This window comes from Ictalurus furcatus, chromosome 5, assembly GCF_023375685.1.
Source record: "Ictalurus furcatus strain D&B chromosome 5, Billie_1.0, whole genome shotgun sequence".
NCBI classification, from domain to species: domain Eukaryota; kingdom Metazoa; phylum Chordata; class Actinopteri; order Siluriformes; family Ictaluridae; genus Ictalurus; species Ictalurus furcatus.
This window is the reverse complement of record NC_071259.1, coordinates 17,290,165-17,434,343: the sequence shown is the minus strand read 5'-3', so window position 1 is coordinate 17,434,343 and position 144,179 is coordinate 17,290,165. Positions and strand designations below refer to the sequence as shown.

Below are 144,179 nucleotides of genomic sequence, written 5' to 3'. Positions count from 1 at the left end.
TATATAGGCTGAGAGAGAGAGTACAGAGTATAGTTACATTTAGCAGCATGTCATAATAACAAGCTTCATGCTTTATTACTGCTTTTAATCTGTCTATGAATGACAACAAACTCATTTCTGAACACAGCTCTTCTCTGTTTTAACTCCTAAAATGAAAAAAAAAAAAATCCCTATCAGCAGTGTTTATGATATTTACTACATTAAGAAGTGCATTTCACATTTTAGGGGTGGGCAAGCTTATTTCACGATAATGAGACGTAGATCAAGCAGTAGTAGGAATGTCACAAGATCCGATACTTCGGTACCAAGTCGGTACCAACATTCTAAAAACGTGACGATACTTGTTTTTCCTCGGTAGCGTTTGTATCGTTCCTAATTAAAGTACTGAGGTTGCAATTCTTCCGGACCTGATGGGATCAGCAAATTTTAAGTATCTTAGTCGGTCCACAAGTGGTGAAGAAGAACAACAACAACTATAAGCACACGGGAAAAACTACAGAAGTTTAGTTCCGCCGCGATTCGTTGAGCGGAAAGGTGGTATAGAATATGGAAATACTTCGCATTCGAGGCGGATGACAACAAACATATAATTCATGCTCTGAAGCCAGTGTGCAACTGATGCTATTGTTCATTTCAAACAAAGTGAGGAAACACCTGGAATTTGGCGAAGCACCTGAAAGACGGGTCCTATATTATGTTTGTTTGAGGCAGCTGCATTGTGGCCGTGAAACCAGCTAACGTTATGCTCCATGTAATGTTTGCGATAGACAGTTATTTGTTAATGACGCTAACGCATTGCAATGTTATAAACTACCTTCTAATGGGCCACCGTGCATCGCCATTCAGCCCGTGTCCTGTCAGCTAAATGTAGCCTAATGTCACTAATAATTATTCAAATGTTCATGCTTTTAATAAATCTTTCTGGCCTGCCACCATATCAGTGAATTTAAACTAATGCTTCCATTCAGAGTATATTGTGTGTGTATGTGTGTGTATGTGTGCACCTCCACTGTAGCCTCCACTCATTGTCAGACAGTGTTTGATAACTAAAATATCTCTCTCTCTCTCTCTCTCTCTCTCTCTTTGTCAGTATCAGCTAAAGGAGGATGTCCTCCAGGAGAGTTTTTAATTAAATTTTTTAAATTTTATTTTTATACCACACCATGGTATCGACTTTGGTATCGAGTATCATGTACTTTTGGTGGTATTGGTACTGACTACTAGATTTTTGGCATCGTGACATCCCTAATCAGTAGTATTCAAGTAAGAAATACTATGGAAACTGAATAAAGCAATTAAATGTAAAATAAAATAGACTTCACTGTATGAGATATACAGTGATTCTTATTAAATTTACTGAAGTTATTCAGTCAAATGAGTGAGTGATTTTCTTTTGTCTTTTGTTGTTTGATTAACATTAATGACACAGACAGCAGCAGGTTTATTAGACTACTGTCATTTTAAGACCTAATGCACAGATCCAATATACTGTACTGACACACCTCTGATTTTTCCCCAGCTGTTTACATTCACTTAAGACATAACTGACTGTGTTTGCATGAATACCATCCAAGCGTAATAAGCCACTAAATAGAACTCAATATACATACATATATACATATACACACACATCTAAAAAAAAAAAATGAATATTGTGGAAAAATAAATTATTTTCTGTAATTTAATTTAAAAAGTGTTATATATATATTCTAGATTCATTACACATAAAGTTAAATATTTCAAGCCTTTTTTTTTTTTTTTAATCTTGATGATCACGGCTTATGGCACATGGAAATAAAAAATACAGTATCTCAAATTATTAGAATAAAGAATTTATAATGCAGAATTGTCAACCATCTGAAAAGTATCATAATTTATGCACTTGGTCGGGGCTCCTTTTGCACGAATTACTGCATCAATGTGGCGTGGCATGGAGGCACTCAGCCTGTGGCACTGCTGAGGTGTTATGTAAGCCCAGGTTGCTTTAATAGCAACCTTCAGCTCATCTGTATTGTTTGGTCTGGTGTCTCCCATTTTCCTCTTGACAATACCCCATAGATTCTCTACAGGGTTCAGGTCAGGTGAGTTGGCTGGCCAATCAAGCACAGTAATACCATGATTAGCAAACCAGTTACTAGTAGTTTTGGCACTGTGGGCAGGTGCCAAGTCCTGCTGGAAAAGGAAATCAGCATCTCCATAAAGCTTGTCAGCAGATGGAAGCATGAAGTGCTCTTAAATCTCCTGTTAGACGCTGCATTGACTCTCGACTTGAGAAAACACAGTGGATCAACACCAGCAGATGACATGGTACCCCAGCTCATCACTGACTGTGGAAACTTCACACTAGACTTCAAGCAACTTGGATTCTGTGCCTCTCCACTCTTCCTCCAGACTCTGGGACCTTGATTTCCAAATGAAATGCAAAATTTACTTTGTAAAATTTACTTTTTCATCTTCCTCATGATTGTGGTTGTGTGTACTGAACTAGACTGAGAGATTAAAGGCTCAGGAAACCTTTGCAGGTGTTTTGAGTTAATTAGCTGATCACTTCTTAGGTTGACAAATTTATTATTCTAATATTTTGAGATACTGGATTTTTTATTTCCATGAGCTGTAAGTCGTAATTGTAAGTTGAATCTAGACTATATGAAAGTTCCACTTTTTGAATTATATTCTAAATATATTCTAAATTCCACTTTTTGATATTCAAATTTTTTGAAATGCACCTGTATATCATTATAGTAATGGCTTCCAGAAAGTATCAATGCCGGGAAGACAGTAGTTCAGCTGAACATTGTTCTGTACTGTTATATGAGAACTCCTCAAAGTTAAACTTTTAGAGTCTTCCATGTTTAAATGCATCGTTGTGGGTTTTTTTTTTACTCTGCAACAGTGATTAAAATTAAATGTAATGAAGGTTAATGTTTTATTAAAAAAAGAAAAAAAAACACACCTCAAGTATGATTATGAATTAACTGTACTCAAAAAGTTACCATTAGAGTGAACCATGTACTCAAGTTGTCATGGACTGGAGGAGGAGGTGGATGCAAATGCAGATCATTTAATGTAAAGTACATTTTAATTTGATGAATACATACAAATTATTCATAGAGAGGTATGAACTGTCAGAAACTGAGACTTAGCTAGATTCGCTAGTCAGATATAGCATGAGAATACTCACCCGCAAAGTTGTTGACGTAACTCAAAATATATAAATTGAAGCCCTTCTCCTTCTTACTGTTGAGTGTAACAGCTGACTGCCTTAAAATACGATTAGCGTCATTCACGGTAATCTGGGGAAGTTCTTGTAAACAGCGTGTGTAATATGTCTCATTCTCCTGAGCCATCTTCATGAAAACGGCTTCCAGCGCGGCACCGGATGTAACTGAGCTGGCTGAGACAAAATGCAGAAGTGATTATGCATAGGGTCCATTCGACACTCGTCCGATGAGGTGGCTTTGAAATGTATACACAGAAAGCACCCTGATCAGGCAGGGAGACATTCATTTTATTTATTTATTGTTATCTTAATTTTATGTTGTTATTTATTTTTTAGCTTTCTTTTCATGTTACACATGACGCGGACTCAACTGTACTCGGAAAAATTTCTGAGTCCAAAATGTCCAAGTCCATGTCTTGTTCGAGTACAAATTACCACAGTGCGTGACAAGTCCGAGTTCGTTCATAATTGGACTCGAGTACCCCACCTCTACCACTGTTACCACACCTCAAGGTATTGTTTAGATGTTTTACTTCAGGTCATTTGTCAGGTTTTTGGCCTTAAACAGCTCTTGTGTGTAAAACTAATTTCTTGCACATCCCATGTCAAGCATCTGTTGCTAATTTTAAAACGTCATTTTAGAACTAGTAAAGGAATCTTGAGCTATTTATATGCACTTATCGGAGAGAAAGAGAGAGAGAGAGAGAGAGAGAGAGAGAGAGAGAGCAAGAGAGCATGTGTGATGAGACAAAAATACAAGTGTGAACAAGTATCAATATTTATTTATTTATTTGTTGCATTTTCTGCAGTAATAAAAACAAAAGACTCTGTGAACAAGTATCTCTATAAATTATCTTTCTAATAATTCAATGAGCCCTTGTCAGTTGTCAGAATTGTCTGCCATTAGCTCTGTGTGCTGTGGCGGACAGTAGGCTAACTTTTCCATTAGTTGTGTTAACTCAGGGAAGTGATATGGAACTGTAATGTGGTCAAGACCTTCCTGGAACCACTTTAGCTGTGTATTATCTGAAAAATAATTGCACACATCAGAATGTCTGACTGCCAATCAGAATCAAGTATTAAACAGTGCTGTGGTATAATAAACAATAACTAATAGCATTTATTTGCTTCTTGAATCCAAATATTGATAAACCCCTGTGAAATATCCAGACACCAGTAGAATTTTCAGGCATAAAAATGTGGTTGCTACAGTAAGGCAATACCAAAAGGCAATTAGTGGTATTTATGTAAATTCTTGATGAAGATTAAACTCAAGTCTTCAGGTGACAATCTTGTCCAGCCAAAAATGATGATAAGACCTTGTTGTGACAGCATAATTTGCCTCTCCCACAGTATTGAATATTGACACAGCTTTTTAGACAGCTCATTGGTCATTTCTTGGATCATTTGTTTCATTTGATGTCCCTTTAAATCTGAGTTTTCATCTGGCTTTCTTTCTTTCTAACCCTTGCTGTCATGATGAAGTACTTCCTCGTTTTTTCTGGCCCAAGGTTTTTTTTTTTATGCCCCTCATTGCACAAGTTGAAGAGCCTACATGCCCTGTTGCTGCTAACTAAAGAGAGTGAAGAATGATCTGATAGATTCATCTACTGCTTGGCAGGAAATTTGAGTAACATGCTACAATTATTCTATTAGATTTACTTAGAATAGGGGGGTGTTTCATTTTACTCTTACATGATTAAATTGCTAAAAATAAAAAATAAAAATCTACAATGTTCATCAATCCCATCAGAAATGTAAAATCTACCTAAATATCCAGTGCAATAATGATGAATAAATCAACACATAAATATCAGGGACAAAAAAACAAACATTACTATATGCAAATAAAGAAATAAAAAGATTTAAGCGTTAAAGTTGAAAATTCATACAAAAATATATTAAAGTTGAAATAAAAATTCATACTGCCTCCTTGTGATTTCCATGTGACAGTTTTTACACTGTAAAAAGAAAACTGACTTAAAATTTAAAGGCAACTTGCTGCACAGCTTTTTTGAGTTTACTCAACTTTTAACCAAAGTAGTTCACTTAACCTTGAGTAACTAATTAATAAATTAATTAATAAATAATATTTAATAAAAAGTAATTTTTAAAGTTGTGTAAACTAAAAAAAAAAATTAAAAAAAGCCGTGCAGCAAGTTTTTAGTATTTTAAGTCAACTTTTTCTTTTTTTTTTTACCTTTGAGGGTTTAGGCAGTACAAACAGCTAATGTTTGCTCTGTTTATGGAAGTGTAAATGGATGGGCTAATTCATATTTTAACATATATTCATATGGAATTTGACAGCAAGCAAATAATCCTATGCATATGGGCATGTAAGATTTTTTCTTCTATTCACCATTACTGCCAGTGACGTGCGGTGAGGTTCGTGGCTGGGGAGGCACTGACTCTTTCAAAGTTAGATTTACAAATATATGAATTCAACAGAGTAGCATAAATTCACCATTCAACTGGCTGCTTGCACATTGACTACTGGTTAGGTTTCATATACCATATCAGCATTCTTTACACACACATAGGTAAGGTACATATTTGGCCAAAGAAGAACGTTAAATTTATAGCGGCTCAGAGAGAGCGCATTTGCTCTGCGCCCTCCATGTGTTCTTAATTTGCCATCACAATTCCACAATTCATACTCATTCAATACAAATGAAAGAATATACAGTCCACAACAAAAAGATAAATGTAGTTTTATTCTTTAAAATAACTTAATTTTTTTCTTATCTTTTTTTATATAATTTTTTTAGTTATTATTAAAAAAAAAGGGCTGGTCTTTTATTTTTGTCATGGACTGTACAGCAGTGTATGCATGGTCTTACCTTTACTCGTCTGTCATTACTCACATCATCTAGCCTGGACTCACTAGTCCAGGCTCTTGTTATCTCAAAACTGGACTACTGCAACTGACTACTTTCGGGCCTCCCTACCAGCTCCATCAAACCTGATTCAGAATGCTGCAGCACGCCTCATCTTCAACCAGCCCAAGAGAACCCATGTCACACCCCTCTTCATCTCCCTCCACTGGCTTCCTGTAGTTGCCCGCATCAAATTCAAGGCCTTGATGCTCACCTACAAGACCTTGTCTGGAACAGCACCCTCCTACCTCAACTCTCTCCTGAAGGCTTACGTTCCCTCACGCAATCTGCGATCGATTAGCGACTGACGTTTAGTAGTTCCCACTCAGCATGGCGCAAGGTCCCTTTCCAGAACCTTCACACTAACTGTTCCTCAGTGGTGGAATGAACTTCCAACCTCAATCTGGACCGCAGAATCTCTCACCATCTTCAAAAAACAGCTAAAGACCCACCTCTTCCGTGAACACCTAACCAAATCATTAAAAAATAAATAAATAAATAAATAAATAAATAAATTAAATAAATTTGCACTTACACCTCTACTCTGTGCACTTTGCTTCTTCTGGAACTCAATTAATGGATCTTGTATGGTAGCACTACTTGTATTTTTCTCTGCTTGATATATCGCTTTGCTTGTATTTTTCTCATTTGTAAGTCACTTTGGATAAAAGCGTCTGCTAAATGAATAAATGTAATATAATGTAATGTAATCATCAAATCCCAAAAATGCCTCCCTCACTTCACAGGCCACCTCACTTTTAGCCACATAACGCAAAATGAAAGAGATCTGGGCATTGTTTGTGACATCCGTTGTCTCATCTACTTCTACAGTAACAAATAGGGCTGCTTTAATCTCCTTTTTTATATAATTTCTAATCACATCACTTATTGCTTCAATTAAATCATTCTGAATTCTGTTTGATAAGCCAGAAAACACAGTGGATGTCTCCAAATGTCTAGCTAACCTATCATCTTTCTCAGCTGAAGCATGTAAAAGTTCTACATAGTTGCCACGATTAGAAGAGGTCGTACTCTCATCGTTACCACGAAATGCTAATTGCTGTTTGGCTAGGAAGCAAGCTGCATTGATGAGGTCTTTTAAAATCTCTCAGTTTTCCTTTACCTTAGCATTGTGGATGCTAATATTTAGCCTCCACTGTTTGTTCAAAGCCAAATCTATCCTTGCACTTCCAAAAGTTTTTCAATCAATTTGGCTTTGAATGTGAGTAGTTGAACTTTCATGTCTGCTGAGGCTTCTTGGTATATTTTTCAAGTCACAAAATCCAGCTGTAGTCCAGACATTGTCACTCATTGTCACTTATATATATAATCTTCCATTTTTGCTGTCAGGGCAAAAAATAAAAATAAACGGACTTATGCGGTGCACTTGACTTTTTTAGTTAGCATATTACCCACAATGCCATTTGTCTGTAATACACGAAGAAGAACAATAGCAGAACAAGCCCGTATGCTCACACACGCCCCCTTCAGTGAGGCAGAGGTACTGGCTGCCTCCCCTCCTGCTTTTTCACTGCGGCGTTATGTCAGATCTGCAAGACTAATAAGTTATACACATACGTGAAATACATGACCTAGACTATGGAATGTGAGAACATATAATAAAAGTGTGTACAAATATTACAGTGGTGACATACAGAGAGATCAATTGCACGTGCTCAAGTTGAGCAAAAAAAAAAATTAGCAGCTCAATCCAGTTTGTGAGGGATTGCGCAATCCGAGAGGAGGCTCAGCTCGTCACTGCCTCCCTTTGCGTCTTTCCCCCGTACAGTATTTGAACAGGAAAATACACAAATTCAGTGATATTGACTATAAAAAATCATTGGAGTGATTGGAATCATACAATAATTACATTTCTATCACAGATAAGTGGACAAATATTTATTTATTTTTTTAATCATTATTTGTTTTTTACATTTCATGATGACACAGGGGAGACACTGCCTCCCCTGACTGCACGTCACTGATTACTGCTTGCCCTGAAATGTAAATCTGATCTGATGTGTAACTAGTAATGCGTTATGTCTGTGTTACTCAAGTAGTTATTTGAATGACTGCTTAAATTTGAGTTATTGCATTTTTTAGGTAACAGTACTTTTACTGTATTTTTTTTTAAAATTTAAATCAGATTTTTGTATTTTGTAGCATTTCTGCACTAAAGTATCAAATAATCGCTGCCTTGCAAATGCTCAATCTGTGGTCACCTAAACCACATTTAGAAAGCTAAATGTGTTCAATGCAGGTACATCCCATGAGGTACTCCAGAACTCATTAATGAAGCATTCAAAAACTCAGCAGAGACATGGTGCTTGAGTGCATCTTAAGTGCTTCACATGATGGCACAATAAAAACAAGTGAAAGGCAAGATTTGAAAACAAGAAGAATAAGAGTGTGTCTTTTTGACCATCGTTTGAATTCGACATAGAAAGAAGAACATTCCATCCCATTAAGACTTGGTTTCCTATCGAAACATGGTCTGCTATAATCAAGCACACACATTACTGCCGTGACAACAGAAGAAAAAAATAACTGGGAAAGGAAAATCCTTTCAATGGCACTCAAGCGAGCAAAACAGCAGGATGGTCTGTCATAGCCTTTTCATTATCTAATGGAGGCCTTGGTTGAAATGGGAAAGTGGGAGAATGTTTCTAATTTATTTTTCCCCTGCTACCCAGCCCCCCCATATCTGGTAAACTGGGCTACCCTTTTAGGCCAGTCAGAATTACACTGCACTCTTTCCTCTTGTTTTTGAATTGTGCAGTAAGAGTCATGACAAGTGCCTCACAGCAAATCAAACCAAGATAATCAGTAACAAACAGGTTGGTAAAACTATAGGTTTAGACATATGTCAAAAATACAGTTCAGTTATCCACTACTTTAGTTTTTATTAGAGAAAAGACGATTATTCACACACAAAAAATATATATATATATAAAAAAAGTGATCTTCACTGCTATTTTACCTCTTTTAATATTGCATCTGATATTTGTACACAAAGATGGGTCTGAGATGAAGCCTGGATTCTGACACAAACATGGGAAATAGAAAAACTAAGGCAGCATAAAATGAACCTACCTATACTTCTGGAAAACTGAGTGTAACAAAGTATCCACGGAGTGATTTTTCATGTGCGGCTTTATTCAACAACATATCCAAATTGTACAGACAGAGGTCAGTAGCCGGCAAAAAGAGTATAAAAGGTTATTCCAAATCGTGGTAAACAAACAGGCAAAAGGTCATGGCAGGCAGCAAAGGATCAACAAACCGAATAAACGGTCCAAGGTACAAACACAGTAGGAGAAAACAAATGGTAAATGCTCAGTAATGTTCGCTAGGGCAAAACAAGACTTTGCAGTGAGCCTGTATGTGAACGAGTCCTAAATAGAGAGTCTGATGAGAAACAGGTGTGGTGGTAATCAGTTCCGGGTACATGGTTATGGGAAATGGAGTCTGTAGGAAAATTCAATACTCGGGTGATGGTGCTCTCTGGTGGTGAGCGGGAGGGACCACTGAGGCCTGATTCGTGAAAAAGCCCCCCCATTGCCCCCCCCCCCATTGCCCCCAAACTTCTCTTGCTTCTCTGGAGCCAGTCACTAACGGCCAAGAGTTCCATGGGCTCCCCTGACCAGGGGAATAGGGGAGGTTGGAAGCCAAGCACATGGTCAGGCCTGTTGCGGGTTTGTGGAGGGAATTCTGGGTGTATTCTGCCCAGAACAGGTAGCGGCTCCAGTCTGCCTGGTTCTGGTTATGGTAGGCCCTGAGAAAGCGGGTGACTTCTTGATTGAGACATTCCATTTGAATGTTGGCTTGTTGGTGATATCCTGAGGTTAGGCTGACATTTATGTTGAGTTGCTTGTAAAAGGCTGCCCAAACATGAGAGGTGAACTGCAGCCCTCAGGCAGAGATAGGCCGTAGAGTCTGAATATGTAGTTACACAAGTGTTCGAAAGCAATTTCAAAAGCAGTGGATAGTTTTGGCAGTGAAATTAGACGGCAGGCTTTGGAAAAGGGGTCGATAACGGTGAATATGGCGGTGTGACCCGGAGAAACTGGAAGGTCTGTCACGAAATTTATGGTGATGTGGGACCATGGGCATTGGGGTGTGGGTAGTGGTTGTAGTAACCTTGCAGGGGGTTGTCTGGGTGACTTATTGATGTTGCAAGTGGCACAATTCTGAATGTAGATAATGGTATCAATCAGAACATAGGTCTTGTTTGGGGGGCAATCAGGGGGTGGTGGGTCATGAGTCCAGGCATTGGCTATTTCAGTCATTCAATCATTATATCCCATTCTACTGGGGTGTCAATCATAGTGGGTGGTATAATGGACTCTTCGGTCTAACATTGTTGTGGGAATTCATATTGGTGAGGCAGAACATTGGCCTTGATGTTCTTTGAACCAGGGCGGTAGGTGACTGAAGTCGAAGCGCGTGAAGAAGAGTGCCCATCTAGCCTGTCTTGGGTTGAGTCTCTTGGTGGTGCATAGATGCTCTAGGTTCTGGTGATCCGTTAGCACAAGAAAGGGATGTTTGGTTCCCTCCAGCCAATGACGCCATTCTTTGAATGCTGCCTTCATGGCCAATAGTCCCGGCGGCTCTAAGCTTATGGAAGAAGTACATACATGGGAAAAGCTTAGGGGGAGCCCCACTGTGTTGGGAGAGGACGGATTCGATGCCAGTATTGTAAGTGTCCACCTCAACAATGAATGGGTGATCCAGTCGGGATGCTGAAAAATGGGAGCAGAGGTGAAATGGGCCTTGAGGTTGTGAAAGGACTTGATGGCTGCTGGGGTCCAGGAGAGTTGAGAGCCTTCTTTCTTTATCATTGAGGTAAGCAGTGTGGTGACAGTACTGAAGCCTCTGATAAAATGTCTATAAAAGTTGGCAAAACCCAGAATGCGTTGAAGTTCTTTAATTGTGGTTGGTTGCGGCCACTTTAACACTGCCCTTATCTTCTTGTCTTCCATTGCAACAACCTTGGGACTGATCACAAAGCCCAAAAAGGATATCGACATCTGATGGAATCCGCACTTCTCAAGCTTGCGTACAGATGACGAGCAATGAGGCATTGTAGGACGGCTCGAATGTGCTTGACATGTTACTCATAGGTGTCTGAGCAGATGAGGATGTCGTCGATGTATACGATGACCCAATGGTTAAGGATGTCCCGGAAGACGTCATTGATGAAGGCCTGGAACACCGATGGACTATTGACCAGCCCGATTGGCATGATGAGGTATTCGTAGTGCCCTGTGATGGTAGAGAACGGCATCTTCCACTCATCCCTTCACGAATGCGTGTTAGGTTATACGCATTGCACAGGCCAAATTTTGTGTAATACCTGGCTCTGCGGAGCTGTTCGAGGGCTGAGGCAGAGGGTACCGGAACTTGACTGTGATTTTATTCAGACCATGGTAATCGATCCATGGGCGGAGTCCTCCATCTTTCTTGTTCACAAAGAAGAACCCGGCTGATACTGGTGAAGTAGAGGGTCTGATAAAACCCTTGGAGAGTTCCTTCTTGATGTAAGCTTTCATAGCTTCGGACTCGGGCTGAGATAGTGGGAAATTTCTGTCTTGTGGCGGTGTGGTATTCAGAAGTAGCTCTATGGCACAGTCGCTTGGGCAAAGAGTACGAAGTTGTGCAACTTTGGACTTGCTGAAGGCATCAGCTAAGTCAGAATATTCAGACAGCAGTCTGGGGAGTGCAGGTGGCTCTACTCGGACAGTGGATGCTCTGATTCTCCTTGGGGCTATGGGTCTTAAGTAGGAGGTGATGCAGGCCTTGTTCCATTGGATGATTTGTTTTTCCTTCCAAGAGACCTGGGGGGTCATGTTTCTGTAGCCAGGGCAGTCCTAGGATGAGTGGGTGGTGAGGTGATTGGATTACATACAGGCTGAATAACTCAGTGTTTAGTGTTCCAACTTGCAAGGAGATGTTCTGGGTGGCGTAATGGATGTGCCCAGCTCCTGGGGGCGTCGACTAGCACTGCCACTGACAAGAGAGAATTACAGGGTTTTAGTGGTATGGCTTGAGCATTGGCTAAATCTTCATCAGTGAAATTACTGACTGCCCCTGAATGACGCATGGCGCTAGTTATCACGGATTTCCCCGAGAACTCTAGAATGACTGGCAGTTCAAGACAAGAGGTAGAGCGCTATATATACTCACCATATTGGAGCGGCGCTTGGGTCAAACCGGGCAAGAGGTCCTCTGATGATCAGCTTGACCACAGTACAGACACAGATGTTGTCTTAAGTGACTGTCTCTTTCTTTGGGGGTAAGATTAGCATGTCTGATCTGCATGGGCTCGGGGTTATTAGTATGGACAGCAACAGCCAGGCTGGGAATTTCCGTGCCAGTGGGCCTTGTGCTCTGATTAGGTTATCAATGTGGATGGCCAGTTTGATAAAATGATCCAAAGTTTTACTTTGTTACAGCACACCAGTTCTGTCTGAAGCGCCAGACATAATCCCTTGAGGGTATCCTCAACCCACCTGGTCTGAGTTGCGAGTGTATGGAAAGTTAGGGCATACTCCGCGGCGGTCTCTCTCCCCTGTTGAAGGGAAAGCAGTTGGTCACCAGCGTCTTTGCCCCCTATTGGGTGCTCAAACACTTCCCGAAATCGTTGAAGAAAGTCACCGAATGACAGGAAGGTTTGGCAATCATTGTTCCATACCACTGTCGCCCAATCCAAGGCTTTCCCGGTTAGCAGCGAGCATACAAAGGCGATACAGCTTTCACCCGAGGGACAGAGCATGGGTTGTTGGTTCACAAACAGCGAACACTAGAGTAAAAATCCTTACAGTTGCCGGGAGATCTGTTGAACCTTTGTTCCTTGTTTCTGTGCCATAGTTTTGATCCTGTTCTCCTCCTTGTTTTTCGATTCTGTTTTGCCTCGTTTATGCCTGACCATTTGCCTGTTTGACCATGCCTATGTCTCACATTTTGGATTAGCCCAGTTCCTGCTAGAGGACAATGAGGTGACCTCCTACGCCCAGTTCCAGTCTGTGGTTGAAGAGACGGCCACCCAAACCTTGTTCCTGTTTGAGGTCGATGAGATGGCCTCTCAAGTCAAGTTCCTGCTAGAATACAACGAGGTGACCTCCTATGCCCAGTTCCAGTCTGAGGTCAAAGAGATGGCCACCCAGACCCTATTCCTGTCTAAGGTCAACGAGACGGCCTCTCAAGCGAAGTTCCTGTCCGAGGTCGATGAGACGGCCTCTAAAGTCAAATTCCTGCTATAGGACAACGAGGTGACCTCATATGCCCAGTTCCAGTTTGAGGTCGAAGAGACGGACTCCCAAACCCTGTTCCTGTCTGAGGTCGACGTCATGGCCAACCAGGTTCTGCCAGCCGGTTACGCTGAGGACGTAGCGCTCAAAGCGTTAGCGTGCACTTCTGGGTTTTAGTGACATTGAATTTGTTTACTTTTGACACGTGCATTTGTTATGATTTCTGTCCTGTCTCCACCCCTGTATTGCCATTGGTTGTCCCTTATGTGTCCTCATTAGTACCAGCTGTTTTGTGTTCTCCCTTGATTAGGTTCGTCATTTAAACCCCTGTCTCATTGTTCGAGGCGAAGTATTTCAATTCTGTTTTGCCTTGTTATGCCCATTTGCGTGACCATTTGCCTGTTTGACCACACCTATGTCTCACGTTTTGGGTATGTCTGCCTCTTGTAGCGATTTTAGCCAGCGGTGGGCAGAGCACAGACACACAGGAGGCTGTTTCGGTGTTATGGGAGATTTATTCAAGTCAATCGGTGAGCGGGGGTGCGTGTGTGGGCGCGTGCGTGGGTTGAAGGGCGATCGGGCAGTGAGGGTCTCAGCCGTCGGCGGTTACAGCCGAGGGGGCGGGGCGGAGCTGACACTCGCGTCGGAGTCACCTGAAACCCGGAAAAAACACACAACAGCGATTAGCAAACATGCACGCGTCGGCAAAACTGCATAAACCGCTAGAGATTTGCGCACATGTTCAGAGATACTTCTCTCCTTCTGCGAGTGGAATATCGCCCTTTTATACTTTCCCCTCGCTTGCTGGATGGTGGAATTCTTCCGCACGGTGCACCATTCACGAGCCGTGGGTGTGTCGGCAGCTCCGCTCCGCCGCCACGTGCTCTCTGGCTGTCCAAAACATTTGGTGACGCTGAAGCATAACTGTCTCTTCTGCGCCACTGCGGCAGTCGCGGGAGGAGAGATCTTTCTTTCCTGTGCGCCGGCTACCGGCCTGTCGCCACACTCTCTTCAATAAAGCTGTTGATAACTTCAACAAAATAGACTTCATTATGAAAACTATAATGAATTTGTGGTTACACAATTGCACTTTTTGACGATGTAGTACACAGTTATAGAAGGGAATTGTTCATAATTGCATTATCCATTGTAACCCAGATGAGCATGGATTCCATTTTCAGTCTGGTTTGTTCCTCATATCATCTCAAGGATTATTTCCTTGCCACTGTTGCCTCTGGCTTACTCACTAGTGATATATTTATAGATTAACAATTTATATCCTGAATTTATATATTTCTGTAAAGCTGCTTTGAGACAATGTCCATTCTTAAAAGTGCTATAGAAATAAAAAATGTAATTTAATTTAATCCAGTAACATGTAGAAACACCTCTACCAACAATAACTTCAAGTAAAAATTTTCTGTAGGAGTTTCTCAGTTTCTCACATTTTGACCCAGTCTTCTTTACAATATTGCTTCAGTTCGTTGATGCTTGAGGGTATTTGTTTATGCACAGCTCTCTTAAGATTCAGTCACATCATCTCAATGGGGTTGAGGTCTGGACTTCCTTTCCAGTCCAACACCTTGATTTTTTTCTTCTTTAAACATACAGATGTTGATTTGCTGGTGTGCTTGGGATCATTGTCCTGTTGCATGACCAAATTCCGGCCCTGCTTAAGATGCTGGACAGATGGCCTCACATTTGTCTCAAGAATATTCTGGTATAAAGAGAAGTTCATCATTGTCTTAATGACTGCAAGTTTCCCAGGTCCTATTTCTGTGAAACAAGCCCAAATCATCACCCCTACACCACCATGCTTGACAGCTGGTATGAGGTGTTTGAGATGGTACATTGTGCTTGGTTTTCAAAACATGGCATTGTGCATGATGACCAAAACATTTCTGCCTTTGTCTCATTAGTGCAAAGGATATTGTTCCAGAAATTTTGGGGTTTATTCAGATGCAGTTTTGCAAACCTAAGCCATGCTGCCATAATCTGTTTGGTAAACTAGCTCCTTTTGTAAGTTAGCTAGTTATATTGGATAGATAGTTAAGATTTGTTTTTGTCACTAATGTGGCTTAGCATTCATTCCAAAAGGGTTATTAACCATTAGCTAACCCGCAAGCCAAAGTCTAGGTATATTTGAATTAGCTGAATATTTTCTATATGACTGATTGCTTAGCAAACTAGCTAGTCATGCAGGGTCATGTACGATAAACTTGTGGTCAGTTCTTTTCATCAGTCAATAATATATAGCTATTAAAATCTGTGTGTGTGTGTGTGTGTGTGTGTGTGTGTGTGTATATATATATATATATATATATATATATATACTAAATAACTGAGTATGCTTAAAGTATGCTGAGTAAGAGTCTGAAAGTATCTTGTATCACATATGTGTACAGTTTCTATGTACTTTTTACACCCCAGCTTTGTGCTCATGTCCAATAGCTCAGAGAGATATCATGTTACTGTAGGTGGATAAGGAGCCAGTTTTACAAACATAGCTACAAAAATGGCCAGTCTGCCTATAGATGTTTTACTTGATAGTCTGCTCACTAGGTGTGATTTCACTAAGTGTGAATCTCAGGCTTTGGTGAAGAAATAAGCCCAGATTTGGTTTGTAAACTGCATAAATACCAGCTGAGATAATATAGTGATGACAACAAGTACTTGAGATCTCCAAATGTAGCTTATAATGTAAACATAATAAATTCCAATACTCTATAAAGGTTATTTGCCCTTTTAAAAAATGAAAAGTAATATTTACATGATGTTTTGGGTAAATGCATGTTGTTATTATTATTAGCAATTCTATTTTATCTTAAAATATTGAGTGTCAGATTATCTCAAATGGATATCAAATCTTAATTATTCAACAGATCGGGATTAACTACCAGAAGCCAAGAAAGTGCTTACAGCCACTTTTAACAAAATCCTTTTTAATGTTTCTTTTTGGGTGTAGGCATTTTGTAATGGCACTCATAAACTGTATGTAATCCTTTGTGGATTTGAACACTGTGCTGTTTCTTATTAGACCCCACACAGCTCATTCATCCACTTCCACTTAGAAACAGATGCTGAAACACTCAACTCACTCAGCTGAAATTTCCTATCATTAACCAAATGTTCATTGTATGGTACCTTTTTAGTCTTAATGAACCACAGTATAAAAGCACAGCGTCATTTTTTTGCTTGACTTGAAGTTTTAAGTGAGGAATTTATTCAGCACATTCTGGGGTTTAAATGGCCAGAGTAACAAATGGATGATTAAATAACTATTCATTTAAAGTGCATGCATGCTTCAACAATTAATGGTGATATAAATCATAAAGAATGAGAGACATTTAAAAGTAATTAATAGTTAACTCATTTGTATACTAATACTTTCTCCAATCCTTGTTTTTTAGTTGTGCCTCTCTAATCTTCCTACAACTGTTTCTGGTAAATCACGCGCACACACACACACACACACACACACACACACAAAGCAGTGAATTTGTATGATTAACATTATCATATTAAATTTACCAGTTATAGTAGCCAGTTCTTAGTGGAGGCATCTCTGAGACATGTTTACTTTGATGCTTCATTAGATTTCTTGCCCTTTCTGAATGATCTCTTTGTCAATATTTTCCTTTCTTCCTTCATTCCCCCTTTATTGAAAAGAATTTCCCATTATGAAACACAAAATTTACACTATGTGTAATCACTGATAAACTAATTATGAGAATATTAGATAGCAAACATGATGAATCAGTCCACAAGCATGCTTTGTTTCCTTTTACCTGTGTGATACATTTGTATGTAACATGCTTTATTTTAATATTTTCATTGTACTCAAATTTACCAAATTTATCCACATTTTATTATGCATGCATCACATCACGGATAAGCAGACATAACAAAAAGCAGTCATCAATTAACAAAGCCCAGCAAAAAACACATGGTCTAAAGATTGCACAGTAGCACATTCTCGTGTCAAGTTTACTTTTTACACTTGCCAACATATGCATGAAATTTGGTGTACATGACATTTTATGTGTGGACAGAAAGATTACACACGAAGGCCCTGAATGTCTTACAAAATCAACTATGAAATGTTCTCTCTCATATACATTTGCATGTTGTAGTGCTGATAGACCTCTGGCCACAGGAAAGGTATAATTGTAGTCACACTTTCCAGTGTCACTCAGATGAGGAGGTTCCTGGGTCCTCTAAAAGTTCTTCCTCTTGTCGCCTCAGGGAGTTTTTCCTTACCACAGTTGCCTCTAGCTTTCTCATTAGAGCTAAATTTAAATGATCACTTCTGTAAACCTATAACTGTTTATTAAACATTACAACAACAAACAAATCATCTCACAGTGATTGGACTTATAAGCTGATGAGGGATATACACAGCCTGTTTGCATGGTGTCCATACAGCAGTTTGTCCTGAATGTCAGAATAAAGCTTAATGTGGACCTCAGTGAAAATTGAGGTGCTCATATCATATTCTTTTAACATCAAAGGATCACCTGTTCTCATTTGGTTTCCAAAGACTAGTAGTACCCTCAGAAATTGGCATCAGCACCTGTTCAGAGCAGAATAAAGTATTCTAAATGAATCAGATTATTTCAGTCACATGATTTTTCTGCTGCATTTACCATATTTGGGACGGAATTTCTGGCTTTGTTGCACAACGCAAATGTAACTAAATGTAAATCAAAACTTAGCTAGCTATAGCTAACATAGCTACAAGGCACCATGATAGGGAAAGTCTGCTTCGCTGCTTTTTGTTGAAGATGTACCATATGTAGTGAAGTGTATTAGGGCAGTCGATTAACAAAGATTTTCAAGCTTGGCTACTTGGTTTTTATCCCAAAATGCAAGGACAAAAACAATTCTTGTCAACTTTACCACAAAATAAACATTTTGGTTTATTATTCTGTTACACTATGATGTTCTTACCAATACAATTTATATTATTTATCCCTGTCATTAGCACATCAGCCAGGGGAATAACCTGAAGCCCCGAAGATTTTTAATTTAGCTCCGAATAATTATCCACTTGGAGCGGTTTGTCACTACGTAACTGAACATCAGTAAAGGTGCGGAGAATGGAGGCGAGACCAATCAGACAGGGTTTACAAGAAAATATGTGGAAACACTTGTGTTTTATTGGCTGACAGCTATCAATTCTGCCAAATGCCAGCTTACACAATCAGTGTGAGGGAAAAATGGATATATGCTGAAACTGAAACAATAACATCCTCTCATGCTGAGCAGGAAAACAAGTTTTATGATAAACGCAACTTTTCTGATCATGCCATTAGGGATGTCACGAGAACCGATACTTCGGTACCAGCATTGTTAAAACGTGACGGTACTTGTTTTTCTGCAGTATCATTGGTACCGATTTTAATGACTGTATCGAGGTTGCAATTCTTCTGGAACTGAAGGGGGCAGCAAAAAAAGCATAAGTGTTTTAGTCGGTCCACGAGTGTTAAAGAAGAAGAAGAACGCCTACAAGCACACGGGAAAAACTACAGAAGATTAGCTTAGCTTAACAAGTTTAACGGTTGCCGCTGTGCAACCGATGTTATCGTTCATTTCAAACAAAGCGAGGAAACACCTGGAATTTGGCGAAGCACCTGAAAGACGGGTCCTATATTATGTTTGTTTGAGGCAGCTGGCATTGTAGCCATGAAACCAGCTAACGTTATGCTCCATGTAATGTTTGCGATAGCCAGTTATTTGTTTTATCGATGCTAACGCATTGCAATGTTATAAACTACCTCCTAATGGGCCACCATGCATCGCCATTCAGCCCGTGTCCTGTCAGCTAAATGTAGCCTAATGCCACTAATAATTATTGAAATGTTCATTCTTTTATTAAAACCCTGTCCAGGGTGTACCTTGGTACCAACGGGTACCTTGGTACACAACGGGTACCTTGTGCCCGATGCTCCCTGTGATAGGCTCCAGGTTTCCCCGTGACCCTGAAGGAAGGATAAGCGGTATAGAAGATGGATGGATGGATTGATGCTTTTAATAAATCTTTTTGGTCTGCCACCATATCAGTGAATTTAAACTAATGCTTGCATTCAGAGTATAAGGGGTGTGTGTGTGTGTGTGTGGGTGTGTGTGGGTGTGTGTGTGTGTGTGCACGCGCGTGTTTAGGAGTGCACCTTAGCACTTGTTATTAGTCATTGTCAGACAGTGTTTGATAACTAAAATATCTCTCTCTCTCTGTCTCTCTCTCTCTCTCTCTCTCTCTTTCTCTCTCTCTCTCTCTTTGCCAGTATCAGCCAGAGGAGGATGTCTTCCAGGAGTTTTAAATTTTATTTAAAAAAATAATAATTTTCTTTTTTTTTTTTTAAACCACACCATGGTAACGACTTTGGTATCACGTATTGTGTACTTTTGGTTGTATCCGTACCGACTACTAGATTTTTGGTATCGCTTCATGCCATACATTGACAGCTAAGTTACCTCAGCTACCATAAAAGAAAACTTGGGCTACTAGCTGAGCTGGAAAAAATGCATGGAGAAGAACCTGGGGTCAGCCCCAATGATTAACAGTCCAGTTAACGCCCCTGACATCAGCCCAATGTTTTTTTTTTTATTAATTTGTTGCACTTGTGAGCCCACCTTTGTTTTTGCCCTGTCCCACAAACCCTTGTTATACCCTTAGGATAAAATAGAGTAGTAGGGCTAAGCCCTTCTGGTAATTCAAAGACAAAAAGGTTTCGTTTTTGACACCCATATCAGCTGTTAACAAATATCTTAAGGTGGATTTTTTTGTTGGACTTTTGTGGAACCAAATGCAACAGCACATGCTGTTTGTCATGCTGGTCATACATGATATATATATGACACCTGTGAACCACACCGTCAGCCTCTATTATCTGAAGCGAAGACGCAATTCACAGGCCTGCCCTGGTATGACAAAGCTAAGCAACATCTCGTTCACTTCTCAGGGAAGAGGGTTACATGCTTAACCCAGACGTTCCCTTTCAAAGGGAACTTCACTTTGCGTTTAGCATAACACTATGGGAACGAGAATACCGCCTGTTCAAAAAGACCCAAGCCCGAGGTTCACTGCAAGACACTCGAGCCCCAGGTGGAATGAATATCCAGGCTGTAATATCGAATGAATGTATGTGGTGTAGACCACCCTGCAGCAGCACACACATCCTGTTAGGATACCCCGTTGGACAAAGCCTTCGAGGAGTCAACCCTCCTAGTGGAATGAGCCCTTATGCCCAGAGGCGTAGCGAGACGGTGTGCCTCATAAGCGGTAGAGATTGCTTCCACTATCTTATTAGAGATGTGCTGCATTTACACAGCATCACCTCTACTGTCGCCACCAAAGCAGACCAGCAGCTGCTCCGACTTACGTCACTGGCCAGAGCGGTGCACGTAAGTACAGAGAGCCCTTACTGGACACAGCAGGTGCATTCTCTCTTGTTCCGGTGTGAAGAACGGAGTAGGGCAGAAAGCCTGCAACACGGCAGGCTGGGCAGCAGATGTAGGCACTTTAGGAATATAATCCGGCCTAGGATACAGGAAGGCCTTGGCTAATCCAGAGGTAAAGTCAAGGCAGGAAGGGGCAACAGAGAGAGCTTGTAGATCTTCTACTTGCTTGAGAGATGTCAGGGCCAGCAGAAGAGCTACCTTTAGAGTCAGAAGCTTCTCAGAGGCTGACTCTAAGGCTCAAATGGGGTATAACAGATATTCCAGGACCACAGAAAGGTCCCAGGAAGGTATGCGTGGCCTGCAGATGGACCTCAGCCGCCTGACTCCATGCATAAACCTCAAAGTTAGAGGATGTTGCCCCACAGAGGTTCCATCAACAGGTGCGTGGCTGTAGAAGGAGCCCACACCGCTGAGAAAAGTCCTTGTAAGAACTCCAGGACTGAAGCTATTGCACAGTTCACTGGGTCTAGCTGGCTTTCCTCACACCACAAAACAAAAAGCCACCACTTGTGCGCATACAATTTCCTCATGGATGGTGCTCTAGTGTTCAACATTGTCTCTACAACCTCAGTTGTGAGACCAGAATCTATGAGCCTATGCTCCTCAGGGGCCAGACCCACAGTTTCCATAGTTCCGGCCGAGGGTGATAAATCAGCCCTCTGGCGTGAGACAGTAGATCACTGCGGATGGGAATCTCCCAAAGATTGCCATCTAACAGGGATGTTATCTCTGAGAGCCCTATTTGAGCTGGCCATTAAGGTGCTACTAGCAGCAGACGTAGACTGTCTTGGCGAACTCTCACTAGAACCTGTGGGAGCAGAGTGATCAGGGGAAAAGCATACAGATGTGACCTTGGCCACATGTTCAACATGGCGTCCAGCCGTAATCATGCAGGAGGAGTGAGGGCGAACCACAGCGGGCAATGTGTTGTCTCCTCGGAGGCAAACACATCCACTTCCGCTTGGCCAAACCTCCGCCATATGGACTCCACCACTTGTGGATGGAGCCACCAATCCCTGGGCTTCAGCCCTTGCCTCAAGAAGATGTCTGCCCCTGCATTCCAGTTGCCCGGAATGTACATTGCATTCACTGACAAAACTTTCCCTCTGCCCAGAGAAGAATTAGTTGCACCTGCCTGAACAGGGGGCGTGGACATAATCCTCCCTGGTGGTCAATATATGAGACCACCGCTGTGTTGTCTGTAAACACATGGTGACCTCAACTGAGGAAGAAGGAATTTCAGTGCTAGAAATATGCCCCACAGATGAGGGCCACTCCAGAGACCATGAGCTGGACAGCTAACTAAGGCCGTGATCCAGCCCGTGAGGGAGGTGTCTGTCAGTACCGTCTTGCACTAAGGAGACACCCCTAGAGTGTGACCCAAGGCTAGAAACCGGGGACACTTCAAATTCTCAGAGCACATAGGCATCGCCGCGTGACACTGATTACTCTCAGAGGTTTCGTCCTCGGACGAAACCCCCAACTTCTCCGCCACCACTGAAACAGTCGCCTGTGCAATAGGCCCAATGGTATGATATTGGCTGCTGCTGCCATAAGCTCCAATAGTCTCCCATAGAGACTGGAGAGGCTTTATCTTGCTCAATGACCCTATGCATGTTGGGGATAGAAACGCCCTCATTGTAGTAGAATCCTTATAACCACTAGGAAAGTTGTCCACAGCACTGGAGAAAGCATACTTTTGTTCAACCTGAGCCCCAAGCTCTTCATGTGGGCGAGAACATCTCAATGTTAAATAGCCAGTTCCCTGGATCATGCTAGAATAAACCAGTCATCCAGGTAGTTTAGTACATGGATGCTCTGGAGTCACAATGGAGCCAGAATGACATCCATGCACTTTGTGAAGGTGCGAGGGGATAAAGCTAGCCTGAAGGGAAGAACCTGATCTTGGTATGCGTCGCCTCCAACGCAAAACCCAGGAACTTCCTATGACTGGGTGATATTTCTATGTGGAAATATGCATCTTTTAGATCTATTGTCACAAACCAGTCCTCAAACTGAATGTGTGGACGATAAGTTTGGATGTCAGCATATTGAACCTGGATATCCGAAGAGTACAGTTCGGATGAAGCAGATCTAAAATTGGCCGCATACTCCTCTATTTTTTGCGGACCAGGAAATAACGGCTGTAAAAACCTCCCTCCCTCAGGGAACGGGGTACATGTTCTATGGCCCCTTTGTCCAAGAGGGATCTTACTTCCTACGCTAACTTTGGGCTCTGGTCTGTGCTGACTACTGTGGTGAGCACACCTGTGAACCGGGGGGTCGAGTTCTGAACTGGACCCGGTAACCCTTTTCTATGGTACACAGAATCCATGGAGACACATTTGGCAGTAGTTTCCACGCTGCCAGATGGTCTTTTAGTGACATTAACTCTTCCATATTCTATTGGAGGGAAAGCATCAGATTTTCGTTGCCTTGTGACAGCTCGCTGACCAGAGAACACTGAAAACTTGGGACAGCCTTGGCTAGGGGAGGTCCTACAGTAGCACTGGGGGCTAACTGCCCTAACAACCTCATGTCCCTTGATACGTCCCTCCACAGCCCCTCAGGACCGCTCCTCTTTGTCTGCTTGGCCTTTATGACCATTCTCAGATCAGGCCTACTACCAGGCCGCGACTGTGGTCACCCGGTTCCCCTGGCTGTCTGCGGGGGTTGGCGGGCTGCCGTACTCGCCTCCTGTGTCTCCCTCGCACTAGCGCTGGCCCGGGTGAACTCGACACAACAGGGAAGGAACTAGCTGAATGCCACCATATGTCGAGCTCACTCAGCAGGTCTGCTTGGTAGGCCTACAACACTGTTATTGTCTGAAGTGACCCACTAGAAGACCCACTACTGCATAGGCCTTGCCCACCAAAGCCACGGTGGACTTACATAGCTTGGATGGCAAAGCCTCCCTAAATAACCTAAATTCCCCACAATGGCTGAATAATCCAACATCATGGGGTTATAAATACGGCTTATGCATGGTTTTCCCACAGAAGTCTGATATTTTGTCATGCACTTCTGGAAAAAAGGGGTTTTCTGCAGTGTGAGGGATTCACTTTCACTGGGGAGAAAAAAGCTCATCCAGCCTTAGTAGTCACTTCAAGCAGCTCTTTAAATGCTGCTCTCAGATTTTAACACATCCTTATGGCTCCTCGGAGTCAGAGAGGAATTGTTATTTATTTATTTTGTGTGTGTGTTTTTTTTTGGGGGGGGGTTTGGCTTTCCATAGTGGAAGGAGGATTCACAACGAGTGCTCCAAAATCCAGCAGAGAGCCAGACCCGGAAGATAGAGCAAGAGATAGAGCAGCGCTCGTCTTCAGCTCCTCTTCCAGATCCATATGAGATCCCTGGACCTGAGACAGCCAGCTGCCTCAACAGCGGCCGGCCCAGATCCGCAAGGCTCTGAAACACAACTCGCTTCGGCTTCCGAGAAGAGAGCGAGTCACGAGCAGACATGTAGGCATTACAATGCGCACAGTCAGACTTCCCGAGGGCTGCCGTGGCATGCTCCATCCCTAGACACTTAACACAAAAAGTGTGCACTCCTCCTCCGTGATGAAACGGGAGCAAGGTGTAACACACTTCCTGAATTCTCTCACTCATACTTTTCTATCTCGTTCATTCTTTTTTTCTCTCTTTTTTTAAAGGGATAGAAAAGTCCAGAGCTTTTGAGAACACGCGACGTGCTTAATTGCCGCGTCACCTGCTCTTGGCAGGCCTATAAATAGGCATGATTTTACACAAGCTTCAGATGCCGGTCGCATGCGAGGGCGCTCCCATAGTGTTATGCTAAACGCAACATGGAGTTCCCTTTGAAGGGGAACATTGCTGCCCTTCTGCTGTTTGCTAAATATCACGTGGACAAGCCAGAAGGCTATTGGAAAAATGTTTTGTGGATGAGAACCTTTTGCTTTTAATGAAAAGCAAATGTTATGTTTGGACAAAAGAAAACACTGCATTCCAGCATAAGAATCTTATCCCATTTGTGAAATATGGTGCTGGTAGTATCATGTTTGGGCCTGTTTTGCTGCATCTGGGCCTTCGCGACTTGCCATTGATGGAACAATGAATTCTGAATTATACCAGCAAATCCTACAGGAAAATGTCTAGACATCTGTCCGTGAACTGAATCTCTAGAGAAAGTGGGTCATGCAGAGACAATGACCCTAAGTACACAAGTTATTCTAACAAAGAATGGTTAAAGAAGAATAAAGTTAATGTTTTGGAATGGCCAATTCAAAGTCCTGACCTTAATCCAATAGAAATGTTGTGGAAGGACCTGAAGCAAGCAGTTCATGTGAGGAAACTTACCGACATCCCAGAGCTGAAGCTGTTCTGTACTGAGGAATGGGCTAAAATTCCTCCAAACCGATGTGCAGGACTGATCAACAGTTACCGCAACTGTTTAGGTGCAATTATTGCTGCACAAGGGGGTCACACCCAATATTGAAAGCAAAGGTTCACATACTTTTGCCACTCACAGATGTGTAATATTGGATTATCTTCCTCAATAAATAAATGACAGTATGCAATATTTATACAAGTACAGTATTTTTGTCCCATTTGTTTAATTGGGTTTTCTTCATCTACTTTTAAGATTTGTGTGAAAATCTGATGATGTTTTAGGTCATATTTATGCAGAAGTATAGAAAGGGTTCACACAGGCCAGTTAAGCAGTAGAGACTCTTTTTTTAAAAAAAAAAAAAAAAAAAAGAATGCAGCTACCTATCTGCCTTTAAGAAAGAGAGAGTGAGAGAGAGAGTGTGAGTGAGTGTATGTGTTTGTGTGTGTGCAAAATTCTTGAGCTTTTGATAGAAATTAAATTGTATCCTTCCTGTCAAATATGATGACTGTCACTACCCTTTTGCTATAAATTGTTTGTATGAGTGTGCTGCTGTACTTGGAAAATTTATTTGAAGATTTATTTGCTTACTTGGTGTATATGATAACTTGACTTTATATAATATATGGATGGGCTTGATTTATGTCAACAAAAGCAAATAGTGTTCAACATATACCACACCTTTGCAAATGGCATTGTATATGGAGGAGGACCACAAGCATTTAGATAGTATTTAATTAGACATGTTATCATGTAATGCTTATTTAGTATTTAATTAGTCAAAACACATTTTCTAGATATACTGGCCCAAAAGTGTCCGTATTGCTAAGAAACACACATGAAAGGCTCTGAAAAGCCAAATTTAATTTCACAGACATTTTAAATTTCACTGTGAACAAAGTTCATTTAACACCCTTGACATTTCTGCATATTTAATACATTGTCCATGTTTTTTATCCATATGAAATGAGTGGATTTATTTTTCCATTACAAAATAGCCTGCTGTCGAATTTTCCAGCAGTGAACTAAATTTGACTACTCATATATGTATACAGCAGGGGAAATAAGTATTGAACGCGTGCATTTTTTTAAGTAAATATATTTCCAATGAGGCTATTCATGAAATTTTCACCAGACTCAAGAAACCACTCAAGAAATCCAAACATTAAAGTCCATAAATGAAGATATGTGTAAGAAAGTGAAATGACACAGGACAAAGTATTGAACACGCTATCGGAAATTTATTTAATACTTACTGGAGAAGCCTTTGTTTGCAATGACAGCTTCAAGACACTTCCTGTATGAAGAAATTAATCAGCCACTGTATTCAGGTGTGGTTTTGGCCCATTCTTCTAAACATATTGTCTTTAAATCTTGTTCAAGTGGATTCAAGTCAGGTGATTGACTGGGCCATTCTAACACCTTGATTTTTTTTTTTTCTGACACCAATTGAGTTTCCTTTGCTGTATGCTTTGGATCGTTGTCCTGCTGGAAGGTCCACCCATGTCTCATCTTCATCATCCTGGTGGATGGCATCAGATTCTTCTCAAGAATCTTCTGGTAAAGGGCTCCATTCATCGTTCCTTCAATTATATGAAGTCTGCCAGTACCATGCGATGAAAAACAGCCCCACACCATGATGCCTCCACCTCCAAACTTCACTACTGGTATAGTGTTTTTAGGGTGATGTGCAGTGCCATTTCTTCTCCAAACATGGTGTGTAGTATGACAGCCAAAATGTTACATTTTGCGCTCATCTGACCAGATAGGCTTGTCCAAAAGAGTTGTAGCAAATTTTAAACGACATGCCTTTTCTTTAGTAATGGAGTCTTGCGGGGTGAGTGTGAGCAGTGGTGTGCATTGCCTATTGTTTTCTCTGTGACTATGGCACCTGCTGCCTCCAAGTGTTTCTGGAGCTCTTTCCGAGTCGTCCTGGGTCTTGGGCTACTCTTCTGACTATTCTTCTGACTCCCTTGTCAGAAATCTTGCAAGGAGTTCCTGTGTGTGGCCAGCTGATGAAGGAGTGATGCTGCTTCCACTTGCGGATAATGGACCCAATGGTGCTTACTGGCAGATTCAGAAGTTTTGAAATATGCCTGTATCCGATTCCATCAATATGTTTTGTAACAATAAGGGTGCGCAGGTCTTGGGAGAGCTCTTTGCTTTTACCCATCATGAGATGTTTCTTGTGTGACACCTTGGTAAGGAAAAGCCTTTTTTAGACCATCAATTTACTAACCAAGCTGATATTAATTTGCATAGATTGTAGGTATAATTACGGATGGATTTCAGTTGGTTCCTTGCTTTACCTTGCTTTGGAGAACTACTTTTTCTCAGTGTGTTCAATACTTTTTTCCTGTGTCATTCCACTTTATTACACAACTTTATTTATGGACTTTAATGTTATGAATTCTTTATATTTCTTGATTTCTTGAGTTAATACTGATGTCTGGTGAAAATTTCATGTGACTAGCCTCATTGGATATATATTTACTGGAAAAAAAATTTCACACGTTCAATACTTATTTCTCCCACTGTGTATACATGTATATATAATATATACTATTTACACATAATACAACAAATAAGTAGACTTTACCTGTATGCCAACAGCACAAGATTGCTTGATTTAATAGGTTTTGTCCTGCAGTTTTTTTTTTGTAACGTGTTCAGTAACACTAATAAAGTGACAAGCTTTCTAAAATTAACATATGTTTTTAACCAATAATCTGGTCTAAATTATTTGTCATTAAAAGCGCTAACAAGCATGCAACATAACAACAAAGCAGTGTGTTTTTCCTTTAATCATTATTCATAGTTGCTCAGACACATGTATATACAAATACAGACCTTTTTTTTTATTTTTATTATTTGTTTCAAAATTCTGTTCCTGTTTGTACAGTTGTGAAAGCTGATCATACACAGCACCAAGAGATGCAAAGGACAAATGAGAATCACAAAAACAAAACAAACAAAAAAAAACAACAGGAGCACATGGGCCTTCTGATATACAGTATATGTACAAATGAGTTATCCCCAGAATACGAGAAAAAGCGTAAGGGTTGAATGAGCAACAAATCAAATCAGAACAAAGATGCCAATGACTGGATGGTACAAACACTGGTCTTGGCATTTTAAAGGATTTAAGGACTACGGCAGGAAAGGCCACCTCATTGACAACCAAAAGTGGCTGCATCTCACAAAGAGGGAAAGAAGCATTGTGAGTGTTGTTATTGTGTAATAACATGATTTCCATGGTTTAAATAAATTATTTTATGAAGAAGAGATTTTCCTTATAAGATGAAAACAGAAAGCAGACATAACCTTGCTGTATCTCTGTATCCTTGCTGCCAGTCCATAACAGTGCGATATATGGTCATCCTCCATTCTGCTAGGTAGTGTGGGTAAAACTACTCATCTTGTCATCTGTGCAATGCTCCCATTTCCATGGACAAAGCTTTGAGAGAAGCACATAATTTATGTCATCGTCATACAGAAAAACCAGAGGGGAAAACAAGCAAAAACAACACTTGATCTAACATGTTTTTCATTGTCAAGTTCATGCGCATGCCACATAAGGAAATTGACAAGTCCTTCATGGGAAAAAAAAGCTGTAAAAGAAATGCTTTCAGACAACAAAACCCTCAAAAAAACCCCACCGAATCCAGTTACATACAATCCGCCACTGCTCTCTGACTGAATCTTGCAGTTGATGGTTATGGGAGGAGATACAGGCACGTGAAAGATGAAATGCTCCGGATGCCGGTTGGTTTCCCTCCACAGATCTAAGTTTATGTACTGACTCCATTGGCTTCTGAAGATCACGGTCGTGTCACTTCACTCACTTCAGTTCTTCAGAAATCTTTTTTCACTTTATTAGATATTTTCTTAGAAAAGATTTAATCAAATGAATACCTCCATATCAAACACTATATACAACAGCTTTCGCCTATCAATAATAATAATAATAATAATAATAATAATAATAATAATAATTGTGGTTGGTGATGTATTTCGTGGTTGTTTAATGACATCTTGACTACTTTAGGATACACGGTATCCATGTAATTGCGCATTGATTCCTGGTTTAAAGTGTGTATAAAGTATGGTAACCATTATAATCAAGTGTATAAATGGTAGGTATACAAATACTATTGAATTAAAGTTCTAAAGGCTTCCATAGTTTTGGATTTGGACCATGAAATTAAGCACATGTGGTGGCATTTTCCTCCTCTGAATTAGTTTAACACCCCAAGTGGTCTTTCTGCATAAACAGTTACAATTTTAACAGGAATGCACCTCCTCTCCAGCACCCCAGAAAGAAAAATTAGAGGGGAAAATACAGGCCTACTGAGAATTGAAAAAGCAGACACAATTACAAAATATCAGACCTTTTTAAAAGTTCCCACCATTGTTTATTGTGCCAAGTACTTAATTGCTCATGCCTTCACCACCACAACCTCTCAGTCTGACCTGTTGCTCGTGTTCTCACCCCACACAGAACACTCTGACTGCAAGGTTAAAAAAATTCCCAGTGAAATGTGTCACCTCAGTACTATCCATGCAATTAACCTTCTAGTTTCAATACCACAAATACAGACAGCATAGGCTCTGCATGCCAGCCAAATTGAAACCTCATTAAAGAGTCACTTAAATTGAAATAGTTAGAGGTGTAACTGGGCACGCGCTGGTCTTATTCAAGCCTGAGCCTACTTGTTACAGGCCGGACAAAAGCACATTTTATATTTAAGGCTGCCATGCAAAGGCAAAGAGCAGGCTCACAAAGAAATTTGGTGTCATAGTTAATGTTAATGTTGTATAAGAATATGTGGGCACTTTACATGGGTTAATGAACATTTCAATGCAGTTGAAAATAAAATGCTTCTGCAGTCTTAGTCTTACATACATTTTTCCCCTAGCTCTCAATCTTATTTGCAAAGCTGAGTGCAAGAGGTGCTAATGTTTCCATCCAGAAAATTAGGGGGAAATAACGTCAACCATGTGCAGTCTCTTGTGGTGCTGTATATACAGAGCTGCATACTCAGTCATTATGACCAGGAGTTTCTATGATTTGTTAATGTTGCTATTTTATATCAATAGATAAAAGCCAACAGGAAAAATAGAGTTATTTATGCTGCAGTAGGTTTATCCTACAAAATACAAAAGCACTGTTTTAATGCTGTGGTCTACTAAGATAAGTCCCTTGATTGCAGATAATAAATGTTTTACCTCTCTCTCATTTCCATTTCAACATTATGTCAATTAACATACATACACAGCCATTTTCCGCTTGGAGCCCAATCTCCAGACTTCCAGCCATCAGGACATACACAGTTTTACTCAAATTTAGATTTTGACAATCTGTTGATCCTTGCAAATTTTTATGGGGTAGGGAAAAAAAAGCCAACAGGAACAGACAGACAATTAGACTTTCAATGTCTCATAAATCTGTGCCAGGGAACACCCTTTATGTAGACATTTATACATATTTATTTTAATTAAAAACCACTTAAAACCACAGTTTTTCAAACTGGGCTACTTGGCATGGATCCCAAGTGATGTTACAACTTGATTGAGTTCTCCGCTGATTTTCTAAAGGCCAAATTAGCTTTCTCCCTCACTACTAATCAATATTTTCTTCTTGATAAAGGACCACTTAAATATTTGGAAAAAGGGCCAAATGTAGTGCTCCTGCAGAGTCTCAGAGGAATCCTGTGGCCTGGAGACCTTGCCTATACAAGCCTTGGGGCTGCTTGGGCAAGGAGCAGTGGGGGCTGCTGGGACTTGTCTGCAGGTAGGACATACAGGGCTATAAGGTGAGAAGTGCAGAGATGCAGAACAACAAGAAAGCCATCAGTGCACGTGCCATCAGGGGCTGATGCCCTGAATTAGCTGTATCACTCCGAGATGGTTCAGCTGATTCGTGACTGGTGTCATCTGGAAAGGAGATGGAGAAAAGTACTTAGCTCCATGGCAGAATAAACCAATAAAATAGTAAAACATGGTTTAGAATTTGCTGCACTTAAGACATTTGGATCTTTCCTATTCATTGTTGCATTTTATACACTAGTGACTTAGGAGTGAATGTCCCACTGACTTTTTTCTTTTTACAGCTGCATAATTGCAAAATGTATTTGAAATACCTAATCTAGCTAATATTCATCTCAGTTATTTACAGTGCAAGGGAAAAAATACAACACCAATTCCAAAAAAGTTGGGACACTGTAAAATGTAAATAAATGTAAATAACTGAGGAAATGTACCATTTTAAGAAAAAAATAGGGTAATTTTGAATTTGATCGCCACAACATGTCTCAAAAAGGTTCGGATGGGGGCAACAAAAGGCTGGAAAAGTAAGTGTTACTATAAAGAAACAGCTGGAGGTTAACTGGCAACAGGTCAGTAACTTTTTTGGAATTGGGGTTTGTACACGTCATTTTAAATGCTTCCAGGGAATATATCCACTTGAAATTCATACATATAATGTATTTTGACTTTTTATAAATATGAACAAAAAGTACAGCACGTATTCATAAGATCATAAGCTCAATTCATAAACTCGAAGCCATTGACCTCAATGGGGGATGCCTTTGCTGCCAATAAGTCAATTCCTTCTTGGTACTAATTTTTATGCCTCAAATAATAATAATAAGAAGAAGAACTCCTCCAATTTATATAGCACTTTTCTAGGCACTCAAAGCACTTTACATTGTATAGGGGGAAATCTCCTCAACCACCACCAGTGTGTAGCATCCACCTGGAGGATGCGATGGCAGCCATAGTGCATCAGAACGCCCACCACACTCTAGCTATTGGAGATGTAGAGATCTAGAGAGATGTAGCCAATTCAGGAATGGAGATTATTAGGGGTCATGATAGAGAAGGGCCAATGGGGGAATTTCACCAGGACACCGGGGTTATACCCCTACTCTTTACAAGAAGGATTTTTAACGACCACAGAGATTCAGGACATGAGTTTAAGGTCTCTTCCAAAAGGCAGTGCTGTATAGTGTCCCCATCTCTATATTGGGCCATTAGGACCAACACAGACCACAATATAGTGTCCCCGTCTCTATACTGGGGCATTAGGACCCATACAGACCACATGGTGAGCACCCACAGCTGGCCTCCCTAATACCACTTCCAATAGCAACCTTAGTTTTCCCCAGAAGATCTCCCATCCAGGTACTGGCCAGGCTCAACCTTGTTTAGCTTCAGTGGGAAACCAGGCAAGAGCTGCAGGGTGATATGGCTCTGGCAAATACCCTTAAAATATACTTTGACCATGTGTGGATCAATGCCAAAGTGTAATCCCTTCATCTGGTGGGAGCAAGGATAAATCTACGGAAGCACAGACACATGGAAACATCACACCACCTGGAAACATAATGCCTCCACCACCTAGTGGCAGAGGCATAAAATATAAATGTGTCCGAATACCTTTTTCCCCTATAAATAATGTTAATTAACAAATAATTGTTTATGTTTGTGAATACATAATTTTTGTTCATATTTATAAGTACAGATTCAAAATACATTATTTGTGTAAACTTGAACTGGATATGCACTGGAAGTATTTTAAATAACAACAACAAAAAAAGAATCTGAATATTTTCCCCCCATCACTATAAATACAAACAATATTAAGACTTAATTAAAAATTAAGATTTAATTAAAAAACCCAATAGTGCTTATGTATTCTCCAGATAGCAGGTGTATACACAAGTATGAATGCAAATAATACTAAATTCACCTTTTTAGATTTAAGTGGTGGTCTGAGAATACCTGTCTGAGCCACAGAATTCTGAATTTTAACCAACAGTCAAAAAATAGCACAAAAAGAGGGGTTTGGGGGTTTCTCTTTGATCCCTTTCTTAAAGTACATTTGATATATACATCCATGTATATCACTTATTTCATTTTTGTGTTTTTATTTACTTTCTCATCTTGCCTGGGTTATCTTAGGTAAGGAACCAGTTTAACCAGCCTGTTTAAACATGCCGAATACCATTCTATCTAAGAACTTTCCTCAAGTAGTGAATTTTATGCTCTGATAAAGTTTTGTGGTTAATAGCTTGCCAAAATCAATTCTTTGATTTTATATCAATAGCCTGTAATGCACCTGCACTGTCACATAAGTGGCGGCTGTGGCTCAGGTGGTAGAGCGGGTTGTCCACTAATCGTGGGGTTGGGGGTGCGATTCCCATCCCACATGATCCCACATGATCCCACATGATCCCACATGACTCCACATGCCGAAGTGTCCCAAGACACTGAACCCCAAGTTGCTCCTGATGGCAAGTTAGTGCCTTGTATGGCAGCTCTGCTACTATTGGTGTGTGAGTGTGTGTGAATGTGTGAATGAGACACAGTGTAAAGCGCTATATAAGTGCGCCATTTACCATTTACATAAACTTCTAGCCAGAGCAGAGCACTCATGTCATCCAGATGACAACGGACCAAGGTTTTAATGCTTTGAATCATCTAATAAAAACATGGAAATTATTTAACAGAACATAACCGAGCGATTACTTCTCCACTGAAAGAGTGATGATGAAGCTCATGTTTAAATAACTGAAGTGAATTTTACCTCAGGAAATAGAGACTGAAATGGATAATAAACAAAGTGATAACTACTTTCCCATTGTAAATGTAAAAATTTTTGATACTGTCATTATTGAATAAGTAGATTAGGTTACAATTGTAGAGGTTGACAGGGCATTTTCCATAACCTCAGGATAAAATTAAATCAGGCTAAGATAACTGATGTTTTGTCATTTAAACATAATGCTTAATGTTAAGGTTAAGGTTGTTTGACCTGTATATATAAAATAAGGGATATTATTAATAAAACTACACGATTTGGGATTCTTGCCCTCTCTGGTAGAAAAATGGTGTCGGGGTATACTATTTAGTATGTTAAGTTTCTGACTCATATCTTGACTCGTGATTGCTCAGTATTACCATTGTTATTAGATTAAAATAACTAGCTCTTAATGTGACTGTCTGATTAAGCAGCAGTGTCTGTGCACTGCTGAAACTGCAATGTACCACAGTGTATTTATTCTTATTACCTACGTACATGCTTAGGTTTTTAGTTTTGAAATCATGATTTTAGCACTGTTCATCCTTTAGTAAAAAAAAAATAACATAAGCAGAACATAAGGGTTATAATTTGGTTATTACGTGTTCTGTATTATGTTCTTCAGCTCATTAGGAATTGGTAAAGAACATTATTATCAAGGCCTGTGATGTTTCAAAAAAGCAGGAGGTACAGACTTGAGGAGCAGTGCTCCATAAGGGAATGTGAGAAGGCAACAGGTGTAGAACACAGAGACAAATATGTTATTGCAGATGGAGAAGTTTGCTGGCTGGTTCACTTGGGAGACCATCAGACAGGCAGAGAGTGCATGCAACCAGCTCCTCCACACACTCCCTAGGTATCTAGACTAATAAATCAATGGCTCCATGCTGACACACAAAAATGGGATGTGCGCATGGTTTGGGCAAATGTGCACTCCCTGTTCAGCTTGCAAGTTACACCACTGTCATCAATCAAAGTGGTGGTAATATCCAGACTTCAGTATATAACTGTTTATATTTACACACACTGAGTGCTTAAACTGAGTCACTAACTGCAAAGGAAAAAGATGAGAAAATGACAACATTATATATATATATATATATATACAGTATCTCACAAACGTGAGTACACCCCTCACATCTTTGTAAATATTTGATTATATCTTTTAATGTGACAACAGGGAAGAAATGACACTTTGCTACAATGTAAAGTAGTGAGTGTACAGCTTGTGTAACAGTGTAAATTTGCTGTCCCCTCAAAATAACTCAACACACAGCCATTAATGTCTAAACGGCTGGTAACAAAAGTGAGCACACCCCTAAGTGAAAATGTCCAAATTGGGCCCAAAGTGTCAATATTTTGTGTGGCCACCATTATTTTCCAGCACTGCCTTAACCCTCTTGGGCATGGAGTTCACCAGAGCTTCACAGGTTGCCACTGGAGACCTCTTCCACTCCTCCATGATGACATCACGGAGCTGGTAGATGTTAGAGACCTTGTGCTCCTCCACCTTCCATTTGAGGATGCCCCACAGATGCTCAATAGGGTTTAGGTCTGGAGACATGCTTGGCCAGTCCATCACCTTCACCCTCAGCTTCTTTAGCAAGGCAGTGGTCGTCTTGGAGGCGTGTTTGTGGTCGTTATCATGCTGGAAAACTGCCCTGCGGCCCAGTTTCTGAGGGGAGGGGATCATGCTCTGCTTCAGTATGTCACAGTACATGTTGGCATTCATGGTTCCCTCAATGAACTGTAGCTCCCCAGTGCCTGCAACACTCATGCAGCCCCAGACCACGACACTCCCACCACCATGCGTGACTGTAGGCAAGACACACTTGTCTTTGTACTCCTCACCTGGTTGCCGCCACACACGCTTGACACCATCTGAACCAAATAAGTTTATCTTGGTCTCATCAGACCACAGGACATGGTTCCAGTAATCCATGTCCTTAGTCTGCTTGTCTTCAGCAAACTGTTTGCGGGCTTTCTTGTGCATCATCTTTAGAAGAGGCTTCCTTCTGGGATGACAGCCATGCAGACCAATTTGATTCAGTGTGCGGTGTATAGTCTGAGCCCTGACAGGCTGACCCCCCACCCCTTCAACCTCTGCAGCAATGCTGGCAGCACTCATATGTCTATTTCCCAAAGACAACCTCTGGATATGACGCTGAGCATGTGCACTCAACTTCTTTGGACGACCATGGCGAGGCCTGTTCTGAGTGGAACCTCTCCTGTTAAACCGCTGCATGGTCTTGGCCAGCTCAGTGTCAGGGTACTGTCAATCTTCTTATAGCCTAGGCCAGGGGTTCCCAAACACTTCCAGGGCAAGGCCCCCCAAATGGCATAAACATTTGACTGAGGCCCCCTTTTGCAAGATGTCTTTAAAACATATTTAAAATACAGACTTCTGAATATATCTCCCTTTTTTATTAAAAATTACATCTTACATCTTTACATTACATTACATCAGGAATTGATTGTGTGTGTGTGGTTGTCTGAGAGTGAAAAAGAGGAAACATACTAGTGGGAGAGATGGGCTTGGTGACTCCGACCAAATTGTTGAGGCCCCCCGGGCGCCCCCTGGCGGCCCCCACTTTGAAACCCACTGGCCTAGGCCATCTTTATGTAGAGCAACAATTCCTTTTTTCAGATCCTCAGAGAGTTCTTTGACATGAGGTGCCATGTTGTACTTCCAGTGACCAGTATGAGGGAGTGTGAGAGCGATGACACCAAATTTAACACACCTGCTCCCCATTCACACCTGAGACCTTGTAGCACTAACATGTCACATGACACTGGGGAGGGAAAATGGCTAATTGGGCCCAATTTTGACATTTCCACTTAGAGGTGTACTCACTTTTGTTGCCAGCGGTTTAGACATTAATGGCTGTGTGTTGAGTTATATTGAGTTCAGTGTTGTCACGTGAAAAGATATAATCAAATATTTACAAAAATGTGAGGGGTGTACTCACTTTTGTGTGATACTGGGTATATATATATATATATATATATGTTTATAGTTACATGTAATCTGCATGATCAGCTGCTCAGTGTTTTCAGTTTATTTGCAGGTAAACACAAAACACCTGTTGTGTTATTTGCATTTTACTCAGTCATCTGCACAGAGCACCTGTACTATATTGTATACTGTAACAAGATCTTGCAGGCAGTTGTAGATACTGACTCACTGTATGTGTATATGGATGGGCTTGCAATAAAATTGACTTATTTTGATGTTATTGACAAACATTATTGACATAAAATCAGTTACATGCATTTTAGCTTATCAAGTAATATACCATCAAATCAGCAACGGGGCCCCACATGCAGTGCACTGAAATGTGAAAACATGCTCTTTTTTTTTTAAAGGGACAGAGCACAGATACAAGGACAAGGACATAGAACAGAAAGAAAATCCAAGAAAGAGAAACAGAAAGAGAATCCAAGCCATACTAACCTCTTGGTTCTAATGAATTGTCTACTTTGTCATTAACATCAAACACTCGATCATGAACACCTATGGTTTTCACACAGCTGTCTAGAAAACAGAAGAGGTAAGAAAAATATTATAAGCCAAACATGTTAGTGACCCCAAGATGTCTCTCCCAGTCCACCAAAGAAAAACACAGAGATGCAAGCCACTGCCATTATGTAAACTTAAAAAAAAAAGTAATACTCTAACCTTAAATGACCAGTACGCTACGAAAAATCGGGGAAAGCAGCTGTCATACATTTAGTTAATAATACATTGTGTAACTTACTTGCTGGTCTGACAAAAACTTTCAGCTTAAGACAACCTTTTCTTCCACTCTCTGTAACCATGGATGCTGCAATACAGAAAACAAATTCAATTTCCATTCAATTCAGTTGAATTCTGGTCAATTCAGTTCTCTAGTCTGAAACAAATGTAGTTCCGTTCTGTTTGGTTGAATTCAGAGCAATGATTGTGACACAAAGTTTAAATGTAGAACACAATTTACCCAGCATCATAAACATCTTGTGATGTGCTAGAGGCTTATTAACTTCTTAGTTAGGCTTAGCAGCTCAGCAAGATCAGACTAATCTTGTTGTATTTTTTAGTTTGTAGCTATGAAATTTTATCATACAAATATGAAAATTCATGAACTATAGTCTTGGCTTTTCGCTGTGCCCATGTGTAAGTGATGAGCATTATAAAAATGTGTTAATTATATGAAAGAACCTGAATTGCCTAAATTATTTCAGTACTAGGTATAGATCATAATTTTCTCAATTTTAGTGAACTCTCATAAGTCTAATTCATTTCACAGTTTTTTTTCTTAATGTAAAGTAATGCAAAACTATTCACTAATACCACATGTAAACTACTACATTAAACTAGTGTATATAAAATGGCCACTTTAATTTCTGGGAAATTCTCACAGGAGCTATGCCTAGTGGTAAGAAGCTACTTATGAAAATGACAGAGGCTTTAAACAGCAATAACATCTCAATTCAAGAAATAAGCAATATCACATTTAAACAATGACAACTTAAAATAGAATAAGATAGAAGGCAGAGTTCTTATGGTGCAAACACTGGCTCAATCCTCATTGACTGGTCTCTGACAGCACCTGAAAAAGTAAGTGTGAATGGGATATCCGTTTCCCCTCTCTTAATCTTTAGCAACAACCAGACCATCCCACAGGCCATCCCTCGCTCCTTTGAGCATAGTCTGTGGTCTCATTCAGGAAATTGCCCCTTTCCTCTGGAATCTGAAGGGCGTGTAGTTTGGGCGCCTGCTGGTGAAAAAATAGGATATAATCCTGTCATTTGTGATCTGCCACTAGTATTGGTGTTTCACCTTATCTCACGGAAGGGGGGTCCTAAGCGAAGTAAAATACTACTACTACTACTACTACTAATAATAATATAGTCATATGTAATAAACTATATTATATATAATATATTAAATATAAATATATTTAATATATTATATTATATATGTATTAATAGAATATGCAGAGTGTCCCAAAAGTCTCCATACATACATGTTTAGCAAAATGTCTTTCAAATATATATTCTTTTCACATAGCCTTTAAGAATGCATTTGATGAAAGAAGAACGTATAGAAAAGATTCTCATGGTTGTTGCAAGCTTGCTATGGACTTTAACAGGAAACATGGCAAGCACATCACAGACAACACTAAAGCCAAACTTAATAACTAATTCAAAAAGACTGGAAGTGTTTTGGACCTAGAAGTGTTTTGGACCAACCGAGAAGTGGATGCCCATGAACATCCACTGACAAAGGCACAACCGACATGCTGCTGGCAAACATAGTCCCCTATATATGGAGACTTTTGGGACACCCTGTATTATTATTACTTAACATAGCCCCGATTGCATCTCGAATTAGAGTGGAATCATTGTTCATTATAGTTTACGTTAATACTTCCAGTAACTTCAAAATGTCAACTTCCTATATTTGACAAAAACATTATCGCATCTAAAATGTTAAATGCCTCTTCTCATTGGCTTCAAGCCAGAAACATACAGAGAAGTGTTCCAAACATTTCTGGTCCCTGTGCAAATGCAGTCTTAATTGGTCCCGCCACAAATCCACGCTAGCATGTCGAAAAAGTCTAAGAACACAAAATGATGTATTCTCAGTAAAAAGAAAGCAAATAATCAGATTCCCAGCGCTCAACCCCATTTACATCTAGTCCACGAAGACCACAGTAACAAGCATCCAGTGGGAGGTTTGGGATGCAAGAGGTAAAAGCATGGTAATTACTATGACCTTTTATTTAGCATTATGAATAGAACAGGCAAAATCAGACACATTAAAAATGCAGCTAGGAGCTACAAGAGTCCAGCCTGATAGCATCTTGAAAAATTGAGAACATTTTCTCTTCTTGTGTCCCTGTTTAACCCCTTCTGTTTTTCTGAATCATTCTGTGGTTGAAAAAGAAAGAAATATTAGAGCATGTGTGAGAAAGAGAGAAAAACTTATAGGTTATAGGCATGGGTTTATTTTAGATTGCAGGTTATGACAGAAAATGCTCACATGATATTATGCTCACAGCTTACAGACAAAGTGATAGAGTGAGAGAGAGACAGAATCACACCAAGACCAGAAGAAATAGTTAGAAAGACAAATTAATAACATCTGGCCCTTTTTTTTACAGCATTTTCTCTTGCTGTCTTTCTTTTCCTCTCAGTCCTAGTGAAGCAGTGGTGAAGCTATGCAGGGCCTGAGCCCACCCATTTGCAGGCCTGGCCCTTCCAAAAAAGTGCTCTCATGGCTACACCACAGTCTTGTTAACATTATTAACAACAACAACAAAAAAAACTTTTTCGTTCAGTTGGAGCTACCACTTTAAAAAACTGCATTGTGTGATGTTGCTCAGCAACTAGTGTAAACTTTTTTGTGTGTTGTGCAGCCTTATAGCAGGGTAGTTCATTATTTAAGAGTTTACATTCACTGAAACAGATGCCATAGATGCTTTTCTCTCTGTGCCACCCATAAACAGTAATCAGAGGATATAAAACATGAAATATATTTCAGTTACTGTTAACACTGGAATGTGTGGAGTGGAGATCAGACTCAGTCGAAGAACATAAGTGCAGTTCATTGTGGAGCGCACAATGCAGTGCTAAAACAAAATAATTTTTTACTTTAATAAAAATGCTTAATAAACTTATGGTTGTATTCTGTACACACTCTCTTTCATCATAGGTATTACAGTTTCCTTTTTATCAGTAAAAATCTGAATGCTGTAGTCATGGGTGTGAAAGGAATGATTAGATAAAAAATCTCATGAGGTGGTGGGCCATTTTAGCTCTCTACTAAAATCCCCTGAATCACTTGAATAAAATCATTTTAAATGTCAATGCAACCAAGGATTATTTTGACAGACTGTTGTAATGGTTCTCCTAATAGATTAAAAAGAAATCTAAGCTAAAACAGTTTGTGTGATTTGTTGGTTTCTTCTGAAACAAACAGAAACCCTCTTAGTCTCTGACTGCTTATGTAACTACGACACTTCATAAGCAGGGTCTGCACATTTTCGCAATTCCTGACCCATTGTTGCATATGTTCAGCACTATTTCTTTCATTGAACAACTAATTTTTCTAGCCTAATGTTAAAATGTTGTTGAAAGGTAGGGCAACCTTTTTTTTTTAAATGTTGTGTCTGCTTTGATTGTGAAAGCTGCTCAAAACGCTTGATTTAATTTCACATGGACTAGCTGTGTGGCTATAGCATTTTGTATAATTGCAACTGGTATTTCACTGAAATTAAATTGTACTTGGATTACTGAAATGTCAAAAGTACTTGTAAACACAGCAGTCCAAACATCTCTAATTTTATCAGCCTATTTTCTGCAACCAGTTCTGTTTAATTTTGTGATTTTCTATTTAGTGTGATGTGCTCAGCTGCTTGATTTATTTGATATGTAATGTTAGGTACTGTTCAGTGCATTCTGTAACAGCTCTTTTGTTGTGTTGCATATAGATTTGCAAAGTTCCTGAAATCTGTGTTTTGTATTTGCTGTAGCTGTGGCAACAGCTTTTATGTATATGTGTGTGTGTGAGTGTGTGAGTGTGTGTGTGTGTGTGTGTTACCAGTAAATGAACAAACCTCTTGTGATAGTCTTGTGATAGAACTTTCTGCAACATTTAAGTTCTTTTTTTTCCATTTAAGTACAAAAAGTACTGATACACACAGACATAGACAATCATTTAGTTCAACTAGAGAATGGACACTACAATTAAAAACTGAACGCATTAAATAATTTAGAAAAAGGGCAGGGGCTCGAGCCCCCAGAGCCCGCCCGCCCCCCTTCTGCGTGTCCTTTTAATGAACCCACCAATCAAGCAATTGCCACCCCGGCTTGGCATTAATTTTGAAAGCGATAGTGAAATGCGTGTGGCTGCAGGGGCATTCATAAGTGATTTAAAAGCGAGTAGGAAAAGAGGAAAAAGCACCAACAAAGCACCAACACCCCCTTTCACAACTCTGCAGACAGGGTTACCATCTTCTATTAAGTTTCCCTCAGCATTTTTATAAAATCCAAAATATGGCCACATTTTGGATTCGCTTCAGACTCATGCTGGGTGTGTGTGGACAGCAATTACTACGAGTTTTATAAATCAAGATAATCGTGCAGGGTTTTAAATAGAGATGCACTGATACAAAATTTCTCAGCCGATACGGATAACCGATTATTCAGAGTGATATCAGCTGATAGGATAACCAATACCGATAGTTCTTCCTTTTATGCCTTCTTTTAAATTATTAAATTATTATTATTAAAAATAATTAATTCCACAATTCTGAAGGAAATACAAATAAAAACTTTATTCTCTCCATTTCAACAAGTTGTTTCACAGTAACTGGTCTCATAAACAGAAAACACATTACTCTAATTAACATTAACACATTAACTAAATTCTGAAGGTTAAAGTAAGATTTCTTAACCTATTGAATGTTATTAATTCATATTAACATTCACTGAATTCTAAAAAAACCTCCTGTTAGTCTTCACATTCACTCACCACAAACAAAAGCATTTCTACTTCATCATTGAACATCAAACTGGTAACATATAATTTTAACTTTTTTATATATATTAACATTAACTGAATATGAAATACACTACTCTACAAATATATTTTTCAGTGCAATATATACTTTTTTGTCGACTCATCTTCATTTAAATCTTTCAACAGTGTACTGGTGCTTTAATTCAGTGCAAGCAGCGCAGCAAAAATAAATAAATAAATAAGACTCAACGCCGAAACTCCCGCTTCACTGCTACAGCGTAAAATTTTAACAGTGCAGTTTTGTCGTCATTCCACACAAGAGACATCATCTTTACACACAGCACGAAATCGATGTGTTTTCCCACCCTCTTTTGATTGACAGGATATAATCGGCCCTGATCATCGAATGTTTTTAAACTATTGGCGGATGGCAGTTAGCGTGAAAAATTGTCTTTATCGGCCGATACCGATTATTGGCCGATACATCAGTGCATCTCTAGTTTTAAGGTTTTAATGATAATTAAATGTGACTGGGTAAGACTAACCGTCGGGGAATTTTATCATTGTTTATCGGGAAACCGGTAACTGTTTCATCCCTAAAGAAAACCTATTGTTATTGTTAGTATTCTTCTTCCTTTTATTACTATTATTCTCCTTATCTCCCTAAAGTGCCCAATAACTCAAGATCTGAATGGTAAAAAGTTTTGAAATTTGGCACATTGATACTACACGAGTAACTGGCACACCACAAATGGCCCACATGAGCCCACAGGTGGCACTACAGGTCACACCCAAAGTCTACATGATTTTCCCTCCACCCAAAAATCCCAAATGTCTGAAAATACATGCCTTATTTCTAATGGGGAACAAAAAAGCCATTGGGACCCATAAAATCTGCTATGATAGATTTTCCAGTACATTGAAAATTTGTGCAAAAATACAAAAATCTTCTCCTCATGAACCGTAGGTCTAATTGACTTGAAGTGTATTACATATGTGTGGGAAACATGTCTTTCTATAGGGCGATAAGCAATAAGGAATCAAATAAAAATTGGCCGAACTATTTACACATTGGTGAATTGACAACTGTTGCACATAATTATTGTGTCCATAAATCAATGTAACATTAACCTATGGACTTGATCTGTGCCACACACTACAGTATGTTACTATGTATGATGGCAACCTCATATCTCCAAAAACAATGGCATTAAAAGGAATACTATCTTTGATAATATCTGTTATATTGTGTTTAACATTATTTTTATTGTCTGCTCGATGGTGCTGTTTGTCTTAGATGGAGCAAAAGTATGTTTCATTCAGATTAATGTTATAGCAGCAGGAATAAATTAAAAATAATGTTAAAGTATCATTGTATCAGCATGAAGTAATTCTCCAAAATTCTCACTGACTCCTGATTTTTCTCTACAATGATCATTTGTGGAAAACTACAAAAATGAACTTAAAATCTGCCATTGATCCAAATGTGTTGAACTATTGTATCTGTGGGAAACATTTCTCTACCATGTCAATTTTTAAGTAATATTTAATATTATTATTATCCATCCATCCATCCATCCATCTTCTATACCGCTTAATCCTTTTCAGGGTCACAGGGAAACCTGGAGCCTATCCCAGGGTGCATCGGGCACACAAGGCAGGGTACACCCTGGACAGGGTTTATTATTATTATTATTATTATTATTATTATTATTATTATTATTACTAATAGTAGTAGTAGTAGTAGTAGTAGTAGTTGTTGTTGTTTTTATAGTAAAAAAAAACAACAACAAGGCAAACGTTTTTAAAAAACAAGGCAAACTTTTCTAACCCGAGCACTCCTTGATTTACAGGTACATCTCCAGTGCCTATTTACACTGAGCAAGCTGGTTTCCATACTATGGCCATCAAGACACTGGAAGTGTGTAAAGGTGTCCAAATGTGTGTAAGAACACACGTGTGTAAGATAGACTAAATGACTATTCAGTGGCTTTAATCTGTGTTCTTCTGGAGATACAGCTTGACTGAACATGTCTTTTCAACATGCAGATCTATGGATGGATGCCAACTCTGTTTCTCCATTTCTAACATTTATACACAAAGTGACTTATAATTCCAATCCAAGTGTACAGCTAAGAAGTTGAGAGTTAAGAGCCTTGTTTAAGTAATAGTGGTTTACTGGCAGTGCTGGGATTTGAACCTGTCACTTGCACTAAATCTCATTCTTGGCACTTGGCAATCTGAACAAAGTTCAATATTAAACTCAGCAGTTCAAGAGTTTCTCCACCATGCTGAAATACCACTTTCCCTTTCTCACAATTATTTAAAATGAAAATAAATGCAGAAGCAAGGAGAAACACATTCTGCCTAGATTTTAGGTTTTTTATATACAGCAAGTAGACCAGTGGATAGTGAAAGAATGCACACAAAAATTTGTGGGATAAGAGCAAAACAGAAATTTATTCTCCACTGAATAACATTTCCAGGAAACCAGAAAATTCACTAGCAAAGCAAAAGTGGCCTCTTATGCCCATTTGTTCTTAGATTATCCTATTTAGAAACAAGTATGATTTTTTTTTAGTAAAAATGCATAACATCTTAAATATATACATTTTTAAAAAGTCTGCATTGTGCTCTGTCTACAAATATTACCTTTTCAAATGTAGCAGCACTGTGTGTTGAGCCGAGCACTTATCAAGCACACATACGTCACTAATTAAAATTGAACCTTTGTACATCTAATTGAATTAATGCCATGCTGCATATTAGCTGCTGAAAAAAAATTAACAGCTTTTGTGTTGCGCATGGACAATATTTTGTGTGCAGACAGGCATTAGATTGTTGACATTTGCAGTAAAACTTTGTTTGGCAAGAGCTGCCGTAAAGTCTCAGCTCATTTTTACTTTGTTCATATTCAGTAACTACACTGAAACTAACAGGAAAAGTGTGTAGTTGCATGAGTCAGGAATGTTACATTTGGACTAAATGTCCTGGGTGTTTAATGGATTAATTCTAGTTAGGTAAGAGTGTGAGGACTTTTAGAACAGCTTTCAGTATCTGGTGTGACCCCCCTTATGCAGCAATAACTGAAACTAAATATTTCCGGTACCTGTTGATCAGTCCTGCACATCGGCTTAGAGGAATTTTAGCCCATTCCTCAGTACAGAACAGCTTTAACTCTGGGACGTTGGTGGGTTTCCTCACATGATTGCTTCAGGTCCTTCCATAACATTTTTATTGGATTAAGTTCAGAATTTTCACTTGGCCATTCTAAAACATTAACTTTATTCTTCTTTAACCATTCTTTGGTAGAACGACTTGTGTGCTTAGGGTTGTCATATCGCTGCACGTGCCACTTTCTTTTGAGATTCAGTTCACAGACAGATGCCCTGACATTTTCCTTTAGCATTCACTGGTATAATTCACAATTCATTGCTCCATCAATGATGGCAAGTCATCCTGGCCCAGATGCAGCAAAATAGACCCAAACCATGACACTACCACCATCATGTTTCACAGATGGGATAAGGTTTTTATGCTGGAATGCAGTGTTTTCCTTTTTCCAAACATAATGATTCTCATTTAAACCATAAAGTTCTAGTTTGGTCTCATCCAATAGCCTTGGGCTCTTTCCAATAGCCATCGGGCTGGTCCATGTGATCTTTAGTAAACTGTGGACTGGCAGTAATGTTCTTTTTGGAGAGCCGTGGTTTTCTCTGTGCAACCCTGCATGCACACCATTATTGTTCAGTGTTCCGCTGATGGTGGACTCATGACCATTAAAATTAGCCAATGTGAGGGTGGCCTTTAGTTACTTAGAAGTTACCCTGGGTTCCTTTATGACCTTGTAGACTATTACATGCTGATCTTGGACTGATTTTTGTTGATCAACCACTCCTGGGAAGGGGAACAATGGTTTTGAATTTCTTCCATTTGTACGCAATCTGTCTGACTGTGGATTGGTGTAGTCCAAACTCTTCAGAGATGGTTTTGTAACATTTTCCAGCCTGATGACAACAGCACCAACAACTATTTTTCTGAGGTCCTCAGAAATCTCTTTTGTTCATGCCATGATACAATTGCACAAACATGTGTTGTGAAGATCAGACTCTGATAAATCCCTTTTCTTTAAATAAAACAGAGTGCTCACTCACACCTGATTGTCATCTCACTGATTGAAAACACCTGACTCTAATTTCACCTTCAGATTAAACTACTAAATCCTAGAGGTTCATATACTTTTGCCACTCACAGATATGTAATATTGGATCATTTTCCTCAATAAATAAATGACCAAATATTAAGGGTGTAATGATCCATCGATATGGATCAATGTATCGATGAAATAGACGATGGACCATAGCCGGAGTGGCTAATCAGGAGAATTCCTGGTGGGCCGCTCATAAATTGGGCCAGCAGACCTACCACTCGCCTGCTTTCTCTCCGTACCTCACACACATGCAGAAAAAGCATATTTGTTACAGTATTGCGTGACTGATAACTAAAGTAACTAATTACATTACATTTGTATTTAAAACAGCGCATCAGTTACTCATGCATTAAAAAGTGTCATTGTCTCATGTCACTTAGCTCAGAACGCACTCTCTCTCTCGCTCTCTCTCTCTCTCTTTCTCTCTCTCACTCACTCACTCGCTCACACACAGACACAAGCACATGTACCCAGGTAGTGGTGTGAGGTAGCTGCCAAAAAAGTATATTTCTTACTGAAGCTTCATATTTGTTTGAATGCAAACAAAAATTTTTTTTAATAATGTTACAGTTAGACTTTTTGTAGCAGAAAGCAATACTCAGTATGTCATTAGTTATTTATCTTTATACATTTGTTGAAACATGTCAGTAATAAATATAACGGGATAGTAAGAACTGAACTGTAAAAAAGAAAGAAAAAAAGGTGGAAAGAAATATTCTATTCATACAAATGATTAGTCTGCTTCTCGTTTGTACTGTCTGAGGTACTGACATGAACATGAGCAAGGTTCAACGCCCATCTATCTCTGTAAAAAATATAAATTAAAAATACCTAAACATCCGCGGTCATGTTTAACAGATGCATATGCTCTGTTACTGAAGTACTGTGTTGCCATGCCAATTCTGCCACAAATATTATTAATCACATATAAAGAGCTTCACCAACACAGAGGACAGTATACACATTTCCCATTCTATTCACACCACAAAAATGTGATTCACTATTTTTCTAACTCTCTCCAAGGAGCTCCTCTAATATTGGATTTACAGACCTTCTGAGATTAAAATCTATCTTCAGATTCACAATATTAGAAAAAGATGCTGCCTGAAGCTTTTCAAAGTGGGGGGGTTCACAAGAGCCGTCAACATGCCCTGGCCTTTGACCCCAAAGGCTCACACCCAGACTTCTCATCCTACACACACACACACACACACACACACACACACACACATACACAGAGCTAATACTGAATTCTCTTAAATTGCTTGCAGATGTGTGCAACATTAAATTGCTTCCGGTGCTGTCCTCCAGGCTGTACAGTTAGCATCTGTACCCTTGGTTTTCAAGCCTGTACAGACCGGTGAGGCAGGAGTTAAAAAAGTAGTAGAAAGAATAGTAAATGCTGTTTGTCCCAGATTTTTTTTTTTAAAAATATCACTTTGTCTACTCCAGCTCAGCATCCTGATAGACAATTTACCTTCTCCAGACCCAGAGTCATGGCCAACACACACAAAAAAGAAGAATTATAGCCTCAATTTGATTCCAGCCCTGGCTCTGCTTTCCTTGATCAACCTGCTTGTGCTTCTCAAGGAGAAGACAGCGGAACTCTGTCTCTTCTCGCTAAACCCTATCAAAAAGACTACAAATCAAGCTCACTCCTGCTGAACCTGGGGAGAGTAAAAAAATGGGCCATTTTTCCATCTGGAAAGCCACCACTTGACGTTTTAATTTTCATTGTTGGACTGAGTTCTAATTGAGTCCGTAACATCTGTGGTAGTTTGTCATCAGACCAACCCATGAGACTTTTCCTAATGAAAATTCACAAGCATCAAAGGGACAATTATTTCTGCCCGATAATTTGTAAGTCAACACACATTTGAGAAATGAAGAATCCAGGACAAAGATAATTCATAGAGACAGATGCATTTAACGCAGTCTTAGCTCTCCAGTCAGAAAGCACAGAAACAATAAGCAAGCAACCAAACAAACAACCCTTTAAGAACAGGTATCTTTCTGAACTTTAAACGTTGTCTCACAAATAAGCCAAATCATTTGAGTAGGAAAAGACATTTGCCTCCAGTCACACTAGCTCTTCTAGGTTATCTTTAACCTGAATTTATGCAAACCTAGGAATTGTGATCCAATATAAAACTAAAGGGCTGGCTGTAGTCTCTTTATGAAGGAACTACTAGTAGTGGTCACACTAGAATTTTGCGTTAGCAAGCATCTGGCAAGCAAAAAAAAAACAAACAAAAAAACCACAACCAACATTAATCGCTTATCTTGGGTCACAGTCCATTTTAAGCCTATCCTGGGAACGGTGGATACGAGACAGGGATTCACTCTGGCTTTGACACCAGTCATTGCAGGGCTCCATAAACACACATTCACACACACATTCTCACACTCATTCACAGACCCATTCCCACCAAGGGCAATCGAATGTAGCTTACTATTATGTTTGGAGGTGGGAGGAAACCATAGAACAGGAGGAAAGCCACATTTGCCTGCTTTAAAGAGATTCAATGCCTATCTCATTAAAAAAGGTCCCAATAATGAGACTTTAATTAAATTTTTATTTATGGATTACATCTGGGTATGGTTTGGTCTCTGATCTTACTGCTAAGATGCCTTATCAAATCCACTGTGAATAGCAGCATAATCAATCATCTGAAAAATATGATTATGAAATTACAAGGCAATAAAGACAATCACAATGGCAATCTTTATTCATCTTCAGTTTAGCATGGTCAGGGTCTTGGACCCGGAGCCTATCACAGAAACACTGGACTTAAAGGGAGAATACACACTGGATGGGACATCATTGCAGGACACCATGTACATTTGCATCCACACATTCATTCACATCTAGGAGTAATTTAGAGTCCCTAATACACCTTTTCTGTGGAAACCCACATGGACATGGGGAGAACATGCAAAGTGTGAAGCTTGACAAATTAATTTACAGGAAAGATTTTAATCTCCTAAGAAAACCATTTACAAAACAACTTCTGCCTGAAAAGATTTAAGTGAGTTAATATATACAGCCCACACCACACTACACAGTCATGAATGTTCTAAAGAATTATGTTTAGAATGTGTTAAATAATAAAAACATATAATAATAAATTACTACTACTATTACTACTACTACTACTAATAATAATAATAATAACAAAACTTCTCAAACTCAAGGTCACTTTACAGAGTACACCAGCAAATGGCTGAATTATATGCATTTAGGTTAAAGACAACTTGCTGCATGTAGGCAACAAGAGCGAAACTAAACCATAAACTCCTCAGGCAATAGGAGCAGACAGAAACAGACAGGTGAATCAATCAGAGAAAGCAAATATCTTTCACAGATGTTTAGTCCGTAGTGAAAAGAGTTTTGTAGAAGAAGGATGAGCTTGACAGGTTTTATGCCTTCACCAGTCAAGTATGTAATATATAAAGACTAATGACGTCTCAGGACACAGGAGCAGAAGTATGGTCTTAAAGCAGATCTTCTGTGGAAAACTAATTAGGCTTAGTCTGATTATTGCTTATCTCACCACTGAAGGACACGTGTTCTTCAGCCAGGAGCACAATTTTTCTTTGTTCTATTTTTTTTGTGAGTACTGATGCATATCCATTTTGATGTTCATTGTCCAGACCTACACAACAGCTCTTTGCTAAAAACTGTGTGGTAAATTGCCTTCCATGTGGGAAAATTATTATGTAAGCATCACTGAAACTGGCTAAAATATATTAGCCTAAATGGAGCTCAAATCTAGGGTACTTCGTAATCACCTAAGACGACTGAATCTACAGCGCTGGGCTAATTAAACATACAGTGTCTCCCATAGCATTCTGTGTATTTTTCTTGTGACAACTGGTGGTGCTGTTGCACTCAATTAAAAGAAAATCCAAAATAATCCTCAAACATTTGGTAACCGCAAATAAGACAATAAATATGGCATAAATATGGCAAATAAGACAATAAAAATGAACCCGTATATTGATTTTTTTTCATCTCTGAAACAAGGGGCCCTGCTAGCCCACTTATATGAGCCGCTCCTGTTGGATCATGTTGCTAGCAATTGCTAACCCCAGAATTTGTATTGAAAAAGCAATAAAATTAATAAGAGGCATGAATCACTACCTGAATCAGAATGTATTTGAGTTAGCTCAAAGTATTACCTGAGTTTAGACATCTTAAACATATAATAAAGATATTCAATTATGTGACCTTTCTCATTTTCCAAAAATTTCTGAGCACACCAGTCCATTCAAGGTGCAAATTATATGATTATGATTATATTCCATACATGCAAATGGGAAAGAATATTTAGTTGGAGTCTTCATATGCTTAAACTACACTTGATTTTTGTTCTAAGTGTTCCTTTTTATGCGTGAAAAAACAAAGTAGTAAACTGTCACTGTGCCTAGAGATGAGCCACAGTATGAAATATCAATTTACTTACATATATAATAATACTCTCGGCCTGGCCGGAACTCAAAACCCAAGGAGAAGGGTGTGAAGAGCTGGAACTTCTCAGAGAATTTGAGTGGGCCATTGGGTGAGTGTGGCCTGTTGCACTCCCAACGCTTGAAGCCCTTGGCTGTGTCATCACATGTGCTGTAGCCATCGTAGTTCACCATGTAGAGGACATAGCGCTCGGTCCTCTCCTCAGGCACTGAGTCCTCATAGTGTGGGCAGTAGACGTCCAAGTAGTCGTTTATGCAGACATCGATGTGGTAGTCTCCACGGTGAAACCTGCAGGATCGAGAGAAATGAAAACAAGCTGTTAAATGTGACTTCTACTATTTTTCTCAAAGCTTATAGGAATGCTTTGTGGCTGTTGCTCAGCAAGTAAATGCCAAGATACTCCAGACAGGCAGTGGGAGTGCTTTTCTTTATCTGTGCTCTGAGGACCCTGAGAGACAAGGTTCTATATTCTGTGACTTTAAAATATAGTCACTGAAAATATTTATGATCTCTAAATTTAACATCAACTTCTAATAAATAGGGTGTTGGATCTATAACGTTCTTCAAGCAAACTATGCAAAAGAGTTCCAGATGTTGATGGATTGAAAGCTTTGGAGAACTACATGCCTCTCAGATGAAAAAAAATAAAGAAATAAACTCTAACGTTACAACATGTAACACCTCTAAGTATGTATAGACAAGAAATCAAGCAGTGAATCTGGGATGATGCACTATAGCACTGATGTCATTTTATTTACATTATCTCATTCAAATTAAAAACAATGATGCAACATGTTGACTCATTAACATTATCAAAGCAACAAGAGGATCATAAGGTGAGAACACCATTTGTTTGGCTTTTAGATCATTCTGCTGGACAAAAACAGCTTATTTGAGGTTTTCCACTCTGTTTTTGTTCTCTTTTTAACAACCTTGACCTCAAAACATCTGCTACGAGCTGGACACTTTTTTAAGCAAGGAACAGCAGGTCAAGGCATTAGCTGAGGATCAGCTTTGTCTCGTTAGATTGATCGCCTGACAGAAGCTTGCTGGAACTTCTAATTGAAGACTTGCACCCTTGTATATGACCCAGTGGTGCATGTAACTTTTTCAGTCTGTTCTGCCTCACATCAAACATCGGAAAGATGAAAAGAATGTCTTTGTATTTGGAAAAGAAACTGGTCGCTAGATGGACCTTTCCAAGGGCTATTCACTTTGCCCTTGTGTATTCTAGTGGAATGGCCAATATAAACAATAAGACTGAAAGGACTGATAATAATAATGAAATTAATAATAATAATATAATAATAATAACAATAATAACAATAATAATAATAAGGACATTGTTAGAAAGGACTGATTTGGCGAGAAAGGGACAGGAAACAGCTGTTTCCATGGAAAAGTGCAGATCTCACTTATTACAGACATGAAGACAAACCTTGTCATGTGTGTAGAATGTGTTGCACAACAAACAGAATTGTCATTTGAAAAATACAAATGCATGGTGACATGATTTTAATGTGTAAACTTGCCATGTTATTAAGTTGAGGTGGATAAAGAATGGCTGCAATAAACCCAGTGAGTTCATCATTGTATTTGATGTGAGCACTGTGAATGACATCATGGTTTTGCTTCCAGTCACTTAGAGATGAAGAGATGAAGATGTTCCATACAATGCAAGCATATCCTACATAATAAAGAGGAACAGAGACAAACTCTCATCCTCAGTCCTCATTGCATGTCTAATAACCAATAAGGGGAGTTGCAATACATTGCTAATTTACTCTCTTTATTTTTGACAGTGGATTAAATGTGATTCATGAGCAAATGCATGAAATGTGTCTACTGTGTATTCTATTACTATTTTAACCTTGTTAAAATACTGTTTAAAAAAAATATTGTTTAACCAAGTAATCACAAAGACACCAACATGACTGCATAAGAAGAGACATCTCTATTACATGCAGGAAAATAAAAGTCACTACTTAGATATGCACTTTACATTCTTGATCATTTGGGGGGGGGGGGGGGGGGGTTATTCGTTAATGTTGCAAGCTTTTACATTTCACTGCATTTCACTTGGGTTGAACTTTATGAGAATGAGACTATATCTAATTTCAAAAACAACTAGATATTTATTCTGCTGTCAGAGAATTAGATAGATAGTAGTAGTGAGTTTTTTAAAATACATTAGTGATGCACTGGTAATGTCTGTTGTTTTGTTGTTGTTGTTTTTCTTCGCTATTAATATCTAGTATGCTAAAAAACTATTTGCACATTGAAATACAAAGCTTGCAGCAGTCACGGCCAACTGTAATATTCACTAAATACTGACAGCAGTCTCGCTTTCATCAGGAAAAATATAACATGGTATGTCTTATTAAGATTATGATTAATCAAACTTCTATATTCAGAAATATTAACTGAGGCTATAAATCAGCTAAAGCTGCTTTGACAGATTGGCAGCACAGTTACTGCTACCACTGAATGCAAGTTTGTTGGCTGCTTTACTAATTTTTAAAAACAAGCATCCACCAGCTGTAGGAAAGGATCTTGACGATTAGAAATATGAAGGGTGTAAATAAAAACTGAGAAAGGATAGAAAGCTAATTGTCAAATGATGCTATTAACATGTCTTTGTTATGCTACAGATGTTTGGGGCAAAGCTTTAAGTCAAACGCTGTGTACTCTGTAATCAGAGAGAGGCTTGCCCAAGTTTAGAACATTTATTATGAGCTTATTATAACCTCAGAAGAGCTGAATATACAGGAAACCTGTTATTTTCATTTCTGTCTATATCCCTTTCCTCTCTCTGCCTATTTTTCTCTCCCCCTCTGTTTCTGTTGCAGCACTGTGGTCCTGTTGGATTGGTGAGAGGGGCGGCCAACCACACCGGGACTTGATTGACCCATTTCCATTACAATTACACAGCCCAGTGAGATTGCTGCTCTCTCTAAATGAAGTCCCATCAGCCACCAAAATGACACTTGGCCCTGGCCAGCCTGTAGTAACGAGTGTGAGAAGAGAGACATGAAGGGAAAGAGTAAAGCAGAGAGGAGGGGAGAGATTCTTTATGATGAAAGATAGAGGTATGATTGCCTACAATCCATTGCCCTGATACAGTAGACTCCCTTCTACTGGCAAAATGTCACTGAAACACCCATACAGAAATGCTGGCCGTATTGAGACATGTTTGTCTCTTTTAGTGGTTTAAGTATTTGCTACATATATATAAAAAGCACTAAAATATTATGTAACTATTTGTAATACATGTTGCAATATAACCATATTTACACAAGTTGGCTTGTACGAATTCTTACCAGAGTAGCTTGATTGGATTTACACCAGGTGACTGTGTAGGTTAATACAATATTTCCTCCTCCTCTTATACAGCTTGACAGATGTGTTTGAAGTACTGAAAATCAAAACTTACCTGGAAATTCTAAAAAAAGGCAAGATGTATCCAACCTTTAAACAGCAAGTATATCCCTTCTGAAGAAAATTTGCTAAAACTACAGTATGTATGATTTTGCTACAAATGCTTATTGTGCAAGGCATTTATTTATTGTGCATGATTATTGTGTAAGGCATTTATTTATTATGTGGTTTGGGAAACAGCCTTGTGGTATGGGAAGCAGCACAATACACATTATGAAATGTTCTTCTGCAAATAGATCACAATAGCAATTTTCTACCAGAGTGGATGAAATTCCTAAATCTTCTTATAGCTCCTAAGATCTTATAGTTGTAATTAACACTGATCTGGATTAATTATGTGAATACATAGTAAACTACGAGTCACACAAGATCAGAAAAGTCACACTCCTACTGCCCTATTTGAAACAGAATGTCATTCTGGACAGTTTATGCTGACTCATTCTCCCCAGTGAAGGTTTTTGGCTACTGGCTACATTGTTGTTGTTTTTTTTTATTTATTTTGTGCACATATTTTTTGTTCCCTCTAAGACAAGCTCAACAACAGATCGTGACTATCACAGAGTCCGTTATGGCATCACAGATATTGCATTGTGCCTTTGTTAGTAGACTGCTTATGTAGGTATGCTTTTGCTACCAAACAATATTAACACTATTTAAACCATGAATTGGAAACAGATTGGTTCCCTATTAAACAAAATTTCTTCATCATCATCCTTGGACTAGTTTTGAATCTTGGCTCATTATTCCTTAAGGTTTGTCTCTCCATTCAGCAATTTTGCAGATTTTCCCTAGCAATTTAGTCATATTTCTGATTAAATGTTTTTCTTCTGAAAAGTTGGAGTCTGTCAACAGTAAGGATTATCAATGACCGTGGAGAAAGGACCCCATCATACATTGATCCATTCGCCCAAAATCTCACAGTGGAGCTGAATGTGGATTGTACCCAGTTAAGGTTCTTTCGCCTAGGATTATACTTCTCTTTCTCTGGGTACATCCTTGAGATTACACACCCATTTCATTTTTGCTCAGCCAAGATATTAGAAGATCAATACTAGAATGGAGCCCTAATACCTTAAGCTATAACGCTCTCACAAGCAAAGAAGGCCTACATCAGATTACACAAACCTGATCCTAAGTCACATCTGAGCATTTATCGCCCAACTCGCTAACCTCATTGACAGGCTCTAACTCTCAATGTGAATCTTTAACAGAGTGAGTGACTGGAGTGCTTCTCTTTCTCTCTGCCCTTTTCTACACTTTAGAAGAATGTCACCTCCCTTGCTACTATTTTGAGCCAAATTTAGAAGGATAGCATTTTGAAACAATGGTACATTGACTGATATACTCTATTTAATTTCTGTATTCTTTATGTGTAGAAACATGACTTTTCCAGTTTTTTCCTTGACAGAAAAGCTGCAACAAATATAATTTGGTATTTTTGTGGGGATTTTCCCTCAGTAATATAAAGTAAAACAAAATATCAAGGAACAACTTTCAGTTTCTTCTTACTGTACTGATGTTTTTCTATAGGGCTAATCTAAAGATTGAGCCCTATTCCCAATAATACTAACCAATTTAAATGACAAATAAGGAATTTGATAAGGAATATATCCATCCATCCATTTTCTATAACGCTTATCCTACACAGGGTTGCGGGGAGCCTGGATCCTAGCCCGGGGACTCAGGGCATGAGGCGAGGCACACTCTGAACGGAGTGCTAGCCTATCGCAGGGTACAACTGCACATACATTCACACACCCATCCACATGCTACTGATAATTTTGGAAACACCAATAAGCCTACAACACATGTTTTTTGACTGAGTGAGGAAACCAGAGTACCCGGAGGAAACCATGGAGAGAACATGCAAACTCCACACAGAGGCAGAAATTGAAACCCCAATCCTGGATGTGCAAGGCAAAAGTGCTAACCACTAAGCCACTGTACCCCCGATAAGCAATACATTTTAAATATAAACACTTGAAATTTGTCGATTTAAAATTGATCTTTTTTATTTCTAACAAACTGTTCTAAATCACATAAACGCTGCCTCATCATTAATCTTAACAAGCCAAAATTAACAAGGCTAAACTTAACCAGCCTCATTACAGTATGCACTGCTACACATATTTTACTACTACATAAAAAAAAAAATCAATCCCCTTCTATGAAATTAAATATAAGGCTATAATGCTAATACTTCACTTACCAAACAGATGAAACAGAGGCCCATGCACTCTTAAATTATAACATACTTCTGTTGTTGGTTAAGTAAGTGGTTTTTCCAATATAAAATTCCACATCAATAAATTTTCATAGCCAATTATGTTGACTAATCTTTGCAGCAATTCTTAAAGTAGAAAACCTTTTTGTTCTATGTATTCCATTAAAAAGAATATACGTTCAATATTCCCATTAGGAAATAAAATTCCAATCAGATGATTGTTAAAATTTGATGGGGGTATTTTCTAAGCAGAAGCAATACTGTGTAAAATGTAGTAGTAAAAAATGCGGTGTCCATTAAGACTTGTTTTGACAATCATCCTTCCTATTCCCTCAAGACCCTCTGAGTTCCCAACAATTCAGAAGTCCAGGAAAAGTTGGAAAATATGCTGGAGCTATGAAAGAAAATCTCAGCAGCATGCCCCATATCATCAACTATATATTATACAAGCCTCTCCACCTGCTCTGGTCCTGATTTGATATGAGGAGCAGCTGCATGCAATAAAATGTAATCCTGTCTCAGTACAGGTAATATTTGTAATTCTAGAGGCTTGATCTCGCACTATTTTACAGTAAATCAGGGCAGCAATTTAGATAGTTTAGCATTTGCCTGTCACGAATCAAACTTCTGACATGGCAAAAGTGCCCATTGTACTATCATTGCTACAGTGGTTGGGAAAGTTTGCTCATGACTTGCCCATTTTGCTTAGTTCTGGCAGGCTATGCTGTTTCTGGTCAGTTATATAACAGTCATGTGGAAAAGGAAGTAAGCCCTCTTTCTGTTCTATGTTTTTATTTATCAGGGCCTAAATAACAATTAGGTGGTCCTGGGGAAAAAATAAGTACACCCTATAATTCAGTAACATTTAGAACCACCTTTAGCAACAATAACTTGAAGTAATCATTTTCTGTAGGAGTTACATTGTTTGGTAGATATTTTGATGTCTGAGGGCATCTTTCTTTAGCATCCCATTGTGGTTGAGGTCTGGACTTAGACTTGGACACCTTGATTTTTGTCTTCCTTAGCCATTCAGATGTCGATTTGCTGGTGTTCTTGGGATCATTGTCATGTTGCATGACCCAAATTCGGCCCAGTTTTCTTTTTCCCATGACCATATCTCCTTGTTTTCTGTCTATCTCTGCAACCTTATGGTTTGTAAGTGAATGCAAATGTGAACCTAAAGAGTGAAGAAAGCGTGAGATGGAGAATATATTGCTTTTTCTTTATATATCTATATGCAGCATTTAGTCCATTTGAATCGAATCCTGGTGCTTCTTTGTTCTTGGTATGATTCATTTAGGCAGGTGAGAACACAGCAATCATATCGGGGTGCGGACCAAAACAAATGGTCTGAGACCGTCTGAGGCAGGTGTGGTTCGACTGCAGTGAGAATGCGATTTGACCCTGACGTGACCCAAATGCATGAAGTGAGCATGCTGTGTATTTTGTTGTATGTTGCAGGCAGCACTTTTGTAAATGCGAGTTGCTAAACTGAGCCATAAGACACAAACAGAAACAAAGCAGAGAACTGTAGTGTGGCAGAAATGCCATGTGTACTGGGTATTTGGACAGAGAAAATATATGCTGTATGTGATACACAAAATGGTTCAAAATAACTATTTATATAGTGGTCATGCCATATTTGACATGCTCAACTGATTTATTTGTGACTTCTGTGAGCACTAGGCAAAGATTTGTTTATCTTTTCAGCCGTACACACCCCTTAGGCAAAGTGCTTTTTGGTTTGTATAATATGTGCATGTTGGAACTATTTATCAAGTATCAACTGATCTCTGATTAGGACTTGGCTAAAGTACTAATAAATGTGAAATCTATAATCTAAAAAGTCCCATAAGATGGGTGAAAAGTCACCTGAAACCAGCTTACTGACCAAAAGCAGCAGAAATTCAGTTCACAAAATAAAGCTCACTATGTTTGTGTGTGTGTGTTGGGGGGGGGGTAAATTAGGTGGGTGGCCTTGGAGAAGATTTAAGAGAGGTCAGGGGCAAATAGACCTGGGCGAGACAAACAGATCAGACATCTGCCTAACTACTTATCATTATGATGGAGAAAGGTTAATGATGTTCATTCATCAAACCATGCCAGGACAAATCAGCGTATCAGAGTTTAAAGATCCTGCAGCTCAGACGGAACACTTGTTCTCACCTTTTGTCTCTTTATCACTTCCATTTCTCCCTATCCACCCTTCCTCTCCGTGTTTCTCTCCCTCCCACCTCATTCTGCATCATGCATTATATTCTAGCCACAAGCAAAAACGTGGGTCATTAGCCAGTGCTAACGATGGTAAACAGTGCTTGGGGGGTGGGTCTGGTCTAAACAGGCCACTAGTGGTCCCTCTGAAGTGTAATTTCACTGAGGTCAGTGAGGAGGTAAAGCCCTGCAGCGCAACACATTTACCATGGATTAAAATCAATCAAGTCATACTTGTCTCAAGTCAACAAGTCTCCATCAGAGAAGACATACTGCTCTCTTTGCCTTTCCTTCCTTCTACCTGTCTCCCTCTTTCCTGGCTACCTCCAGCATTCATCAAGTCAATGAGTTTATTTCTCTATGATGATAAATGGTTGGTGCAGCGTAAACTTCCTTATACATTTATTAAACTGTTTACACTATGGATTTATCACATCCTGATAGTTAAGATTATCTAAACAGAGAAGCATAAGCAAAATGCAGGGCTGAGATTAAACATCAGAGATTTACTGTCATGATTACTTGTTTTACTTCATACAAGCAGCGCAAGAATTTATAAGCTTTTAAATATTTTAACCTGGATAAGTATGCAGGCCAGTTCAGTTTATCTGTTACAGCCAGTCCAAGCAAATTGTTTCTGAAGTATTTACTTAACAAGATCAATAAACCTAAATATTAACTTGCAATCAGTTTCCATGGAAAAGAGTGCAGCCAGTGGTTCAGTGGAATAAGAGTGAATTAAGATTTTATCCACATACACCCTGAATGACATGCGCTAGACTTGGATGAATGTCAATAATAAATAGAAGTACACAATAAATATGCAAATTGTAGATGTCAGAATTTTCGATCTTGTTGCTCAAAATCCTCCTTAAAGGGCTGTAAATTTACCAGCCAGATTTCTACCTTGATTTCTGTCACTTTTCTCTTTAAAATGAAAGTGCTTTAGTGAAGGCACGACTTAATATACATAAGCAAGCATTCATGGTTTTTGGCTTAGGTTATATTTGTACAATTGCAATCAAAATTGTTCAACCCCTATTGCAAATGAGGTTTATTGTCAAAATTTAGAGACTTTCAGCTGTTTGCAATGAACAAATCAAACAAAAGCAATTGAAATAGTTCAACTCAATGAATGCTTCAAGTGATTTCGCTAAATGAAACTGAAAATGCAACTTATAATGACTTCTCCAGTCTCAAAATTATCCAACCCCTTCATGGCAAGCATCGTTTGTACTTAGAAGAGCACCCTTTTGCTGCTATGACCTGCTGCAAATGAGATGCATAGTCAGACACCAGCTTCTGTCAGCATTTCCTGAAGAATCTTAGCCCATTCCTCATGAACAATGGCCTCCAGCTCAGTAATATTCTTGGGTTTGCATGCTGTAACCGCCTTCTTCAAATCCCACCAGAGATTTTCTATGGGGTTCGTCAGGTGACTGTGATGGCCCTGTAGAATCTTCCAGGCCTTCTTCTGCAGCCAAGCCTTGGTGGAATTTGAGGTATGCTTGGGATCATTGTGCTGTTAGACGGTCCAATGATGCCCAAGCTTCAGCTTTCTCACAGATGGTATGACATTTTCTCCTAGGATTTCCTGATACTTCAATGAATCCATCTTGCCTTCCACACGCTGCAGGATTCCAGTGCCAGAGGATGCAAAGCAGCCCAAGAGACACCACCATGCTTGACTGTGGACAGAGTGTTCTTTCTTCATTCTTCTTCCTCCAGACATACCACTGATCCAACATGCCGAAATGTTCCAGTTTTGTTTCATCGCTCCACAGAACAGAATCCCAAAACTTCTGTGGCTTATTTATATTAATTTGAGTTGACTTTTCTTGTGCTTTTTGGTCAGTAGTGGTGTACGTCTTGGAGTTCTTGCATGGAAACCTTCTACGTTTAGTACATGCCATACTGTGCTCACTGAAACCCCAGTGGCTGTTGCCACCAAGTCTTGCTGCAGGTCTTTTGCAGTCACTTGAGGGTTTTTCACAACCTGCCTTCTCAGAAATGTGGTTGCAGCTGTTGATAGCTTTCTTTTTCTGCTCTGTCTAGGTATTTCATATATTTTCTGCCCCTAGCCAGTTCAGGTATTTCATGTGTTCCAGCTCAAGCACATCTGGTGCAACTAATGAAGCCCTTGATTAGTTGCATCAGGTTTGCTTGAAACAACACCTGGTTTGCATATTTGTGCTGTTGTGAGGGATTCTATTCAGGGGGTTGAATAATTTTGAAACTGGAGAAGTCATTATAAGTTGCATTTTCAGTTGAATTTGGGGAAACCACTTGAAGCATTCGTTGTGTTGAACTATTTCAATTGCTTTTATTTGATTTGTTCATTGTAAACAGCTGAAAGTCTGTAAATTTTGACAATAAACCTGATTTGCAGGTGCGGGTTGAATAATTTTGATTGCAACTGTAAATGGGCAGTTATTATGATTCATGCCAATTATGCAGATAAATCGACTTTTTGGTAGGGAAACTATCAGACTATTCTTTTATGCTACATACTTGACCATAAAATCAACTGATTTATACAATTATATATAAATATATACAATTGCAAAAGCATGGTTTGTGTTTATATGCAAACTAATAGACCTAGTTAGTATACATATGTGGTAAAGATAGATATTGATACTAGTATTATTTTATCTAGTATACATGCATGAGAGGACACATTTTTTAAAGGTATTTTTCCTCAGGCACATCTCATATCTCATACGGCCCTCATACTGGATAATCGATATGTGAAGATATCAAGTGACAAGAGAGCTGGCATCTTTCATTCTGCGTCTGGACTGTATGATAAATAGTTCATAGGAGACTGCATGGATTGCTGAGGTTTTCCTTTTTTTTCAACAGTGAAATTCTAGGAACCAATTGGGCATGCCTAGCAATCAGAACTGGTGTGTACACTGGACCACACTGATTCTATTATTTTTTAGTCTAACAAAAGTTATGGCTCTTGTATTATTATTATTATTATTAGTAGTAGTAGTAGTAGTAGTAGTAAAAATAACATTTTTGCTTACAAATTTCCAAAGCTGAACTTTTACATTACCACATGTGTGTTTTAAGCTTTATAAGACTTTTACAAGCCACACAGTCTGTATAAGCCTTATAAATAATGTTAAACACACTCCAAGTCTGTCATCCATCTCCCGACACCTTCTCTCAATTTGCTCCATGTGTGTATATGTGTGTATTTGTGTCCTAATGAACAGAGAGTGTGTTTTCGAGCGAAGGGCTGCCCATGCCCAGAATGTTAAAGAGCCTCTGTCTGCAGTCTGGCCCAAGAGCTGCTTAATGACATCATGCAAGTCTGGTGGCAGAAAAAGAGGAGAAATAAAGAAAAAGAGAGTGAGAGCGAGAGAGTGCGAAAGAGAGAGAGGTGGCTTAAATGGTCTAAATGTGTACCTGCTGAGGGAAAGAAGCCAATAGAGATAAATAAAATGGATAAAAGGGGAGCCTAGCAATAAGGATGTTAAAGTGGAAAAACGTTGAAATAGAGACGTAGAAAGTGAGTAAGACAGGAAGACAGATGGAAAACAAAAATAAAGAAAGCAAGACAGATACAGAGAGAAATACAGAAGGACACAGGACAGAGAGACTTCTTAAAATTGATGTAAGGAAAGAAGTTAGCAAAGAAGAGGATGGTTGTTCCACTGCATGCCTTCTAGCCATAAGGACTATTAATGTTAAAAAACAGTTAGAATGTCACCATTTTAACAAGTAGGCTATTTCACAGTTGACACCCTTCATGCCGCAGTAGATACAGTGCTGTGAGAAAGTATTTGCTGATTTCTTCTGTTTTTGTGTATATCTCATACTAAATTGTTTCAGAAATTAAAACTAAATCAAATAAAACAAAGGCAACCTGAGCAACCCATATGTTATTCACAATATAACCTTGAAAACATATCAACACTTAGTAACACTTACTCTTCCTGCCTTTTGTTGACCCGTCCCAACTTTTTTGAGACATGTTGCGGCCATCAATTTCAAAATTAAATTTTAAAGAAAATGATTTTTTCTTTAAAATGGTACATTTCCTCAGTTTAAACATTTGATATGTTTTCTATGTTCTATTGCGTATAACATATGGGTTTATGAGATTTACATATCATTGCATTCTTTTTTTATTTACAATTTACACAGTGTCCCAACTTTTTTGGAATTGGGGTTGTATATCTTATACTAAATTGTTTCAGAAATTAAAACAAAATATAAGCTAAAACAAAGGCAACCTGAGTAAACACAAAATACAGTTTTTAAATGATAATGTTATTTATTGAAGCAAAGTTGTTATCGAATACCAACTGAGCCTGTGTGAAAATGTATTTTCCCCCATAGTTACTAATTCCCCAAATCTATGAAGCTGCATTCATAATGGGGTTCAGAGGGACGAGACGCAGCCAGGCCTGATTACTGCAAACACTGTTCAATCAAATCAACATTTAAATAGAGTATTTTCATCAGCATGAAGTAGGTTAGAAGGTCTTACCCAGTAGCACACTATATCAAAATTGAAAGAAATTCCAGAAATGATGAGGAAGAAGGTGATTGAAATACATCAGTCTGGGAAGGGTTACAAAGCTATTTCAAAGGCTCTGGAACTCCTTAGAACCACAGTGAGAGCATTATGTCAAAATGGAAAAACTCATACAGTAGTGCACCTTCTCAGAAGTGGCCGACCTTCTAGAATTCCTCCAAGAGCACAGCAACTACTCATCCAGGAAGTCACAAAAGAGCCAAGGACAACATTAAAGGACTTACAGGCTCTCGCATTAATAACGGTCACTGTTCATGACTCTCTATTGGAAAGACACTGGACAAAAATGGCTTACAGAGCGTTGCAAAAACCACTGCTAACCCAGAAGAACATTAAGACTCGTCTGAATTTTGCCAAAACACACCTTAATGATCCTCAAACCTTTTGGGAGAATGTTCTGTGGACTGATGAGTTGAAAATGGAACTGTTTGGAAGACAGGGATCCCTTTACATTTGTCATAAACCAAACACAGAATTCCACAAAAAGAACATCATACCGACGGTCAAGCATGGTGGTGGAAGTGTGATGGTGTGGGGATGCTTAGCTGCTTTAAGGCCTGGGCAACTTGCAATAATGAATTTTGCTCTCTACCAGAAAATGCTAATGGAGAACATCTGATCTTCAGTCCATTAAGTTGAAACTCAAGTGCAACTGGATTATGCAGCAAGACAATGATCCAAAGCATAGGAATAAGTCCAAATTTGAATTTGAATGGCTCAAATAAAGCTAAATTAAAGTTTTGGAGTGGCCTGGTCAAAGTCCTGACTTGAACCAACTGAGATTCTGTGGCAGGACCTTAAATGGGCTCGAAAACTCTCCAATGTGGCTGAACTAAAGTGGGCCAAAATTCCACCGCAGTGCTGTAAAAGACTGATCTTCAGTTTTCAGAAGCGTTTGGTTGCAGTTATTGCCGCTAACCAGATTGCACAGGTGGCCAGATTTTAAGTTTAAGGGGGCAATTAGTTTTTCACATGAGTGATAGGTATTGGTAAACTTTTTTGCTTCAATAAAATAAATAAATAAATAAAACTGTATTGTGTGTTCACTCAGGTTGCCTTTGTTTTATGTTGTATTTTGTTTGAAGATCTAAAACTATTTAGTATCGATACACGCAAAAACAGAAGAAATCAGGCAAATACTTTTTTACAGCACTGTAGAGGACATATGTATGTGTTCGTACACGTCTGTGTGTGTGAGTTGCAGCTATATAGACAGAAGCATCACAAAAAAGGTTTAAAATGACTGACTATCAATTTTCCTGAGAGTATGAAATATTTATTTTACATCTAAGAGAATCCTGCACAGTGTGTGTATGATTTAGGATATATTTATTTCTTCTCTTTTGACAGTACACATCAATTCAGACCTAGTTAGGCAGACCCAGGCTGTTCCCAGGGCTTGATGGAAGGCCTGTTTCTGGAAATCATTGGAAGTAGGCCATGGTATGGTCTAATGATGCTTCAGGGTTTGGGTCTGGGGCCAATATGCCTGGGGATGAGCTGTGTGATCTATGTAAGAGGAATGCCACAAAGAGTCTCGCAGACCTCTTTTCTTTGTGGTGAGGTTAAACTTGAGCATGCAGCTTCACCCAAATGCACACTAGCACACACAAGCAGCATGAAATGCCATCTAGTTTGCTCTGCCAAGATTAAAAAAAAAAAAACTCAGACAAAAATGTGATACCAAGGCTGATAAGATTATTAATAGAGTTTGAGAAAGCTACTTTGAAAATGTTTATGGTAAAATGCCAATTGTAATATTTCTATTAATGGACTGATTTTAGCTTCAAATTTGGATAAAAGAAAACCTTCACAGTAATAGAGTCCATGAATAAATTGTGCAGTATCTGGGCTCGGAAAATATTAAAATTCATGGTATGTTATCCCACCACTGTCTATGGAATATCACAGTACACGATCACCTTACCCAAAATCCTTAACTATAATACATACTATATATATAGTTGCAATCAAAATTATTCAACCCTCATTGCAAATCAGGTTTATTCTCAAAATTTACAGACTTTCAGCTGTTTGCAATGAAGAAATCAAACAAAATCAATTGAAATAGTTCAACACAACGATTGCTTCAAGTGGTTTCCCCAAATTCAACTGAAAATGCAACTTATAATGACTTCTCCAGTCTCACAATTATTCAACCCCCTGAATATAATCCCTCACAACAGCACAAATATGCTGTTGTCTCAAGCACACCTGATGCAACTAATCAAGGGCTTCATTAGTTGCACCAGGTGTGTTTGAGCTGGAACACATGAAATACCTGAACTAGCTAGGGGTTTGTTGAGTACACTACCTGTTCAGGCAGAAAAAGGAAGCTATCAATGGCTGCAACCAGATTTCTGAGAAGGCAGGTTGTGAAAAACCCTCGAGTGACTGCAAAAGACCTGCAGGAAGACTTGGTGGCAACCGACACTGAGGTTTCAGTGAGCACAGTAAGACGCGTACTAAACACAGAAGGTTTCCATGCCAGAACTCCAAGACAACACTACTGACCCAAAAGCACAAAAAAAAGTCGGCTCAAAATCATATAAATAATTCACAGAAGTTTTGGGATGTCCACAGTCAAGCATGGTGGTGGCTCAGTGATGCTCTGGAGCAGCTTTGCATCCTCTGGCACTGGAAACCTGCAGCATGTGGAAGGCAAGATGGATTCATTGAAGTATCAGGAAATTCTAGGAGAACACATTATGCCGTCTGTGTGGAAGCTGAAACTTCGGTGACATTGGACCTTCCAAAAGGACAATGATCCCAAGCATACCTCAAGTTCCACCAAGGCTTGGCTGCAGAAGAAGTCCTGGAAGATTCTGCAGGGCCATCACAGTCACCTGACTTGAACCCCATAGAAAATATCTGGTGGGATTTGAAGAAGGCGGTTACAGCACGCAAACCCAAGAATATTGCTGAGCTGGAGGCCGTTGCTCATGAGGAATGGGTTAAGATTCCTCAGGAAACGCTGACAGAAGCTGGTGTCTGACTATGCATCTCGTTTGCAGCAGGTCATAACAGCAAAAGGATGTTCTACTAAGTACTGAAGATGCTTTCCATGAAGGGGTTGAATAATTTTGAGACTGGAGAAGTCATTATAAGTTGCATTTTCAGTTGAATTTGGGGAAACCACTTGAACCATTTGTTGTGTTGAACTATTTCAGTTGCTTTTGTTTGATTTGTTCATTGCAAAGAGCTGAAAGTCTGTAAAAAAAAAAAAAAAAAAAAAAAAATGTATCTAGTAATCTGCAAAAGTCTGTATTTTTTTACAATACAGTTTTTGTCTTAGATGTATTTTATGACTTTTGCATCAATGAGTCAGTAAATTAAATATATATATATATATTTATTTATTTTCTTTCTTTTTTTTTTTTTAAATCACTTTTCCATTTTAAAAAATTATCTTACAGAATAATGTCTGTGCCAGTTTTTCAGATTAAAAACAATGAAGTCCATCAGGGATTACTTGTAAAAACAGAAGCAAGTATGACAGTCAAAGTCTTTGGAAAGAACTGCAGCAAATTCTCCAAGATGCTCAGAAAAGCATCTGCCAATAAGCCAATTTCAATCCATAAAAATGTACAAAATGCACATGAGGCCACTGATGCATTTTTAAAACAGAATATCACACCACATATTGAATTTGTTTAGTTTATTAATGTTTACTGCTCTTTATAGTAGATTTTTAATATATATTTAATCAAAGATATCGAGCTATAAGGATGTATCATGCTAATGTTGTAGGAATCTAATATGAGGTGAGGCATCTTATGTTTCAAAATCAGTTACCACATTTGGAATGCCTTTTTTCAGGCCTACTTAGATTAACTTATGTACAATTTGTATGATGGCTTTTTCAAATGATCAGATGCGATAGCAGCATGCATATTTTGTTGCAGTAACATACAAACCACTGGGTACATTGTACAATTCGTCACATCTAAGTTTGATATACCAGGGTATTGAATTCAAAATACAGTATATTTAGGGTATGTCAACATAATTTATATAAAATTTACAAATTCTATGCATAAACAGACAATAAAAATGAGATGAATGAATCTTCAACATACATCTCAACATAAAACTTGCTGGGATAAATCCCATTGCAGCACATCAAAGTCAAACTATGCCCACAATATTGGCTTTAGTAGTAAAAGTATTAGATTAGTTAGTTAGGAAAGTGTCTAGATCATACTCATTAAAAGGATAGTGTAGCAGGGTATGAAAGCAATGTAAAAATGTATTCTCTGAAAAAAGCTTTGATTATTTTATTGAACCTGGAAAAAACAATGCAAAATGATTTTCCATAACGTTCATGATACACCAGGACATCTTCACACCCCTAATTGGGACATGAAACTGTATTGCTGCAGGTGAAGACACTTAACTTTGCTATTGTTTTTATATCTCTAGCCCTTACTGTATGCAATTTACATTTCAGTGTAAGTCAAGAACTCTTCTGAGCGAAACATCCTGGGAAACAGTCCTACGAAAATTAAATCCACATCACGCATACCAATTGTAGCTTCACCTATGGGTTCCTTGATAATTCATTTAAAGTGCATGTGCTGTATAAATATATACTCTTTTGAAGACTTGAAGACTGAACATCTATATGGTCCAAAGCAATTATCATAAGTAAATCTCTACAATTGTGCTTACATCCTGTTAGAGAATAAAATATCCAGACCAAACAGTGCAAAAACATTTCCTTCTTCCTCATATACACACGTCACCAGTGATCATCTTGTGCGCCAATCAAATCTCAAACTTAACCAGGAGTCTAAAGGTCTAGTTTTCAGTCGGCTGAGGACAGCAAAATGTCTTTAGCTTTGCCAGACTTTATCAAACCAGATACATAGTAGTGGAGTTACAACACTGCAGAATGAAAGCCTTTTCCAAATGATCTATGGGTGATGTAATTAGAGTTAAGAACAAGAGGAGCAGCTGCAGTACTATGGTATAAATCCTGTCCTTGTCATTTAGGATCTGCCATCTGGTATAGTCTGTGACTCCTTCAGCCATCCCTCTTCCTGAAACCACTAAGCTAAATGAGGAGTCTGCTGTGGTCAGGGGTCATGCCGGAGCTGCCAAGGTCATGGGTAGGTGGTTAAGTAATGCCTTACAGACACAGTGTTTTTAATTCACAAGCTAGCTCGGAGGAGGTGAAAAATTCTTGGCTCAAAAATATGTGAAATGTATTGCATGCAGCATACTTTTTTTTAAATCTCTGATCAGAAATCACACTGAAGTTTGAGGAAAACATGCTGGTCATAGTGGATATGAGCAATACAGATATATTCTATCTATGAGGTTTGTAAATTCTCTCAAGTAAATATTAACAAGTTGATGATGACCAGTGCAGATCGGGTTAAAAAAACAGAAAAAAGGTCCTTATCTCTAAGGCACAACTCAAGTGTTTAGTTTCTTACCATAATGTACATTTCAGTACCAAATAAAGTGCATGTGTGTGTGTGTGTGTGTGTGTGTGTGTGTGTGTGTGTGTTCATGTATTCATATCTTGGGGGGACCAAACAAGGATAGGAATATGTGACAGTTTTGGGGACATTTGGCTGGTCCTAAGAAACTTAGAAACTGCCTTTTCTTTTCTTATATTTCTTTTTTAACAAAACCTGCAGCATTTATTGAAACAACTAAAAGAGCCAATAGGTTTCCTTTTGGTTACTGAGTTTAAGGGTTCGGTTTAGGTGTAGACATAGCATTACTTATCTGCATTAATATTTATGTCAGTGGAAGGTCCTCACAGAGAATTCTTTAAAAAAATAAAAAATAAATTACCCTCTTTACAGGTTTTTCAGGATTACATTTTGTTTTCTTTTTGAATTTGAGAGTATGACAAACCCTTCAAGCCAAAAACCTTGTCTTGGCCTGTCCTGAGCACTGTTGTTTCATACAGCAAATAATCTGATTAATCTGGAAACTGTGTCAATACTGTAAATGACTAATACATGTTCCTACTACCATAATAATTTGCCATATACTTTTCTACCAAATTAGCCTAGATCAGAATGAAACTGAGGGAAAGAAGAAGCCAGTGGATCTGATCAGGTCTGATATCATTTGACCATTTTTGGTTATATTTGGTGTGTACAAATAGTTTAGTTTTAGATGTAGTATGAGGAAAAATACATGGGAGTGGGAAAATTAGTGCCTCTCGTATAATAACGTGCACAGACAGAATGCCTGTTCTCTTCTTGATCATGGATGTTATTGCTCTTAGGACTTGGCAGGGGCTGTCAGAGCCTGTGGCCCAACCTAAACCTGCACAGCAGGCCTAGAGAAACACTCCACACACACTTCCTCTGATCTAAACACACACATGCACACACATATAACAGTAGCATGGCGAATGTCCCAGTGGGGTTCCATCGTCACACAGTTATTGGTCGAGACATCTGTGTCAAACGGCCAATATCTAAGTTTGCTGAGGTTTAAATGGGGGACCGTTGCTGGACTGACGAGGCAAAAATAGCTAGCAGAAGGGCATTAGATCAACTCAACACTGATGAGTTATGAGGTCTGGGCTTACCTGCAGTTGTTGCAGCTGCAGTTTGACACATATCATATGCCTGAGCCTATAATCAGCATCTGATTTATTCGATTGAGGTGGATACAGCAGACAGCGGGCAGGAGATTCTTGAAATTCAGTTTCTCATGAAATTCAATCGTAAATCACTCAGGAGGAAAAAATAATATGCTGAAACATTTGTTAGCTCTAATGTCTCTTTGTCTGAAAGGCAAGTGGAGATGTGATAAAGAAATAAAGAGTAGATGGAAGAAAGAAAGAGTAGATGTTGATCTTTGCACCTTAATCACTGGAAGGTAATCTCCATCAAAGGAAATGATGACAGGGATAATCTGACAGATGGAAATATCCAAAGCTACAATTATTGAAAGAGAGTTGTATATGGACCAATTTCATAAATATTTATATGAAAGTAGTCGCAATGTTGTTATAAAAGCATAAAAAGCCTAAGAATAACATTAAAAACATTGCCAGGTATAAAAAGGAGAAAATAATCCTAAAAATCTGCCCTCTATTGGCATTACTATAAAATGAATAATGAAGCAAGAGGGCAAACTCATTGGTTGGAAAATGCTGTTTATCGGGCCATGGATGCTTTGATTTAGTGGCAGAGATTTTGAGCAATATCCCCTCCATATCTTTTGAAGTCATGGATGGCCAAGTGCAAATTGAACCAGGTATTCCATTTCATTTCTCTCTACCCCCCGACCGACAACCCCCACCCCCGCATATCTCCTCTGTTCTCTTCACTGACTTCACCACATGAACAGTCTTAGAAGATAAATGTGAGATATAGTAAAGCCAGGGGCCTTGTGACTTTGTCATTCTACATCTCAGAGCGTCTCTCGCCTGCTGACTGCCCCCTGTTGGTTCTTGACCACTGCTGAAATGGCCTCAGGAAGAAATGCTGCAAAAGCAGATGTCTTTTGCTGGACCAGGTTGCAATGATGGGGGCATCATACATGCTACATGTCTACAGCTGTGAATTTAAAGTTTAGTGAACAAATCAGTCAACCAAAACATGTTGAGCTGACAGACCTCAATTAAATGTGGGTCTTTGGATGGGGTGTTCAGCAAGCATCCAACATGTCACCAAACCAAAGCAATATTGCACCATTATTAAACCATAAATTAAAAGTGATGTTTTTTATTGTCCACTGGGTGGCAGCAGATGATGACAGCCTATAAATCATACTATTACATTATCAATGATGAAAGCAAGACAACAGGATAAATGACAACTTTTGAAGCTACAAGACACCCAAAGTTTCTATTCTCTCTTAGAAATTCAGATAGATACAATAATATATTTTTGTAACTGTTACAAAAGCACAGGTCATTCTAACTAATCTGTTCCAGTATTTGGTACATGAATCATTCATTAATTCAAAATCAGTAACTGCTTTATCATGGTAAGGTCATGGTTGATTGGGAGCCTATCCCAGGAACACTGGGAGGTGGGAATACACCCTGGATGGGACCCAAGTCCAAGCCACACACTCTCACACACCCATTCACTGCCAGGATGTTTTGGGGAGGTTGGAGGAAACCAGACAACCCAGTGGAAGCTTATGGGGATATGGGGTATAAATGCACAACACTACACAGACAGTAACCCAAGTTCAGGATTGAATTGGGGACCCTGGAGCTACCCAGAACCTAGTCAGTAGCTTTTTATTTGCCACAATGGCAGTACAAGCATTAAGGATTATGTCATCAAACTCATTACGTTTTGTCACTTTAATAGTGTATTAATTGTTCTGGTAACAAATAAAAATAAAACCATGAGAAAATGACTTTGTTTCTTCACTAAATCTCGATAGTTTTCTATGATATAGTTAGTTTGAGAACCTCATGGGGTGACATGATCAAGTCAAGTCAAGTTGGATTTTATTGTTATTCCTCTATATAGCTTGTATACATTGGAACGAAATGACGTTTCTTCAGGACCATGGTGATCACTTCTAAAGCCTAGAACACTCTGTGTGTGTGTGTGTGTGTGTGTGTGTGTGTGTGTGTGTGTGTGCATGAGAGAGAGAGAGAGAGAGAGAGAGAGAGAGAAATGACAGGTCTAAAATGGAACTTTATCTATTTCAACAAATGACATGCATGTAGAGTGAGACTCCTCTGGACATTTTAACGTTCAGTTGACAGTACCAATCAACAATGGAGCTCAAAACCCTGTCCTTTCTAAATCCAGACACCTGGTAACATTAGTATGTACTACTGTATATGTTTTTGTATGTGCAGCAGGAAACGAACATATTCACAGGAGAGCATTTACACCATCTCTAAAAACATGTTCATTTAGTGCTCTGTTTTACGGGACACATGAAAGCAAATCTCTGTTAAACCAAAACAGCAGGGTTAAAAGAGGCTGGTGTAAAGTGACAGCAGAATATGATATACTGTAAAAGGTTTAAGAAGAAAGACTTCAAGTACAGTAACACACAAACATGTTATCCCTCATATATCTTATTATTGTCTCAACACAAATGTGGAGTTGTGTGTGCGTGCCAGAAGGGTGTGTGGTGTGGTGATACCACCCATATTGAATGATCTGGAGAGGTGTGTGATAAATAGGGTTTGCAAATTACACGCGCTGTACTGCTGCTGCGTTCAAAATAGGGCTGCACGATTATGGCCAAAATGATAATCCTGATTATTTTGATCAATACTGAGATCTCGATTATTTATCACGATTATTAATTGATTTTAGTGACAACATATTTTTATTGCACTTTCACATTTATTGTTTTCTCATGCCACAATATAACACACAAATAGGCATGAGAAAACTTGAGCTGGTCAATTATGTCAGAATTCAGGAACATAGTGTGAGCCATGACTAATTAATTTACCTTCTGATAAACTAAATTGAATATTTTCAGTTAATTTTACAGACTGCATGCAAAAAACAACCGTTAACCTGTTCCACCTTGTAAACAAATACAATAAACATCAATGTTCAGTGTTTGAAATCTGCTCCTCTTAAATATATTTAAAGCTACACTATTAGACATTTTCCGCTGTCATGGTTCTGGGCTGGAGTCAGTTCTCGAACTGCTCTGTGTATATTGTGTGTATATCTGAATAATCTCATATAGGAGGTGACTGGGTGAGTTCATTTACCCATCAGATTGATCAGATTCAATTAATTGTGCAGCCCTAGTTCAAAATGTCCCTTCCTATATGTAATTCATAAAAGGTTGATGATTTATTATTGCTTGGCCAACAAGTTAGAAGATATGATCAGTATACTTCAGGAGAGGTGTGTGTGTGTTTGTGTGTGTGTGTGTGTGTGTGTGTGTGGTATACAACTGACATTTTCAGCAACTGTGCATAACAGAAAAGGTGTGTTACCTCTACAAACTGTAGCTAGAAAAGTTTGCTAGAAAAGTTTGCCTTTCTAGATTTTTTTCTGCTTCCAGATGCTTCATCGGGAATGTTGCACATTCCTATCTTATGAACATCTCATGTAATCAAGCAATTAAGCAATGGTAAAAAGTTAAATAAGTGACAGAGATTCTACACTCTATTCTCCAAAGAAACCTTAAAATAATATGAAAGCCACCGTCATAAGGATCACCTTAGACCAACTACCCCATAATCTCAAACATGTTAAACGCAAATGAGCTGCAAACACAGTGACGAAGCACATATGGGCCCTTATTAAAAACCTATGAATCTGAATTAGTAAAATTTTCCTTCACTGCTGTAAACGTCCAACTTTTCCCTTTGCTGTTTTGTATATGCATCGTTTTTCTGTTTATACAAAGTTGGCCAAGCTGTTACCCCAAAGTGATCAGGTCCTCTAAACATGTAACAAATGTTCAAATTTCCTGTGTTATTTTTTTTTTGTTTGTGCTCAATTTAATGAAGTTATGAATCCACCAACTCTATGCTAATACCACCGACACTATATGTTATCTTCATTATCAAATTAAATAGAGCACTACTTTATTTCAACAGGCAGAACAGAAATGCATGAGCATGACAAGCTTTGCATCTCGACTTTGTATCTGTGGCATGCCAAAATTCCAGAATGAATGATGATGTTTGGAGATTAGCAGCTGAGCATTCACTACTAAGCACTGGAGACATTATTTATTGTGCTCAATCAACAGGCTTATGTTAATTTTCAATCACTCTACTTCTTTTGATTTATATTCCTTTATCTTTCCCTGGACACCCCTGTTTCAATCACTTGCAGCCTGGTGCTGTGCTTGCTTTCAGATGGATCCATCTCATACACACACACACACACACACACACACACACACACACAATCACAATAGTGTTGCTTAATGGGAAGGAAAAGTAGCACAATGAATTAGGAAGACAAGCACTCAGATCAGAATCCTTATGAATGCCCATGGATGTGGTCACACACACACACACACACACACACACACACACACTCACATACACACACACACACACACACACACCAAATTTTGTCCTTATTTAATTGAATTTCTCAGTTGCAATGCTGAGAGAGAGAGAGAGAGAGAGAGAGAGAGAAGGTTTTCAGTGTATTGATAAAGTGAAGATATAATAAAGGGTGAGGGCATTTTTTAATGAATGGATTAAAGAATGCATGAAAAATGTCGTGGTAAATGTGTATTCTAGCCTCTCCAGTGCTGTGTGTTTGTCTTGGGGTCGTTCAGGTACTCTTCATGTTTAAGTAGATGATGAACATGCAGTAACTCACTGTGCAATGACCTTTTCATGCCTTTACAACTTTTTGATACTTTAAAATGGAGCCACATTTGGAAGAAGCATAACTACATAAAGAGTGCTGAAATTTCTGCGTGGTGCTGTGTCACACTCTGCCCTGTAGCACTGACTCCCTTCTCTGATAATAGCTCTTCCTCTCATTCCAGCCATACAGCATTAGAGTAATCTACAACCTGCCCCCCCCCCCCCCCATTACAGAACACCAATTACGAGCACTTGAACATTCGAGAGAGAGAAGCAGAAGAGGAAAAACCCAAAAGACTGGAGGATGAAGTGTCAGGGGTTAACGTGAGTTCTGTATGTGGGTGTAGAGTCTCGTGCATGAGGGTGATGTGGGATGAGTATTTTACTTGTAAATAAACAGATAATACACAGTTTTTTATTCTATATATAAGGTTAATAAGGTAGAGTTCTATAATTATTTGTAAACCTTTCGATATATTTTTATAATATATAATTACACATATATATGCATATTCATTTGTCATACACATGAATTTGCATCTAGTGCGATTTCATGTAAGTCAGTATGCTTAAAGGCTTTTGGGTAACAGTGGCTCAGTGTTTACAGTTCTTAAGGTTTGGTGATTAGAAGATTATGAGTTTAAGGAAGACATTTAACCTTCAGCTGCTCAAGTAGAAGCTTTTGCTGTGTCATTTTGCTGTGTCTGTCAAATAAATAAATATAAACATCTTAAGGTGAGACTCTACAGATGGAAATTTTGGTCACATCAATCATTTTTCAGATTTTTGGACAAATTTCATCTAAAACAAATTTAAACTATAGTAATATTTTCACAACTTAATATAAAAGGGATAATTTCACTGTTTTTCCTCTTTAAATCAACAATGAAGGTTTGGCACAATCACATCATGAGTTAAACCACTGAAAATCTTGAACCTGCTTCCTGATATATGTCAGGATTTGCCATTATCATATACATGTCAGTTTCCTTTATAAACCACAATTACTACAGTGGAAAAACATTCAATGAAATTGTGTTTTCCTTCAAATATTTTTTTCTACATTCAGAAAGTTCTCTGTTATATGACCTGCATTTATAAAATCTTACATGTTAATTTCTAGCCCTAACTTGAAAGATATTACAGAGATATTTCCCAATATAGTTCATATATGTGTCCTATCTACATTCAATTTTATCCTAAAAAAACTGTGTGTGTGTGTGTGTGTGTGTATATATATATATATATATATATATATATATATATATATATATATATATATATGTATGTGTGTGTGTGTGTGTGTGTGTGTGTGTATATATGTATATATATATATATACATCCTTATTCCAAAATGGATTAAATTTATTATTTCCCTCAAAATTCTACAAACAATACCCCATAATGACAACATGATAGAAGTTTGTTTGAAATCTTTGCAAATTTATTAAAAATAAAAATCAAAAAAGAACATGTACATAAGTATTCACAGCCTTTGCTCAATACTTTGTTGAAGCACCCTTGGCACCAATTACAGCCTCAAGTCTTTTTGAGTATGATGCTACAAGCTTGGCACACCTATTTTTGGGCAGTTTCTCCCATTCTTCTTTGCAGGACCTCTCAAGCTCCATCAGGTTGGATGGGGAGCATCGGTGCACAGCCATTTTCAGATCTCTCCAGAGAGGTTCACTCGGGTTCTAGTCTGGGCTCTGGCTAGGCCACTCAAGGACATTCACAGAGTTGTCCTGTAGCCACTCCTTCGTTATCTTGGCTGTGTGCTTAGGGTCGTTGCCCTGTTGGAAGATAAATCTTCACCCCAGTCTGAGGTCCAGAGCGCTCTGGAGCAGGTTTTCATCCAGGATGTCTTTGTACATTGCTGCATTCATCTTTCCCTCGATCCTGACTAGTCTCCCAGTTCCTGTCGCTGAAAAACATCCCCACAGCATGATGCTGCCACCACCATGCTTCACTGTAGTGATGGTATTTGCCAGGTGATGACTGGTGCCTGGTTTCCTCCAGACATGACACTTGCCATTCAGGCCAAAGAGTTCAATCTTTGTTTCATCATGGTCTGAGAGTCCATGCATTGTTAACTGTGGGACCTTATATAGACAGGTGTGTGCCTTTCCAAATCATGTCCAATCAACTGAATTTACCACAGGTGGACTCCAATCAAGTTATAGAAACATCTCAAGGATGATCAGTGGAAACAGGATGCACCTGAGCTCAATTTTGAGTGTCATGGCAAAGGCTGTGAATACTTATGTACATGTGCTTTTGTTGTTTTTTTATTTTTAATAAATTTGCAAAGATTTCAAACAAACTTCTTTCACGTTGTCATTATGGCGTATTGTTAGTAGAATTTTGAGGAAAATAATGAATTTAATCCAAATTGGAATAAGGCTATAACATAACAAACTGTGGAAAAAGTGAACCGCTGTGAATACTTTCCGGATGCACTGTGTGTGTGTGTATATATATATATATATATATATATATATATATATATATATATATATATATATAGTGTCTTGTCGTGCCTACCATACCTGTGCTGTGGATATCTTTGTGTGTGTGAGTGTGTGTATATATTTCTTACCAAGGATAAGATAAAAGTATGTTAACAAACAAACGTATCGAGAAGGTCACAAATACATGCACATGAGGGAGTTCAGGTCATTGCAATCTGCACTCTCCAAAAGTAATCTGGTTATGCAGGAGGAGGTTAACGGTTGACAGTTAGGACGTGATGTATAGTTGGCTTTATTAAATAAGGATGTGCCTATCGAGACAGGCATATGGGATGCTGCCCTCTTTATTACTTCTTATGACCTTCATCATTAAAGACACCACATGGTATGAAGTCTCGGCTCGGTAGGGGATGATGTCACAGCAAAGGCCACAGCTGTCACAGCTGAAGTGCTGGCCACACATCTTTAAAAAAAAAAAAAAAAAAATATATATATATATATATATATATATATATATATATATATATATATAAGATGAATGAATGATATCGATATCTGGGTAAACTGCCCTGTAAAATACCTGATAAACAAAAGAAAAAGTGCTTTGCAAATAAACGGACACAGTTTGTATTAAAGGTAAACATTGGCAGAAAGCATATTTCATCATATATCCTTCAGGTGTTCCTTTAAAGGAACACATATCATGTTGCACATACTGTATGTTCTCTCATTTGGACATGAGTGATGACTTGAGTGGAAACTACTACGTGGAGCGTTGTGGCTCAAAATCTATTATAGCATAGCATTCTTTTTATGGTAATCCCAATAAAGCTCCTCTCAGCTGTCCAACTTCCTCTTTACCAATAAAACATCATTTCTGTCTCACAAAGAAGCGCGTATGTGTGTGTGTGTGTGTGTGTGTGTGTGTGTGTGTGTGTGTGTGGCTGAGGAGAACGAGTGCTAAAACAGCCACTGTTCTCAACACTAGAGGCCTGGAATTCCATGGAGTATACACACACACACACACACACACACACACACATACACACACACACACACACACACACACACACACACACACAGATATGGTCAAGGACTGCACCAAACAGATGTCCCAGTAAACCTTGTTAGAGCACAGACAGTCTAGATGCCTGTACTATTAATGTCACACAGTCACTAAAATCAGAGACTGTAACCTAAAGTTCTCATTTAAGCCCTTCAAACTGGCCTTACACTCATTACATTTTTAGCTACATTGAGATTAAGAAGGTGACTAAACAAATCCATTATTTAGAAGACATTTAGCACTCAGAGCCCCAGAATAAGGTAAATTAATCATAAAACAGGATCCCATAGTCCTGTCTAAAATAACCCTCAGGAAAAATGTGCTATTCGGCTGAAATTATAAGCATGATCTGGCCATCCATTAAGAGAGCAGTGCTTCCAGTGACCCTGTAAAATGGATATTCTAACTCCTCTGAAAATGCGTCTACAAGACTTTCAAAACCTCATCAGTAAAAAGTGACTATTCGAGGTAAAGGGCTGAGTAGAAATCCATCCATCTAATACAAACATACTCCCTTATGTTCCATATGACACACAGTTCAGGTGGGGAGAAGGAAGATCGGTGTGTGTTTGCCGACCTATTGTTCGAGAGCTGAGCATTCCTTTCCGCATGCTACCTCTTGTCAATCCGCACTTGCCATATTAAAGCTCTGCCACTTGAAAACTTTGAAAGTCATTAGAAGGGCCTCTTACAAGTTCTGTTAGCATGAGGAATGTGTCAGGTGACAGTATGGACCACCCACTGTCTAAGAGGGGAGGAGGTGAAGGAGGAGATTGACGTTTGTGCTGCCAGTACCCTGCTGTCTGGTCAACCAACTTGAAAAAAGTGGCGGAATGCAAGATGGTAAGATCCAGGGTCTTATCACTGATTATCTCCTCCAAGGTCTCTGTGATCAGCTGAGCTAGAGGTCAGTGTATGATCACTTGGTGGCCTCTGCTAAGCATGTGATAAGCATACACTCTGCAAAGAGGAATGCCAACAACAGAGCATCCTACTGTGCCACACAGACAGAATTCTTGTTTTTAGTCTATCAATAAAATAAGAGAAGAGAGATGTTGTGTGTATCCTGGTTTCAAAGGCGGCACCATCTCCTGCATCTTGGTCTGCTTTTCAGCCCACTTGCCAGGCTTGTAGTAATATCTTTCTATTGGACATGAAAATAACAGGCTGACTTTGTGCTTAAAGGCCACAATAACACACATTTTAGTGTCTACAAATGTATGGAACTCCTATGAGAAAGGGTGGTTTTTGTCCCATTTATATACCTATATAAAATAAATGCTATAGATGAATGATAAAATTTGAGGACAAGATGAGGCATTTTTAGGTATACAAAGAGCTAGAATGAGTCCATCATTCTCTGTCCAAGGCTTTGTCTCTTCCTCGCCGTTTCTGCTTGGAGAAGAGGGGACGGGGAGATGTGTGAGGACTGCTAATGGAATTGGGGACAGGGCTCCACCTGGCCATTTACCGAGCTGTCCCTTGTTTTGCCTGATGGCACACAAACACAAGACGTGAGCTGCATGAAACTGGAGACTATAAATGTATGTACTAGGGCATTCACACACTGGCACGTACAGAGCTGCACAGAAATACAGGAGACATGGAATAGATTGGAATGGCTCAGTGCTGGAGCTGAGACCCCTCTCTAACATCCATCCATTCATTTTCTCTATGGCTTATCCTACAGGGTCGCGGGGAACCTGGAGCCTATCCCAGGGAGCATCGGGCACAAGGCAGGGTACACCCTGGACAGGGTGCCAGTCCATCGCAGGGCACACTCACATACACATCCATACACTATGGACACTTTGGACATGCCAATCAGCCTACCATGCATGTTTTTGGACTGGGGAGGAAACTGCAGTACTCGGAGGAAACCCCCGCAGTATGGGGAGAGCATGCAAACTCTGCACACAAAGAGCCTCCTCTCTAACATAAAAAGCACTAATAGATCTTTATTTTCCCAACATGCTTCATGCTGTACTGTCCATGAAGTCAATGATTAGGATTAATCCATGTAAGAAGTACTCAAGTAGTGCACCTTGCATCATTACTACACATTGTGGAATCTAAATGCAGCTATTATGTGCAGTTCTCAAAAAAAGAAATGAAAGTTTTTTTCTCACTGAGAGGGATGATGATGGAGGTCCTCATTCCCAGGTCTCTAAGTGATGTACCAACCAATCAGACATCTAGTCATGTAGCAGAGTTGAGAGCCTAACGCTTTCCTCTGAGTGTATTGAAACCCGACAGTGCTGTAGGGCATACACACACACACACTCTGCAGTTCTTTATCCTATTTACAGAATGCACAAAAGCACTTGTGACAACCCAGTGCCCTTATTATACAGGAATTCATTTGTTCTTTCAACTAATTTGGAGCCTGAACACAAATCCCACAGGTTAACCAACTTGGCAGTTAAAATGGAGAGAATCTTTGCTTGCACTACAAAAGCTGTGCCATTCTGTTTGGTGGACCTTTGCAAAAAGAAGGCCCTGCTAATCTCCAAAGCGTCCCTAACACATATTTAGTGAATCTTTCGAGGCAAAAACTTTGAGTGGAGGAGACTAATTTGGGAAATGTACGCTGAATGCAGTGATGGAAACTCAAAGATTTAATGGCACCAAACTTCATAAAATTAAAGGTTCGCTATGCCAGGGGAGCCATTAATATTTATAATGCCAGGCACATAGAAAAGAATATAATACAATCTAAACACCAGTAAAAGAGCAAAGTCACAAGAGAAGAGGTGGGGGAAGTGGAGGAGAGGAAAAAGTGCCAGGGAAAGGGGAAAATGATCATAAAGAAAATTGCCTGGGTCCTAATTTGTTCATCGCTCCTAATAACTGGGAGACGCTTGTGTGCACTTCTATTACACTGCCTTCCGCTATTCTCCTGAGATCCAATTACCACAGAGAGTGAGGCTAGCATTACATAGGCTGAATCTGTCTCACCCATCAGCCTCCACAGGCTTTGATCCACCATAAACATTAACAGCCTATAAACACCATCAGTTGATCTCCAACCTCTGTGAAAAAGTTTCATGTTTTGTCTCATGGCATATTCATAATAAATCTTTTAAAATCTTTATATATTAGGTATGGGTATGGAAAAAGCATATAGCCAACATGTGTAATAGGGAGGTGGAGTAAAAAAAAAAAAGTGTTTTTTTTTTTTTTTTAAGAACACAGGAGGAAATTGGTAATTGAATGCCACTAGTAAGCTTCATCTGCCTCCTGCCGAGTCTGCTCAGGTTTGTGTTATCAATAGTAGCGTGGCGCATACTGTTTGCTCCTTTATGCTCCTCACAACTCTCAAGTGCCCTGGAGGAATATAGCTGGTGCTAAGAGCAACAAACACACCTATACGCACACACTTTTTCAAAACAAAGGCAACCAGCAGGTTTTTGCATGTCATTCTATGAGTTATGATTCAGCCACAGGCTTATGGGATGTGTAAAAATAAATAGTGTTGTGAACCACAACTGTGTTAGAAGGTCTTCGTGTTTCCATTTAGATTTGACACCTCTTTTAGCTACTGTCAAAGCAAAAATAATGTAATTTATTCAATCTGACTAGAAATGATTTAATATATACCTAGCAGTTGAAGTCAAAGTTCTAATAGCACCAAGACAATTTAACATGCAGCTCTCTAACAATTTAGCAAAGACATGCAGGGTTGTCACCTGAACACAGACCTGAGAGGTGCAGTAATTGCCTGTGAACTTCTATTATTAACGTAAATGAAAAGGGGAAATTATACTGGCAGCAGAGCAAGTTATTTGATGTTGGCATGCATGTGTGAAAAGAGCCTCCAAAAGTTGTTCAAAAACTTTTGAACAACTGCCGTTAATTCACTTCTTTATACAATTCACATCATACTCTGAAAAGGTTAAGCACAAAAAAAAGCACAAAATATCACTTGGACATACAGAATTATGCATTTTCAAACATGATGAGATGTCTATGTTCTTGTCTTTAAAAATGCAAAAAAAAAAAAACACATTTTATTTGATTTTCCTTCATCTTTGCATTTCCTCCCATACTTTACACTTAGAGAAGCAAGCTTCTGCACTGGATGTGCATATGGTGCAGTGTGCTAGTATTAGTGAGAACAGCTTGGCCTGTGCCTCCAGGCTTCTGAAAATGTTTCAGAAAGGCGGTTAGTGCGTAATTAGCAGTGGCCCTCTCTCACACTGGGGGACAGTGAGAAAGCATATGAACTGTAATGGGCTACAATAAGCGTCCCCCTTCGTCCGATCCAAGCCACTGAATGACAGGGCCACTAATTGGACTCTGATTTGCCCATTTAATGAGAGGGGCAAAGGAGGGGCAGAAAATAGATAGTGGCCAGGCAGCATTCCCTTCCAGCCTGGTTTTAATTATATTTACGTATAATGTGTCTGACCTAAAGACAGTGTGGGAAAATTGAATGCCCAGTCACGCCTTTTTTCTCCTCACAAGGTCCAAATGTGATTAATGTTCATTAGTAAGACACACATCTGGCTCTGCATATAGACACACGTACTCATTCACATGAAGTGCCGTTAGAGTTTCTGTGTGAGCATTTATACACCTGTTTTACAGAGTAAGTTTGAAACAATACACAGCAACAAGACTGGTGACTCATTTTCACTTCTCTTTATTTCCTTTAAATGCATATGTCCATCAAAGGTATGAATTTTCTATATCCATGGCCATTCCACACATTCCCTGGACTCAGAGAGTTATACAATAATACTATATGTAGGGCAATTATTTATTGCTTTGTTGAGAATCCATCCATTTTCCATACCACTTATTCTACACAGAGTCACAGGGAACCTGGAACCTATCCCAGGGAACTCTGGGCACAAGTGGACACCGTGGACAGGGTGCCAACCCATCACAGGGCACAATCGCACACACACTTACACACCTATTCACACACTACGGACAATTTAGAGATGCCAGTCAGCCTAAAATGCGTGTCTTTTGACTGCGAGAGGAAAATAGAATACCCGGAGGAAACCCCAAAAGCACAGGGAGAACATGCAATCAAACCCCCAAACCCTGAGGTGCGAAGCAAATGTGCTAACCACTAAGCCACCATGCCCCTTTTATATAAATCCATATACAGTGCTGTGAGAAAGTATCGTGATTTCTTGTTCATACTAAATAGTTTTAGATCTTTAAACAAAATACAGCATAAAACAAAGGCAACCTGAGTAAACACACAGTGCAGTTTTTATTTATTTATGTGTTTAAGCAAAAGAAAAAGTTACCCAACACCTATCACCCATGTGAAAAACTAATTGCCCCCTTAAACCTTTAATGCATGAATTATGAAATCCTAATCAAGGATTTTTTTTTTCTCTATGTTTTTACTCTTCATTAGGCATAAAAAATATTTTACCTTCCTTTTACTTTTACATACATTTTTCTAAAAGTTATTAAAATGTCCATTCCAGTGGACTGCATGCATTCAAATGAAGAATTACTGTCCACTCTAGTGGCTGTTATGCAGTTATTCTATTGAGAGCCTTGCAATAGCCAGAAAATGGCTTTTGAATAGCTGTCCACTGTAGTGACCACTATGCATAAAAGGGTTCAACTTAAAATCTAGCTGTGCCACATTTAGCCACAATAATTACAACCAAACGCTTCTGATAACTGGAAATCAGTCTTTCAGAGCACTGTGGTAGAATTTTGGTCCACTCTTCTTTGTAGAAGTTCAGCTTTAGTTCAGCCACATTGGAGGGTTTTTGAGCATGAACTGCCCGTTTAAGGTCCTGCCACAGCATCTCAATAAGTTCAAGTCAGGACTAAACCACTCTAAAACTTTAATTTAGCTTTTTTTGAGTCATTCAGAGGTGGACTTACTCCTATGATTTGTATCATTGTCTTGCTGCATAATCCAGTTGCGCTTGAGTTTCAACTTACGGACTGAAGGCCAGATATTCTCCTTTAGGATTTTATGGTAGCAGAATTCAGGGTTCCCTCAATTATTCCAAGTTGCCCTGAAGCAGCAAAGCATCCCCACACCATCACACTTCCACCACCATGCTTGACCATAGGTATGATGATTTTTTTGTGGAATTCTGTGTTTGGTTTATGCGAGATGTAACGGGACTCTTGCCTTTCAAAGAGTTCCACTTTTGACTCGTCAGTCCACAGAACATTCTTCCAAAAGGTTTGAGGATCATCAAAGTGTGTTTTGGCAAAATTCAGATGAGCCTTAATGTTCTTCTGGGTTAGCAGTGGTTTTCATCTCTCCACACTTCTATGGATGCCATTTTTGCCCAGTGTTTTTCTGATAGTGGAGTTATGAACAGTGACCTTTACTGATGCAAGAGAGGCCTGTAGGTCCTTTGATGGTGTCCTTCTTCTTCATCATTTCTGGAATTTCTTTCAATTTTGCCATAGTGTGTTACTGGGTAAGATCTTTTAGCCAACTTCATGCTGTTGAAAAAGTTCTATTTAAGTGTAGATTTGATTGAACTTGGTTTGGAGTAATGCGTTCTCGTTGCGTGTAGTCCAGCTGAACCTCATTATGAATGCAGGTTCATAGATTTGGGGAATTAGTAACTACAGGGGCAAATACATTTTCACACAGGCCCAGTTGGTATTGGATAACTTTTTTGCTTCAATAAATAACATTATCATTTAAAAACTGTATTGTGTGTATGTTTACTCAGGTTGCCTTTGTTTTATCTTAGATTTTGTTTTAATTTCTGAAACAATTTAGTATGAGATATACTTAAAAACAGAAGAAATTAGGATTGGAGCAAATCCTTTTCACAGCACTGTATATAAGAAGAAGAAGAAGAAGAAGAAGAAGTACAAGAATAAGAAGAAGAATTATTATTATTGTTGTTGTTGGTGGTGGTGATATTGGCTGTAAATCCAATCATAATTAATCAGCTTATTGTCACAGTTCATTCACAAAACAAACATAAATGAAAAGTGTTTTGTCAATAAGAAGATGTCAATAAATCCTTCCCCATGACTGCAGGAAACTGAAACGGCTGGCTAATTATGTTCACAATGCTTAGTGAGGTTGAAGTGTTTCTTTAATTGCTACCTGACTTACACTCTGCACACTTATATGTTATCTATGAATTCCCTCCCATTATGTAAAGCATATTCACTTCATACTGTTATTCCTTCTTTCTTTAGTGGAATTTCTCTGTATCAATGCCACTGAGAAAAAGGTGAAAGGTAAAAACATCATAGGCCTAGATATCTGGGATTAGGTTTAAGCAGCACATTGTCAGCATCATTCATTCATTCATCTTCAGTGGGAAAATAAAGAATAAACCTTCTGCAAACTTCCATAAACTGGTCAGGGTTGCTGCATCTCTGGACCTTACCCTGGAAACACTGGGTGCAAGGTGCAATTTAGAGTAGCCAGACCACCTACCTGACATCAACAGCCAGTAACCAGAGCTCAGGATCGAGCCCAGACCAGCAATACCTGCTGTGCCACTGTGCCATGCACATTATTATCAGCAGCGGATTTATCATTCACTCTCTGCTTCCATCCCATATTCCAATTTATCTTCCTATACTGGAGCTATCCTCTTTTTTATAATACATAAAAGGCAGCATCACCTCAGTCATAATTCCAGACCCACTGGTGCTCAGTAAGGCATTAAATGTATTACTGTTAGCTTTGTAGTAGTGTAGAGCCTCCTGGGGCCTACAGCTACAAGCTGTCTGACATAAAGCCCTAAGCGATCTTTTGATCAGGGATTTTCACTGCTGTTAGACAATGCAGAAATCCTATTATTGCTGTATTCACAAAGACTCTCTATCATTTTCTCTCCTTCTGTTTTATACAGGCCTACACAACCAACAATATCCAATACACAATAAACAATAATCTCTCTCATTTTTTTCTGCTACATCCTACAACCAGAGTGTTGCATTAAATGAAACATGCATTAAATGAAAGATTTTAGGGATCTCTCTCTTATACTTTCTATTTCTTGAGGAATTTTTTTAAATTCAGGAGGTTTCAGGATTTCAATTTATCCATTTAGTCGTGTCTGACTCTCGGCGACGTTACAGGTGAGCATTCTCCATGCTATCCTGTCGAGCACTGCTTTTTTCAACTGCTTGATTTTTATATTGGTATCCGCTTTGATGGTGTCGAGCGAACGTGTTTTTTGTTGGCCTCTTCTTCTGGTTCCACTGACCATTCCCAATATTACTGACTTCTCTAGCCAGTTTGCACACATGACACATTGCAGAAGAACATGTTTTAATCACTGCTGCTCAGTTCCTGAGCAATGACCACTGTCTGAAGGCAGCGTGAAAACACCTTTAACCATTAGACATCAGAGCAGATGCGCAGACAATGGAAACCGCATCTGGAAGCACCGCTCACAATGACACATCCATCAATGTTGCAACTGCTCAGTGTGCATTCACACACACACACACACACACACACACACACACGTACCTACACATGCACACACACAAATACTTGTTTCTTATTGCAATTAAACAGTATTTTTGTATTCAAACTTTACTTTCCCAAATACCTAACTTTCCCTGATTAAAAAATTAATAAATTCCAGGAAATGACAATGGCAGAAAAAAAAAATCTGTCAGCTGAACAGTGATGGTCTTATAGCCTAGATCTCATGTCCTACTTATGGAATCCATAATCACAGCCTCAGGCTGAGCTGTGCTTTACCTTACGCTTCTTCTCTTTGGCTGATATATCACAAATAAGCTCTGTAATAGGAACAGTCGCACAGTGGAGCATGTGTGTCAGAACCCTTTTGTTTATAATAAAGAGCTCCATACTAGTCCTCCCATTTGTTATTTCATCCTCTTGCTTCAGGACATTCAGACCCGACTGTTATAGCGTCACTGCCGGGCAGTGCTCATTAAGAAAAGCTGACGTTGTTGTTGCTCTTTGCCCAAGTGGAATGACAGGTGAATCACCTGTTCGCCCCAGGCTGAGCCACCTAGTCTTGTGCTAATGTCGGATTTAAGGGACCAGGTGCTTCATAGCCATCAAAAGACCCTTAAGAGAAGCAAAGTGACAGCTTCGGGGCCAGGTGCGAAAGGAGAAATGTGTTGAGAAACACCTGGGGATGAAGGGGACGTCGGAGGGGCTGGCAGTATTTTCACAGCTTGAGCTGGTGCCAGTACAAAGCCTCTGGCTATTGGAAGGAAGTTCACAAGAGTGGTATGACAGCCAGTTCTTCAGATCACAGATTTTCAAGACAACACAATCTTCTTGTTTTGTTTCTTTTTCAGTTGTTATTCAATCCATGGCAAAGAGTGATCAAATGTCAGTAGGCTGTGAGTAAATACTTGTATTAAGACGGCACGCAAGATGCACTTGTACCTATAATGGCCTCTAAGTGGCATTTGGGACATACACCCTAAATGTGAGTTGATTTAAGAGCCTGATTAAGTGTATGGATGAGTGTATGGCTGGCAAGATTAGGCATCTGTAGTTATCCTCCCATGCTCTAGTTCCGTGGCTTTGCTTTGTTTTGTAAGCATATCTTTTATTTATTTACACATCTACAGGTCGTTAATCCTAGCACCATCTCTCCACCAACCATGTGCTCATGTGTGAGCAGTTATTCTGCGTAAACAATTCAAACAGGAAACTATTGGTTTAATGGCTTTGCTTCTGTTTTGAGAGAGTGCTATCTACATGTGCAGACAGAGATAGAGATAACAGAAAAAAGGGCAAAAGAGGACAGTGTATATGTGAATCCATTGCCTCACCACAGTTGCAGAAACACAATCAGACCATGCAACAGTACTGAGAGAACATTAAGGAAGTAATGCATGGATGATCTCAGCTATCTTACTCTCTTCAATGACCTTGAAGCAGGGTAAAAGGTAGATGAGCTGAAAATGCAAGTGGTCAAGATCAAGATTCAAGCTTCTGGCATGAGAAGGCTCTAAGAGCATTTCTCAATTGAGCATTCTTTCTATGCACTCTTAAATGTCACCACATCAGTATGACAGACAGCTGTCTGCAAAACCCTCTGATCTTAGCAGTCACGACAGCATTCATCCTCTCATCCAGTTCAATCAGCACATTCATCTCAGTTCACCCTGTACAAAAACACAGTTTGTCAAGTTATATAAAAACAAGAACCTGAAAGAAAAAGAAGTGTTTAAATATCATCCCCCTGGCTAATGTTTGTAGAATAAAAAAGATGAGCAGTGTCTTAATGTGGTCTGGTTCTTTTTTGTGCCAGGTTTCTGTGAAACAGGTAGTCTCAGAACACTGATGTGAATAGCAATAACCCACCACCACACAGTGACAAACAGAGAAATGCATATGCACAAGAACACACACACACAGTCCGGTGAATGTGAAGCAAATTCATTGTGATAAACAGTGCACTTGTGCAACCGTGTTACATATGGCGGTAGTGGAACCGTATCTTTTCCAGTACTGGAACATTCTGATGATTATCATCTTATCAGCATGACCTGTAGAGGCAGATCATTTGTCTCTTTGTAACACGAAAAATAAATGGACGAGTGACATTACTGTGAATCAAACAGATATAAAATATTTCTCACTCATTTATCTTCATATTCAGTAATAACTTTATTATGGTCAGAATCTATCCTGGGAACACTGGACTCAAGATGGGAATACACACTGCTTGGGATGTCAGTCTACTGCAGGACACCATTAATAAACACATTCATTCACACCTAGGGGTATTGTAGTGTAGCCAGTCCACATTGTTTTTAGAAGGTGGGAGGAAACAGAAGAATCCAGAGGAAACCCAGGCAAACATGGGGAGAGCACGAAACTCCATACAGGCAGCTCAAGTTCGAACTGTGGAACCTCTTTTTGGACTTTTTCATGGCAAGAAAATGACATCTTAGCCAGTGCAATTATTATGAATATAGTTGAATGTGTCTAGTATTCTACTATATTATAAGATTACAACAGTTCTAGACATTTTTACTAATTTACTAACATAAAATAGTTATTTACTATTAAATTATTAAATTAAATTATTCTATAGTAGAAAACTATGTTTTTTTTATTTTTAAGCATCTATTTTTAGAAAGAATTGTCTGCCAATAGAATAAGAAATTGTAAAGCTGGAAATGTGTAAAAGCATGGGCTGAATAATCTTATATTTGATTTATAATAATTGCATAATAAGAGGTTTAAGATCAATTTGGTCATATTGAAAAGATTTTCACTAAGAAATTATTTTTGCAGTGTGATTTTTCACAGCACAAACTAGCACACAAGTTTCAAAATTATTCAATAACTTTTTTTGCCAAATTCACAAAGGTGGTGTTACCTTGCTGTACCAATTAAAAGTACTTGGAGGGAACTTAGTTTTCTTTTTAAATTGATAATTAAAACTCATTACTCTGTAATGCTTTTAGGAAGCAAATTCCAAACAAATATACTCTTTATCTCTTAAAACCAAAAGTATTCAATGCAGAATAGTTTGACATTAAGCTTATTTACAGACAAAACTAAATTCCAAAGATATTGCATGGTGACAAGTTAATTGAACTGATCTTCATTTCACCTGATGCCACTACTCAAAGAGCTCTGTCCTGACTCTCTTTGACAGATCGTTTTAAATGTTTCATTAGCTGTGAATGGAAACCTTGACAGTCTCCTATGGGGACAGTGTCTGAGCATGCACGTTACCGCAGAGAGACAGGCTACTTACTAATAGTGTACAAAAGACAATGCTAGTATGGTTCGAGCATGCAAAGGGATTGCATTCTTCAGCCCTTAGGCTTGCACACTGAGGGAGTATTTTGAGCGTTTATTTAGTCTTTTACAAACCTTTCTATTCTGTAAGTGGAGAAAAAGTCTTCCCTTCCCCAATGCACTTTAACAAACAAATGCAGAAGGAAAAAGGAGGTGAACCCAAAGAAGGCTGCTTGGAAAAAAAGGCCCAACCACCTCATTGCTGAGACACAGTGCCCTTGATAGCAATCCATTATTTACATATCTGTCTTGTAATCTGACCCATTAATGGTGAAAAAGAAGGATGCATTGCATGTGTTGATAAATATCATTCCAAGTATGTATTCTCCTCTCGCTTCTTCTTGATGGGGTTTGTCTCTCGCTGAGTGCTGGGCCTGACAGCTTCTCATTAAATCCATGCAAATGGAAATATACTGCTAAAGTCCCATTTAATGCTAACAGGCCAGAGATAAGACACTCCCTCTTGTGCTCTTCAAAGGAAAGCTAGCTTTGTTATCAAGCCAAACAAAGAGGCTTGGCTGGAGTAGCAGACACACTTAGAGCCAAGATACTGGCAAAATTCTGACTGAGAATTTTACCCAGTGGGGGGAAAGTTCAGTCTCAAAAGTTGATTCTGATCAGAGAGCGGTTTTTCTTTTCATCATTCTGGTTCAATGAAGGATTACAGTGGAGGAAACTGATCTTGCAACAGCCTTCCAGGAGTATAATACAAAAAGGCATAGACGGGAGGGAGGAAAGGAAAACAGAAAGCTGGGTTTTTTTCTGTTATTTTCTAGATGTGACTTTAATCTGACCACCCATAACTCCTTTCATGAGCATGATCAGGAGTCAGTCTTGTTGTTTCAGATCTTCTCCATTTTGATCTGTCAATGTTGGCATAATAGGAAAATGCTGGCAAAGTAGCATCTTACTCTCTTAAAGAATGATGAAAAGAAAATCGCATGGATTTTACAGTTATTTGCTGTGATTTTTTTCATTTTTTTTTGGAACTGGCAGTTTTATTCCATGACTTCTAATAGCTTCTTAATGACTCATGGCTATAGCTTCCAGGCATGGCAGAGAAGGCAATCTGTAAAGGCCACTCCTGCAGCTTCAGACACAACAAAGGGCAACTGAACCACCAATGGGCATGCATCTTTTTACTGAAATTGCACTGCCAACTCCAACCAGTTTCACCGCTATTAGTGAGTTCCAGAAAGACATCCATCTACAAGCTCATCAGCAGATGCACATTGCCAGAGGAGTCTCTACAAGATGGTAATAAAACCCAGCCAGAGCCAGACCTGAAATATCATTTTCCTGAAGTGCCAAATCCACTTACCATTCACCACACACATACACCCACTAGAAGGCAAAGGAAGAGGACAATATATCCTCATGATATACTGCGCTTACTTATCAAATGTGGGCAAGCTCAGCCTCTGGACCACCATCCATCATGGGTAGACCACAGATGTTAAAAATACTTCTCCTGCAACTCCAGCACTGTTTTTCTGTAGATGCCATTTGGTTGACCTTTTTTTTTTAATACTAGAGATTAGCAATAGTTTTTCTTTAAAAAAACTGCCTCGCTAAAGCATTAAAAGAATCTGAGATCTTGCAAGTGTATCTATGATCCTGAAACATATTACAGGTGCACAGAATGGTCACTGAAGGCAATGTCAGTGTTTGTTAAAACCAAATGCCACAGTTGCCAGAATGTGAGGTGATCTTGAGCATGGGGCTCTGTCGAGAGACAGTGATAATCTGGGAGGCGGCAGCATCAATCTTTGATTGGTGTCTTGGGCCATGAATGAGTGAGGCTTGTCATGGAAAGTGGATAAGAGAGGCATTGGGTTAGGGTTGCACTGTAAGCAGAGATGGACAAGAGGGCCATGCAAGCGTTGTACAAGCACATACAGAACATGGTACAAGCACATACAGAAAAGGACACCTGTTCCCCTAACACAATGCAGCCCTGTGTGGGCCTCCTCACTGCTTGCAGTACAAAGAATGCCTCTGTGACAATCTGCTCTCTGATAAAAGCCAAAGACACAAATCATTATATGGAAGCCCATACCTCTTACATTAGAGTACTGCTGTGCATATGCTTCTATAAATCAGCCTTAAAGGCATTGCTGCGCTCTGTCTCCCTCTCACTCGCTCCCTCTGACTCTCTAACCTTTACCTTTATGTGATGCAAGCACACACTCACACTAGCTGAGAAAGTGAGAAAATAAAAGCTGCTGCTCATGCTTTCACATAGATCTGAATACAGTTTTACACCCAGCAGACAGCTGACATGTGACACAGTGTGAACATGCATATAGCACTCTCTGAAAAACAATTAATGTGAGCTTACATGATAATTAGCTGATAACACAGTCTGTAACTTTTACAGATGAGGAGGCCTGGTATTCATTATATAGTTGGAACACAGCTTCCACGGAAACAGAACGTTTGGGAGAAAAACTATATGAAGTGGCGAAACCACTTTATACATATAGATATTTATAGCACAAGATTTATTCAGTGAGGCTCTAAAGTTTCTAGAGTGTACAGTGGGCTTGTGTAATATTACAATGTAATATTTCCTACACAATATTACACTGCCAAGAGATCCATTATTATACAGTAGGACCACCTGGCAACCTTTATGAATTTTGTGCATATGTTCGGTAATTTAACATCGGAGTACGAGTTATCTTTTTAACTCGTCTTTTTCTCCCCTATAAAATGGAAGATAGCTTTCTATAGCTAATCGAAATATTAATCTGTAATGATTTGTGTGGGGATATTGAACACCAGAGAAAAAAAATCTGAATTTGTTTATGCATTGTGCTGCGGCCACATGATTGGCTGATTGGATAATTGCATGAATGTACTGGTGAATATGTTCCTAATAAAGTGGCCAGTGATTGTAGTTATAAATGTACTAAATCTCACTACAAAATAGAATAATACATATCTGGCCATTCTACACTGACTGCTATCATCAAGAAGACGTGCTGCTCACTGGATGTTTTTTTGTCTTTCACACCATTCTGTGAAAACTCTAGGAGACTGTTGTGTGTATCAATCTCAGGAGATATGCAGTTTCTGAAATACTCAAGTTCTTTCCGTTTCTGAAATTCATCACACAAAAACAATCATGCCATGGTCAAAGTCACTTCTCATTTTTCCCCATTCTGATATTTGATGTGAACATGACCTGAAGCTCTTAACCTGTATCTGCATGATGTTATGCATTGCTCTGCCACCAAATGATTGGCTAATTGTATAACTGAATTAATGAGAAAGAGTATAGGTGTTTCTATTAAAGTGGCCGGTGAGCATCTTGTAAAAAACAAAAGTGTGGATGAGATTTTGTATATTAATATAAAATAGTACTAGTTAATAGGAAAATAAAAGAAAAATAAGTGAAATCCTATCTGTACTACATCAACAAAAAGTGATATCCACCCACACACATCCGCCACTTACACATTTCCTTATGTTGATCGAATGTGCTGGTGCGGTGGCCAGAGAGAGGGAATGTACTTCTCAGGGGATGCTGCTGATAGAATTAAAAGAGAAACAAGTAGAGGATAAGAGGATGGAGAGAAGATGGCTGACAGGCCATATCTCAGAGTATAAAGTCGTATCACACACTATAACAGAACACAAAAGCAAAACTGACACACTGCCACTTGCCTTTAACTCCATTGTGCTCCACTTCATTGTGCGTCATTTCAATGATAAAGACAGGCGGAAAAATTCATGTCACCAAACTAGACATCAAGCTGCAGTACAGTGTACTCTCTCTCTCTCTCTCTCTCTCTCTCTCTCTCTCTCTTTCTCTCTCTCTCGCTCACACACACACATACCCACACACACATATGTAGTTACACAGAATATTTACTGACAAACACTGCGTCTACATGTATTATCTCTGAAGGTAGCACCACTGTAAATGCCTATCTATTCCAGTTTAATCTAAAACCTGGAATATGTCATATTTCCTTTTGTCAATTGGTAAATATACCAAATATTGTCAAATATAGCACAGTAAAGCTTTTCATACAAAGCTTAAAAAAACTCAGATCAGAACAAAATGACATTTTATTTGACTAGTGTTCACACGTGTGCAAATAGAGACAGACAATGCAGCTAACCTGCCAGGCTACAATGCAAATTTAGAGGTATCAAAATATGCTCTGTGAAAATCATATAAAGTTAATCAGAAATGCATTTGCTTATTCTGTCTTTAATATTTAAATATACTCCAACATCATCCCTCACTAAAGGTCAGTTTTATAATTTTTTTGTTTGTGTCTGTTCATTATTCTAACTTTCAATATCAAATGGAGGAACAATATGGATTATATATATATATATATATATATATATATATATATATATATATATATATATATATATACACATATACATACATATATACATATATTCTGTTTTACACACTGATAAACTCCCACTGACAGACAATGTCTTTCATGATAACGCAACCCATGCAATGTCAAAGACACAAACTAAACGTCCTTTTCCTTTTTACCAGTATTGTAATTCACTTAACACTGGAATAAAACCTCGAATGGATTAGATAATGAAGCTGACTTTGACCCCGTCCACTTAGCTCCACAACAGCGGTTATGATTCCAACGGCCATTATCCAAATGGACAGCGAGCACTCTGCCATATTGATCTTCCGCTCCTTTTTAGTCATCTCATTTTTCATCTCGTTACCCCTTGCCACTCATCCATGTCCGCCGCACGTGGCAGCCCAAGCAAGAGGTATCTTTATCAATCAGTTCCCCCAGAGGTGGATGTTCCTCTGGGGAGAGAAACAAAGGACTGGACACTTGTAAGGTGAGTTTAATGAGCCCACACACACCCATGGGACATGCTGGTCATTCCAGCTAGACAGGCTGTCATGTGTAAGTCAGGCAACTTGTGCAGTTGTGTGACTTACAGCAAAACCATTGCCCACAAACGTGTGACATTCACAGAACAAGTGTGGACATGCTCAGACATGGCACTCCTGCTTGCACAGCATCAGTGCTTTAGGCTTTTGTTGGATTTTCTCAAAGAACTGAGTCACACTATGTATTAGAGCATTAAGATCATTGTATCTATTAAAGTGATAATTCAAGTTGATCTTTCATCTTAAGATGAGCTTTGCACTGCTAACACTTCAGCAAATTAAAATAAATATCATTGACTCCTTGCTGCTAACACCATATGGTTACAGTGCAGAATTTCTAGTCATGTTTAAAGTCCAAGAGTGAGACTTAAAATAAAATTTTTAAATAATAAAAAATAAGCAACACTCAGTTTTTATCTGCTTAGTTGAAAGCCAACATTGTGATAGATTATGTTATGATGTGAAGACCATGTTCCCTCATTCATTACTTAACATGCACCCCACCTCATTTTACCATTGGATAGCCTTGTCCTTTTAATACACAGATCAAGAAAAAGACCTTGCCATCTCAGAACTACTTAATTCAAAGGCTAATAATTTATGAACAGTCTACTCCGTAGGCCTTTTGATTTGATTCTCCTAAAGACTAAAGCCTTCATTATCTAGAGATGACTGTGACTGTGCATCTGCAAGTGAAGATAGGTGGGGAGGTCAAATTTAACTAAATCCTAATTAGATTCATGCTGTTAAGGGTCACATTCGGTTCATCTTAGAGATGGATGTGCTCCTCTCTTTGACTGGCATATCAGCTAGTGGTAGGTATAGCTGAGTAAAAAGTGAGCGGTAAACAGTAGGCGTGTGCAATATGACAAAAATATCTGTAGACATTTCTACACTTCACAATATGTACCATGGAATACCGGCCATTAAAAATGTTTTGTTGTGTTTAAAAATAAACCTTTAAAACACTTACATCGAATCAGCTGCTTCCAGAGTTTGTAAGAGTTTGTTTAAAGTATATTTAAGTTATGAAACTATTTTATGATACCCAGAATATCTCAGATGAGTGTATTGTGATGTAATTTGTTCACAATACTGATGTTATATTGTCATATTGCCCAGTCCTAGTAAACACAATAAAAAATAAAAAATTTAAAAAACATGTGCCCTTCACCACAGACACCACTGACAAGTACAAGTGCTCTAAAAGAGCCACATCAGTTAACATTAGTCTTTTGTCAGCTTCCCACCTCCTAAAAAAATCACATTTTCAAAGACAGCATAATGGTCTGGCACTAAATTGAGTTTATATGAATGCTGCATTGACTATCACATGCTGGCAAAAATTCTTTAACACAGCAAAAGTAAAAGATAAAGTGTATGAAATGAAAAATCTGGACAGTGTAAAGAGCATGATTTGGGGAATGCAAGGGAGAAAATGAATGTGTGTGTGTGTGTGTGTGTGTGTGTGAGAGAGAGAGTGAGAGAGAGAGAGAGAGAGAGAGAGAGAGATCCAGATGTGGCTGATTTAAGAGCAGTTGACTTTATAAGCTGCAGACCTAGAGGAGGCACTAGCAGCAGGCCTGGCCCACACATAAGTCTGAGGTTTGATGTAAAATATGAAAATATAAACACTACTTTATTAGATTTACTGTTAATAAAAACAGACTTAGACTGCTTGGGGAAAAAGTCAGTGTTTTAATTAGATCACTTTGAAATTAAACACATTAATTATTATTTTGAAATCGTAAAAGGTCTAATTTACTACTGGCAATGTATGGCGTGCTCTAAACGTGAGGTGAAACTGAATTTGAAAAGCTGTAACATTAACATTCAGTATAGCAGAAGTGTCATTCCTCTCTCTCTCTTTCTCTCTCTCTCTCTCTCTCTCTCTCTCTCTGTGAATCCAAGACCTGTGCTTCACAATGTGATCATAGTACTGAAGTGTAAAACCACATATACATAGACAGAAGGAAATTCCACACAGAACTAGGCCATCACTGCAAAGTCTCTATGGGAGAGAAAACTCATTATTTGACCATGTCATACCATAAATATGGACCTCTCTGAGACATACCATTCCACCATCCCTCTTTACATTTACTATACATGGCATCACCATGACAAAACACTCTCCATGATCAGATTCATAGGTGTTATCTGTGATAGGAAGAAAATAAGACCCTGAAGGTAAATATCAACGATTTCCCCTTCTGTGTGCCCCAGATCCCACTGAATCAGCATGTTTCCCTGCTGAGAGCCTCCAGAATCACAGAGCTCATAAAGTAATCTGCTTCCACAATACAGCTTGGGAAAAAATGTTTTATACTCCCATTCCCAATTTTAACATTTACGCCAATCTTGCTGTCTCGCTTCCTAAGACTGTAATATTTACTCATCATATGATACCTGCATGGGGATTAAACCAGTAATACTGGAACAGAAGTCCTGAAACAGCAAGCAAAAATTACAATGTGTATGGAAAGAATGAATGAAATCATTAGATTTTTTTTTCTTTCACCTTTTTTAACCTCCTGGGTTGAGTGTCCCCTTGGCAGGTGGTGTGAGAACGATTCAGTATTTCTTTATTTGAGCAGTAAAACAGATTCCCATTCCTATTCTCTTTCTCCCAGTTTCTTTTCCTTTAAATCTCTAAAGACCACATTCAAACAAGCTGTGGATCTACTCAGCTTGTTTAACTTTATTTTTTGTTGTTGTTTTTTTTTTTTTAAAACACCTCAAGGCTAGCTGCAACTGGCATACTAACAAAAGTCCAATCATGACTGTATATTTATCATATAACTGGAAAAAAATGTGTGTATGTTGGTCTGATGTCAAAGTGTTAAATTGCATTACCATAACCAGGGATTTCTGACTGCTTTAAGGCCCATGGATTCCACAGTCCAGACTCGCATGTGTTGAGGCCAATGAAATCTTGTCACGCTCAATATCATGAGTTAAATGTCCATAATATATAGTGTAAGATGTCATGATTCAGTACTGCAGAGGAAAAACAGGAAATCTCTTCAAGACAGCTCTTGGTTAAGAGAGTTAACAGAGATCTATTTATGGCTTTATTTATACCATGGCATAAAAGTATGATTAGCTTCTTAATGCGATACGTTGCAAGTGAGGAGGCGGAATATTTGTATATTATATATATATTTAATACTAAGCAATTTAACCACAGTTGCACGACAAGATTTCTTTTTCTCTCAGCAGGTATCGAAAACATATGGTTTGTCAAGTCTGTGAGGTCAGAAGGATTATGTGTTTCTCGCACGGGAAAATTGTTCTCATTTCCTTTGGGCTCGCAGCAATTAAATTACAAACTGTTGAAGGTTATATGTTGACGTTACAAAGTAGCAACTAACAAACCGAAAGTATGTTAAAATCATGGCTGTTACTGGTCAAGCCCCTAATTACAAAATAGTCTGTTCTTGTGTGCACCTGACATCTCAGAAAACTGGATACAGAGACAACGAGTCTCAATGAGCTCTGACATGTAACACAAAACACAGAAATGCATTAATGGGTAGAGAATGGTTTTCTTTGCTCAGAGCATCTAAAGAAAAGTAATTATGGAATTATGTAAAATATATAAGGAGTTTTAACTGTGAAAACATCAACAATCAAAGGCAGCCATGTAATATCAAAAAGACTATGACAGGTGAGAGACAGAGAGAGAGAAAATGAAACATAGAGGGAGGTTTCAATAGCCAGAGGCAGTGAGAAAATGACTGAAAAACAAGTGTGTGTGTGTGTGTGTGCATGTGTGTGTGTGTCTGTGTGTCTGTGTGTGTTGGAACAGAGACTGTTTGAGAAGACTCAACTGTGTTCTGTATGGTGACATCAGGCTGCACAGAGGCTGCACCTTCAAGCCAAAAACATCAACTGTCAAAGAACATTGTTTTATTCTTACATCAGCTGTATATTTTACAGTATTGAAAAGAAGATAAAAGCAAAATCAATATGGAAAATGTATTTGTTGAAGATATACTGTAGATATACTGAACGTATACTGTATATCGCTGATTATTTCCACATGTGGGGTTTTATGGCTGGTTTCCTGTCTGATATAATATGTGAGGCTTATCAATTCAACATGTGGGGAAAAAAGGGGGGGGGGGATGAATGTGCATGAAATGTGAGAAGTGGAAGAACGAAGAGGGAGGGTGTGACAGTTCCATTTTATTCTTGCTTCCAGTTTTTCATTTCACTGTCATTCTTATCAGTGACCTTTACATTAACTCTAGTATAAAAGGCTGACAAACACAGATATAGACACACTAACAAACAAGCACATACACAGACTGCATCCTATAAAACACAAAGATTTATACCTACCTTGTCATTAGCCATTTCATCAAGTAAACCTACCCTAGATGCATTTTGTAACTACACAATTACTGACAACTGACTGTTTGTTGCCTCCTATTTACCTCATATGCTGTATAAGCACCATTATCCAGAAGGCACTGGTATGAGTATATTAGGAATAGCTAATATACTATACTAATATACTAATATAAGAGTTTTGCCTCTTCTGGGTCAGCAGTGAGTTGCAGTAGTCAAGCAACAAGATGGTGAAAGACTGAAGAAACACCTCGATGAATACCTATAGGAGTACAGCTTACAAAACAGCAAATGAGTCAAAGTACAAATCAGGTGTACCTAATAAACTGGTTTCTGGGTATATGTCATATATTGTGCCACAGAATAAAAGAAAACAGGCCTTGAAGAATTTATTGCATTTTTATGACTATCCATTTATCACAGACAATTTGTGTTGCCACCCACGAAAAGGAATTTTTCCTGCAATAATAGAAAAAGACTGTTTGGTCTGAAACACTCTACTCTAAATGTCATTTGCAGGCAAGATACAGACTGATCTGTTATTATTTTACAAGAAGAGCACTGATTGATAGTTGTCATGAAAGGTAATGAAAGACAAATGCCTATGAAATGTGTTCACTAAAGGCTAAATCCAAATTGGAGGAGTTGGGGCTCAGGGGGATCTGCAGTGCAATAACCACATGGCCAAATTACATGGCCTCATTTAGCTTCACCCTGTCATCTGAGGCAGTCAAATCCACAACTTTTTTGCTTCCTCTACTCTGGAATTTCACAGAGGCCACAGATCAACGGGAACTCCTTCTGAAAACTGTAACCGCCATGTTGTTCTCTCTCATTTATTTATTTTTTTGAACATGTGTCTTTTAAAATCAAACTCATAACACTTGAGGCGTCTTAACCTTGACCCCTCTACTCTCAGGCAGTAAAGAATAGAGGTGCTGAAATGCAGTCAAGCTATTTGTTTAACAGGTTCGACCACCAAGAAGCGAGGCTTTTACAATCCTCTTCATATCTCCTGACGCCAACAGAGCTGCCACCCATCCACATGCACACACTTACTTTTACAACCTCACCACGGTACTCAGTGTAAGGGATGTGACCTTGTCACATTTTGAGGGGCTGAGGGCACTTTTACAGCAGGAGGGTCATGCAAAGGATTCACAGAGACAATACATTCTCTTGTCTCAGGCCTCAGTGGAGGCATGCTAGCTTCTAAACACAGCTACTAACTGTCTTTGTACAGGAAGCCAGAGGCACAATGAGCTTTTTCTACCCACAATTAGCTACATCCAAGAGTTGAATACTAATAGGAGACAAAATACAGACTTGTAGACCTAATGGAGACATTAGAGCAAGTTCTCTCCTTCGTTCAATGTGAGACAAATGACCGGGAAAGGACTGAACCCAACCACAGAGAGTAGTGAGAGGAGAAGATATTTTGGGGCTTGTCGTGTCTACGCATTTTTTCCTTTCGAACATGCAACGAGTAGACCGTGCAGCTGGCACTACAAGCCGACCCTTGACCTCAGCCTTGGCTAGAACTTCCATTCACTTCCATTCCATCTTGGTGACAGCTAGCCCTACAGAGACTAAGAAAGAGAGAAAGAGAATCCTTTGATTCCCCTCGAGTTATATGCTAAAAATTTGTTAAAAAGCCCTGTCCATTTAACAAAAAAGAGCTTCTAGCTATTTATTTAGTGAATTTGATTCATTTTGCAAAATGCATTGGATTGCTCCACCACTACACAATGAATATTCTTTTGATGAAGTTTACAAACCATACTTAAGCCCCGACCTCAAAAGAGAGGGGGGTGTCTGAAGGTCAAAAGTATGTCGTCAATCTAAGAAACAGTCTGAAGGTAATTGTATTGTAAAAGACAACTAAGCAGCTGAACTATAGGGGAAAGAAATGAAGAAGAAAATTGAGTATTTAATTGCTTTTCCCTTCATCTCCAGCAAAGGAAAGCTTTAATATTTGCTACGGCTTGCTTATGCAGTGTCAATAAACTTGGAGCAGAGTGCTGTCTGCTTTATGGTTATTTATTAGCCTTTGCCATTCTCCACACTTGGCTACACAGTTTTGCCTGACTCAATTAACTGTCTGCAAATAACAAAAATAATTGAAAGCAAATGGACAATTACCAGAGAGAAAATGTATGTGAGAGAGCGAGTGAGAGAAAGAGAGAAAAAAAACTGAGAGGAATAGAAAGACTGAGTGTGGGAAGGGGGGTTTAGGCTCATCAGGAATAATAAAAAAAACACTGAGGGTATAAAATCACTTATGATAAATTCAGAATGATCCAAGTAAACAACACAGTATGTTTTCAGTCAGTGTCCTTTTCGTTCAGAATATATTTTCTAAAGATTGTGGGGCAAAAGCATCATAGAAACTCATGAGAAAATATACAATAGTAGCATGAGTGTAATTCCTGCATGTACACACACACATTCTGTAACAATACTAAAATGGAAACCTCATTTACTCAGAGCACTGTATACAGAAAACAACAGTTCTGCTAAATAATCACCGCAAAAACTTGTCACAATTTAGTTATGCCTCAAGTAGTGGGCTTCTCCGTGTCATATGCTTATGAGGCATTTTCATTTCTCCTCCATTTCCCAGATAATGCTGTTAGAGCTTATTGGTCCCATGAGAGTGAGCAGTGCCCATGTCATAATTATCCTAATAGATGGTGCATATTTAATATCAAACAATTAGTGTGGCATAGTCATTCTCAGTGTCAATAGAGAGACGAATCTGCTTTGGGGCTGAGGATGCCAAACCCTGTCCAAATATTTGAACTATGAATTTCTGGCTAATTTCAGCAAATGAGTCTAAAATGGCCATTCTAGCATTCAGTTATTGGTAAGCTAATCAACGTGTTTCTAAAAGAGGGCATTCCTTTCTAAATGAGCACGTTTTAAGTAGTAAATTTATTGTAATCTGTTCTTCTAATTAATTCCACTAAAGACTGATGGCTAAATGCTTATCCAAGTATAGCGACAGTGGCAGCTGGTGTTTATTAAACCAGGGGAGGGACTACTTTCTATTATGGTGTGTGTATATACTGTATATATGTAACATGAACGATTTGAAATCTAAGACAAATAATGAACAAAGCCAATTAATTTTACTGTACCAAGACAGCTAAAAGGCCCTTTTTTTCTCCAATGTTTTTTTAATTGGTTGGTCTGTCCTCTTTCTTCATTTTCAGACTGTATCAAAAGACTTTTATAAAATCAGGTAAACATTAGCAGTATCTGCCACATCACTGTTAGCTGAAGAAGGAAGTGACAGGCTAGATTTAAAACAATGAATAAAAAACAACTTTATACTTACAGTTTATTTACAATATTTACAAATTAAACTTACAGCAGGCTCCAACTGACAATTCCAACTGGCACCAACATGTTTAAGTTTGACATGTCAGTGATGTTCATTCCCGATTTACTGAAGTACTGGCAATTAGTTGTGAGGTTCCACCCTTTTAAGAGGTCTACCAACTACATGAATTCATGATTCGTGTAATTCATCTAATATTAAAGCTCCGATGCATTTATTTGCAGTGAAACAAACAACAGACTGAAAGAGAACAACTGATTCTTGAGATTGCTGTCTAACTAAGCTTGATCAGCATCGTATTGTCTGACCCCATAAGTTCTCAAAAAGACTCAATTCAAAAAATTACTGGTAGATGGGAATATATTATAATAAAAAAGCAAGTAAAAATGAGCTAGGAGCTTCCAGCTGTCAGTCACTAAAGATAACCATTTGGGCCTGGCATCAGCCCAATGGGGGTTTAATTATCTTGCTTTTGTTATTCACACAACGGATCTGCTTTATCCTCTTAAAACAAGATTCCACTAAGAGCTCAAATTCAGTCTCCCCCCTTAAACAGACGACTGACCACTTTGAAGCCCTCTTTGGCTGCCAGCTCACAGAGTGTCTTTTGGCAACACTTGGAGGTCCTGATGGAACCTTGGATGCTGGGGTGGGTTTCCTGGAGGCTGGAAGACAGACTAACTCACAAGGAGGCAAAGACAATGGGAAGCCTTTGAAATGTAGTGTGGGTCGAGGAAGAGAGTAGCAATGGTGAGCTGGAATCCCTGCAGTGTGCTGAACTGCTCAAACCCTTAATGCTACAGGGGACTTTCTGTCACTCTGCTGTTTTCAATTTCTTTCTTTCTTCTGGTTTCCTTCTATTTTTATAAATACATCATATCTATTTGAATCAATTTAAAGCTCTAGAACCTTTTGTGTTTCCCCTTGTGTTTGATTTTTATCTGTTAGCAGTGTTGCTCTAAAGGTGCAGCTAGTTTCTGTATAGTAAAGTCTCTTTTGAGCCATGTTTCATGGATTGAGAAAAGTATTTGTAATGTTTCTTATAACTAGAAGCCAATAAAAGATTAATAAAAGACAGGGAAATTAGATGTAATTAGGATAGAATAATGTATATCCCTTTTAATCTCTTCTAACTAAGGCAGACATTTGATGTCATGAGTGGCTCAGGATTTTCTTTTCAAAAACATGTTTGTAGTTGTTGTTGATGGAAGTAGGAGGGGAATAGACCAAATGAACATATTAGCCAATTTAACCTCTCTTTGGTGCTCTCTGAATGCCTTTTTAGTTTAAATGAGGCACTAAAACATCAAACTGTCCCACCAGATAATAAATCATAAAGCAGTATTTAAACATATATTTGTTGAGTTCACCACATTCCACAGCAGTATTTTGACAGGATCTGCAGTTCCCTCCTATAATCATGGAAACAGAGTGAGCTTGTATGGGATGTGCTTTTTTCACCACCATCTTATTACTGTTTCAGTGAACCAATGAATTACCACAGTGACAGTTTCATTGGTGGGGTAGCAGGGAGCGGAGACTTTTCATCAGCGTAGGTCAAACTCTTAAAACCAAGCTAGAGACCAGTACTCCTCCATGCTGTTGCAGCACACCAACCATTTTATATGCTACACCTTGACTTTCCATCCACAAACCTTCTAGCATAATGAGCTCTGAAAGTGAGCTGATGTGGCCCCCTAGGCAGACACAAACCTTTTACAACTAGCTTCCGCACGATTGCATTTATTCTTATGACCTGTGGGATATGCGAGAAGCTGAGGCTTCTAGTGGCCACTTGCCCCAACCACCGTAACCAAATTTCTATAGACACTAATGTGATATGCCATTAGTTTAAAAGAAAATGCTCTGTTTACATACATGCTCTCTGTAAGGAGGCCATAGTCCCGGTGTTTTTTTGTTTGTTTGTTTATTTCCAGATGGCATCAGATTCGGCCCAGACCTTTATTCCTTCAACGCACCACAAGAGTGCCTTTATCCTTAAATATGTCATGTCTGAGATGAGGCCAAAATAATGAAACTGGAGCTGCACCGTGTTAGCCATTGTGAGGGGGTTTTACAAGTGTTGACTTGACTATGAACCCTTACTAAAGAATTTAGATAAGGAATAAAACAAAAATGCAGCCCAGGGAATTATTCGGGTAAAACAGAAGTTGAGCATTTTACAGTCTTTTTCTTTTTTTGTTAGAGCTATTAAAGTTTCCACTGTATTAAGCTGCTTTTATTTGACTATTTCCCACATTTTATCCATACTATTGAGTTAGGACATACGATTTCCATTTGTCCCCCAATTGCAAGGCCAGGTTGTAAAGAAAAGAGACTTTATTGAGCGTGCAGCAACATTAGCAGCACTCTAGCTGCTCTTTCAAGTCCATAATAGAGCCTCCATGCTTATACTGGTAGACAAGTATGTCCATTCTCTGAAACCAGCTATTTGTGCTTCATTGTGGGTCATTGATTGCATCAGTTCATTGACTGCACCATGCACTGCTTTCAGAGAAATATTTAAAAGAGCCACAGGCAACTAAACAGCCCCCAATTTGAATGTGTTTAGATAAAATGGTCCAGTTTTCTGGAAAAACATAAAGTATTCTGATTTGTGCTACATTAACAGAAGAAGATATCAGTTTTGGTCAAATACAGCCATTTAATTGACCAAAGCTATTCGGCAAATTAATTGATGCCTAGCAGAAAAGAGAACTGCATTACATCTACGCCTTGTCAATAAGTACAAAATCCATCACTCAACCCTGCTACCTTTAGCCAAGCACACTAATCCTTCCCTAAATCCTGCATGATAAGTCAAAATAATCTCTGGCTCAGTGCAGCAGGCGATAACTTGCTTCCTAACTACAGCACCAGTTTTCCTCACAAATGATAGATTGCCCTTAACCCTGCAAAAAATAAGAGCACCCAAATTCCAGGTTAGCATTTCCCATGAAAGTGCAATAAAATGCATAGTACTAGTCAGAAAGGGGATCACACAGATGGAAACGTTTTTGGGTTTTGGCTCATGTTGTGCTTATCACCACCTTGTGATTAATTATAGGATGATTTGGGCAGAATAACTACAACAGGACACAAAAAGATTCAGGATTCTTGTTCAGAAAAACTACAAATTCAGTTGACCTTATATAGAAGACTTATTATAATAAAATAAAGTTTATTGTATTATTAAAAACAAAGACATTTTTGTTGAGTCCTGAGAACATAACATTCTTACAGATAATTATGTTGACATATACACAGTATTCTCACAACATCTACCATTACAATAAATAAATTAGTACTTGTAAAGTAATTTATTTCACATTGTTTATTTGACTTTAAGGTACTAAAAGGATAGAAATATGTTAAATAGGAATTGAAGAAGATATGTCACTAATCAGTGTTATGTATTTAATTTTGAATCATTCTTTGTACCAAATTTTGGAAAACAATAAAGAGCATGTTTTAAAAAAAAACTAGTACTGATATATTTATTAAATAATTCCCAAAATTCTTCACTTCAATCAAGGTAACTTAGCAAAATCAAGTATCCGATATAGCTGCAAAAGAAAACAAGACAAACAGGAACCGTATTTAAAATGTTTTTACTAAGCTAAAGTATGAACTTGTGAAAATATTCAGTCCCATTTCTTTGGTACATTGCTATCTCAAAACTCAAATGTTTTTGAAGGTTGTTGCTCTTTGACAAAGCAGTGCAGAACCCCTGCAACACATGTAGAAATAATACTGGTTAAGAAATTGTCAAAGTAGAGGTGAGTTTTGGAATAGCAGATTCTTAGTCAGATCTTACAGATCAGTACAGACTGGTTTAGAAAATCCTGCTGGAGCAGTTTTGAGCAATTCACAGGTGAAGACTTCACTAATGCTGTAACTCTAGGTAGCAGCTGATCTGAATGCCTCCACACAACAGCATCAGTAGTCTGGTTTGTGTGACAAGCTGAGGATGGCCTCATATGAACAGCCTCAAGATACACTTTGAAAATATGAAGATGAAGGCTTTGAACTGCAATTGCCTCGAACAGTCAAGTCTCCATCAGTGGACAGTTGATAACTTCAAGAAAACAGACTTTATGTTAAAAACAATAACTAATTTCCTGGTTACACACTTGCACTTTTTGAGCATATGGTACACAGTTATAGAAAGGAATTATTTATTAATTGAACTATTTGTTGTCACCCAGATGTGAATGGGTTCCCTTCTGAGTATGGTTCCTGTCACAGTTTATGTCTTGTCTCCGCCCCTGTATTGTCATTGGTTGTTTCCCGTATGTGTTATCATTAATCTCAGCTGTTTTGTGTTCACCCTTGATTACGTTTGTCATTTAAACACCTGGTGTCCCTTTGTACTTCGCGAAGCATTACGTGAGTTTTCCATACATCAAGCATTTGTTCCTTGTGTCATGTGTTATAGTTTTGATCTTGTTCTCGCCCTCGTTCTTCGATTCTGTTTTGCCTGTTTAATGCCCATTTGCAGATTGCCTGATCCATGAGGACTTTGCTCCGCCTTCCTGCTTGGCTGAGGATGTCGCTCCGCCTTCCTGCTCAGCTGAGGACGTCGCTCCGCCTTCCTGCTCAGCTGAGGACGTCGCTCCGCCTTCCTGCTCCGCTGAGGACGTCGCTCTGCCTTCCTGCTCGGCTGAGCACGTCGCTCCGCCTTCCTGCTCGGCTGAGGACGTCGCTCCGCGTTCCTGCTCTGCTGAGGACGTCGCTCCGCCTTCCTGCTCCGCTGAGGACGTCGCTCCGCCATCCTGCTCAGCTGAGGACGTTGCTCTGCCTTCCTGCTCCGCTGAGGACGTCGCTCTGCCTTCCTGCTCAGCTGAGGACGTCGCTCTGCCTTCTTGCTCCGCTGAGGACGTCGCTCTGCCATCCTGCTCAGCTGAGGACGTCACTCTGCCTTCCTGCTCCACTGAGGACGTCGCTCTGCCTCCATGCTCCACTGAAGATTTCGCTCCTCATGCCTCATGCCTGCCCCTCAGCTCTCTGCTAAATTGCATCATTCACATCACCAGAACATTAAATTGCTCTGATGCCTCGGGACCTGAGGGGCTCCGAAGATATTTTGCCCAGAGGGGGAGGGAGTGTTTTCTGGCGCTCCGAGAGTAACGCCTTGGGGGGGTTCTGTCATGTTACAGAACATAATGGGGTTTAGGATGGATGCAAGTGCAGATAAGAACTTTGTTAAACAGAGGCAGGCAGACAAATCCAAAAATCGTGAAACAAAAGTGTGGTCAGAAACAGGCAATGGATCAGGCAATCTGCAAACGGGCATAAAACAGGCAAAACAGACTCGAAGAATGAGGGCGAAAATGAGATCAAAACTATAACACATGAAACAAGGAACAAATGCTTGGTATATGGAACACTCACGTAACACTTCGTGAAGTACAAAGACATGAGGGGTTTAAATGACAAATGTAATCAAGGGTGAACACAAAACAGCTAAGACTAATGATGACACATACGGGAAACAACCAAAGACAATACAGGGGTGGAGACAGGAAATAAACCATAACAGATGCACGTGTAGAAAGTAAACAATGTCAATGTCACTGAAAACCCAGAAGCGCGTGCTTGCTCTTCAGAGCGCACTGCTTGCTCCAGCATTTAGCACGAAAGGAAATTGTGACCGTTCCTCTAAAGGTTTCTTCCTCATGTCATTTTCCTTGCCACCATCGCCTCTGGCATATTCATTAGGGATACATTTTTAAATGTAAATTTTAATATTTATATACTGAATTTATATATATTTCTGTAAAGCTGCTTTGTGATAATATCCATTAAGAAAAGTGTTATACAAATTAAATTGAACTGAATTGAATGGAACAAGAACACTATCTTGCTCTCAATACCAATTTGAGCTTGCTCTTGATGAAAGAAATCTATTGAGTACTGCAGTTGTTCACAAGTTGTTCAGGAAATGTATAATCTATATATTCTTTCTAGCTTCTTAAAAATGTATTATCTCTGCTTACTGTCTGCATTCACGTCATTCTCTCCTCAAGTGGACTGCCAAATCCAAACTACAGCACCAGTTAGTGGATGCATTACCAAGCAAAACTGGTTGTGGCTCCTTGCATACATGAAAATCACATGATTTTGTCTTTTTAGTGATTTGCCCATTGAGTTTTGTCCACAAGAAGTTACTTCTTGCAAGTTTGTTCACTTGAACCATTCAGCAGTGGCCCAAATATAAGTGCTTCATGGCTTCTTTCCTCAGTGCTGGAAGTATGATTACTCTTTGTCACCATAGTGGACAGCAAGCTTCAGTTCAGTAGAATCTCCTGGATTTCTTCCTCTGATCCCTGCATCCTTCAGCTTAGACAGTACCAGGTCATTTATAGTGTACCATCTCACTTGGCCAGAAGTGATACGAACATCCTTAAAAGAAGCAGAATACAGTATGTCTTACCCCTTCTGCTAAGCATGAGTTACATGTAGGAGTAGTCTGGAGAAGACAACAGAGTTTGCAGCAGGATATTTTAAAAAACATTCCAAATCTGAGAAAGACAACCAAATCTGTGTTTATTTCAATGTGCACAGTCTACCTTTGCAGGAATGGTGACCCATCAGCAGTGGTCTATGCATTAGTCCTCCTTCAGCATCTGAACTGTTAATTAGATTCTTCACTTCACTTCACAAGGTACAAGCTTTGTTTGCCTTTTACATGCACATTAATATGCAGTTCTTTGCCACAATTTCTACAGTCTTGATCCTTACTACAAGAGAATTCTCACATATAGCACTTCCTCTGAGCTCCTTGTTCCACCGTTTGCAGTGCAGACTTTTCAGTGCAATTTTTCAGATGCACTGAGCTGATGAGCCTCCTTGGTGGCTAATACCATGGACACAGTTACTTCAGTGGCCTTACTGAAGTTGAGTGCATTTTCTGTTAGTAGGTATTTCTGAATAGCTTCACTTCTCAGCCCACACAAGTCTGTCTCTTGAATTTGCAGTGCTATGCCTACAAACATTGTTTCATACTTCCCTTTAATTATTTTATGAAACTGATCTTTATTTTATTCTTTTATGAAGCAATATCTAACCACTGGTAACACCTTTTCCTGGTGAAAAAAACAATTAAATATATATATATATATATATATATATATATATATATATATATATATATATATATATATATATATATCTCATATTTGTCATTATCATACATTTCTCCATATCAATGTTTTTGTTTGGAAAATGTAATTAAATTGTAATTAAATTGTAGGGACACACTACCGCTAATCTTGCCATATCAACATAATAACTAATCTATTTTTTTCATGGGGAAAAGCAGACTATTTTTTTTTTTTACTTATCGTTCAAAAATCAACTAAGTGAATAAAATTCCTTTAAAAACAAGTATCTATCTAATTCACAATGTCCCATTGTTCAAATGAAACTGATAAAAGCAAAGATTACCTCTTAGCTCGCAGTAACTTTCTATTATATAAAAAAAAAAAACAACAACAGCTATATATCAAAAATAAAGGATAAAGCATAACGTGTATTAGTAATGTGTTGGTCCACCAGAACAGCTTCAATGCACGTTACAAGTCTCTGAATCTGGACTAGAGGGATGAACACCACTCTTCCAAGAGATATTCCCTCAGTTGGTGTTTTGATGATGGCGGTGGAGAGCATTGTCTAACATATTACATTACATTTACATTTATTCATTTAGCAGACGCTTTTATCCAACGCGACTTACAAATGAGGAAATACAAGCAAATATCGCTCCAAAATCTCCAAAAGGTTTTTAGTTTGGTTGAAATCTGGTGAGTGTGAAGGCTATAGCATATATTTTCATTATTTTCATTCCCACCAAGCCATTCAGTGAGCCTTCATGCATTGTGGATGGGGCAGGTCATCCTACAAGAGAACATACCCACTGAGATAGAAATGTTTCATAGTAGGATAAAGGTGATTAGTCAGAATAACTTTGTATTGATTTGCAGTGACCCCTTCCTCTAAGGGAACACACGAACCCAAACAATACTAGCAAAATGCCCCCTATAGCATAACAGAGCCACCGATTTTTCCTTTCATTTGCCATGAGTCTAGATGTTTGACACAGTGTTAGATGTTAGGTGAAAAATCAAAATCAATGGCAAAATTCTGTTAACAGGTTATCATCATTTCCAATGATATTAATACCATGCACTTATATAAATGACTCTGCTATCAAACATCTCCATCTATAAGCCTGACTCTTCTCTGACCCCCATGACACATGGTAATTATGAATCATATCTATAGTGGCCTACCATTAATTTGTACTGTCCTGCTTTTACATTACATTGCATGTGAGGTCATGCATAAATGGAGGGTGAGAGGGGGGGGATAAAGAGACAATTTGTCAGGACAGATGACAAAAATAAAAATAAGTGCTTCATTAGGTTAAAAGCTCTGTCATGGCCCTGTTACATGGCTGTGCTCCCAGCGGGATCCAGCACCACAGAAAAATGCACCAGAAACCTGGTTAGAGACAGCATGTTATATGACTTTACTACTGTTACAAAAAATCTGGCCACATGTACACTATGACAGTAAGAGACAGGTGTAGTGTCTACTGTAGGTATTTTGCATCAAATTTGTGCATTGTATGGAACTATGATAGCCTGGACAGTAAATTGCATCATTCACATCACCAGAATACCAAAATAATGCCATGATTTAAATCTGCATGCTCACCTGCTCCACTGTAAGACCAGATCTAAGGCCCTTAGCTTTTAAAAAAAAAAAATCTCTATCCATACGGAAATGCAAAAATGTTTTGAAAACACTCACATGAGCACACCAGCCCAGTAGGTGGCAACAGTATGGCCTACCAGCCTACTAGATGATTTACTAATATGTTATGTCAAATGCCTCCATAATAGGCACTTTTCACAATGATGTCAGAAAACTTCCACTTTTCCGCAAAGCAGTGTATACATACTCCCATTTTACCTTACATGCTCTGGATACTTCAGGAAAATGCAGTAACATGCTAACTAACAACATGAAACACGAAAGGTAAAGTTTAGAATAATAATGTTTACGTATTTACGGGTTCTTACATTTCTTATATTCCTTTTAAAGTTAATGATCATTTCCGGTTTACCATTCTTTAACTTGGATGGGAAAGTAGGCTAGCTAGCAGCAACAAGAAAAATATGCATCGCTCTTGGCCTGTGTTGCCACAAGTTTACTAACAAGTGTTAACTTTTTATATTAATGTATAATCGCTCACCTATTCCAGCACTGTTATTTAGAATAACTGCCTCTTAATCAAAGCTAAATGTCAAACCATTTCCATATGCTGATGTGATTCAACCTTCTTTTCTTCCTGTGTCCATCTTTCAACAGTTTATTACAGTATTTCAGTAAATTAATCAAGAATAAGGACTTAAAGACTTTCTATTGGCAGAAGAGAAAGCTAACAACTACCGTTATCCTAACTCCTCCGCTAACGTAAGCTGGGTTGGACAATACAAAAATGCTTACCTTCATAATCAAAGAGGTACTGCTCAATGAAGGATTTGTATCCTTGATCAAGTTTAGAACATGCCGTAAGTGAAAATTTGTCTGCAAGTCGCTGTACATCATCTAGACGTATTTCTGGCAGATGTAGAAGGGACTGGGTAAACTCCATAGCGTTCTACTAGGCTGGCGGAGGTAACCATACACTGCTTTCTGTCGGAAAGGAAGTTGCGTGACATCACGTGAAAAGGGTCTATGGCATTAAGAGAATGTGTACTGAGCAATAGAGAAGGCAAAATGCGAAAATTCAGCCACAACAATCTCTGATTGTAAACTATCCCACTACCCTCTAGTTCATCTATGTCTCATCCAGCAGAGTAAGCGGGGGATAGAAGTACATTGTCAAATAGTCCCTAATTATACAGTAACCACCAGCTCATCTGATTTAGTTAATCTATAGACACTATATAATTTTACATGCAGGAACAGAGGAATGTAGAAGAGTTTACTTTCATTCTTACTATGCTTGGAAAATATGTTAAATACAGCAGTTAATAAGAAAGTGTGCATGTGAACCTTTCTGTTTAACTAAAACAGACAAGCTGCATTTCTTTCCCCAAGAGCCTGGTGGTTACCCTTAAACCTGGTATATACGCACACTCCAGACTGACTGGTGCAGGACAGCAAACAGCAATTTAATCTCTTTCTAAGTATCAATTATTAACTGTTAGTATTGATACTTCATTGTAGTGCTATTTTTCTTTTTTTTGCTATCGCTCTTCTTTTTGTCCTGAAAATGTGCCATTTTTTTACCATTTCAAAAAACACCTTTTTTGGCCAATTTTTTTTGCAGCATTGCAAATAAATATTTATTTTATTGATAGATTGATGATAGATAGATTTTATATCACATTAATGAACTTAAAACATCATTAAAACATTCTCTATTCTTTCATGTGGGAAAAACAAGACGAGACAAGAGATTATTAATGTGAGATGGGAGGAAGGCTTCTAGGGGTGTCAGTTAATATCAAAGAGTTTAGAACACCTACGCAACTGTCAGTCGTTCCAGATTCACGTGTCGAATGGCTCATCTATTGGCTCAGATGACTGCTCCTTTGGTGTATTTTTGAGTGATAAGTCCTTAATTCCAGTTTTAAAATTTGGAATTCTTACACAAAATGCGTAAAGGTTGGCAGGTTTGCAAAAACAGTGAAAATGGAGATTTTAAATTTCTCCAGCTTTGAGGAACTTGTTTAACTCGTGAAGAGTTATTTGAAAAGCTTCATTCTTCACAGGGCCTAAGAGATTATTGGTATGTTGCATCCTAACATATTTTTGTTTAGACCAACAGTAGTAATTTTCCTCCTAACATGCTCATCAGAACAGCAATTTGCAGCGAAGCAGTTAATCTTCCAGTCCACCAATAATGAGAGATTGGCAAGGCAAAGGGAAAGCCCACAGCCTAATGCTAAACACCGGCTGGGTTTTAAAGTGTAATTAGGGAGTAACGAACAATCATTCTAAGTGTGTGCGTAAGCCACTGCCATCTACACATTTGCTCAGTTTAAAGACAGAGGAGCTGTCCAGTGGGCGTGTGCTTGTGTAGTGTAATGGCTTAATTCTTATTGATTACAAAAGAAGACAGCAGAGTAAGTTTTCTGTGTAAGTTACAATCATTTCCGGCTTTGGAAATCTGTGCCAATGTTTTGTGAAATATCAAGAGGAGAACAAACATTTTTATCAGTCACTCTGTCTTAGTCTACACAAAAATGGACATACACGAACACATATTCTGAGCCCAGGGGTTACTCTGAGGCTGTGGCAAAAGGCAGCCCAGCATTGCAGCACACCATCTCTCTGTCTTTTCTTTCCAGGGAAGTGAAGGACAGCAGTCCTCTGACATGTAAAAGAGCAATGACAAATATAAGTATTCGAGGCAATTTGCTCGTCTATGGCATAGGAGAGGATTTAATAAAAAGCCACAGCTTAAAGGACAAGAAAGTGAGAGGTGAAACCCCTCAAAAGCTAGACAGAAGGGAAGAGCCACCATATTAAAAAGCAGCCTACAGCCTCCAGTTCTGAAAAGCATCCTGAACTAGTGAGTATAAAGCATGTAATCCAGAGGAGGACAAAATCCTACATCTGAGAAAAAAAAATTAGATACTTTACATTAACAAGGACAAAGTAGTTATTTTGTAGTTAAAGATCATTTATGATGGCAGTCAAGTGATTCCAAAAAGTGCCAAAACGCAACGGACAAGAGATTTGAGCACCCCCAACCAGCACCCCACCCTCTGGTCTTGCCAAGCAACTAATATATCCCTCTTTCATAGATAATTACTCACAGCAGGAAAAAAATGCATTTCCTTAATGATGAGCCTTTGGAATACACTAAAGGACATGGACGGCAGGAGATGGGCATGGCTCCATGCCTCCCACCAGATGGTGTGTAATCTGGATAGAGACTGGGGTCATAAAACAAATGCTGCCATCAGACTCTGAACACACACAAATAAAAAATAAATAAATAAAAACAGAGTCAGGGGTTCATTCGCTTGCTTTCAATTTCTCTGCTTTTCTCTAAGGTCACCTGAATGGAAACAGAGGCAACCTTATGCATAACACATGAAACATGTTTTGTTTTTTTTTAAAAAACTGCACCCAAATACCGTCTACATTTTACAGAAGACTGCCTAAGTATGTGTTCTATCTATCTGATAAGCCCAACTCATTAGCAGATCCCTTCAGTAGATGTTTATGTAAGACAAGGAACAACTCAGCTTGATTTGAACTGAGCTGCAGCCTCTGGCAGGAAGATCCAGGTTCCCTGGTTAACAAAGGAAATCGGTGAAATAACAATGAACTGATGCAATCCCTCTGGTTTTGCACTTGATCTCTTCAATCATAGAGGCAATTGTCCAATGTAGATATTTGCAGTGCTGTTTATGAGCCTGTTTTCTAAACACCTACTAGGAACACAGACAGGTTACAAGAAAAATGCATTGTGCTTGTGTTTGCTGCCACTTCTCACTGGAGTTTTCTAGTCTTGGTTTTTATGTTTTTCATGCAAAATCCTTGCATGTGTCTTTTGTTGTTTAGTTTTAAAGTTCTTTGGTCATGCTCATCCGTCGGCTGAGATGTAATTCCATTGAGCCTGAATTTGACAGAATTGGCAGAATTTTTCAGGCCAGTCGTGCATTGTGTGCAGGAAGTGATCATAGTCAGTATGTCTGCTGTTTTTGTCAATGGTAGGGAAGTTTGCTCAGGGCTGCTTGACACCCTGTGCTGCAAGGTGTCTTTTCTCACTTTTGTGATGCTTATACATCTCTGAAAATCCTTATAATAGCGTTCAGAGCAGTAGTGTTTGTAACAGTAGTGAGTCTGCCATCAGTGGGACAGCATCCAGCTAAACCACTGGTTTGATCTCTGGACAGCTTTTTAAAGATGCTACTGTCATTGTTTTTTTTTTTTGTTGTTTGTTTATTTTGTTTATTTCTTTATCTGTGTTTTTTTTCTTTTATGAGAAAGATGCAATACAAATTAAAGTAATAATAATAATTATTATTATTATTATGTTCTTATTACTAGTGTTATTATTATTGTTATTGATATATAGCAATTATGTTCTTATTAGTGTTATTATTACTTTTATTATTATTATTATTATTATTATTATTATTATTATTAACAACAACAACAACAACAACAATAATAATAATAATAATAATAATAATAATAGTAGTAATAGTAGTACTTAATTTGAATCCCCCACACTGATATTAATAGACACTCATTTCTTTTTTTTATATCAATCTCTCTTCTACTGTGGAGGCATTTATCCCCATTTCCTTCCTCCTTCCATTCATCTCTCTGGCAGCTGATTTTGTGGCACTGTGGTTAAAATAATCACAAAAAACAAAGCCCCTGTTATGACAAAATAGAAAACTGCAAGTTTCCTAAAGGTACACCTTATTTTTCTAAAATCTAGGCACCACGAGAACAACCAGTGAAAAAGATGTAAGATTGGGGTGACTGTGAGATCAGCTCCCTCTTACAGTATTACTGGCATCACTGGGTGCAGTTCAAAGAAAGCTGAAAAGCACAAAAGCGCAAAGGTTATCCTGGCCTGCTTCTGTAAAGTCTCTCACTCTTATACGGCCAGCATCAAACAGCATGTGAGGGCCTTTAATTAAACCCGAACAGCAGCATCAATCTAGCTTAACTGTAAACACATACTATGTGATTTTGTTTCTTAAACCCTATGCAATGTATATTTTTAATAGCATTGCAAGGGCCACACAACAAACAAGCCCCCCCCCCCCCCCATTCAGTTTTATCACATTGTAGATGCTATATTGATTGGCCATTCAGAGAAGCAGGTAATGGCACAAGAGTATTTAAACAAGGGAGAACAAAGGAAATCAATTTGTCCTTCCTTAATGGTGCACTGCCTTTTTCACGCAAAAGAGGGGTGATTCAGTGCATCTGTCAGTACCTAAAAACCAAACCTTGATTTTTCCCTTTGCCCCTTTCATTCCCTCTTCTATATCATGTGATCAGCGAAGACAGCCTCGTTTGTTTGTTTTTCAACTCACTAGTCATTAAAGATTAAAAAGTTATCAGTAAACATAGCTTGATAACTACAGCTGTGCAGCTGATAAAAAAGACGGTAAGCCTTTGTTGTAGCCCTTTCCATGTGGCTGAAGGCACCTAAAGCTGACCACACCACCAAAACCTAGCACAAAATATAGAACTTCTTATAGTAGGTAAATGTCTGTACTATGCCCAAGCCCATGTCCTGAAAAATCAGAACTGGTCTCACATAGACAAAGGAGGTCTTCCATATCCCGCCATGGCAACACAAAGTGCCAGAAGCAGCATGTTTCTCATTGGCTTCTGCTTGCTGTCTGGAGGTTAGGCGAATCTTTTAGAAGGCGGTGCTTGGTGGTTGGTGAAGAGCTTTAGCATTGCGTGCCAAGAGCCATCAGGGGAAAACTCGACAGTTAAAACTCGGCACCATGTGATCACGCTAACCCCCTCTTTCCCTGGACGACGGGCACTTATCAGCGAGCTGTGGCCCTCCACCATCCCCCAAAAGTCAGCCATCACTGTACTGTAAACTCAAGGAAGCATGAGAGAAGGTCTGGTGACGGCCATGAAATGTGGCGTGAAATTCAGGAAGGGGGAGACGAAAAAATCTGCAGCCCCAAAAATGTTTTTGGTTTACCTTCTACAACAGTAATGCAAGGCATATAAAACCAAGAAAAAAGTCAACTTCATATTCAATAGTATAATTTATATTCATACATTCCACACTCCTGAAAAAATACTTCTCACAGAATCTTATATAAAAATAAGTAATAAAAAATAGGAATAATTATAATATGTTTGTTAGGTTTATGTTTGTTTGACCCTTAGTCTTCTTTTATATAACTGCCCTTTATATAATTTGTATTATAATAGAATACATTTAGTATATTTACATAAATTAGTGGTGATTAATTTAGCATGTCAATATGTTGGTTTGTAATTTTAAAAATTTGGAGAAGTTTAATATGTATTTACACAGTTTGTAAGATATAATATCATAAAAACTAATTACATCAAGCTATAGAAATCAATAAAAAATAGGCAAAAAATCAGAAATGTAAATAAACAAAAAGCAATTTATCAGGAATAAACATTATGATCAAAATATGATGACAAAAATAATTCAAAACACTCCTGTGTCTGTACATTGTAAAAAAAAAAATAAAATAAGCTCTTGGAGAAGCACTGGGAGGAAGATTTCATCAATTACCATCACAGCAAGAGCAGGAGAAATAATCCATAACTACTCAAGGCAGGTTAATTTCCAGCACAGCACACTGGACAGAAGATATATAAGTATACAGATGTCTGACCATGCAAGACCAGGTCTCAAGTTTAACATTGTTTATACTGGCTTACTAATGGGCTTGATATTCTGTAGGCATGAATGATATTTAATACCGGTCAAATAAATTGCTAATATTACCATCTATAATGGTATATATTTCATCATGTAACATGACAGCATAGAGTTATAAATTCACACAATTAAAATATCTGATGCAATATAAGAACAGAAGTAATAAAATATATTTATAAAAATATTTTAAAATAATATACAGTTTGAAACATCAGGAAATGTATTACAATCATTATTAACAAATAGTAACAAATTAGTAACAAATACTGAACACAGTTGTGACTAAAGCTTAGCAAGAGTTACTTAGAGCACTCTGTGAATTGACTGACTCATGAAGGTGCTCAGACTAAGAGTACACTTATAAATCCTTTTTATACATGTCCTGGACAGGCAGTGGCTAATGCTTCCATCAAATGACTTTATGACTATATCAGAGGGATTCAACATACTATAAAAGCGTCATAAAAAGTCCGTTTGAGCATAGTGCTTTCCCCTGACCACTTAATTGCATAGTCAGACTCTATATACCTCACTCCTCCATGGAAAAATTCACCTTTCCCCATTTATTTGGCAGTGCTTTTTAATTTTGGTAAAACAATATTTTTGTCTTGCTGTATTTACATCATTAATAATATGAATGTGCATCCATGATGAATCAAAACCAAAACTATATAAAAGCACACACTATAATTATATATATATATATATATATATATATATATATATATATATATATATATATATATATATATATATATATATATATATTTACACACACACACACACACACACACACACACACACATATATATATATATATATATATATATATATATAAATTAAATTTCATATGTGCATGATTATGCTACAAATATAGAGTAACATTAAAGTATAAAGGTTAAATATATGAAATCTATGAGTAACTATGAGAATTATAATCTATGAGAATTCTATGAGTAACTGTGTATAACCTTTAGGCCATAAGACTTCTTGTATTTGTCAGGTTTGGCAATGAGAATTACAAACGTAAGCTTTAACCATGGCTCTTACGCACAAAGACAGGTAACTAAATATTGATTGCTTTTGTTGCTAGGGACAAAGAACATCTTTTTTCGTTTGCTGTATGATTTAAACAACTGAGGTTCAGCATCGTGTTCACAGAGACTATTGTTCATGTTTATGCCTTAATATGAGATGCCAAGATGAATTCACCCAGTAAAGCTCTGGTTTGGGAAAGCACAGGCTTTTATAAAATGAGAGTTAGTCAGAAGCGGGTGAAAGAACTTAATTAAGGGATATCGAATAATCACAGGGTTTAAGATTTCATTCCAGAACTGGACAGAAAAAAAATAAAAGAAAGGACCTCGGTTTCAGTCTGTATATTGCTTTTTTGGCTGATTAATTACAGTATGTTGTTTATTCATTTAATAAAGATTATTAAATAGCTGATTTTCATAAATAGTTATTAATGTTTAATTAATACTTGTTAGTGAATTGGCATAAATGTCTAACTAGGCTGTGTAAAACTAACTATTATAAAACATTTTTAAAACAATTCTTCAATTTCCCCACTTTTGCTCTAACGTCCTTTATTTTTTTTTACTATACAATATCAATTGGGGAAAAAGATAATAGAATAATAGAATAGTGAAAATAAAACAATACAACAAATAAGTAACAACTAAAAATTAAACCTACATTGTAGATTTTGTTATACGCTAACATTTTACCTAAAGGGATACGATTCCATTTGCAGGGTTAATTGTAGAAAAATCCCTTCACTGTGTTCACGTAGGCTTAGAGAAGATGAAAAAAAAACGTTATAATTAATAACAGCTATTTGGAGGCATTGAACTCATTGTGCTCTCCAGTTGCTTCTTTCTAAATCTTTAGGGAGAGAACATTCTGGCTCAGCTCAGTGTCAGCCCTCGTTAGGGTCAGTCCTGTGTGTGATCCACTGCACGCTATCCTAGCAGTGTTCGCCTCTCACCATTGGCCCCTACAGAGCCCGCTGCACACCTACCTGCACTTTCGTTTCCCATTACTTCTGCTATTCTAAGTTTTCCACTTCTGAGCACCATCAATTATGCGCTAAAATAACATCGGGGCCCTGGCCAGCTGATTTGACATAAAGGCCGATTATGGGCATGAATAATTTAGACATCTTCGTGCCATGTAGCTCTCACTCGCAACAGTGAAGCAAGGCTTTTACTACTGATGTACTTCCCAGGGCATAATGTGAAAATGTCCAGCATTACCATTAGACCCTCACCAAAACCTAACTATATCACATTTTGGTCACCAGGAGGAAAGTGTTTCATTGTTGGATGCTTCCAAGTTTCTCTTAGTTATTGAGGAACTGTGGAAAAACTGACACCAGCCAAAGAATGTAACACAACACCAAGGATTCTTAACTCATAAATGCAAAAAACAGGCAAAACATTAAAAGTGGTTCTTGACTTTTCAAGATATTTTAAGACTTTAGAAAAATGTTCCGCACTATAGTTAAATTTTCTGTGAGAATTCAGCATTTCCAAAATGGTGGCAGTGCAAGGTATGAAAATATTAACTGTGGCACATTAACCATGCAACAAATAACATAACCCCCAGTGTTTAATGTGTCCATGCTTTGCCAATATGGCTGCCATGACCTCCTTCCTTCTGTGTTGCGTGCGAAGGTTTGCCAGCACAACTTGAGTGTGAGCTCACAAACAGGCTTTAATATTTCATCTGCACCACCCTTCCCTCTCCTCACCATCCAGCCCTATCCATCTCCCTAAGGTTTAGCCTGGTCTGAGCAGTCCTAAACAAGAAAATACTCTCTCTCCTCTCATGGCTGATCTCACCATCCGCTAATTATCTTACTGAATATATCATCCCCTCTGCAGGTTCTGCTGACACTTTTACACCCCAAAACAATCAAAGCCATGTGAACACATATTATGGATATTAGATTTTATATTAGCCTATATATATTCCTATACTGTATATAGACATGGCTATGAGATTTTTAGCATTGCAGACACCATGCACAGATTTCTGTTTAATACTATTTAAAAAGTAATTAACAAAATACTTTTCTTATTTTTATATATATTTTTTCAAGAATATAATTCTTCACTAATCTGTTTGTCATTTTTGTTTTATATATATATATATATATATATATATATATATATATACACACACACACACACATAAATATATATATATATATATATATTTATACACACACACATATATATATAGACTGCAATTTTGTGAGTCCTTCTCAATTCATGTAGTATACTGACTACATAAAGTAAATGAGGTTTTTAAAAAAGGTTTTTATTGTTGTTGTTTTTGGGGTTTTGTTCTTGTTTTTTTTGTTTTTTTTACAAAATGGTCTTAAAGACACACTGACAAAATATATGTAAATTGTTCTTTGGACATCAAAACTCAACAAAGCCCTTGATATTTATTTTAACCTAAATGTCAGTCAGCTGATTAAATTTTGCAAAGGGTGCAAGATCCAGACCCGATTTAGTCAGCACACATGAATATGACAGCGGGAGTCTGTGTATGACAAACAGCAGTTGGGAGAAGGGTTGAATTCTGCTGGAGCTCTTCGAATGACAGCACACATCTCATGAAGATAAAATGCTGTCATATGTAGCAGGTGAGCAGAGAGCTGTTGGAGTTACCACTCTTTCGCCAAATCCTATCCAGTACGTTACTGCTCTTTACTTACATCTGAAATATCTATTCAGCTTTTTTTTAAACTGTTTAAAATAGTACAGCAGCTGCTGCAATTTACAGCTGTGGCTTGCATTTTGATACCAAATAGCTTATTTCTTTTGCAGTTTTCCTATTCTTTTTGGCAACATCATTACACCAATAAAAAGACTGGAAAGTCACTGATGGTACACAGCAGATTATAATATTATTTTAGTATGACTCACAATACATTTGCTTTGATTTTCTGCCAGTTTTAAACTCAGAACATTTTAGACTTCAATTTAAGCTTGAAAAATAACCACAACCCATCAGATGTGGAATAAAACTCGACCTGCCACGTTGCCCTTTTGCACTCAAAAATATGTACCCACTTTTTTTTCCATATTGGGTCAGTGCTAAAGCTAGGGAGAATGTGAAACTCACAGTCATCAGCTGGATCTCTCAGAATGGAGAGACTTTTCAGCTTTAAGCCACTGTCACTCAAGCAGTGTAGCCACAACACTGCGCCCAAATTAAGCACCTCACTAATAAGACACTCCAGAATACCCCTGAAGAGTATATTACAAAAATGGGAAGGGACAGCCATCACTGATTATGACAGAGAGACGGACAGAGGCTGGTCTCTTTTTTTTCTGGAAAAATTAACTCTTAATGAACAGTGAGCTCAGAAAATAGCAAAAACTAGATTTTTGAAAAGGTAAATGCTTAAAGGTTTTCTATAAACAGAAATTGTCTCTATTTTAAAAGAAATAAAGGTCAGCATAATTAAATAGAAAATCGAACAGAAAATAAATATAAATACAAATAGCATTCAAGGCTAAGGAAAACATGTAATTATAAAAAAGAAACAAAGTGAAACTTTCAAAATATTTTAGAAATTTCTTATTTGCCAAAGAAGTAAAACATAGCAGCACAGTGTCCCGGGCAATGGTTATTACCTATATTTAACCCGGGAGCTTAAAGCACTCCAGGGCTCTTCTTCACAGTTAGTCTTATTTATCTCTCATTAGGTACCTAAACTAATGAATTTGAATACTGAAAGTCAGCAGAGGGGATTCTGAAATGGGAAGGGGGAGAAAGGAGATTTTCTTACTGGACAAATAGCTGATGGGATTTTAAGCTTGTTAGTGACTTCACAGCATTACCTCCTGAATGTGGGGGTTAGGAGGAAACATGGGGGGTTAGGAGGAAACTTGGGGGTCTGAATCTCAAGACTTCAGGGACCCTACTGTCAGAGAGACGAAACAAACAAGCTGCAGTCAGTCCCAGTTAAGAAAAAAAAAACGTGAATTGTATTATTAGCATTCCCAGGAGAGCCGAATGGAACACTACAATTCGAATTCAGTGGTGGTGCCACAAAATAAACTGTCCAGTCAACCTAGAAGTAAACTTACACACTTAGTCATATCACATACTGTTAAATATTTACTTAAGAAAGAGGTGCATGCCTTCACAAACAGCAGCCAGCAAGTAATTCTGTAAGACGTGTATCCTCTTTCCGCTGCTGTGGGAAATAGCAGACTTAACCAAAATGATGACAGTTAATATTTCCAAAAAGATATCATATTAATACCTCTTTACTACAACCCAACATGTCTGTGCAGGCTTTCAGTTCATTTTTCAGGTCATTTGTGAATCTCTGCTTGTAGAACTTGTTTTTTAATTTAAAAACAAAATCCTAATAATAAAAAACATTCTAGTAAGAAGTAAAATCAGGGGCAGATACAATAGGAATGTGTGACAGAACACCCCTCTATCTGTCAATCTCCAACCTGCTGTCACTCCTAAAAAGCTTTTATTAGTGGAAGGACAAGAAAAATGTTGAATTCATGAAAAACGCCCTTCCATGGGACCCCAGGCTCTTAGACATCACTTATATTGTGTGATGCTATCAGACATACAGTATATATGTTTAAAAACCTCAAATCGGTGCCACATCTACCTGCCCTCCTTCCCAAATCTACTATATGCACCTCAGGCAAAAGCCTCTACCCACCACTGTGACCTCTTTCCCGTGGCCCTCTAAACACTTGTAGTATAACAAGCAATGTTGCAAGTCCTTCTCTATTCAGTCCTTTCCCCATCTACCCCCCTACACCTCCCTTCTATTTCTCTAAATACATGCATACTTTCGACCCGGGCCACAGAGAGGCGACGGAGAGAGGGAACAATGCTGGCCTTTCAGGCCGACAGAAGGATAGAGCGAGGAAGAGAGGGACCGGGCGCTGGTGTGTGGGAGCCCAGTCAATATTTACAGCACGTTTGGAAGTGAGCCGCTTTGGAGCAAGATACACTTTGCATCCAGAAATGTGAGTTTATTTAGCGACTTCCCGGTCTGCCCATCACAAAATTTGTGGGATAACATGCTAAATAAATTAAAAAATAAACCATTGCACTTGGTTCCTTAGATCTCTGAACACGGTCGGCTTGAGGTTTTGCAGCACATATTTGAACAGCAACATCCTGAACCAATCATTCTACTATTCAACTGTGAGTCCAAAATGGTGGAATAAAATGACATTCTGGAAACATTTTGGAAATTTTAATAGAGTTACTTATTTAAGTTAAAAGTGTAAATGAAGAATTTCACAACTGCAGCATACTTGCCTAATGAAAGTTCCTTATGATCAGACATGGCAGATTGGCATAGGTGTAAACTGTGAGTCTGTTTCTGTAGCTGAGAAATACTGTTAATGGTCTTAAAAATTGTGTGCAAGTTATATGTAGAGTTGATGGTTTACTAACATTTGACCCTTTCATTTCCTTTCATTTTACTGAAATACTTGAAAGTCATATCAAGTTCCATTCAATACAAATGTGAAATTATATTTCTCTGTACACCTGTTACTGTGGATTAAACACACAAAATGATTTATTTACCTAGCTGATAATGCTAATAAAAATGAAGATACTGTATAGAGTTTTTGTAAAGATATTGTATACAGCAGCACCTACATCAGTACTAAAGAGCAGTCTATATATATATATATATATATACATATATACATTGATACACTGATAGTACTTTATTTTTTATTTAGTGATGTATATATGTTTTTTTCCCCTGGTGTTCTGGTCCATATTGTTTTTGAGTGTGTGTGTATATATCAATATATATATATATATATTGATATATACACACACACACACTCAAAAACAATATGGACCAGAACACCAGGGGGAAAAAAACATATATACATCACAAAATAAAAAATAAAGTACTACTGGCCATACTGTCTGTTTATCTGATGTACGAATTATTTACTATGACAAAAAATGTTCACCTACATACAATGTAATAACCTCTTACGTCAAACACATAAAAGATGGTGCAGTGTTACCACAAAAAAAAAACACAAAACAAAAAAGAAATCCATTCTCTGTATAGTTTGAAGCGAATCAGACATGATAAAAGGGAAAGCAGCTGCAGTCCTCCAACACTCTCCCATGTGAAACTAATCCTGGGTAGGCAAAAAGTCGACTCCAGGATCAACCACCACACTGCGATGTCTACACATCACCAGTCATCTTCACTCTGATTTACAGACACAACTATCAAAGAAATCATCTTATGATACTACTGTAAAAATTTTCATATCAATTTCATATCAAAAACACAAATCTATTTATATCATATTTACAAACTTATATTCTATTTCCTAAAATATACAGTACTGTGCAAATGTTTTAAGCACATGCAAAGAAATGCTGAAGAGCAAAGATGGCTTCAAAATAATTTAATTAAATGTTTCTACATTTTATAAAAATACCGTAAACAGCAGTAAACATTAGTAAATGAAACAAAGTCGATATTTACTGCGACAAAAACTAAAAATAAAAAGAGTAGTCTCCAGTACAATTAGTGCAGTTTTATAAGGAAATTATCTGTAAATTTTACTGAGCATCTTGCAAAACCAGCCACGGTTCTTCTGGAGACTTTGACTCACACTTGCTTCTTATTTTTGCAGCAAAACCCAGCAGCCTTCATTGTGTTTTTTATCTGAAAAGTGGTCTCTCACGTAATATGCTGCTTTCTTTGCTAACATACAAACATTTTTCTGTAACATTTAATTTTGTGCTAGAAAACTAATGTTTGGAAATCTAAAATGTTTTTGTACTGACTCGATAATGTAGAAGTCATTAAATAAAAAATCTATAACAAAGTTTGTACTAAAAAATAGGGTGCCTAAACCTTTTGCACTGTAGTATATATATATATATATATATATATATATATATATATATATATATATATATGTGTGTGTGTGTGTGTGTGTGTGTGTGTCAAGCTCTGCTTGATCTTGTTTTCACAACATTTAGCATACATATTTGGTTTTAAGGTACGTAAGCTGTTTTATTCTATTTAATTTTTTTTAAACTTTCTATTCTTATAATACCTCTAGCCTAGCTCCTTGTTGTTACATATTTTACAAGCGAAAGTTCAAACGCTTTTAAAAATTCATAGACAGTGTTTTATTATTTCAGTTTGATACAAAAGAATCAATTACAGTTTTCTTTTAAAATCATTTACATTGAAAACTGAAAAGTACAACTAGAATATCATATATAATATGTCATGTTTAAAAGACAGGGCTCTAAGTGCAGTTATTTTGCTTTTAAAAAACCAGGCAGAGAACAGAGATGGACCAAAACTCAAAATAGAAGCAGTGCAAGAACTTCTAATTAGTATCAGTATCAGTATTGAGCCGATACCAGCAAAAAAAAATGTTGGATCAGATATCAGAGAAAACATGTCGGATATCGGGTCCTGTAACAAACAGCAAAGTTTGTAATTGGAATAGAAATAGGATTTGGATTTGGAATATCCATATTTGGAAAATAAATGGAATTGGAAGTTTTTACATATGAAGAGACATATTAAGTTTTTTCTTTTGTTAGGATTCATTTTATTATATTTATACTTATATACTTAACTTATTATATTTAGAATATTTTACAGTGTAGGTGATTTTTTGTGTGAGAGTTTAACTGTGAAGTGATTCAGTTAAAAAAAAAAAAACAGAAAGAAAAAACATGTTAAAGCTTAATAGTTTTTTAAGGAAACAATATCAGATGGCTCCATCTGTATGCATATCAGAAAAGAAAAAGTAGTCTCATTCCACTTCTACTTCTAATGCTAAATGCTGGTATCAAACTTTGCTACCAATTGAAAATGTTTAATTTTAATATGTTTTGATTCTATAAACACAGACATTTTTTATGTTGGTCATTTACAGTTTCGTCTTTTTTTCTTTCACAGCTTTTGATATATCAGTTGTTTAAGTAAGTCACAGCAAACTCACTGAATGACTAACTATGTGGCTATTCAGGTTCTATTACTGGGTGCTAAGCAACTGTGTAATTTTGTTTAGTTATTATTTTGCAATAGAGTCAAATTGGAGCCTGCTTTTGCTCTCACATACACTATGAAAGATGTGGTGGGAAAACGGCAATATTTGGGTGAAGGACAGCACCATGTGCGATACCAGGTCACCTTGACAAAAAAAAAAACAACAACAGCGGGTTCAACAGAATTTTTTTTAACTTGAAAAGAGCTCATCTTTACACTTGCATTACCATATGTGATGTTTTGATTTACGATGTGACAAAACAGGAAGGATATTTTCTCAAATGCTCAGATTAATTGTGCATTTTCTGTGTGTCATAAATACATAAAATGAGCTCATTTGTCACTGGATCTTCACAGAACATTCTAATAAGTAAGCGCACTAACACATTACGGCTGAATACATGTTGCTGCCCTGTGAACATATGACCCCTGTGTTCAGGTCCTCAATGGTTGTGAAACGCAGCCAAAAGGCTGAGAAAGAGGCAAAGTAAAATCATATTCATTAATTTTCTCAGCCCAGCATGGTGTTGGGAACCAGAGAGAGTCACGGCGACTAGGGAGAAAAAGGCCCTCCAGCCCTCTTCACTGGGCACTTCTTAAGCATGGGAAAAGTCCAAAATGTGTCCCTTCACTACGGCCATTAAGAATAGCAGTGGGAATCAGCTGAGTAATTAAAGCAGTTAGCAGTTCAGATCTGCAGCAGAGGTGTGAGAATAACAAAGCCAGCACCTGGAGAGCACCAACAAGGTGAAGACAAAAAAACGCTTGACTAATAATAGATTTCAGAGTATCCAAATTAACCATAGCTGAAAGCAAGCCCGAGTAATTCAATACATTTTTATAATTAGTATGAAGCACCAAAATGGTGGTTTCAATATTTTTGCGTCTATATTGAGGACACCAAGTGGTTGACTACATTTGAGATTCTCCAGACAGACACTATAAGGCTCATACACAGGCACAAGTTCTTTAGTCTGCTCCTTAGATTGTACAGTCATGCTCACTATTCACTTGTGCGTATGAGCCTCTATTCCTCACAAACAAAAACAAAAAAGTGTTACTGTAGTGTACATAAATACGGTAGCACTAAACCACTATTCATTCATCCAGCCATTCTTGTATGAGGCGTCTTCATTTGCGCAGTCATTGAGAACTGGGCAAACTTAATAACTGAAGAGAACAAAAGTTTACCTAAGGACAATTGCTGAATTCTCCATACATATTCTTCAGTAAAAAAAAAATGCAGTTACATTAATATTATTATTATTATTATTATTATTATTATTATTATTATTATTATTATTATTATGCAGCTTTTTCAGTAAGGTACTCGCCAGCACATCTGGAGTAAATTGCTTTTTCTCGACAGAGCCGCCAGTCAACTGGGCTGAAAAAAATGTGGACTCTAATGAAAGTGTGTCTATCAGCATAATGTATCAGATTAAACTTGACTTTGCATTGCTGTGTTTGAACAAAGTGGTGCATAAATAAACACTGCTCAAAGCAGGGGAGACATACTGACCACTAAACTCCAGCAAGGGCACCCAAACACACACTCACAGACACAGGTACTATACAGGGAAATTATTCACATTCTGCAAATATAAGCCAATTAAAAGTTTAAAAAATTGTTTCCACTTTTTTGTAAACATATTATAGGGTAGTTAAATTAGGGTTAAAAGTTTAAAACGTTCAAATATAAAAAAATTTCTTCACAACATAGTTAACTTTGGACACTGTGGACCATGTCACAAAACTGACAGTTTTCATGAAAATAATGAACAATTCCTAGCATATTGTACTGAACTGGCTTTAAATAAACAAGATATATTGCGTAATAACAGTGGATTCATTAGCAGGGGACTATACCTGGGCTTGAGACACTGTATAACATCTTGTTGCGTAGTTCATTTGATCAAAACGGGTAAAATATGATAAATTACGCCTTAATTATTCATTATTTAAATACTAGATTAGTATATACTCTGTATATGGATTAGACTTCAGGCTGGACTGTAAGTTAGAAGAGTCTTGTGACGCTCAGCGGCTTTCACCTCTCTGCCCGAGTCATTTCTTCTCAAACGAGTCATTTATACTATTAAAGTGACCACGCGGTTAAAGAACAGTGAAGAATATGAAAAGTAAGATAAAAATGAATTTTAATTTCGTGTTTAGTGACTTTCTCTTCATGAATTTTGCAGCAAGAGTTGTATTTTAGCTTACTTTGCTTACTGTAGCGATGAGACAAGACGACGACGATAAACAGATCAAATAAAAAGTAATTAGCATATTTTAAGTTTTAAAACAATAGGTTACGAATTACCTAAAGCTTCAAATTTACTTTTTTGTTTGCCCGAGTCGGACATGTGAGGACGGTGTGGAAATAAATCTATATAGAAAATGTTGTTTAGGCTTTAAGATGTGAAATTCAGTCACAGTAAACCTCAACTCGGCAGTGCTCGGCTTTAACCTGGATCAGCCATGTAAACAAAGTTCACTAACAGGATTCACCATAAACATTTCAAACCACCTTATGAATATTTGTCTTTTCTGTGCTTTTGCAGATATTTTATCTCTTCATATTAGACATAAAGAACATTACCACTATAAATAAACGTCCCAGCGTTTACATATCAAAACTGGGGTTAAAATCATGCAGCTGAGTTGTATGTAGCATAAATTTCATTAGTGTCAGTTTTTACATATATATATATATATATATATATATATATATATATATATATACTCCTGAAATATCACAACATGAAGTCCAGTTTAATGAATGAATGATTTTGTAACCTACACATGCCCCTTTACTCCACAACCGCTCAGAACCCCTTCTATAATCGCTGATCAGTGATCCACGCCAAACAAGATCATCACGGTTAAAAGAAATTATCCTATGTGTGGTGTGAAATTGTGCAGACTGCTGTATCTTGTTGCAACACTGGTAACTGAAAGCTGCATCTTGTGTTTATGTTGTTGTTATTGTTATTGTTATTAAAGGAGTAGCAGGCGCGCGGCAGTCAAGTCAGCGCGCGCAGTATGAATGAACACCTCGCGTATTCCGTTAACTCTTGTAGGCTTGAACTGACACCTCCGTCTTTAAATTACCACCTAGTGTTAAATAACTGTGTAAATACAGACGGACTGCATTCCCACTGTGGATATTAAACATTTTTCTCTAGTGCAACACACGCGCGTGACCTAGGCTACAAGCAACCTAAGGGCGATTTTCACCCTTTGTTTTAAACCTTGTGATCGCGAAAGTAAAAGTTTGCTCGAGCTTGTTCACACACTGTCCGTGCATTTAGGAGAGAATACACGAGGAGGAGCCTTCTCACCTGGGGTTTGTGCGGTTCCAGTAGACAGCGTATCGGTCGGCCATCACCTTGGAGCTCGGCTCTTGGCTCAGGACACACATCCACAGCAGCACACACATGAACAGCACCATTTCCACTTGCAGCATCATTACAGCCGAGATCTGCGTTTTATTCCTTTCTCTTAAAAAGCCCAAAGCGGGAGTGCTGCTGTGCTATCAGCTTTGCTTTCTTTCTCAGTCACGTTTCAGTTGTGTTTACATCAGTGGCCTCGATGTCCTCAGCGCACTGTCGGGTTCGTATAAACAAAGACAAACATAGAGTAGAAAAATGTGGAAAATGTCCAGAAGATCGTTTATTAAAAAATAATAATAATAATAATAATCAGGCACTGCGCACAGAATAGAAGAAATTAGACCTGTAAAAATGCCGGGCAGCTTATGTATAAAAATCGGCCACAGTCCATGGGATGTCTGGTTTCGACTTTAAGCGTTGGCGCTGCCTCGTAACTTCACCGGAGCAACCATCTCTCTCTCTCTCTCTCTCTCTCTCTCTCTCTCTCCCAGCAGTAGCAGCACAGCACATGCACGTCCAGTAGTAGTGACAGCTCTCACGAGCAAAATAAACTGACCTTGTGTAACAGTAGAGCAACCCTTAGAGCATGTTTCAGTCCGGCCAAATCAAGAGAGAACCTTTCCCTTTCTGCAGCCTGCTAGATGTGTGTCAGTACTCGTGGTCGCTTCGTAGGAAAAATCACAAGGCTGCGCGCGCGTGCGTGCGTGTGCGTGCGTGTGTGTGTGTTCGTGCGCGCGTGCGTGCGTGTGTGTCTCAAGAGATCAGCGCTTTGGGATAACTTTTAAAATGCCATTCTCTGTTGAAAGTGTAGCTCGTTTTTGTCTCTTCTGCTTCCTGAAACACACACTCCAAAAAAAAAAAAAAACAACCAACATAAACAACAACCGAAAAGTAGTGTCACGGAGGAGATGGGGAGGAGTCGCCCGGCCCGCCTGAGAGTCTATCAGCTACGATCACACCCGAAGTCCGAATACCATTCCAGCGCGTCATGCTAATCATCAGCCACGTACAGGAACAGCTCGTTATTCAGCACCGTGCTTCTGCTCGCTCTCTCTCTCTCTCTCTCTGTGGAGGTGGAGGAGGAGGAGGCTAAGCGACGGTCAGCTGGAAAGACTGATGAGAGATTCGGTTTAGGGAGGACAAAAAGCAGCACCATTGGTCCAAATGATGAGGCGTTACAACGGGGAGAGGGAATCTCTTCTCTAACCTTGACATAATTCAATTAATAAAAGGTACCAGAGAGAGACACACAGAGAGAGAGAGAAGCCTGTTTGTTATTTTCTGCAATCTAAAGTCCAGTGGTTTCTGTTTTAGCAGAGTGGGCGATCATTATTTTAATGAGGCAAGCTATTATTTGAGGCTCCTTCCCACATAATAAACGCGCGGACCACGCTGTTGATTATGAACAGCTTTGAATTAGCATTCATTAATACTGAAGATCTGGAGAATGTTTTAATTGCTCAGCTTTTCAGGTGTAGGCTACCTGAATCACATGGTCTTTCAACATCAGTGTATTTACTGCCTCATAATCGAATTATTTCAATGCATTCTGTACCCTATTCAGTGCACCATTGCATGTTGCATTACATTAGACTCCGTCTGCTGCACATTTTTTGTTTCCCCGCTCTACAAAACACACTTGATTGTGCCAAGCAAAGTGATCCCCAAGCGAGGGATTGACTTGAGAACCACTGCTTTCAACTACATAACTGGACTCATATTATTTAAGTGCTCTTTAACAACACTGAGTTACCCTGGAAACAGAGAAAGCATACCCACCTACATACACACAATTTCACAGAAGTAGGCTACTTCGTGTCTTTATTAGCTAACCTAACTGCTGTTGGTGCTGCTGTTGCACTTGTTGCGTTTTAAAGCAGATGATCTGCACTGCGCATGCGCAGCTTTGCGCCCCCTCGCGGAAACGTGGCGAAGTGATACGCACAACTCGAACACAGTGAGTTAGGCTAACAAACATTATGGGGAGATTGTATATTTCAAACAAAATAAAACAAGGATTAAATCTACCTTTATAATGTGTATGCAAGATCATATGTACACAAACCAAGGTCTGAAAAGTTTGTTCACCACTCTAACAGTTAAATAATCGTTGAACTGTTTGCTGTGTAGGCTGCACGGCTGTTTAACTGGGAGTGAATTCAGTGTAAATAAAGTGGCAGAGGTTAAAGATATTCAAAGGAGTTATGAATGATAAATAGCTGAAAGACAGAGAGATGTAGCTGTATTGCGTTCCATTGTCTTGCATTGCAAATATTGCATTAAAAAGTAGTAGATTTCATAAGCTTGTGGATTTAGGGTTATGGCTCAACCAATCTTTTTTTAACAGAATAAATGCTATGGTAGATTTGTACTGTGGAACAAGTAGATCTCAGCACGCTGTGTGTGTTAGGCCTCAGGGGATTGGTGGACATTCACCTCCCTTAATTATAGCCTGCACCATGCCTCCTCCACTCCTCCACTCCAGCCAGCGGAAGCAGGGGGGATGTATGAGGTCATCACGTTGACGCCTTCATCACCGCCTTTTCCCAAGCACAGAATTTTGTTTTGTACTTTCTTGTACTTTTTTTGTGGCCAGGAAGTAGATCTCATGAAAATATTTGGATGTAATATTTTCTTTAGAAGCTCATGCTCAGGCCATGAAAATCTCCAGGAGACAGGCAGTGAAATCTGTAATATTAAACTGAACCAGCTGTCTTACAATGAAAATTTAATTACTTTAAGATGAAAACATTGTGACATTCATATTTTGTATTTTATTATATTTTATTATCGAATTTTTAAATCAATGTACATTTGCATTTGAACACTGGTTCTTTGCTCTCAGCACCATATTTATATGCATAACCATTGATCGGCAGTCAAATCTTTTCTCACACATTTCTCATGGACCAGTTTATATCTGTTCCATATTAAATAAGTATGGAATTGCAAATGCAATTATTTGAGCAGGAAAGCTGGATTTCACAAAGCATTAAGTAGTGTATCACAACAGTGTAGTAAAGCAGTGTTAACTCATTTTTACCTGGTATGAGGAAAATTATGGAAAACTGTCAAATTTGGGCAATGCTGTATTAAAAATCATGTATCACATTTAAAGGGATGTGCTGTAGATTCGGAGGAGTAGGGATACTGTTGGACACTGTTCAGCTGACATTGTTGAAATACCTGTCTGATCCAGTCCCTACTGCCATATTCAGGACTCCTTGTGCCAGCTATAGAGCAGCACTTATCATTGCAATGCCACAAGTCAGATCTGCTGGTGATCATTTGTATACAAATCACAGGCCATGCTGTAATGTTGCCTTCATCAAGACAGTGGAGTCATTGTGAAAGAGGATCTGGGTGGCACTTCTGCACATTGCCCTGCAGTGCACTGAGACACAGGCAAACACAAACATACGCGTGCAATGTGTGCCTGAGCCAAAAAGCTCAACACAACACAATGCATAACTCAGAGAATGTCGAAAGCCTCACTCTGAATTTTCTGCTGTGCTTTCCATCGATTGTCTCATGTAAATGATTAATGGTCAGGGTGGCAGGGAGAAGAATGGAGGGCTTAAAGCCCATAATGTGACCCTCTGGATATTGCATCATACAAGTAAGGCTGTATAGACAAATATACTAGTCCTAAATTCCTAACGCTGTTGAAGAGGAAACAAATTACATACTTATAATCATGCTGTTCTCATATCTGTTTAAAGAATGCTGCTCAGCACATTAAAATTTAAACAAGTAAATAACTATTAGAAACACTGCAGCTGAAAATGTAATTATTACAAAAAGACTGAATAAGCTATTATCCATGTGATTAAACCTAAAATACAAATATTATAGTATATATTTATTTCCACAGGATACAGACAGCTGCCATCTTTCCAATCACTCCACCACATCAGATATTCTTTCTCAGAAAGTATCTGCTTGTGCTCACATCAGCTAAAGGTTGGACTCCTTGTTTTCCCCTGTCTGTTTCCACTTCCTGTCCTTTGCCGATATTGGAGTAGATATTTTAATATAGCACCAAATCCACCAAAACCCAACAAGCAATTCAGACTTACATCCTACACCAGAGGAGGTTATATGGATAGGCCAAGCTGTGAAAGTGGCAGAAAATCAAAAAGATGTTCTAATTGGATATGTTTGCTCAGACAATCCTTTCTGCTGAATGTTGATAATGAAGAGGCATGCACAGCAGCTGTTAGTTCTCACTTTGTGCTGTGCTAGGAAGAAAAAAAGACTAGTTGTCAGGCCTATAAGACATAAAGTGTTTTTTCCAGAATCAAGGCAACTTTGAAGCGCATATCAATTTGTCTTGCAAGATTTTTTTTCCCTTTGTGAAAGAGACAGATCACTGATCACTGGTGAATATGTCCTCCTCGTCATGGCCATGTCTATACATACTTACTAAAATTCTCTGCTTTTGGTAACCATATAATCGAGTCTGCGATACAACAGTGTGTGTAACATAACATGTATATACTGTACATAGCATGCATTGGAACCATCATATATATATATATATATATATATATATATATATATATATATATATATATATATATATATATATATTAGTATTAGTATATACTTGATACATATGTTTAGTTAAATAGGCTTTTTCCACATTGGTGGATTTCCTGGGCCCCCACCTGGTCTGGACCTAAGACATCTTTATTAGTTGTTCCGCTGTGGCTGTGAGGTTAAGTACATGGGCTCTATATAAAAGTATTTTGATGTGTCACAGCAAGTTTATAAAATTTTACTAATTACATTTTGTCTTCTCAGTTCAGTTGTTCTTCCCAGTTCTTTCAACTACATATTCCATTCATAAAGATTGCCCAGGTCAACAACAGTGGTCAGCAACAGTAGCCACACACATCTTGAGACAGGTTACAGTCTTTATTAGGACCTCACTGAGTATGAATGAAACTGCATGCTCTGATCTAGCAGAGCACATGTATTAACTCATGTCTGTGTTTACAGCTGCTCCATTTCAGCACTACACACTGGCCCTTAGAGGCCCAGATATAATTTCTCTCCATTTAATACAATCTCCCTGGACTCATCTGCTACATTCACAAGCAAGTCTTACTTTTTGCCCACAGTGCAATCCCTCTGTAGGCTAAATGCTTACTTGGCCTGGAATAATGGAGTTTGATTCTGTATGTCAGCTTGTGATGCATGGAAAGGGATTACCATTGCACTCATTATGCAACTGAGCTTCTCCAGCTGCTTATACTCCTTACTGCTGACCCCTCTCTGTCTGTCTGTGTGTGTGTGTGTGTGTGTGTGTGTGTGTGTGTGTGAGAGAGAGAGAGAGAGACTTGTTATATGAAGTAGCAGGAAGTGTAGTTGTATTATATATTTATATGTATTATATATGTATTATAATATACACTCATCAGCCACTTTTAGAAACATCTGTGCTATTGCTTGTTGATGTAATTATCCAATCATTCGGTGTGGGTGCAGGTTTTCATTCCAACCAAGCAGAAACAGGTGGAATCAGATGTGGCTTCTGTTTCAATGGAATGAAAACCTGCACCATCACTGACCCTTTGCTGATAAGATTGGACACCCCTGAAATAGATAATGTATCAAAACAGGTACAAATACAGATACAGATATGTATAAGTGGCACACTACTCGGTTTGTTTTGGGTTTTTTTTTTTAAAGAAAGCTTGTCAGGAAGGTCAATTTTCATTATTAAGGGCACCTGGTTGAGACTAGAGGTCTACTTTGGTACAAGAAGGTTTTCACGTTCATGTGAGCTCAAAAAGCGTTCAGATATTAATCACGTGGGACAAGCAAAGACGATGATCATTAAAATGAATGTGCTATATTTTTAGCATTTATTCTTTCATCTTTAGCAATTGCATGGTCAGGAACACGGTGGTTTAAATTAGACTACAAGTTTGTATATTTTGGTAAATAGGAACATCTAAATGGGAATATCACTAGAAAATATCATAGCAAAAATAACACAGTCCCTTACACATCTCTAGTTGAGATTAATTATGAAATCAAGTGATGTACCTCAGTCTGAGGAACTGTCTTGAATTCATAGATCTTACTGACGGTGCTGGCATTTTTACCCTTTTAAGTTACCCCCATTTTGGGTTTAGATTTAAATACAAAATGGATATTTGGAGATCTAAACAGATACAAAGGATATTGTGTGACACCCATAACTTGCCTGGTTTCCTACAGGATGTCTGGGTTCTCTCGTTTCCTCCCACCTCCACCTACCAAAAACATGCCAGAAAGTGGATTTGCTTCTGTAAATTGCCCCTAGATGTGAATGAGTGTGTGAGTGTGTATATATGTGTGGTGCCCTGCAAAGGACTGGTGTCCCAGCCAGGGTGTGTTCCCTCTTCGACGTCACTGTTCACAGGATAGGTTCCAGATCCACCATGACCCTGACCTGGATAAAATGATTACTGGTGAATGAAGGAGTATGAATGAATTCCATTTTAATTACATATTATTATATTGGGTTTGCAAAACTGCATTTGGGATTGCAGTGATATGTACTGGATCATAATTTCTTCTAGTAATAATGGATTTAATCAAGGTCTCATTATTGTGACTTTTAAAAAAAATTAGGACAGAATATCTTTAAATCAAGCAGCATGGATCCTCTGGGTTCTCCAGTTTCCCACCACCTTCCAAAAACATGCTGGTAGGTGGATTGGCAACTCCCTTAGGTGAGAATGAATATGTGAATGTGTGTAGTCATGGTGCCCTACAATGGGACTGGCGTCCCATTATGGGTGTATTTTCACCTCACACCCAGTGTTCCCGGGATAAAATGAAGACAGATTATCTCACTGTAATCACAAACTCCTCTTTTTGAAGTCAACAATAAAAAAGTACATATAGATGCTGCTATAATACCATTTCTACTTCATTATATAAAATGATCCAGTCATCAACAGGACAATATTTATAAGCAGCCCTGTTCAAAGTAGGCGAGCAAAAGAATATTAGCTTTTATTGCAGTTCCTCTCAAAGAAGAATAATCTCTAATTAATACAAATTTAGATTTCTCACAGTGACTACATCGCCATGATAAACTATCTTTTGTGCTTAGCGTTGGCTCACACATGGAATTAAAACTATACATCACTGATCAAAAGCAAATAACATACAAATGTGAATATAATGGTATATATCTATAGTATTTCATAATACTGTCAGCAGAATACTGATGAATTTCCTTAGGTTTCAAGGCAGCATTCAAATTATGACCAGTCAAACCATAATTTGAATTATGACTGACAGCACAATGCAATTTCTAGGGCTTAGCTACTAGCACATTGCTGTAAGGTCAAATGAGAACAATGCCATGCCAAACCTTCTCTTTAATGTCCTTATGCTTCTTTTTATGTGTAACATTTTATATTTAATTTCAAAATTTATTTTTAAGATCCTAGGGATTTATCTCCAAATTAAGAAATGGAATGGTGGATCACATAATTTTTGGTCTGATATGATCAGTGGTTCTTCATACATATCTCCAGCATATCTGTAACTCCATACCTCTTTAAAGTGAGAACATTAAAATACTTCCAAGAGGCCAAGACAAACACCTTACAGATTTCACGCTAGACTTTGATAGCACCATTCCCTGCCATAATTTGTCATTCATTTTTCATGTGTCTATACTCTTGCTCTTTGTAACCCCTTGTACACCTTGTACAGAAAGGCCTGTAATTATTTAACCCCTGTGTAATGTTACACACCCAGTGTTCATGGGTCTGGTAGACCTGCTGCATTATTTGTATTTTAAAACAATACAATCATAAGTTATGCAGAAATACTCAACAAATGTTTACTTCATCTCATTTACAGTGCTGTGAAAAAGTATTTGGCCCCATCCTGATTTCTTCTGTTTTTGTGTATATTTCATACTAAATTGTTTCAGAAATTAAAACAAATTCATAAACAAAAAGATAAAAACAAATGAAACCTTTGTTATTATTGATAATGCTATTTATTGAAGCAAAAAAGTTATCCAATACCAGCTGGGCCAGTGTGAAAATGTATTTTCCCCCTTAGTTACTAATTACCCAAATCTATGAAGCTGCATTCACAATAGGGTTCAGCTGGACTAGACGCAACCAGGCCTGATTACTGCAAACCCTGTTCAATCAAATCAACACTTTTTCAACAGCATGGAGTTGGTTAAAAGGTCTTACCCAGTAACACACTATGCTGAAATTAAAAGAAATTCCAGAAATCATGAGGGAGAAAGTGATTGAAATACATTAGTATGGGAATGGTTAAAAAGCTATTTCAAAGGCTTTGGGACCCCAAAGAACAACAATGAGGGCCATAATCGCCAAATGGAAAAAGTCAGCACAGTAGTGAACCTTCCCAGAAGTGTCCAGTCTTCCAAAATTCCTCCAAGAGCACAACAACTACTCTTCCAGGAAGTCCCAAAAGATCCAAGGACAACATCAAAGGACTTACAGACCTCTCTTGCATCAATAAAGGTCACTGTTCATGACTCCACTATCAGAAAGACACTGGACAAAAATGGCATCCAGAGCGAGGTGAAAACCATTGATAACCAGAAGAACATTAAGGCTTGTCTAAATTTTGCCAAAACACACTTTTATGATACTCAACCTTTTTATGAGAATGTTCTGTGGACTGATGAGTCAAAAGTGAAACTTTTTGGAAGACAGGAGTCTCGTTACATCTGGTGTAAACCAAAGACCCAATTCCATAAAAAGAACATCATACCTACGGTCAAGCATGGTGGTGGAAGTGTGATGGTATGGGGATGCTTAGCTGCTTTAAGGCCTGGGCAACTTGCAATAATTGAGGGAAACCTGAATTCTGCTCTCTACCAGAAAATCCTAAAGGGGAATGTCTGGTCTTCATTCCATAAGTTGAAATTCAAGTGCAACTGGATTATGCAGCAAGACAATGATCCAAAGCGTAGGAGTAAATCCCAGTCCAAGAAGTAAGTGAACATCTGATCTCGGAAGTGTTTGGTTGCAGTTATTGCTGCTAAAGGTGGCACAACCAGATTTTTAAGAAGTTTAAAGGGGCCTTAAGTTTTTCACATTGTTGCTGGGTGTTTCATAACTTTTTTTGCTTCTATAAAATAAAAAACTGCATTGTGTGTTTACTCAGGTTTCCTTTGTTTTATGTTGTATTTCGTTTGAAGATCTAAAATTATTTACTATGAGATATACACAAAAACAAAAGAAATCAGCAAAGCAAATACTTTTTCACAGCACTGTACACGCAGTACAAACATAATATGTGCTTAATATATACCTATTTCCCATTTTTCTTTTGGATAATAAACCTTTGTTAATTTTTTTCTTGTAAACCCTTTAAATGAAGATGGTGATGGTTCAAATCATTATCTTGAATAAATTCAGAAAAAACAAGGTTTTCATCACTATTGAAATATAATCAGTTGTCAGAACAATTTCAAAGGGTTAGTTACACATACAAAACATTTTATTTGAATGATAAAGGTGCTCTATTGAATGCATTTACACACCACATGATGGGCGGATTTTCACTGGGTGTGTTGCAAATGTACACCTTGCACTTGATACAGTACATGTGTACCGTGTCCTTCTGTCCTGCACTTGTTTAATAGCCATTCATGTTGGTCCCAGTTTTATCCTGTTCATGTTGGCAGCCATTCTTGGTGGCTCAATCCTAGAATGAGGAAATCGCTTGATTTCACAATTTTACCACATTTACATTCATATTTATGGCATTTGGTAAATGCCCTTATCCCCTTATCCAGAGCAACTCACAGAAGTGTTTTAAAGTCTATCAATAAATACATCCTGATACTGGTTCACTAGGCCATAGACAAAGACTATGTTTTTAGAGACTAAGTGCTATTTTAAGCACTCCTTGAAGAGGAGAAATCACAACAGCTTACTCTAGTAGGCTGTAGATGAACTGTTGCTGGGAAGATTTGATGGTCACTGGTCAGCCCCATCTTCAAATTCCCTGCCAGAAACTGAACTGATCAAGACAGGATCCTCATGATCCTCAAGGCAAGTGAGGTTAAAATAATAATTAATTGTAATATATTTCTTTTACCAAACATTGAGTAACATTTACCAAATACCATGCAGTACTTTATTTAATTTTACTGCCAATGACTAAACAAAATTGGAAATGGCATACTTGACTTGACAACATGCACACAAACAATCATTTGGTTTGGACTGCAATAAAAATATCATGAGAAAATGTCTCAGAACTCCATGGAAATAATAGTTAGCTGGAGCACACCCATGCCACACCCACAATAAGTCATTATATCATTTTATCACAATGCATTAGCAGAATGTATCACACAAATTGCAGTTTCTAAGTTCACACCCCAAGTGCACTGTGGAGGAGTTGCCGTTTTCTGTTGAAAGACTTTTCTTTTGGGCTGCAGCATTACTCAGAATGTAAAACAACTGAAATGCACTTCTGTGCATAGACATTAATTTCCAGACTAGTGTAGCACACCTCAGTACTTCTGAAACTGATAAAAGTGCAATATGCATTTGTCCAATATGAGATTGTTCTGAAAAGTGAACAAATGCACACTTTTGCTTCTCATTATATGCTGGTTAAAAACTCTGACCCAGGCCTCTTATGTTTGGACAGTGCTGAAAGCTCAATTAAAAAAAGGAAAACATTTGTCATGAATACTTGTGGAAAAATAGAATAGGAAATGAATAAAAAAAAAAGACTGTGAAACAACCAAGAGTGATTTGTTAGATGTAATGTGTAAGTCCTATCAAGTCATTAGCATTACATACATGAAATTATGACAGCCATAAAAATAAACAACAACAACAACAACAATAATAATACTAATAACCACAGGCATTCTTCCCGACTTTACATAATGATTTGTTTTAACGTCCGTCTCCAGCAGTTTTAACGTCGTCACACATACCTTTAGCTAATCTAGAGGATTTGTTGACATAACACTACTATTTTCATTGCTACTTGTACTGTGACTGGCATTGAACCATCACCTACATAGCAGTGAACGCTAATTGTCAGTTCATTGAGAGCCACCCCACCTGTGCAGCATGTCTCCTGCCTGATACAAGTCCTTAATGCCTCACCATCTTGCTTGATCAAAGAGAACCAACACCACAGGTAAAGTGTTACAAGTCAGATTGGGGGAGAAAAGTGCTTAGCTTTAATTTCTGGTGACTGGGGAGAGGAATATTGTTCAATAATGGTGGTGCTGATTAGCTGGCTGATATGATTGGGTTAAGTTATGCTGTGTTGAACTCCACACCCTGACAGCTACATGCAGCTTAACCACAGGAGAACATTTGAGAGGAAATGCACTGCTGTGTCCTGTGTCAGTTCAGTCAGTTATCACACACACACACACACACACACACACACACAAACACACAATGAACCTCTATGTACCTAAAATTTGCTTTCTTTATATATTGTTTTTTTTTTTTTTTTGATTGATTGTTTGTTTTGTTTTTTTACTTTGTTGACAGAATAACATTTTAAAAGTGGGTTAGCAGCATGGCATTTCCATAGCCTCATTTAAAACTATTCTCTACATTAAGATAAATATTTGGACATTTTAATAATACATGGGCATTGATAATGCCTCAGTGCAGCCGGTGAAACCACTTTTACAAAACTGCCTTGTCTGACCAAGTCAAGTGCTTTTGATGATGTTATTTTTGGAAAAACAGGAGGTATTTAAAACATTCACCTCTCTCTGTGTGTCCATCAGCCCCAGGCCAGTCAACCTAGCCGATGCACCACCTGGTATTGGTAATGTACCAACCCTGCCAGTGATGACAGATTTCCAATAGATATAATAGCAACAGGCCTGAAGGCACTGGAGGATGTGAGAAACATGCAGAAACAGCTTTACACTCAAACTCAAAGTATCCTGGAGCAAATATTTTAAAAACAAATGGACGGAAGCAGCAATGGAAACATGGCATTGAATCTATATATATATATATATATATATATATATATATATATATATATATGGTCACATATACTATCCTCTTGTTATGCTTGTTTGTTGAAAACATCAACTGCAGAGAAGCAATAAAAGTTGCTATAAAGGATGAAAATATATAGGGAGAAAATGCAAATGATATTTGAAAACATCCAAATCACCAAACCAAACAAAAGTAATTAACGAGCTTGCGCCATTGTGTAGTAGAATGCTCTGTGTCATGTGAGTCATTACTTAACAGACAAACCAGGAAAAATGAACAGGATGAGAATACTGTGAATATACCACCTGAATGTCTGCCTTTGTTCTGAGATATCTAATATCAGTATGTCTGTAGAAAGTAGTACAAGATCTCTGAGCCACTCCTTTTCATCTAGTCTTTTAGTTTCACAGTTTCATTTACCACTGCAAGGCTAATGACATACAATTCTTTGTTCCATGCAGAGGACACCTTGATCAGGCATGTCAGACATCTCAACTTGCCTTAAAGACAATCACATTCTGGATGAAGAAACGCTCTCTCTCCAGTTCAACCTATCATCATAGGCTATTGTCATCACAGCGAGTCCTTAAATTTTAGCCCCTCTCCACTCTCCAGTTCAGCTCATTGTCATTATTATCATCAAGGTCCACCAGAAGCCTTGGGGTGATGATTGATGGCCAGATAAGCTCTCAACCTTGAAGATTTGCTCTGAATGAAAACAGGAAGCTCATGTCTCTTCCAGACACTTGTCATCTCACAACAGGACAACTGCAACTCTGTACTGATCAGCTAGTCTGTTTTCAGTGATGATCCAAATGTGGAAGTTATTGTATAGGTACTCGTCTACTGACTAGCTAAGGGAAGTTCATCTTCTTACAAGGAATCATTCGTGGCCTCCTGATCACTAAGATGTGTTTGGCAAACAGTGATTAGTGATACCATCACTGTATGGTGCTGGTCACTTTTTTGACATGTACTTTCCTTACACTTTTCAAGAATTCTCGGAAGACAAGAATTCAAAGTCACTTCAGATTGATGCTGAAAAACATCAATAATAACAATATTAATAATAATAATAATAATAATAATAATAATAATAATAACAACAACAACAACAACAACAACAACAACAACAACAATAATAATAATAAGTAAAATACGTAATAACTGAATATGTTAATTTATATAATACCTTTCTGACACCCAAGGTCACTTTACAATTACAAAAATAACAGAAACACAGAGTCCTCTAAAAGCTGCTGGGATCTAATTTCAGTGCTGAATCTGCTCATAGTCCCACACAGTCTGTACAGCCACAATGTCACTGGCAAACGCCACTCAAAACACCATGTATCCACAAAGTGAGCACACACATTGCTGCACAGAGCACTGAGCAGTCCTGAGACCACTCAGAATGATCATACAACCTCTCCGTCAGCGATGAGATCAACAGGTACACCGTAGTTCATATTGAGCAGGAGGACATCACTCATCAGTGCTTTCTCTTCTCATATCTTTGATGTGCTATATTTGAGGTGATTAATGACCTGTGTTCCTAATAATTATGTATTATTATTATTATTTTAGAATTATTATATGTTATTTTAATTTATCCTTCTTCAAGATTGTATAATTTGTACTTCAACTAACTGCTTTGTTATAGCAGTTATAGCACTCCTGAGTATTATAACTAAATGTGTGATGCACAGAGAGAAACTCTGATACAAGGTGTGTAGAGGACAACAAGGTCAAAAATGACAAAGATTGAATGTGAAGCGCTGAATAT

The 144,179-nt window shown here is 38.4% G+C and overlaps 1 protein-coding gene across 2 annotated transcripts; it reads right to left on the bottom strand.

The window, feature by feature from the left end:
* Positions 1–25,999: 25,999 nt before the first annotated feature.
* efna5b (ephrin-A5b) lies at positions 26,000–131,460 on the bottom strand. Of its 2 annotated transcripts, XM_053624954.1 has the most exons (6): positions 130,732–131,459; positions 130,338–130,601; positions 50,922–51,214; positions 37,498–37,563; positions 37,194–37,274; positions 26,000–31,092 (listed from the first exon to the last, which is right to left on the bottom strand). In XM_053624954.1, exons 2-6 carry the CDS (start codon positions 130,463–130,465, stop codon positions 30,965–30,967), a joined length of 696 nt encoding a protein of 231 aa, XP_053480929.1. In that variant the 5' UTR covers positions 130,466–130,601; positions 130,732–131,459; the 3' UTR covers positions 26,000–30,964. The 2 variants fall into 2 exon arrangements, with proteins under 2 accessions (XP_053480929.1, XP_053480930.1); XM_053624955.1 differs by lacking the exon at positions 37,194–37,274 and having other exon boundaries at positions 130,338–131,460.
* Between the last annotated feature and the right edge of the window lie 12,719 nt (positions 131,461–144,179).

Coding starts and splice junctions, on each gene's coding strand:
- efna5b (XM_053624954.1), bottom strand. CDS start 130,465: ATGATGCTGCAAGTGGAAATGGTGCTGTTCATGTGTGTGCTGCTGTGG. Junction 51,215..130,337: donor TGGAACCGCACAAACCCCAG/GTGAGAAGGCTC, acceptor TCGATCCTGCAG/GTTTCACCGTGGAGACTACC. Junction 37,564..50,921: donor CCGAGAGTATTATTATATAT/GTAAGTAAATTG, acceptor TCTGTATTGCAG/CATCCATGGTTACAGAGAGT.